This window comes from Argentina silus, assembly GCF_951799395.1.
Source record: "Argentina silus genome assembly, chromosome: 10".
Taxonomy (NCBI): domain Eukaryota; kingdom Metazoa; phylum Chordata; class Actinopteri; order Argentiniformes; family Argentinidae; genus Argentina; species Argentina silus.
The window spans coordinates 8,554,872-8,684,339 of record NC_139664.1 but is presented as its reverse complement, the minus strand read 5'-3'; the positions used below and the strand labels follow the sequence as shown (position 1 = coordinate 8,684,339).

The 129,468-nt window shown below is 43.0% G+C and overlaps 16 protein-coding genes and 1 long non-coding RNA gene across 21 annotated transcripts in view; 6 read left to right on the top strand and 11 right to left on the bottom strand.

Moving 5' to 3' along the window:
• Positions 1-4,773, top strand: part of LOC310811534 (BAR/IMD domain-containing adapter protein 2) — a gene marked incomplete at its 3' end in the record, with an annotated part of 5,666 nt that extends 893 nt beyond the window's left edge. The window contains exons 2-12 of the mRNA XM_083679723.1: positions 144-205; positions 336-407; positions 516-653; positions 1,610-1,762; positions 1,873-2,049; positions 2,181-2,853; positions 2,986-3,190; positions 3,284-3,349; positions 3,940-4,195; positions 4,284-4,324; positions 4,701-4,773. Coding sequence (XP_083535849.1) covers positions 161-205; positions 336-407; positions 516-653; positions 1,610-1,762; positions 1,873-2,049; positions 2,181-2,853; positions 2,986-3,190; positions 3,284-3,349; positions 3,940-4,195; positions 4,284-4,324; positions 4,701-4,773 — 1,899 coding nt within the window. The 5' untranslated portion in view covers positions 144-160. The remainder of the gene's footprint in view (positions 1-143; positions 206-335; positions 408-515; positions 654-1,609; positions 1,763-1,872; positions 2,050-2,180; positions 2,854-2,985; positions 3,191-3,283; positions 3,350-3,939; positions 4,196-4,283; positions 4,325-4,700) is intronic.
• Positions 4,774-8,582: 3,809 nt separating this feature from the next.
• ndufa3 (NADH:ubiquinone oxidoreductase subunit A3) lies at positions 8,583-10,244 on the bottom strand. Its single transcript, XM_083678261.1, has 4 exons — positions 10,192-10,244; positions 9,509-9,583; positions 9,062-9,139; positions 8,583-8,755 (listed from the first exon to the last, which is right to left on the bottom strand). Exons 1-4 carry the CDS (start codon positions 10,196-10,198, stop codon positions 8,664-8,666), a joined length of 252 nt encoding a protein of 83 aa, XP_083534387.1. The 5' UTR covers positions 10,199-10,244; the 3' UTR covers positions 8,583-8,663.
• Positions 10,245-10,450: 206 nt separating this feature from the next.
• On the top strand, positions 10,451-13,105 carry tfpt (TCF3 (E2A) fusion partner). The gene is made up of 7 exons (XM_083678252.1): positions 10,451-10,540; positions 10,852-10,953; positions 11,062-11,202; positions 11,405-11,475; positions 11,556-11,625; positions 11,925-12,083; positions 12,328-13,105. The coding sequence occupies exons 2-7, from the start codon at positions 10,852-10,854 to the stop codon at positions 12,400-12,402; spliced, it is 618 nt and encodes a 205-aa protein (XP_083534378.1). The 5' UTR covers positions 10,451-10,540; the 3' UTR covers positions 12,403-13,105.
• Positions 13,106-13,472: 367 nt separating this feature from the next.
• cnot3a (CCR4-NOT transcription complex, subunit 3a) lies at positions 13,473-21,773 on the top strand. Of its 2 annotated transcripts, none has more exons than XM_083679284.1 (19): positions 13,473-13,608; positions 14,203-14,256; positions 14,470-14,537; positions 14,642-14,716; positions 14,854-14,943; positions 15,162-15,290; positions 15,520-15,615; positions 15,888-16,101; positions 16,244-16,374; positions 16,469-16,525; positions 16,773-17,703; positions 17,812-17,965; positions 18,080-18,221; positions 18,997-19,110; positions 19,689-19,788; positions 19,886-20,084; positions 20,240-20,372; positions 20,475-20,600; positions 20,987-21,773. In XM_083679284.1, exons 2-19 carry the CDS (start codon positions 14,232-14,234, stop codon positions 21,083-21,085), a joined length of 2,883 nt encoding a protein of 960 aa, XP_083535410.1. In that variant the 5' UTR covers positions 13,473-13,608; positions 14,203-14,231; the 3' UTR covers positions 21,086-21,773. The 2 variants fall into 2 exon arrangements, with proteins under 2 accessions (XP_083535410.1, XP_083535409.1); XM_083679283.1 differs by having other exon boundaries at positions 15,882-16,101.
• A 1,105-nt stretch (positions 21,774-22,878) lies between these two features.
• prpf31 (PRP31 pre-mRNA processing factor 31 homolog (yeast)) lies at positions 22,879-27,360 on the bottom strand. Its single transcript, XM_083679298.1, has 14 exons — positions 27,253-27,360; positions 26,551-26,766; positions 26,357-26,420; positions 25,952-26,035; positions 25,695-25,792; positions 25,464-25,570; positions 25,213-25,382; positions 24,885-25,042; positions 24,683-24,772; positions 24,417-24,544; positions 24,145-24,217; positions 23,866-23,994; positions 23,580-23,678; positions 22,879-23,333 (listed from the first exon to the last, which is right to left on the bottom strand). Exons 2-14 carry the CDS (start codon positions 26,764-26,766, stop codon positions 23,214-23,216), a joined length of 1,536 nt encoding a protein of 511 aa, XP_083535424.1. The 5' UTR covers positions 27,253-27,360; the 3' UTR covers positions 22,879-23,213.
• A 1,850-nt stretch (positions 27,361-29,210) lies between these two features.
• lmtk3 (lemur tyrosine kinase 3) lies at positions 29,211-34,979 on the bottom strand (the record flags this gene model as incomplete). The annotated part of the gene is made up of 8 exons (XM_083678631.1): positions 29,211-29,344; positions 30,118-30,202; positions 30,327-30,664; positions 30,804-30,943; positions 31,235-31,398; positions 31,503-32,465; positions 33,039-33,986; positions 34,392-34,979. The coding sequence occupies 8 exons, from the start codon at positions 34,977-34,979 to the stop codon at positions 29,211-29,213; spliced, it is 3,360 nt and encodes a 1,119-aa protein (XP_083534757.1).
• An 11,981-nt stretch (positions 34,980-46,960) lies between these two features.
• On the bottom strand, positions 46,961-50,208 carry leng1 (leukocyte receptor cluster (LRC) member 1). Its single transcript, XM_083679778.1, has 4 exons — positions 49,777-50,208; positions 49,317-49,511; positions 48,529-48,848; positions 46,961-48,239 (listed from the first exon to the last, which is right to left on the bottom strand). The coding sequence occupies exons 1-4, from the start codon at positions 49,906-49,908 to the stop codon at positions 48,014-48,016; spliced, it is 873 nt and encodes a 290-aa protein (XP_083535904.1). The 5' UTR covers positions 49,909-50,208; the 3' UTR covers positions 46,961-48,013.
• Positions 50,209-50,378: 170 nt separating this feature from the next.
• tmc4 (transmembrane channel-like 4) lies at positions 50,379-57,028 on the bottom strand. The gene is made up of 16 exons (XM_083678490.1): positions 56,863-57,028; positions 56,381-56,561; positions 56,118-56,266; positions 55,652-55,810; positions 54,476-54,561; positions 54,038-54,183; positions 53,755-53,902; positions 53,342-53,500; positions 53,078-53,235; positions 52,830-52,953; positions 52,486-52,583; positions 51,998-52,181; positions 51,727-51,857; positions 51,368-51,523; positions 51,023-51,101; positions 50,379-50,896 (listed from the first exon to the last, which is right to left on the bottom strand). Exons 1-16 carry the CDS (start codon positions 56,903-56,905, stop codon positions 50,816-50,818), a joined length of 2,082 nt encoding a protein of 693 aa, XP_083534616.1. The 5' UTR covers positions 56,906-57,028; the 3' UTR covers positions 50,379-50,815.
• A 735-nt stretch (positions 57,029-57,763) lies between these two features.
• mboat7 (membrane bound O-acyltransferase domain containing 7) lies at positions 57,764-64,760 on the bottom strand. The gene is made up of 9 exons (XM_083678839.1): positions 64,675-64,760; positions 63,871-63,950; positions 63,472-63,601; positions 62,789-62,915; positions 62,516-62,672; positions 61,615-61,810; positions 61,137-61,289; positions 60,772-60,948; positions 57,764-60,586 (listed from the first exon to the last, which is right to left on the bottom strand). The coding sequence occupies exons 2-9, from the start codon at positions 63,944-63,946 to the stop codon at positions 60,148-60,150; spliced, it is 1,455 nt and encodes a 484-aa protein (XP_083534965.1). The 5' UTR covers positions 63,947-63,950; positions 64,675-64,760; the 3' UTR covers positions 57,764-60,147.
• Positions 64,761-65,395: 635 nt separating this feature from the next.
• Positions 65,396-68,311, bottom strand: rps9 (ribosomal protein S9). 2 transcript variants are annotated; one of them, XM_083679585.1, is made up of 5 exons: positions 68,283-68,311; positions 67,652-67,764; positions 67,138-67,260; positions 66,671-66,857; positions 65,396-65,660 (listed from the first exon to the last, which is right to left on the bottom strand). In XM_083679585.1, the coding sequence occupies exons 2-5, from the start codon at positions 67,746-67,748 to the stop codon at positions 65,483-65,485; spliced, it is 585 nt and encodes a 194-aa protein (XP_083535711.1). In that variant the 5' UTR covers positions 67,749-67,764; positions 68,283-68,311; the 3' UTR covers positions 65,396-65,482. The 2 variants fall into 2 exon arrangements, with proteins under 2 accessions (XP_083535711.1, XP_083535712.1); XM_083679586.1 differs by lacking the exon at positions 65,396-65,660 and adding an exon at positions 65,724-66,377.
• A 791-nt stretch (positions 68,312-69,102) lies between these two features.
• rbfox1l (RNA binding fox-1 homolog 1, like) lies at positions 69,103-78,896 on the top strand (the record flags this gene model as incomplete). Its single annotated transcript, XM_083679312.1, has 12 exons — positions 69,103-69,189; positions 73,127-73,360; positions 76,602-76,781; positions 76,959-77,012; positions 77,157-77,249; positions 77,384-77,453; positions 77,602-77,670; positions 77,855-77,993; positions 78,106-78,145; positions 78,275-78,342; positions 78,455-78,536; positions 78,709-78,896. The coding sequence occupies 12 exons, from the start codon at positions 69,103-69,105 to the stop codon at positions 78,751-78,753; spliced, it is 1,161 nt and encodes a 386-aa protein (XP_083535438.1). The 3' UTR covers positions 78,754-78,896.
• A 4,198-nt stretch (positions 78,897-83,094) lies between these two features.
• On the bottom strand, positions 83,095-95,588 carry leng8 (leukocyte receptor cluster (LRC) member 8). 2 transcript variants are annotated; one of them, XM_083679286.1, is made up of 15 exons: positions 95,296-95,588; positions 94,096-94,228; positions 93,581-93,772; positions 93,219-93,296; positions 92,343-92,778; positions 91,618-91,795; positions 91,335-91,505; positions 90,907-91,152; positions 90,639-90,803; positions 90,035-90,329; positions 89,661-89,762; positions 89,457-89,525; positions 89,125-89,254; positions 88,696-88,903; positions 83,095-88,503 (listed from the first exon to the last, which is right to left on the bottom strand). In XM_083679286.1, the coding sequence occupies exons 1-15, from the start codon at positions 95,334-95,336 to the stop codon at positions 88,341-88,343; spliced, it is 2,607 nt and encodes an 868-aa protein (XP_083535412.1). In that variant the 5' UTR covers positions 95,337-95,588; the 3' UTR covers positions 83,095-88,340. The 2 variants fall into 2 exon arrangements, with proteins under 2 accessions (XP_083535412.1, XP_083535413.1); XM_083679287.1 differs by having other exon boundaries at positions 91,618-91,774.
• Positions 95,589-97,941: 2,353 nt separating this feature from the next.
• On the top strand, positions 97,942-101,888 carry cdc42ep5 (CDC42 effector protein (Rho GTPase binding) 5). Its single transcript, XM_083679315.1, has 2 exons — positions 97,942-98,113; positions 99,535-101,888. The coding sequence occupies exon 2, from the start codon at positions 99,540-99,542 to the stop codon at positions 100,476-100,478; it is 939 nt and encodes a 312-aa protein (XP_083535441.1). The 5' UTR covers positions 97,942-98,113; positions 99,535-99,539; the 3' UTR covers positions 100,479-101,888.
• A 188-nt stretch (positions 101,889-102,076) lies between these two features.
• grwd1 (glutamate-rich WD repeat containing 1) lies at positions 102,077-105,554 on the bottom strand (the record flags this gene model as incomplete). The annotated part of the gene is made up of 7 exons (XM_083679302.1): positions 102,077-102,686; positions 103,413-103,604; positions 103,889-104,034; positions 104,236-104,446; positions 104,670-104,838; positions 105,050-105,167; positions 105,341-105,554. The coding sequence occupies 7 exons, from the start codon at positions 105,552-105,554 to the stop codon at positions 102,378-102,380; spliced, it is 1,359 nt and encodes a 452-aa protein (XP_083535428.1). The 3' UTR covers positions 102,077-102,377.
• A 1,561-nt stretch (positions 105,555-107,115) lies between these two features.
• On the bottom strand, positions 107,116-111,240 carry LOC310811224. Its single transcript, XR_014554462.1, has 5 exons — positions 110,728-111,240; positions 110,300-110,415; positions 109,882-109,950; positions 109,214-109,348; positions 107,116-108,285 (listed from the first exon to the last, which is right to left on the bottom strand). It is a non-coding gene; the product is annotated as an uncharacterized lncRNA (long non-coding RNA).
• A 1,637-nt stretch (positions 111,241-112,877) lies between these two features.
• Positions 112,878-119,778, bottom strand: flcn (folliculin). Of its 2 annotated transcripts, none has more exons than XM_083679296.1 (12): positions 119,521-119,778; positions 118,990-119,199; positions 118,621-118,767; positions 118,218-118,439; positions 117,908-118,074; positions 117,659-117,750; positions 116,472-116,635; positions 115,059-115,172; positions 114,538-114,661; positions 114,187-114,315; positions 113,778-113,880; positions 112,878-113,355 (listed from the first exon to the last, which is right to left on the bottom strand). In XM_083679296.1, exons 2-12 carry the CDS (start codon positions 119,197-119,199, stop codon positions 113,148-113,150), a joined length of 1,680 nt encoding a protein of 559 aa, XP_083535422.1. In that variant the 5' UTR covers positions 119,521-119,778; the 3' UTR covers positions 112,878-113,147. The 2 variants fall into 2 exon arrangements, with proteins under 2 accessions (XP_083535422.1, XP_083535423.1); XM_083679297.1 differs by having other exon boundaries at positions 117,908-118,041.
• Positions 119,779-120,112: 334 nt separating this feature from the next.
• Positions 120,113-127,044, top strand: leng9 (leukocyte receptor cluster (LRC) member 9). The gene is made up of 7 exons (XM_083679293.1): positions 120,113-120,228; positions 120,371-120,525; positions 123,261-123,354; positions 123,819-123,955; positions 124,070-124,396; positions 124,646-125,067; positions 125,264-127,044. Exons 2-7 carry the CDS (start codon positions 120,378-120,380, stop codon positions 125,912-125,914), a joined length of 1,779 nt encoding a protein of 592 aa, XP_083535419.1. The 5' UTR covers positions 120,113-120,228; positions 120,371-120,377; the 3' UTR covers positions 125,915-127,044.
• The last annotated feature ends 2,424 nt before the right edge of the window (positions 127,045-129,468 follow it).

The window sequence follows — 129,468 nt, the reverse complement described above, 5'->3', positions numbered from 1 at the left end:
CTTGTAGTATCATAAATGACCCCATGCAGAAGTGTCCCCTCCCCTCCCCCTCCCCCTCCCCTCCCCTCCCCCTCCCCCTCCCCCCCCCTCCTACCCCCGTGTTTCTGATGTCTCTGTTCTCTGGGCTTCAATGATGATTCCAGGAGACACACTGTTTCAGATGGCCGAGGTGCACAGGCAGATCCAGGTGCAACTGGAGGATGTGGTGAGTGTTAACTGTGTGTGTGCGTGCATGCATGCGTGCGTGGTAGAGTGAATGATTGTTGTCAAAATGAGAGATTGATTGATTGATTGATTGATTGATTGATTGATTGATGGTTGAATTTGGTCTACAGCTGAAACTGTTCCATTCTGAGCTGCTCTCCCAGTTGGAACAGAAGCTGGAGTTGGACATTAAATACCTTACAGTGAGTTTATCTACATTTGATGTCAGGAATTGAATATCTGAAAGTGAGTTTATCTACATAAAAAGTAAGTTTACCCCCCCCTCTCTCTTGTTTTTTCTCCCATCTCAGGCCACATTGAAAAAGTACCAGAGCGAGCGCAAGTCAAAGACAGAGTCTATAGAGCGCTGCCAATCACAACTTAAGAAGCTGCGCAGGAAGAGCCAGGCCAGTCGCCACCCCAACAAGTATGGAGACAGGGAGATGCAGGTAACTGGCCCCCAGCTCTGCCATTTTGTGTCAGTAGTACTTTTTGTGCACTATTGGAATGGCAAGTGAAAGGATAAAACAGTAAAGAAAGACTGATTATTAGAAAGAAGATTATTCTCCTGAGTTCATATATCTCAGCTTTGAGTGTGTGTCACAATAACATAATCCTCTGTTGAATATGAGCGAGACACAACTAAACCATTTTACTCAGCATTACATGGCATTACAAGGCACGTGTGTGTGTGTGTGTGTGTGTGTGTGTGTGTGTGTGTGTGTGTGTGTGTGTGTGTGTGTGTGTGTGTGTGTGTGTGTGTGTGTGTTTGTGACTGACTGTGACTATGACTGTGTGTGACTGTGACTGTGTGTATGTATTTCTATGTGACATTGCAATGAGGAGTCTAACTTCTATGCTTGTGCTCCCCCAGAGAAATACAGCACCATGAAAGTATGTTTTGTGGTGATAATGCGTGTTGATAAAGTGTGTTGTGTTTTGTAGTGAAAATTAGGCCACTGTGGAACTGATTAAAAAACTGGCTAAAAAATTTGGCTCATATGGTTTTGCTGCAAAGAAGAGTCCTTACTGGAAGAAAGAAGGGATGATAGGGAGAGAAAGAGGAGAATGATTTGGAAGGAAAATGGGAAAGTAGAAGAGGGGGGGTGCATTGGAAGAAAAGGTTAAGGGGGTGAGGGACAATATTTTTTGATTTGGATTTCGTTATCACTGCTTAGCAGACAGGATATGATGTCACGTCTTCCTCCCGGTCTCTCTGTTCAGCCTCTCTACTTACAATGTGTCATAAAGGTCACTCTTCTCCTTCTCTTCTGTGAGTGAGTGAGTATGTGCGTGTGCATGTGTGGTTGCGTGTGTGCGTATTTGTGTGTGTGTGTGTGTGTGTGTGTGTGTGTGTGTGTGTGTGTGTGTGTGTACTAACTTCTCCACTCACTCTCTCCATAAGTACGTGGAGCTGATGAGTCGGCGTCAGGGCGAGCTGGACACGCTTGTTGCCGTGGGTTACCGTTCAGCACTAACAGAAGAGAGGAGGAGGTACTGCTTCCTGGTGGACCGACAGTGTGCTGTGACCAAGCTGCTCATCAACTACCACTGCAAGGTAAGTAGAAAAGACCCTACCTTAGCTTTTCCAATCAGAATACTCATTTTAATTTCCTGTTTGTGAATGTTTTCTCATGTTTATGTCTCTGAAATGTGTCTGTGACTCAGGTGAGAGAGCTCCTGTCGCAGAAGTTGTCCTCGTGGCAGCAATCCTGCTCCCAGCCAACCAGGCTCCCAGAGCGAGCATTGAACCTGCTGCGTTTCACTGCCCCCCAGGGCTCCGGGGCTTCTGGGATAGCAGAGCTCCTCCGACACGCCAAACTGGGTGCCGCTCAACCAGAGCAGGTTAGGGAGAGGCTGTTCATCTGTCTATCATCTATTTATTCATTTATTCAATTATTTAAGGCACTTCAGTATCCTTGTCTCATTCTCCACATTTCTCTCTCCCTCTCCCTCTCTCTCCGTCTCTTTCTCAGAGGCTCTCAGTTCAGGAGGTCCCTCCCCTGTTGAACGGGGACTCCAGTGGTCGCTCCCAGCAGCAGCAGCAGCAGCGCGTCCTTCCTTCCACTTCCCAGAGTGACACCCCCCCACCCCAAAGCTCTCCCGGGCCTCAGACCTTCCGCTCCCTTGCTGCCATCGGTGGGGCCACAGGGGGTGGAGGAGGAGGAGGCACCCCACTGCACGCCAGTACGCCAATCAGTGCCTCACCAAGCCCCATTGCTAGCAACACCACCAGCACTAATGCTAACACGGCTACATCCACCCCTACCTCCTCGGTTGGTTCCGGCCAAACCCAGCAGAGCCCTCTCCTCCTGGCCACCAGCACCTCCAACCTCTCCCCTAACCTCATCCCCTCTGCAGTGCTCTCCCTCAGCCAGGGCTCCCCAGTCTCACACAGCTCTCTCCAGGGCCTGGCTCTCCCTCTCCCCCTCAGTGCCCCCCACAGTCCTCCACTACCCCACAGTGCACCTATGTCCAGGGCCATGACCCCAGTGCCTTCGCTGCACCTCCAGGGAGTCCCTGGAGTAGGAAGCACTCCATCGCCGTCCTATAATCCCTTGCTACTTAAGGCCAGTGAGATGTATGCGACGTCAACACTGCCGTTGCCCAGGAGACCAGTTAGTGAGGCACGCATGGGTGGGTTTATGGGTAAGATGTTTGTGGATGTGTCCTTTGTGTGTTTGTGTCACTTTTCAAGGGTTTCCCAGACTGTGATATTGGTGCCCATATTTTTCTTAACCTTTATCATTCCTTCTCTCCTTACCTCCCTCCTCCTCCCAGGTTCCACTCTCCCCAGAGTGCTACCCCTTTCTGGACCGTCTCGTGTGGAAGCCATGTTTGCCCACGCCCCTGGGGGGTCAGAGGGCAGTGGAGGGGGTGGGGGCGGGTCCTGCTTACTTCACTTCCTGCCCGGTGATGCCCTCACCCTTCTCATCTCGGAGCCCAGAGATGGGTGGCATTATGGCCAGAACGAACGGACCGGACGGTAGGGGAGAATATTAATTCATATTCATATTAACAATAGTAATTGTGTATATCAATGATACCATAACAATGTTTTTCTCATTTTCCCTCACAGGAAAGGCTGGTTCCCTTTCTCCTACACTCAGCCCTACCCCAACCCCCTAGACCCATACGACAACAGGTCTGTCTCTGTGGAAAGTCTTGTGTCAACTAGGAAATGTGAACTTTGGAGAATGATGATGAATCTTGAAAGTGTAACTGTAGAAATCCTTCCTATTCGGTCCCCTCCCTTCCCTGTATTGACACAGATCTGACAGCCAGTTGGTACAATAACAAGTTATCTAAACTGGCAACAATAATGCTGTGACACTTTGACCAAGATATGCCATCTCTCCCCCTGTCTGTCGTTCTCTCTCTGTCAGAACAATTTCAATGTGGCCTTGCCAGGCAAAAACACAACAGTGCTTAGAAGAGATTGCAACATGACCCTCTCTTTCCAACTTTCCCAACACTACCCTAATCTTTTACCACCCTCTCCTTCTTAGCTCCGCTTTACTCTCCAAGATCAACAGTATTGCCACCTTACCATTTCTTCTCCTTGTTTTTTTAAACGTCAATACGTCAGTGGTACAGTATGCTTGGCATTGGCCATAATGATCTTCAGCTGAGAGAGCCACAAGAAAAATGAACCAAGTTTTCTTCCTCTCTTTTATATCCTTTTTATCTTTTGGTTTTCTCTGCCCTTTCTCTGCCCTCTCTCTACCTCTACAGCTCACTGCTCCTCTCTAAGACTAACAGCACCAGCACGGGCCAGTTAGACAAGCTGGTCTCCCCAGGCCTGCCGGCCTTGACCCCTGAATCCGAGGAGGAGCACTCCATCCCCCCGCAGAGGGTCAGCACCTTCCGCCCGCGCCCCTACAGCATGGCCGACACCAACCAGGTCAGCCTGAGGGCTAACGGCAAAGGTCAAGGGTTAGAGTGGAGAGGACCTGCTAACCGACCCACTCTGTCAATGCTGATGCAAGAGGTATAAGTGGCTTGCGAATAAAGAAATACTGTATACCATATGACATTTAATGGGCTACTCATACCATTGTTTCTCTCCTATGTTACAGCTCTCCTCTGACTTTGCCTCCCCACCACCCTCCCCAACCAGGTAAGTGCATTAATAACCATACAATGGACAGCTGTACACCAGTTACACCAGCTCCTTGCAAGCTACAGGGTTTGCAAGCTTTTTTACCAGACCAGCACTAACACACCTAATTCATTAGGGTCTTAATATTAAGATATTATATTAAGTTTATATTAAGATATAATATTATATATTATGATATATAATATTAGGTTTATTTAAACATAGATTTGTTGAATCAGGTATGTTAATGCTGCCCTTGAACAACATGTAGACCAGAGGGACATATTGCTGTTGTGTGTGAAAATATTATTTTGCAGTTTAGATAAATAGCTGTAGATAAACATGTCTTTCTAAACAACTATTGTGCCTCACATTCATATGACCTCCTTTGCAGATCAAATCCATTTGCTCACGTCCGTCTCAGAAAAACTGTGACCAATGATCGCTCTGCGCCCATCATTGAGTAGGACATGCCAAGAGCAGGCAACCAATGGGAAGGTGTTATGGAAATATTCAGACATTTTGAATTCATTCTCAGAGGTCAGCTACTGTATTGAGTGAGTTCTCAACTGTTGAGTGAGTTCTCAATAAAGTTAACATTTATGTTCATGTTGATTATTTACAAGGGTATTTTTAATCAGCCTTATATTGTGTTTTGAGTGTGTGAAAGAGTGTATTGGGCTCTTTGTAATTGAAATTCAGAAGTACCAACACTCACGTCTAAAAACACTCACGTCTAAAAACACTCACGTCTAAAAACACTCACGTCTAAAAACTGACACTTGTGTTGAAGGCAGAAGAATCAAAGACAATGATGTCAAAAATCTTAATGACATCACAGTGTTTTCTGTCAGTAAAGTCACAAGAGTCACAACAGTTTCCCCATTGAAGCTTTGACTCTGCCTAGATGGGCATTTTGAGACATAATCTACGTGATGGACACAAATAATTAAATCGATAGATACACTTTCGGTATATTGATGACACCAGCTTTTGGCTGGTGCATCTAAACTGAATGAAAAAAATATCTAAAATTGTGAAAAATAAATCCACCATAGCATCTGAAAATGGCTGTGGAATAAAACAAGGACGGAGGAGAAAATATAGAGCCAGAGATAAGAAATTACCACTATGATGTGTGTTTGTCAGTTAGACCAGACACATTTATATGACACTAGATACTTAGTCAGCTTACTCTTTAAGTCTTATGATTTTGTTTGTTCTCTTTTTCTAGACATAACCTTTGTTGTATTTGATTACAGTATTATTTTGTGCAGTTGTAGTGATACAATTTGTTTATCAGTCTAAACCCATGCAGGGACTGGCTCCTGGTGGCAGGCTATTAATTAAGTTGATACAGTTGATACAGTAGTTTAGTTTATTGCAGCATTCTTTTCATTAACTGCTAGGAAGTGTCATAGTAAAGGACAGGTTCCTGTATTGTCATTGTGTAGGATTTTTTCCAAGATCATTGTGGGTAAATGAGTTTCACTGTGCCAACAAAGGTAATCCAGGAAATTGAAATGTGTTTTAAGAGTTTTCAGTATTTTTTTGTCTCTTGATTCAACAGATCTTTATTTTATTTCAACACATGTTTTTAGCTAGGCAGATTTTTCTCAACAATATATGTAATCTAATCTAACCCCACCATTACACTGGATTTCTGGGTTAATCTTTAATATACATGTTTACTGTATGAACATAAATGTAATGAATGTAGCTTGCAGATGTCACCAGCTCTAAAGATGGGTAGAACGTGAAACACCATTAGATTTGCCATTAGTATTAATGTGCTGTATTATTTGTACATTAAATTATAGGCTGATATCTGATGAATAAATGAATCTGATGAATTTATAAAGACAGTTCATTTCGAATGTAGATTGTTGCTAATAATTACTTGATATTAGTGCATTATGAAGCAGTTGACAGAAACAGATTCAGGCAACATTAGGCCCAATAGGCTGTGATTATTTTTCTTAACATACTCAAAATGCAAGTTAGAAATGTCCCTTGTACACAAAACTAGATACTATCAATGACAATGATGTGTGAAGAAAATGATTGATATTGCTGTTTATTTTTTTATGCGGTCAGAGAAAGAAACCCTCAGCCCTGTGGTCAACAGAAAGATGTTGCTAGAGGGAGGTAGTGGAAAGTCACAGTTGAGGGTTTGGATGATGCTTTTCGCTAGAAAAAAGGAAGGTTAAAGAAATTGGCATTCTGTTGAGGGATAAAAGTATGAAATATGATGGATCTCAGCTCTTGTCTTTAAGTTTCATAGTGTCCTCTCGATTCATTTCGAAAAAAAATCGAACCAACAGATTATTAACATCTAGCTGATTTTAGCTGCACGTTTACCAGATGCAAACTGTAGAAGGGTGTAAAGGCCAAGACTGATGATCGGATTGTGTAATTTTGAAAGTTTTGAAGAAAGTATTTGGAAAGTTGAGAAGTGTGTGAGCAAGTGTTGATGGTAAACTAGATGTACAAAGTAGTATTTTTCTCTCACTTTTTCTCTGTCCAGTAGCTGTAGATCTGTCATCTAGCCAACTGGAGTGGAGAATTTAGGGTTTCGGTGGAAATGTGGGATATGGGGAAGTGAATTGAGATTATTTGTATGTTCTTTATTCTGATTACTGTAGTGTACATTTTAAGGTCTTGTCAATGTTCCTGTTCATGTTCATTTTTAACAAATCAAACTAATTTTCTCATCTCTTCTCTTTTTTTTTGCAATGAGAATTTTAACACTCAGTAATAATCTTTTTAATGTTTATAATTATTATAGTGAAATCACACATTACTGATATTTGTACAAAATGCTTATTTGATGTTGTGTAACTCTATATTTGCCTTGTTTTTGCCTTAACATCTTTTGATATTTTCACTGGGCCAATTGCTGCCAGCATTGACAGGGGTTAATCGTGGGATGATCATTTGTTAAACCAGGATGATCATTTGTCTACCCTTCTTTTGAAGTGTGCACTTGGATTTAAAAGGAATGGACAGATGAGAGAAATATGGTGGGAACTCTCTCCAGCCATGCTTGCAATAATCCAATGTTTTTAAATGCATGAGGGGAAGTGCATGAGTGCACAGTTCTAGGTGAAGGGTAGAGAATTGGAACGCACCCTGGTTTAACAAGTGATCATCCTACGATCATCCCCCTGTCAAAGTTGGCAGCAATTGGCCCACTGTTCCTAACCTCAATGTCAAAACATGCAACTATGGAAACTAGCTCCAGCTATAAACATATAAAGTAATAAGAAATCTAACATGCTGGTAAAATTACTTCATATTTAGGACGTTCTTGAAAATGAGGATGCCTTTAGAACAAATGATAGAAGGAAAAAAATGCAAACTACTGGTCTTTTTTTCTGTTTTTGATGTTTTTTTGATTTTGAGTTGTGTGTTTGAACTTTGTTTTCTCATCTTTAACTGGTTTTATCTACTGTATGTATCTATTCACAGATCTCAGGTCGGTCTGGTAAGTGTACAGCACAAAGCTGACCATCAGTCTACTTCTGGCGTAGGGCTGATCTTCAGATAGTTGATATGATGCTCTCATTTTCCTGACCTGATCTGGCATCATAGAGGAAGTATTGGTGAAGGACCAGGGTTGTGTTCAAGAGTTTTATGTTTCTGAACAGTTCTGGAATGGGAATTCCATTCAGAACTCTTTTGTACTCTGTGGACAGCTACATGTTTTGAAATACTGTCCTGTAGTTTTGGCAATGTATACAGATGTTCAATCAGGTGGCTGCTGGTAAATAAAGGTTATTATTACTGTAAGCACCCAGTCACATCACTGAAGGTAGACTACACATCTGCAAAGAGCTTTTCTCAAACATTGTAATCTTGAATACAGCCCTGTCATCCACTGGTCACAGTATCTTAGGCAAGTGGATGAATAGTGTGCTGGCTTTATCGTTCACAAATTCCTTATACCACTCTCATTGTATTTTTTTTTCTCAAGATGAAAACTTCAATAAACATGTTAATCACTATACTTCTATTCTTTTAATTGAGAACAGTGGCTGCACACCAAACTGAACAGCCTAACCATTTTACAGGAGTTAATAGTCAACAAATGAAAGCCATTTGGGTTTTTGGGAATGCACTAACATGGAAACAATAAACACGTCAACCTCTTGAAAACAAAGGCCAATACATAAGATCTCAGAACAAGAACATTAGACTATTTCATTTGTTAACATTGACAATATCATACTGACAAATAACAACATCCACACAAACCCCAGAGCAACGACAGTAGTATCAAATAGAGAATCTTTATTGAGGGCCATCGACAGAGAAGCAGCTATACAGAAAGACAGCAACACCAGGGTATGCAAAGTCAAAGATTTTTGAGCCAGTCCAGGTTTTGTCCTTGGGGGTCACTTGGGTGGGTGGGTACCTCAGGCATGTTACCATCATCTCGCACAGGGACTGAGGGAGAGAGGGGAGAGGAAAGGTTGAGCCGTTTATACCAATGACTGTCTCGGGCCAGACTTGTTGTTTTGTCCATAACCTGTTTACAAAGTGTGTTTTTGGAATGTCGGTCTGATCTATTTCATGATACTGTAGATGATGCGGATCGAATAAGTAGTCATTTGCAATCATCTATTAGAGTCAGAAACTAACAACATTATGCAGTCTGTACTCCTGAAATGGATTGTTAAGGGCAGATACCAGATACCAATGCTGTTCTACTGTATACCGCTGAACAAGCTGTTAATAATGAGTGGTATTTACCTGGGTAGTTGTATGGCATGGCTGCATTCAGCATTCCTGAGTATTTTGAGTAGGGACTGACGAATGGTAAAGCAACAGCTGTGGAGGAATACATGGATTATTAGCCTAATGATTTTTCACACCCAGTGAACAATATTGTTAAATTTCATACAGTTGTATGGTTACAGAATCATCAATTTCAGTTGTAGCAACAACTCATTTTTTTTTATTTTCAATTTCAGTGTTTCAGAGGAGAGAAAGTTCCTTTGTTAAAGCATAATGTCACAAGACAACAAAACAGTATATACAATACATGACAAGGCAAACATAATTGCAATTGTTCTTGTATACTGTGTTGTCTTGTGACATTTTGCTCCAAAACGCATCAGCAAATAAAACATCTTTGAATGGATCAAGCAATTTTCTTTATATGTACAATATTAGTTCTCCTAGGATCCAGTTACTGACCTAGAATCCCAAGTGCGCAGGAGGCCATTATCACTGGCTCTTTATTCCACGCACTCTTCAGGAAGGCTCCAAAACCTGATATTAGACAGACAACCAAACAGCAATTAAGCTTCATATAGGGGCGAGCAGGCACACAGTTAGATGTATTGCTATCTTTAGTGCAGTGGTTGACCCATATAGCTGACCAGTGGGGAAAACATATAGATTATGAATGCTATTCACAATAGATCCTATATTCTGCGTCAATCTGTTGACAGGGACAATTTAATTGCTGTAATGGAATAGAACGTTCCAGCAATAGAATGTTGTTAGCTAAGCGCAAACAAAATGTATCCATGTATAAATGGTATTGATAACTTTAGGGATCATGAAAGTTTCACGATGCACAGCTGGTTATACACTGTAATAATAAATAAATTACGTGTCATATAACGTTTAGTTCCAGGGATTAGTCTGACCCCAAACACATAACATTTGCCGCAACTAACTCTGCTGGCCAAGGTCACATCATTGGTTTGGCGAGGTAAATTAAAATATTCCTGCGAAAATTATGATTGTATTACAGCGTTTAGATCCAGTTATTCATACTCTCTAACTATCAAATTACAAATGTTAGCTAGTAAGATGAAGTACATCTAAAAGAGACAGCTAGCTTGCTATGAATATTGAAAATACTCACGAACCTGCCATGTTGTCTCCTGTAGTCTATCCAGTGGGTGAACATGGGAGTTGTAGTTGTTACAAAAAGTGACGCATAATTACAGCGCCCTATGCGACAACACAAAAGGGCCCGTTAGAGAGGGTGAAATCATCAGTGACTCATTGATCTCTGCAGCAAATGGATAGGGTAAGTTTTATTTTGTAACTGTCACTTAGACGTTCCATATGGAATAGTCAGTAGTGAATCGTTGCATATTATGCTGCGCAGATTTGATTCTTTCAAGCATCGACCAGTGTGTTGTGTTTGCTGCTGCACTCTCCAGAGTGAAATAGTGCTGGAAAGGCAAATTACTGTACAGTTTACCATCCATTGTAAGTATATAGCGTTCAGCTTCATAGTTGTATTGGTGCTTAAGAGCTAGCTGGAAATGATATTTGGGTATATTTTATGTGCTAGCTAGCAGCATGAGTTTTGTAAATGCCCAGAACCTATCCACAGTATCATATAGGCTGCTAACGAAGTGTCTGTAGTGATTTCGATGTATTATTCATCAAGTTATTGCAGTGATCAGACCTTTGCATTCTGTCTTTGAATTGCTACAACCCGACTTAACCATTGAACAGTGTTTTAGGGTGTGATTTATCCGTGTAATTCGTCCCCGCCCTCCTCACCTTTTCCCCAGATGATGGAGGATTTCTCTGGTCTGGCCCTGCCGCCTCTCTTTGGGGGACACATCTTGGAAGCAGAACTGGAGCCTGGTGGGGTCGAGATGGGCCCAGGGGAGGTAAGCATGAATTCAGACCGTAGGGTTCCAGTAGCTCCATTGGTTGGAACTTGTTTAGATTTGATTCTGTTATGTGTAGTCAATTAACAGTATCATTATTGTTATCAGGTGACGCTGGGCCCAGGGGACAGTGAGCTGCTGGAGAACAGAGGGCCAGGGTCAGGGCCAGGGCAAGAGGAAGAAGAGAGGAGAGAGCTGGAGAAAAGGAAGTACTTTGCTCTGAACAAGAGGTGTAAAGAGATTGAACAGGTGAGTGTGATTTGCATGTATGTAGTTCTATGAAGTCACATTGCAATGAGTCTAACTTGCTCATTGTACTGTGCTTCTGATCCCCCAGAGAAATACAGCACCAGGAAAGTATGTTTTTTTTTTTGATAATGCCAGTGCACACATTAGCTAAACTAAAATTACATTATGAATGCAAATTGATCTTTCACCATTATTTCCTCAGGTGAATGAGAGGATCCTTGGTCGCCTTCACCAAGTTCAAAGACTAACACGTCGCATGAAGAAAGAGAGAAGGTAAATAATGTCTGTCAATGCAATAATTCCTGCCTTTGGTGTGTCCTCAACCCATGTCATAACTCCACTTTGTACTGTAGGTTTCTAATGAAGACCCTCGATGCCCATGGAGATGAATACAGAAATGCCCAGCTCACCATATTACTTGAGGTTAGAATGACATTTTTGAGAAATTAAAGTCATTTTCATTAGGACAGCAGCAAAAGCACCATGATGTGCATCTCCAAAGTAATGACATCTAGCATTTTACTGTGGTGCAGTCCTCTGAAAAGATTTGCTGACGTAAGAATGACCAGTTGATTGTGTACTACATACTTACAATGTACATTTTACTTTAAGAATGATAATATGGGTGTTATTCTTGAAGAGTGCCCTGTGCAATCATTTACAATTTTCTCTGTAACGATGGTAAAGGTGATGGAGGAGTACAACTTATGTTGTTGTTTCAGGATGAGTCTGCTGCCCACTTAGACTCTGCCCCTGGAGCAGAAGACGATCGGCTGAATGGCATTCCAGGCTCCTGTCCTTCTGTTCCATTCCAATCCACAGCTGGACCAAAAAAGAAGAGGCATCGAGTTCCAAAGCAGGAGAGAGATCGAGACCCACAGGTTGGTGAAACACTGTAGTAGCAGATAGATATGCCTTGAGGTCTGCTGCACTGCTGGTTTTCATTCCTCCTCTCTATTCAGTCTACTCTAATCAATTGACTACAGGGAGAGAAGAATGCCTGCAGAAATGCAGATTTGCCATAGCGCATAAGTCTGAGTTACATGAATATCTCTTGTCAGGACCTAATCCTGTGTGCTAAAAGGATAATGAAATGGTTTTGCTGTTTGACTCACTCCTCCACAGACTGAACCAGACATCTCCATGTTGGCTGAGGCACAGTTTGGTGAATTTCCCAGCCCAACATCTCTGTCTCACTGACCAGAGGAACGGCCTGCTGTGAGGAGACTTGACCTCGCTGGAGCTGGTGGTCTCATTGAAGTACTCTCTGCCAGGGTTTGAACCACACATTGACCTAAATGGGTGCACTGGACCAACAATATTTTTGAACATGTGGGGGCATGCCCAGGTTAATGTTTTGATACATACAGGGCATGAGGCATGATTATTGATTGGAGTTCCAAGCACCTTTGGACAACAATGCAATCCTGGGCTTTGTTGAGGATTTCTATGTTGAAAGCGGCTCCCCTGAACAGCTCAGTGATCTGCCACTTGTTTGTTTTTTTTACATTTGTTTACAGGGGCCATGCAAAAGACCTTAAAGATATCCTAAAGGTATACATGATTTGTGATTGTTTGGTTGATCTCAACCTCTTGCCCATTGGGGAAATGTTTAGGGGTGAGTATCAAGAAAGCTTTGAAGATGGGCAATGAACAAAAGATGATCTTAGTTTTACAAAGCTTCCGGGAAACTCACCCTTGAGTGTTGCATTGAGCGCAATGTGGTCAGAACATGGCAAATTCAAATGTAATGTGTAGAATGGGCATGATTATTTAGGGGAGAACCATGTACAGTGGAAATGGCTGTACATGTATTGACCATGATTATTTATCTACCAATTTTCTTTCAATAAAGGGTGGTTTGTAGTTGCTGTGGAGATTACATGACAGTCCTACACTTGAATGTGAACGTTTTGTTTAATGCTGTGCTGGTTTATTCAGAATTGCCAAAGAAGATGTCACCAGCAGTATTGCACGGGATGCAAAGTTGATTCACCATTGTCATCATGGACGTAACATTATTAGAACAGAATTTTGTCTACATGGCGCTTTCATATATATATATATATATATATATATGGATTGTTTGTTGAGAACAATTGAAACAGGTTTTATGTAGTCTTGTATTCTGGTTCTCCACTGACCCATCAATCATAACCTGATAGACCAATCACTGGAAACTATACTTGCGGAAGTTGTCGAACTACGGTACAGAATTCTATCGAATCGTAGCTCGGAGGTAAGATTTAGGGCGAAATCGAAATTGGTGGGTGGGATTTAGCTACCGTCCATCTTTAGTGTACTGCCAGATTGACGAAAAGAAAACAAAAATTGGAAGTAAAGAAGACTTTAGGGGATTAGTTTTGGTTGTAATAGAAAGAGACAAACGCAAAGCCCAAACCCTAGGTAAATGTCGAAAAAAAATGTGAATCTAGCTGGTTGGGTTGACCCAGTTTCCCTAATTTTCCTGAATTACAAGCTAGCTAAGCTGCTAGCTGACTAGCTACCATTGTGAATACAGTGGCTAGTTAGCTAGCTAGCTTAGCTGCATTTGTTAGCATTTTTGCAATAACAACCAACATGAAAACGTCAACGATGGATCCAAAATATATTTTAAGTCTACAATTTTCATGCATATTCATGCATTTGTTAACAATTGCAATGGAATGAGATATCGAAAGCTAGCTAGCCAGCATGTGAATTAGCAAGCTAGTAATTGTAGCAAGCTATCTATCCATTGCTAAACGTTACTGTCATTTGTGGAACTGTTTGCGTTTTATGGAAATAGTTGTGTCGCAAATATAAATAGGGAGCACTGTTGGTTGTTCGCTAATTAAGTAGTTGTATTTTGTTGAAGTCGCAAATTACCTGTAACCATTTAGTTACCTTGGGGGATGATTGAAAAACAACAACCAGACACCGTCAAGTTCATTGTGTTTGTGTATGTTCATTGTTAGACTATGTTTTTAATAATCTTTTGTCTCCCCCACTCAATGACAGACGGTATGAGGACATTGTCGTAGTAAGCCATGGCTGACAAGAGAAAACTTCAAGGTAGGGTACCAAAAATCTATGATAAATAAATTCCTCTCTCTCCACTTGAATATTGCTTAGGTTCATGAATTGAATTATCTAAGAAAGTTATATTGGATAGTATTATGTTTGTTATATTTATTATTGTTAATTCTCAGATGGTATTTATCAGTTGAAAGTATAGAACCTGAAAACAGATTGGCATTTGTCTATTTGTCCCTTTTCTCCCTCCAGGCGAAATCGACAGATGTTTGAAAAAGGTAGCTGAAGGTGTAGAACAGTTTGAAGATATTTGGCAGAAGGTGAGAACCATATACACTGTTCCTTACATTCCATGTGTATTGAACTGAATGCAGCATCCTCCAGTCAAAGACAGGCAGCACATCTTTGTCTTTCTGTTTTCCAGCTTCACAATGCAGCCAATGCCAACCAGAAGGAAAAATATGAGGCAGACCTTAAAAAAGAGATTAAAAAACTACAGGTAAGGCTAATTGAGACTGTCTACACTCAACTTTGCACAATAATTGCGAGGCTGCTCTGTCTGTCTCATGTCTACCCACACTGACATAGCTGTGTACCACTGCTGAAGTTGTATTTATGTTTATCCTGCCTCTCCAGCGATTGAGGGATCAGATAAAGACATGGGTGGCCTCAAACGAGATCAAAGACAAAAGGCAGCTAGTGGAGAACCGCAAGCTTATCGAGACGGTAATGCACACCCTCATTATCCCCTTTCATAGGTCACATTTGTCTTTCATCAATCAACCCCTTCTCGATTAGTCATCATGAAGGAGGAGATACACGTATATGAAGCTATCTAAGACTGTTTAGACATAACTAAACACAAGTAAAATGATTGTAATTCACTCTGGACATTGATTAATGATGAAACCTACTGTTCTTCCATGTTACATTTTTCTCCCCAGCAAATGGAGCGGTTTAAGGTGGTGGAGCGGGAGACAAAAACAAAGGCATACTCTAAGGAAGGCCTTGGGCTCGCCCAGAAAGTAGACCCAGCTCAGAGGGAGAAGGAGGAGATGGGAACGTGGCTAACGGTAAAAGCACAACTAATCACTCAGACCTCTCAATAGCCTGAAATGGCTTCCTCTCACTTTCCAGAACTGTACTGGCGAAAGCAAATACTTGTGTAGATGAAGAGAGGACAGGAAGAAATGAAATATTTAGATGCACCCCTTATTTTGTACTTATGCACGGAGGACTGTTTCAGTCAAACCAACTTTCATACTGTTTTTCTCACACCATCTCTCCCCCCCCCCCCCCCAGAATACGATAGACACTCTAAATATGCAGGTGGACCAGTTCGAGAGTGAGGTTGAGTCTCTGTCGGTTCAAACCAGAAAGAAGAAGGGGGACAAGGAGGTCCGTCTCTTTCCGACTTTTTCTCCATTCATGTACTATTGCTGTTGCTGATGTGTAGTCTTATACTATTACACTGAATATAATATATGATGTTAATAATAATGGATAATATAATATATGATGTTCTTTATAACTCAGGTTCCGAATATTTGAAAGATTAAAGTGTGACATTTATTGTCACCACCCTCACTTTTCTTAGGTCTCCATCAAATGTCACCTGAACAGTTTCATAACCACATGTGCCTATTTCCCTGGCTGTCCCGTAGAAGCAGGATCGCATTGAGGAACTCAAGCGCATGATCGAGAGGCACAGGTACCACATCAGAATGCTGGAAACCATCCTACGCATGCTGGACAACGACTCTGTGCAGGTGGACTGCGTCCAGAAAATCAAGGATGACGTGGATTACTACATCGACTCGTCCCAAGACCCGGACTTCGAGGAGAACGAATTCCTCTATGATGACCTGGATCTGGAAGACATCCGTGAGTCGAGCAGGGACAGCCAGGAGCTTGATGATGAAATTCCGGTCCTGGAGAGCCATAGTATTAGTGGAATACTGTCTTGTACTCTTCAATTCCTCCTTTCTCACACATTTGTCTCTGTTGTTCTCTCCCTCTCCTGTAGCTGCAGCGCTGGTGGCCACATCTCCTTCGGGCACGGGCATAGAAGACGAGATGTTCCTCCACTCCAGCAGCACACCCACCTCCACGACCTCCTCCTCCCCCATCCCTCCATCCCCAGCCACTTGCACTGCTGTAAGTATACTTACCCTCACTGATTGATTCATTTTGTTTTGGATAAAAAAAATACGGAAATGTGCAAATACCTTGTTTTCTGTGTCTTCTATAGGAGAATTCAGAGGACGATAAGAAAAGGGGACGATCGACAGACAGTGAAGTTAGTCAGGTGAGAGGCTTTCCACTGTCGTGTGTTAGTAGTTGAAAGCCTAGTGTAGTGCCCGTCACACCTGGTCCTGGAGAGCTACTGTGACTGAAAGCTTTTGTTCAGCACTACTAAGGACAGCACTACTCACTAAAACAAACAATTGCTCATCACATCTTTCACATCACAGTCTTTTATAGCTCAACTTCTAACTGGCTAAATACTATGTTGCACTGACATGTCTTCCTCTCTGATGCTGTGTCATTTTCAGTCTCCAGTCAAGAACGGCACCCCCTCCTTATTATCGTCCTTCTCCTCCTCTGCCACTTCTGGATCCTCCTCTTCCTCCTCCTCTCTCGTCTCCATGGCCACTGTTGTCGGGGCCATCCCTGTAGTTCCTACGGGCAACAGCCTAATAGGAAGTTTCAGCAGTGCTGTCCAACAACATCAGCATCAACCTCCACAGCAACCCCAGCCACCAAGCCAACAGCAGCAACAACCACAACCACCACCTCAAATGAAACCATCTCTCCCGTCAAACAGCACCCCCAGCCCACCCAGCCACCCCCTCCTCTCAGCCTCCACAGCGCCCTCTCTCCCTATCCCCATCACACCCAGTTCAGCTGCTCCAATCTCCCAACCCCAGGTCTCATCTGGGCCTACCCTTACCTCCAGCTTGGGGCTTGGGTTGGGATTGGGTCTGGGCAAAATTGGCATGACGGGGACCAGCAGTGCCAACCAAATGTCTGGTCTGGGCCTGACTGGCATGTCTGCCCCTCTTAACACAATGACAGGTCTCCTGTCTGGGTCCACGCCTGCCCCCTATGCCCAGGCAGCTGCATCGGGAGGTTTGGGTTTGAGTAACATCACCCAGTCAAGCGTTTCGGTAGAGAGCAGCATCACCTCAATTCCCACCTCTGGCTCCAGTGGAGTCACCACCAATGGGGCTGGGGCAGGGATGGGGTTGCTGGGGTCGAGCCCAGCACACGGCACTCTGTCTGGGGGTATCCTGGGTCTGGTCCCTGGGCAGAATGTGGCTCCTGGTCCTCCACAGGTGCCCCTCAGCCCAGTCAGTGCAGCCCCTGGAGGGGCGGTGGGGATGATGGGAGGAAATGGAGTATTAGGGGCGATCGGAGGAGGTGTGGGGTCCAACGCAGCCCCTGCCAGACCTCCCAGTGGACTGAAGCAGAACGGAAGCACAAGTATGTTACCTGAGTGTTACTGTACATGTCATTACTGTGTGTCTGAATGTTTAAATATTGTAATGTTGGTAGTTATATTTGCATTTTTTGTTTGTTTTGTTTTTACAGCTGATCCGTGGTCCCGGGTTTTGACCCCTCCCTCTCATCGCCCTCCAGGTTACAGTGCTGTAGTGGCAGAGAGCACAGCAGAGTCCGCCCTTAGCACACCCAGCCAATCACAAAGCAGCCAGCCCTCATCGCTGACCTCCTCAGCCAGTCAGCCGTGAGTGATTTGTTGTCAAATTAAACTGAAATCTTAGAAAAAAATCTGTATTTTCTTGGATGATATTCTCATGACTCTCTCTCTCTCTCTCTCTTTTCTTTCCCCCTCCCACAGGATGGACAACGGCCCCAGCCTGATCAGTTCTATCACCCTGCCCCCCAGCTCGCCGTCTCCCTCATTTTCGGACGGCACCCCAGGAGGAGGGAGTCTGCTCAACGGGCCCCACTCCTACACACAGGCCTCTGAGGGCCTCAAGGTGAGGGGAGACAAGAGGGTGAAAAACAGGGTTAGGGTTAAGGGCTGGAGGGGGGGGTGGGTTGGTTGGTTTTCTTTACCTCCCTGCTAGTTAATTGCTTGATTGGCCAGAGAGTCCGCTCACCTGGTTCCCCAGGTGTAAATCAGGCACTTAATAGGAAGGAAAGAGCAGAAGCCAGCAGACACTGCAGCTCTCAGGTGGTGTGAGACCTCTGTGTTAGATGGGTGTCTGAAACTGAGGCATTAGGGCTTGGTTCTTATACTCCTGCCCCTCTTCTTCTCTAACCTTATGGAGTGTCCAGTCCTGGTCAGTTGGGAGACCGGGTGAAGACTTACAACAACATTTTGGGTTAGCTTTGGGTTAAAACTAGAACCTCCACGGCAGCCATTTTGATAATTTGTGCTTTGACTTTTTTTGTGCAGTCAGGCTACACCTTTGTGTCTCTCACAAGTCTGTCTGGTTTATCACTCTATGATAGGCTCTTACTTTGCCGTCAAACAAATTGCATCCCGTGATAGACTTGTACACCCAACAGGCAAACTCCATGGCAACACAGATAGTTAGTTTAGAAATTAACACAACAGGAAATGATCATCAATTTCTTCACTGGATGTACTGGATAAATGTGTAAACTCTACATCGCTCTTGATTATCTGCTTAGTTACCCGATCTATTTTGTGTATGAGTATGATAACCTGTCATAGCAGTAAAATCCCAGTGTAATAACATTGTAATAACAGTAGAATAACCTGTAGAGACTGCCCTCTATCCCCAGCTTCCCACAGACATCCGTCAGATACTGATGGAGACCAGAGTGACAGCGCAGGCAGCAGAGCCGCCAGGGGCCATGGCTACAGCCACTAACACACGAAAGAGAAAGCAGTGTCAGGTAGAGACCCAGATATGTACACACACACACCAATATCTACACATGAACACATATGACACATGTGCACACCTTCCCCCACACATACACAGCTAAAACACACACAAGAGTAATCTGTCAGAAAATAGATGAACATAGGCTCTCACGTACCAAAGACAACCGTGTCAAGTAAAAGAGGAGTCCGTACTCGGACATACATTAGGAAAGTAGTGTGAGGTAGCAAACGCAATTCAGGATTGGATTTCCCCACAGCACATGAAAGTGTTCTCCATACCAGTGTTAGTGCAGCCACTGGCTGGCCGTGGGGGTTCTAGCTTCCAGCATGAGTGTGTTGTGTCTGAGGGGGAACAGCTTGGATGGGGGCCTAGTACGAAGCTAATGGGAGCATCTCATGGCATAGGGAGTTGAGTTGAATACTGTATTGGTCTTCATTAACCCACTGATTGTTTCTGTCTCTGCCCCCTACTCTTCCTAACTTTCTCCCTCACTCTTTCTCTCATCCTTTCATTTTCCTCCATCCTTCTCTCTCCACTCTCTTGTTCTGTTCTCCCTCTTCACCCACCCCCCTCTTCCTTTCTTAGGCCCCAGAGCCTCTGAGTTCTCTGAAGGCAATGGCAGAGAGAGCGGCACTGGGATCAGCCCTGGATGGAGAGATACCCAACCTGCACCTCACAGACAGAGGTAGGAAGAAACACGTTGTCCATTTCATTGACTTAACTGAATTTATTGAATTTCCCTCAACTTTAACTTACTCTCACCCCTCCTGTCTCTCCTCCAGACATCTTCTCTGGTTCGTCGGCAGCCCCCGGCACTCCGGCGGCCCCCCAACCTTCGTTGTCGGAGGTTAGCATCCCCCCCTCCTTGGGGGTGTGCCCACTGGGTCCCACGCCCCTCTCCAAAGACCAGGTGTACCAGCAAGCCATGCAGGAGTCCGCATGGACACACATGCCACACCCCTCCGACTCTGAGAGGATCAGGTAAAGGAACATCAACCTATTGTGGATGCCATGAGTTCTCAACCTTAAGCTACATTGTCCCCCTGATTTATAGTGTTTTAAGAAATTTGTTTGATGAGGCTGATTTTACTAATTCTATGCCACTGTTACCTGTGCCCCCCCCCACGCACTTGCAGGCAGTACCTGATGAGGAACCCGTGTCCCACCCTGCCTTTCCATCACCAAATGCCCCCCCACCACTCTGACTCCATTGAGTTCTACCAGAGACTGTCAACAGAGACTCTCTTCTTCATCTTCTACTACCTAGAGGTGACACATGCACTGTATTTCTCTCAAACTGTCTCAAAATGTCCTTGCCCCTCAAAATGTCCCTCTCCCTAACCCTGTACTCCCTCTCTCCCTACCTCTCAGGGCACTAAAGCTCAATACCTGTCTGCAAAGGCTCTGAAGAAGCAGTCATGGAGATTCCACACCAAGTACATGATGTGGTTCCAGAGGCATGAGGAACCCAAGACCATCACTGATGAGTTTGAACAGGTACAATTTGACTATTTGTTTCACAAAGGGAAATTGTGCGAACAAAGTTGTTTTAAGTTAAATACATATATGCATGCCAGGGGAGGCATGTGTATTTAATACCATTCTTCATTCCATTCCATGCATTACAATGAGCCTGTCCTCCGATTTCTACCTCCACCAGCCTCATGCCTGCCTTCATGCAAACTTATTCCTGTAACCTCAAACTTAAAAAAAATAAAATAATAATAATAAAAAAATATATATATTATTATCATTATTGAATTCCCCTCAGCTTTAACTTACTCTATTCAATAGACACCAGCTAAATGCAGTACAGCTTAAATATATGTGCAGATTTTGAGAGGTCGCTCAAGTGGTTCAATTTATTTTTCTTCCTCCACCAGGGCACTTATATCTACTTTGACTATGAAAAATGGGGCCAGAGAAAGAAAGAGGGGTTCACCTTCGAGTACAGGTACCTAGAAGACCGAGACCTGCAGTGACGGGCGGACAGAGGGATGGAGAAAGGAAGAGAGGAAAACGTGCTGCTGTTGACATTCCGAGAATGAACTCCATACTGTGGATAGAGATTGTGATGTGTAGTAGAACCTTTCTCCTAAATAGGAGGCTGGTGTCTGTATAGGCTGCAGCTCAAATGACACACTAATCCCTGTGTAGTGCACTACTTTTGACCAGAGCCACTGTTGAAAAGTAGTGCACTACATGGGCAATAGGGTGTCATTCTGAGATTTGCGTTTGTGCCTGTCTGTGTGCGCACTCAGTGTGTGGCATTAGGAAAAGCTACCCCATGCATGTTCCTCATGTTATGTTTTTTGTTTTATTTTTCCGTTTCGACAAGAATCTGTACCACCCACCCAACTGGAGTCTGGAAGCCTTTCACAAAACAAAAACAAACAATGGATTTGGTTGTAAAATACCCTGTAATGTGTGGTTTAGAATGGGAAAGTACAGTGGACATTTGGCATGGTGTCTAGGAACTGCCCCCTTTAAGACCCTATGATGCCTGTTGAATATGGTCACTATTAGATATAGTGAGCAATTATCAATTGTTTTATTGATAATGTCTTTGTCAATAAAACACTGATTAAGAATGACCACAGGGCCTCTCCCTGTGACAGGGAAAGAGAGTCCTTATTGGACATGGATTAAATTGCTATGCAATTGAACTGGTCTCTGCCTCCCTCTCTCTTTATAAATAAAATATTTTAAAGTTAAAACTGTAAGAGAAAACGTATTATTGGGGCATTCATTATGTTTGTGACAGCAGTTAATAAAGCTGAGAGGTTATTGAGAAATTAGTCTGCCTGATAGTGTTGATTTATATACCATGAAGCAGCTACAATTGCCCTCAAAGCTGTTGCCTACCTGTAAAAGGATGTGGACAGTAGAAATAGGACTCTTCAGAGAAGTCGGTGTCCATTATGTTCAGTGTCTAGCCAGTTTCATTCTCTGAATCTGTGAAACTGCATCAGTTGTGTTCTTTGAAGCACTGCTCAATTGCTCTCTTTATAAAGACCCTCATTTGGTTGAAGTTTAAGGCTCCATTGCTTTCCTGATTCTTCGATTCAAAACTTCATTCCCAAATTTCACTACCAAGTTAAATTTACCACCTGTAAATTTCAAGTGAAAAAACTGCATACAGTAATGAAAAAACATCTGTTTACTGATACACGTTGTTTACATATGGAATATGAAGCATGTATCAACTAGTCAATCATTCTTAAAAAACTAAACCAGCTCTGAAAAACGTGGTGGTGAATTTAACCTGGTCAATAACCTGTGTATGATTTAAGAAACATTTAATCATGTGCATTTTCCAGTTATTTTGTATAGATTTGTTGCCCCTGGGAACATGTTTATGACAGGAGTTTTTTTTTTAGAAGGGGAGAGAGGTTATTGGAAAGGAAAGGAGAACAACGTTATGAGAGATTTGCCTTTTATAAATTCTATTTTTGGGCTTTTGAGAAAGGGAAGGATGGACAAATAATCGCTGAAATGTGAATTTCTTTAAATAAAATAAATATTTACAGGTTGTTTTCTCATGAAGTTGTCATGGTTCTGCATGGGAGATGTCATAATGTGGGATTATAACAGAGGATTGTAAACTTTCAATAAAATACTTTTCAGAAATTACATTCATTCTACATGTGTCTTAAGTGTGATCCGTATTATTTTTTATACAAAAAATTGCTCTTTATATCGATCCATACAAAAATTACTGAGAAGACTTCTAGCGCAATAAAAGATACTTAATCAGTTCAGCGACACATTGATAAACAGAGAGAAAGGAACTCTGCCTTTTGTTTCATTTTATTAAAATGGGACAAAGATAAATGTGGTAATAAAAGAAAGAAAAAAAGCACAACATGCTTATAAACACAAATATACAATGTAAAAAATATATTGTATCGCTGTCCACTGATGTCATGTTTGATCTCCTGGTAAATGGGGTCTTGGGGCCTTTTTCACTAGCCTGTGTGTGTGCGCACCCCTTTCTGTGCAGCTCTGAGAGGGGTATTTGCTTTTACCAATTATTGTGTGTGTGTGTCAGTCTCTTCCATGTCTTGTGTGTGTAAATAATGTATGTGTTGATATTATATTGTGAAGTCCTCACATCTTCTCCTCTCCTTCTTTCTTGACTTTGACAAACTCTGCCATATTGGAGAAGTATTTCTGGTTGGCCTCAGCCACCTTCTTCTCTGCAGCCCCTGGGTTCACTATCTCTAGCCCCTGAGAAGGACAGAAGAAAGACAGGAAAAGAGTGTTAGAAGAATTTTATATTCCACCCGAATGTTCCACCCGTAAATCCATACAGACCTTTTTTAGATTAACATGTTTCAACTACTAAACAATCATGTGACATGCAATGCAACTTCTTAGAGTAATTAGTGTTCTTCAAGAAAATATTGTTAGAATTTGTGACTTGATGAATAACAAAAGTAGATTGAAAGGGTTAATTTCCAGAGCAGGTTGTACCTGTAGAGGAGTGAAGGCTACGCTGGAGCTGATTCCTGACGAGCGATCTCTGACTGTGGACTTTCCTCCATACGTCATACTCTGCTTCTGCAGAGTTCTCTGTTAGGGCACAGACAAAGACAGAATTACATTGTTTATTAGTGCAGTTGTAGATATAGAAAATGAAAAATGCTACCTGTAAATTATACAGGATTTTAAAATCACCCATAACATCAACCTGTGAGAAAGTGAAAGCAAGGCGCTTTGATCCTAGGTTAAGGGTAAACCTCTAACAGTGTTAGTTTACCTGTAGGGACTTGGATATCCTGGCCTTGGTGGCCTCGTTGACCTGGGCCTGTCTGACACGCCCACTGCCACTCTTCCCCAGCTGGCCCAAGCTGAAGCCCAGATCCTCCTGGTACGCATCATCCTCAATCTGACAGACAGAGACGAAGGGGTTTAAACAACATTACATACATGATGCTGTTATTGCAGTTTCTGGTTCGCCCTCTTGTTTTGTTAATAAAGTCAAGTGTGAATAAATTGTGCCCTGATAAATCTTGAAATACAAAGAAACAGTGCTGACGTCTGCAAAGGTCATTCTGTTGGCGTGTTTCCTGATCTCCGTCAGTCCCAGGCGCTCCTTCATCTTACGATATCTGTAGAGAGATCGAAGAGACAGTTTAAATCAGTGAAGAGGAGGAGATGACACCACTAATACTGCTGCAACCTCTCTATTATATCTTCAGAGAGTATACACTGCTACCCTCTGAGGCTACATTCAGTAGGGCTGAATGTTCAGAAAGATGCTGATACATGTTCTGTGTATAGAATAGGTATGCCAGCCAGGTTCAGTACCTCCTTCCTCCTCTCTTCTTCCTCTGTCCGTCCAGAGGGGCTGGCAGAGGTTTGACCGTCTTCACTGGTGGAGGCTCCTGCCACTTATCAAACTTCTTCTCTATCTCCTCCCTCAGATCGTAGCCCACCTGCAGAGACGAACACAGGAGTTCATCAGTAAAATTATCAATGAATTAGCCAGCCAATTTCTCTTACACAGCCAAACCGCAAAGCCTTTTAGTACATTATTAATACCTCCCTCCCTCCACAACCCCTCCCACTCTTACCTTGCCGTCTGAGCTCTCATGGAAGCTGTCTACTCGGGAAGCCAGTGTGCACTTTGCTGACACCAGTCTGGCCGCCTTCCTTCTCAGGTCCTACACAACAATGGGATATATATCTGTTAGCCACTTGCTACAATGTTAACATAAAAAGCTACATAAATGAGAAAGACATCAGAGCACAAAGTTGCCCCAGATGTGTACAGACCGGGGGTAGTGTCTGGACAAAGTCACAGTGGTAGATGTAGCCTGTGTGGGGGAGCAGGGAGGTGCTGCTGAACCCTGACAGGTTCCTCCTCTGGGCCCCCAGCAGCATCAAGTTACAGGCTGGCATCTTAGACAGGTTAGTCAGGCCTCCAGCAATACCTACCAGGAGAGAGGGAGGAGGGTGGGTAAAGAATAAGGGAAAGAAAAAGGAGGAGGGGGAGAAAGAATTTAACAGATTACCCAAATCCTAAATTTCTCTGAAAGTTCAGTAGATAAGACTTTAAATTGTGTAGTCAGTATTCCTGGCCATCTCTCAGCTCCTCACTCACCCATGATCTTAGCAGCAGTCGAGGCTCCAACAATGACGGACAGATTAGGAGCGATGAATGACATCCTGGACTCCACGTATTCATAAATCCTGTGTTTTGATTGGTTCAGCTCGAGAGACATGTCACAGGCCTCTTCCAATCGCTTCAGTTCATCATCACCCAACAGTGTCCTAAAAACATAAATCATGTTATCACTTTACCATCACTGAAAACAATACATGCTGTCAAGGTCCCATTGGTTGACCTCTCACCCCTGTGTGGTAGAGGCGGTGACACTGACAACCATGATGGTGGCATTGGTCAGGATCTGCTGTAGATTCTCATTGTTCTTGCACTTGTCCAGGTTATTACCCAATTCCTGAGGAGACAGACAGACACTGGATTTATCCAACAGCGATCCAACAGAGTTACAGAGAAAAATTAATATTGACAATATTGTTTTTTCGTATATTACAACATATTACACAAGTAAACAGTCGCACCTTGACTGTCCGGACGTAATCAAGAGCATTTGGCACCAGGGACTCGAGCTCAGGGAACCTCTTGGAGTACTTGTCACGAACAAACTTGTGAATTATGTCTGATGGAAAGAGAAACAAAGTAAGAGTTGTAAAATATGTTTATTATACTGGTATGGACTTGTAGGCTTGATTGTACATGCTTAGTAGATTGGTGTATATGGTGAATATGTATTCATGTTGGGCCTGCACGCCTGTGTATCACACGTTTGAAAACTCACTCAGTTCGTTCTCGATCTCTACTGTGAGGTTGTTGGCTGCTACGATCAGTTTGTATTCTGGGTCTGATTCCACTGGACCAGAGACTAATGAGGGAGGGGAGAGAGCAGTCAGTCAACACCATATGAATACAATATGAATCTGTCCTATTCTATTATATATGGTTTCTATGGAAGGGGAATGGCAGACGCAACTTAATGACTTAATTCTAGTGTGTGAATGTAACATGGATGTCCAATGCAGGGATTTCTCTACAGCAGCATTCACAATTTTCATGACAGTAATGTGTCTTATCTTTCCATCCCTCCAGAACAGGACTTCTTACGGCTAAACAGTGCTGCTGTGTCCTCTAGGAGGGGACAGATATATGTTTGTTACAGGAAGAATGAAGACGGGTCAACACTCACCTTCTTCAGAGTTCTTGCTCTGTTTCTCGACATAATATCCAATTTTGTCCATGATCTCTGAAAACTGTGGACATGTAAATCGAGGGTTATTAAACATTTTGAAAAGTATCAGCTGTTCAATGCTTTATCTTCTATCAGATAATTAACATGCGAGCCACAGGGTAAGACAGACAAACATAAAACAGCCTCCTCACCTGTTTGCTGTTGCGGAGCTTAGCAATGGACGCCACACTCTCAGCGCTGCTGTAGTCCACTTCCATTTCCTCTGGGATGTCCTCCAACCCTCCCTCCGCCTGTCCCTCCCCAGCCTCCCCATCACTCTCCCCCTCCTCACCCCCTGGGTATAGTCCTTCCTCCCCTTCATCACCAGCCTCCTCTAGATCTGCCAGGAGCTCGTCCGCCAGAGACATCTGTAGAAACAACACAAAGGCAATGAAACAGTCGAGGAAAGGATGAGTGAGAGTCAATGTAGAGCTTTAGTGGAAGGGAGTAGAGGGGATAGTGCATGTCATAATTCATCTTTGAATAATATTTGGACATCGTAGTCCTACTGTTTAAACATTTTCTGAGGATTAGAAACAAGAAAACGTGAAAGTTCCCAGCTAAACCACACTATCTGGCCTAAGTTAATTTATGGGTTTGTTAAAACCCATATAAGCGAACATACATTCATTAGAACGCCATGACACCGAGATATGCCATTATTTCCACCAACAGCTCGCACGAGATTAAAATTAGCTAGAATTAGCCATTATTTCACTAACTTGCTTGGACCTGGCATGGTTAGCACAGCTAATGTAAGCTAGCTGAGCTAGCTAAATAGGTCAACGTTAGTTCTCTATATATATGTGTGTGTGTGTTATATTTGGGACCATACGCTCATCCAAAGAACTTACCTCGCAAGTTTGAAACTCCTGCCGTCCAAAGAAAAGCCAAAAAGCGAAGAAACTGCAAAGTGTCGTCTCCTTTTACTTGCAATTGTTTGGTTGTAACTACTACGACGATACACGACGCACAATAAATGCGTCATGATAAATTAACCAACGGAATGTCAGAAGTCTTGTAGGGATGTTGAGCAAAGGTTTCTGGGAATTGCTGTGTTTGGGATAAGCCGCATTAGATAAGCCAAGCAAAGCGACCCCTCTGTTTTCATCAGGGCCCAAACATTTCCAGTGTCTGTCAGTATTTATATGTGGAATGCTTTTCATATTCAGTGGATAGCCATTTATTTCGTTGCGTAGATTCTCTATTGGACGTGGGGGCTTTGATCATCTTGTCTCATCCATGTTGTTTCATAATGGAATAATAATCAGTGAAGGGGATGGAGAAATGGGATTATTTTTTTGTTTGTTAGCCCCATCACTTGAACCATCCATTGTTAGATAACACTGTCCTTTCATCCTTAGATTCAGGTAAGAAAAGCATTCTATTTGTAGCCCAGTCTCCTTTCTCATAAAAATCAATACTCTTACCTTGTGAATATAATACAGTACAATTTATTCTCATCAAACAGTTCAATAAATGTATCACAGTTTTTATGTTATTTTTATTTCCCCGGTTTTATACATTATTCCATGAAACCCATTCTTTAAACAATACAGGTTTTAAACCGACATTGAAACAGACTAAACAAATGGACTAGTTGGACCTTGACTGCATGATGGATTGTTATTAGTAAAAAATAAAATAACAGATACATCAACTGATGGAGTTATTTACTGATGAAAGGCTTCAATTTTTTCATGCTAAGCTACATTAATTGTCCTCAAACAAAGTAAAAGAATGACAAGACAACTATAAATTCAGTAACATTAGAAAATAATGAAACATATTATAGTTACATTAGAGGACATAGTTAAGTACATGATGGTTGATATAAAGACATTAAATTATACAAAATACTTTTTAGTAATTAAGAGGTTTGGGAAAATATCTTAATAGCTTTATTTGTTATGAGGGACTGATAAATCAAGAAAGTATTACCTAAATGCATTTTGTCCCAAACAATTCTGAGAGATAAAATGAATTGCACCAAAATAAATAAACAATATTTACATAGTATGGAAATCCATTTTGAATAAATAAATCCATGAATCAATAAATAATAGTAAAGCTTGAATAAAAAGTATACAGAAACATAGCTTGTTTTCATTTTTTCGTGCAGTCTAAGAATACATCTAAATTAAACAGCTCTAAAATGATATTGTATACACTTGTATCACTATCTTTGTACAAATGCTGAATAAGTACTCTCAAATACAGGAGTTAAGCTTGTTTTCTGTCCCCAACTGCTGCCTAGAAGAATGACTGAATGACTGACTGTCTGACTGACTGCAATGAAAACCATTTTTACAAAGTGAAGATTTCAATCCAAGCTTTCACATAGACAGATAGATAACTAAAGAAAGTGCCTTCCCCCTACAGATGGGGAAAAGTACAACAGAAAGAAGCAGAAAAAGATGTTAAGCTGGTACACAATAAGACTCCCATTGCATAGCCGTCAAATCTGTTTCAGATTTTACAAAGCTCCAGGCTCCTCTTCGCCTAGGACAAGCTACCTTTGCCACTGGCCACGTCCAGCCAATGTCTATAAACCAACCTCTATGTACAGTGGCAAAGGGAGGAGTTATCAACCACCTGGATTTAAGGTCTTCCACATATAAGATCCTGTAGCTGGTAAAACCTGGAATGTGTCCAGCTTCTAGAACGGGAGTCTTTTCTTTCCGTTGCCCGATCGATACAAAAATAGCCTCTGAGAATGGTTGGTGGTTTGGGGTGTAATTCACTGGCCACTCTCAGAGGGTTCTGGTCTCAGGGTTCAAGACCAACCGCTGAGTATTCCCGGAACACCACGTCACACCAAGTGGGGGTCGTCGGCAGGACTGACAGTGAAGCGCGATGATGTCACCGAGTTGGCCCCCATGGGCGACCTTGGTTTGATTGACAAGTCCTCTTTTCTTTTGGAGTCTTTGCCTTTGCTGTTCGCTCCTGATGGAAAGACAGGAGTTTGATGTAAGTTTGATTTACAAACACAACCAGGCACTGTCTTAGCACAGTGCATGAACACTTGCATTGCAGGCAGCTATGAATTGATGAAGTTACTCATGGCAATGCAGCCAAAAAGGAAATGCTAAAAATTCATCTATATCTATTAGTGAATAAAGAGCTGAATCACTGCTTTATAGACATTTCCAAGTTAAAAATAAACTCTTTACAAGGAACACTTCCTCCTTAAAGAGCTTTGAACTGTTCAACTCTGCAGGCTGAGAGAGATCATGAAAGCATCTAATTTTGGTGTTGATGTGCTCATGTATATAAAAAACCCAGAGGGGATTCTGAGCCAAAACTCTCATTATTCTGTGAAATGAAGCGATCACTGTGAGAGACTGAGAGTGGCCGGCAATTGGAGACCAAATTAAAACTAGGTGGAAAACATATCTTAGGCTTGCATTGTTGAGCACAAGATTTATGTCCCCACTCAATTCTACATGTCACAGTGTGTGGGGAATAATTACAGGAGATTAATTCTGGCCACATATCTTGAGAAGGTATGGGGGGAAATGAGGGCTCTCAGTTTCAGTGGGTGGGGATAAAGTCACGCTATTTAATAGGAGCTGTCGGCTTGTGATGTCAACAGAGTTTCTATTAGCCTTCAGTAAATGTAGACAAACAAAAACAGAACCCTTTCACTCAGCATGAGATAGGTGCATCTATAGACTAAAATTCCCCCGCACCCTCCCCTTGAATATAGACATACGTACCATGTAAATCAAATTTAGTGCTTTTGCCAGGGGCTGGAGCTGGGCTGGTGGGGGCGGAGCTACCCAGCTCATTGGTTGGAGTTTCCTGTCCCACAAAGTTGAGAAGAAGAGTCAGGGATTGAAGATCCGGTGGCTTTACATATAGCACATACAAGTATTCACAAGTTCAAGTTTGAAATATACTGTACGGGACAAAACAAAACAAATACCTGATCAAAGAGATAGACAGTGACATCATCAAAAAAAGACACATTTCTTCCTCTATCTTTCTCTTTGTCCATTGGTTCCCGTGGCGACTTAAGCAGACTCCTCAGCCCCACCCTTTTGTCAACATCTGTTTCAGTGACAACAATCACTCTCCTGGAGCTTTCATCTTCATGCTCTTCCTCCTCATCCTCGTCAGGGTCACTTCCTGTTGACATGCCCCTCCTTCTCCCACTCCTGTCTCGATTTAACCCCCCCTCCCCAAATCCCCTTTTGGGACTTGGGGAGAGAGGGAGAGCAAGAGCGAGAGGAGGGAGGGAGAGGGAGAGGCGAGCCAGTTTGGCTGTGAAAGAAAAAATAGGAAGATAGGTTTAGGTGCAAAGCCTCAAGCTTACCCACTTTAATCACACCAAACATTATAATATATAATGTATTGACAGTTAAAGGATAATTTTCAGACACACAAAATACTTTAGGGGTACCCTTCATTGCTTGATTTGCCACAGGCTGAGGGGGTGTAGTTTCAGGCTGCTCGATCACAGTAAGTGGTTCACTGGTATTCCCAACCGACTCACACTGGGGTCCTGGACCTGGACCTAGGGCTGGTTCCTGCTCCTCTTTGCTATGGACCAGAGAGTAGTTCATCAAAACATGTTAACTGTGACTCTTTCTTACCCGTCAATGTCTGTCATTAATAATACAATTGACATTCTAAGGCCCTTATGAAAGTCCTTGGTGGGATGATACCAAAGATCTTAATCATTAAAAAAAATACATGTGCACTGTACTGCTGAGATGCCACAAACTGATGGATAGGCTAGAAAATAACTTTTACGTTTTCATTTAGAAAATTTGAAAATCTCTAAATTATTCACCAAAGCAGTTGATGGGTCTCTAATGAAAGAGAACAAACCTTTCAGTGTCTTTGTCTTTCACACTGAGTTGGTCCCCCCCGCTGTCATCTGTGGTCTGGTCTCCCCAGGGCCGGATAGTGACAGTTTCACTCACTGTTGCTCCCCAGAGTACATTTGATTTAACATTCTCACTGAGTGAGAACTGCAGCCTCTCCTCACACACCTGTGGAAAAGGTACAGGGATTAAGACAACTGCATACAATTGAAACAAAATGGGTTTCAAATAATGAATACTGAGAAAATAAGACGTTACGCTTTTATGTTTACCTGCATCATTAGGCCATTTTTAGTGGGCATTTTTGAAAGTGACCTCTGATCCTTGGAATCCGAAGAATGGCACGGTGAAGGGGATGATGGGCCCTGCAGTTCACACCTCTCCTCTTCAGGGGAAGGTTTGGTCCCAGAACCCAGGACCACTGATGGAGCCGACCTGGCCAGCTTATCTGAGTTCTCAGAGATTCCATCTACTTCCTCCTTTAGTTCCACTCTCCTCTTGCCCTCAGGAGTTGAGGTTCCATGGGTCTCTTCACCATCTTTATCTGTCTCTCCAGCACTCCTGGGTTTCTGGTCCGGTGACTTCTTAAAAGACTCCAGCAGTTCCAGGTTCCCTAGAAAGAGATCACCCAGAGTGTCCTCCTCATCCCCGGATATGCAGCACAGCTGCTCCAGTTTCTCAAAATCCTCCAGGGCCTCCTCGTCCAAATCCTTCCACTCAGAGATCAATAGCTCTGGGATGGAGTTAAGTGAACGCTGGGGGAAGGACGGGAGGATTGTGGACGTTTTCTGGTCCAGGTTATTTTTGACGTCCTTGCCCACTGTATTGGATGCAAGATGGGTCTGGTTTTGACTGTCCTCTGGAAAAGATGGAAGCATTGGTCGCACAGGTGAGAGGTCAAGATTGGCTGAGATCCCTCTGCTTTGAGTTGTGGTGGGTGGTAACTCTGGAGGGGGTGGTTCTGGCGCATCTGTGAGGGTGGGGGGCATCTGGTGGTCCCTTTCAGCATAAGCAATGTAATCTGGGCTCAAATCCTCCAAGTTCATTTGACTGATCTCCTCCTCTAGTCCTACGACAGAAGGTGGTGGACTAGGAAAAGAGTCGTCCAAACTCTCCAACTTATCATCTTGTACTTCAAGGTCTATACTGGGAGGGGGACTGGGGAAGCCTACAGAACTGAAGTTGTCTAGTTGTGGATCAGACTGATCTATAAAAGAGGCTAACTCCTCCTGCATCTGCAAGCCATTATCATTGGAACAATACAAAGGGTCAGATAGAAGAGATATGTCCCTTAAATTCTCTCTCACAATTACAATGTCTGTCTTCTCCTCTCTCTCCTGCTCCACAAGCGGGTGAGTTAATTCAGCTTCTTCAATGTGTATGCTTTGCTCGATATCTTCCAGGCCTGACAAGTCTAACTGGGGTGCTTCAGTGATGCAAATGGCTATATTCTCTATTGTGTGAGTGAGACGGTTCTCTAATTCCAAGCCCTGCTCTTGTTCAACAATATTTTCGTCTGCTGACCCTCTTTCGATTTGGACCTCACTGAGCTGATTCTGAGAAAATCTGTTGAAGTTCTGATTCTCCTCAGTCTCAATTACGTCATTCTGTAAAGACATCATTTGATCCTGAGTGTCTCTGCCTGTTTCTGTAAATGAGGTAGAACGCTCCCTCCCTTGACCAAATGTCTCTTCTTGTTCTGGGATTTCTATATTTTCTATATTTTCTACCTCAGCTTCCAATTGATCATCAACTTCATCTGGATTTTCAATATTTTCCACCTGCTGTACCTCCAATGCCTGGGTTACCTGTTGGATTTCTATGCTTCCAGAATCCCTGTTGGACATAGACTGTTTCTGGGGTAACTCTCCCTCAATTTCCACATAACCTGTCCATGACTGCAACTCTTCATTGGACACCTCCTTACAGCTTTGGAGGATGGTTGGATGAGTTTCACTCCCTGCCAATTCATCATTCTCCTCAGCTTCCCAGAACTCACGCCCCACTACCAGACGCTCCCTCTCCTCCCAGGCCTCCATCCCAAACCCTGAAAAGAATTCTGACCCCAGTTCGACTTCTGGGTTCCTGTTCTCCGAAGAGGCCCACTGATCGTTCTCGGCTGGCCATAGGTGCAAGTCTTCTTGGTGGAACCGGTGGCAGTCAAACTCGCCCCTCACCACTCCTCCCACTCTCCCCTCATCCTCCTCCAGAGTATTCCACAGCTCTTTAGTCTTGAGCTCAAGGTCCTTAGACGACTCCCGGTCAGTGTTATCAGCAGAGCTCTCCCTACTCAGAGACCCACTCTGGCTTTCCCTCATCGCCCCTCTCTGTGGTGACTTCTCATTCAAGGCGGTACACAGCTCTCCAGCGGCTAACTGTTTCTCTGTCTCTGACTTGGCCTTTGCCCTCTCATCCTCAGTCTCCTCTGAGTAACACAGGTTTCTCAGGCCAAGTTCATTGGCATCTGTGCGTTGGATCTCCAATCCTTGCCCTTCTTCTTTCTCAGACACTTCAACTTCCCCCTCAGCCCAGAAAGAACGAGACAAACCACTCTCTCCACCATTGATCGACTCTCCATTGTTTGGCTCAAGTATTGCTGGGATGTCATCACTCAGTTTTGCCTCACTGGTTTGAATACCATAGAACCTTGATAATCTGGATTCTCTGTTATCATGGTCACTGTGTGATGGTGTCACTGGTTTCGTACTGTCGTTTACATCATGGTGTGCGCTCAATGGAGGGTGATCATTGACTTTCTGTTCAATACCAGGGGATTGTTCATCCTCAAGGCTTGATATGCAATTCTTTGTCTGAATGCCTGGTAATGATTTCAAACTATCTGCATCAGCGATGTTATGAGAAAGTAAGGTCAAGTCTTTGACTGTAGAATCCTGAAAACTGAAATCATTTGACTGTACATGTGAAATCACACCATCTCTGTAATCATTATCTACCTCAGTTCCCTCATTGTATGAGAACCCTTTCAGGGGCTCATTATCCAAATTAGAGAAGAGCTTTGCAATAAACTCAACACTACCTTTTGTCTGTGGATCATCAGATAGTAGCCCTTTTCCGTTGGACTCTCTACTCTCATTCTGGAATATTCCAGAATCTTCTCTCTGTTCAGATTCTAGCCCTGCCACTTGTACTTCTTCTCTCACACTGAGATTGTTCTCCTGAACATGTTTCAGTCCATCATCATCAATGTGAGCCATATCCTTCTCATGAGCATTTTGATACAGAACCTTCTTTTCATCAGAGATCCGAATAGTTTCATTCTCCCTCCCTATGTTGATTTTCCCTTCGTTTTTCAAAACCCTCTGACTCTTCTTCAAGGGACTCTTATCTCCTGTTTCACCCTCTTCTTCCATCTCTATCTTTTCCTCGATTCCCATCAACATCCCCCTCTCTCCTCCGCGTCCGCTGCTGGGTCGGGAAACAATCAGTCCATCACTGCCCCTCCTGCTGAGTCCCTCCACCTCCAAGTCGCTGTCAGAGAAGTAAGCAGAGTCTCGGTGGGGGGTTTCAGTCCCCAGAGCCCTCCATCCTCCACCGCCCCCTCCTCCCCCCACCCACGGGTCGCTAGGCGTGAGACAGTCTGCTGAGCTGGAGGTCAATGGTGAGAGGACTGAGTCTGTGGGGGTGATGGCAGAGAGAGAGATGTCAGAGGATGGGTCCCAGTCTGGGGTTGTTGGAGTGGCTGCAGCCTCTAGAGGCAACACAGAATCACTGGAGCTAATGGCTACCATCTCAGATCTGTGACATTTATTGTCTTTCTGTGAGTTCTCTAAACAGCTCTTTACATTCGTATCATGTGCCTCTTTTCTCTCTCTGAAGTCTGCCTCGTTTTGACTGCTACAGCCTTTTGAACTCTCTGAATAACCTTCCTTGTAATATTTAGATTCAATTTCACATGCTCTGTCTGTTTCTGATTTCTCTGTTTCTGATTCATGTGAAATGTCATCAACCTCCTCCGGTAGGTGATCCTCTGCCGCTGTACCGCTGGCCTCAGCTTCACCTTTCATTAGCTCACAATTCCTTTTAACCACAGTTACTTGACTCTTGCTCTCTGTCTCATCTGCAGAAATGTGTGATTTATTATCACGCGGCACACTCTCAGATTCTTCTACATCTTCAGTTACACTGTCCTGTGACAAAGACTGAACTTGAGCCTGTCTTGATAGCTCTACCCTATCTCTAGCTCGTTCTTCTTCCCTAACTGGTAAGGCAGGGCAGTCTGAAAAGTCCTCTGCTTTAGAACAGGGGGATGTTTGGTTGAGTAGTAGGCCATTTTTGGGCATTATCTCTGAAAAGACAAAGTCATCAGGTTGGGACTGGGAGTCTGAGTGGGAATCCGTAGGACATTGCTCCTCCTGTTTAACTGCCTGTTTATTTGATCCTATTTGCAGGACTGGGATTTCAGGCCGTATGGTCACCTTGATCTCGCTCTTTTTTGCCCGCTTGGTAACTTGAGCGTAAATGGCCTCTGTTGGTGTGTCATCTTTGCCTTTGTTAGACACTCGTATTGAACTCTCAGATTGAAATCTGATAGTCTGGGAGGAGTCAGGATCTATGCATATGGACTCATATTCGGGTGACATTGGAGTGGGGGATTGAGAAAAATCTTCGCCCTGCTTGTTGGAGGCAGCTGCATTTTGTCTTGATATAATCTCTGTCAGAAATGTCTCAGCTGATTGTATCTCCTTCAGAAATTCTTCTCTGGTCATCTCTTCCTTCTGTGACTCCTGAAACTCTGACTCATCCTCCCTTCTGATGGTGATTTCAGAGAGAAGGGACCTGGATCTCCTCATGCCTCTGGAGTAGGCCTCCTCAGCCTCAGCATAAGATGGCAGGCCGGGGGCGCAAGTGTAAGGACGCGACCTTGAGCCTGGTGGGTGGAGGTATTTCACAGGGTCTCTCTCTGGATCTCCATCTGTATCCATCCTTCCTGTGTTGATCTCTGTGAGGAAAAGATCCTTCTGGAAAGAGCCTTTCCTGACAGAATGCTCCTCATCAGCTCCCATCACTGTGTTGTGTCTTTCTGACCCCCACGACTGTCCTGCAGACCCCAGCTCTGTGACCAGCGACTGGGACCGACGCATCCCTCTTGAGGGCTGGAGGAAGTTCCCTGACCTCTCTCCATCTCTCTTCTCCTCCTTCTCCCTCTCTCCCTCCCATGAGGTCTTTCCCTCTTCTGACTGTGCCTCGTTAGACTCTGTAACACTGGAGATCTCGGTCAGAAACAGGTGCATGGGGGATTTCTTGGCGGTGGCCACATGATCCGCCTGCAGCTCCGCATCCTCCCTCCAGATGGCAGGCAGGATGGTGGCGAGGCGTGACTGGGTTCTCTTCATCCCCCGGGAGAAGAGCTCGGCCGTGGCTGGGTCTGCGTCCTCAGACAGGCTGGAGTGTGTGATGGTGGTTCCCTCTCCACCGTTGCTGGATTTCTCAGGAGACATGAAGGGGGAGTCATCCTCCTCGTCCGAGTAGGTGGGACTGGAGGATGAGTGCCTCTCAAATTTGGGAACCGTGGACTGGGAGCGGGATATGTTGGTGTACACCGGGCGTAAGGGGTTTTGGCGGCGTACAGGAGAGTCAAAGTCTTTTTTGTGGGAATGGGAATTATCCCTGGAGTTGTGCAAGGATGCAGCACGCCTCACACCGCCTTGTCTGTCAGAGTAGTCACAGGATAGCGGGTCTCTTTGAGAGTACGACTGGGGCTTGCTGTACCTGGAATAGGTGTCTCCTCCAGCATAGCCATGGTAGAGTCCTCTTTGGGGTTTGTAGTGAGGCGGTAGTGGGGGAGGACACATTTGGGGAGGGGGGTAAATGGGGTGGCTGGACTGTGGTATGGATGGGGAGAGGGACGGGGATGGGGGCAGGGTCTGGCGAGGACGGTGGAACCCCAAATGGTCATAAGACGACGGGGGGCAGCTGCCCAAGTGGTGGGGGTCTGTTTCGATTTTGCCACCCATGGAGCTGGAGTAGTGACCCAACCCCATTGCTCTGTGGTAGCCCAGTGGAGGGGCAGGAAGGGGGCGAGAGTGGAGGTGGCTGCCCGAGGACATGGACATGGAGCGGGGCTTCGGAGGGAGGACTGGGGCTTGGGAATCAGTGGTCGACCCCCTCTCCCCGTCACCATCTTCTTCCTCCTCATCATCCCCTAAATCCACCACTGAGAAGTCAGTCACCCTACTGGAGGTGTCTTTGAACTCCGCCACGCCCGTGTTGGAAACCAGTAGCTGTACCTCGCTGGATCGGATGGTCTGGATGCTTTTCCCGCCTCGCCCTCCATACTCCTCCTCAGAACTATAGGGACCGCGCTCTTTCCCTAACATTCCACTGCGAATCTCCACCAGCTCCAGATCTCCAGGACACATTGAGTCTGAGCGGAAAGAGTGTGCTTTCCCTTTAAGAGTTGGGGACTTATCCTGAGGAGTGTGCTCCTCCAACCTGATGTAGTACTCACTGGCAAGGGAGGGGCTACGAGCACTTATCACAGGGACAACGGTGGGTGTGTCCAGGGACTGTCTGTGAGTGTGGTTAGCTGTTGGGATTGGCTGGGGAGGGGGAAGTGGTTTGTAGCCCCGCCTTGCGTGAGCCTTCTCCCAGAAGTACTCAAAATTCAAGCCTTTGCTGGTTTCCGTTACTGTCAGGATGTCATCAAGTTCAGATGAGGATGAGGTGATGCAGTTCCCCACAGGGTCCAGCAGGGGGTAGGAGTTCCCCCTGTCATCCCTCCCGTACTCCCTCTCTCTCTGACGTTCACTTGCTGCAATCTGGAAGGGCGGTGGACGGAGGGAATCCCAACGTCTCTCAAAGGACTCCTCGCTCTCCCCTCTCCTCCCTCTCCCTTCCTCATACTCCTCATCCTCATCCTCTTCTTCTCCCAAACTCCCCCTGGACATCCCTCGCTCTGCGGCCATGAGGGAGGAGAGAAGGAGGAATACCTCAGCGATGGAGGGGCGTTGGGATGGATTGAGCCAGCAGGACTGCATGATCTCATACCTGTAAGAGGCGTAAGGAAAGACAAACACAAAGATAAGGATACATGTACACTCACCGAACACTTTATTAGGAACACTATGCTAATAGATGTTGGAAACATTCCTTTGAGATTCTGGTCCATGATGACATGATTGCATCACACAATTCCTGCAGATTTTTCAGGTGCACTTTCAAGCTGTGAATCTCCCGTTCTACCACATCCCAAAGGTGTTCTATTGGATTCAAATCCGGTGACTGGGAAGGCCACTGAAGAACACTGAACTCATTGTCATGTTCATGAAACCAGTTTGAGATTACTTTTGCTTTGTGACATGGTGCATTATCCTGCTGGAAGAAGGCATTAGAAGATGGGTAAATTGTGGCCATGAAGGGATGCACACGGTCAGCAACAATACTCAAATAGGCTGTGCCATTCAAGTGATGATTGATTGGTATTAACTGGTCCAATGTGTGCCAAGAAAACATTCCCCACACCATTACACCACCTCCACCATGAGAAGGTGTACAGGTGTCCCTAATAAAGTGCTCAATGAGTGTATATCATCACCATGAATCATTATATATGTCACTATTATGTCAGCACAAATTGGAGGAGAGGTAAACCACTGACCAGTAGTCTGCGTGGGAGAGTTTGAGTCTTGGTTGGGCCAAGGTGATCTGCCTCTCTCTGATGACGAAGGTCAACACCTCTTCATCACTGAGGTGCCTGTGGGGCTGAGAGCCAAACTCAAACAACTCCCAGATCACTACCCCAAGAGACCTGACAGAGAGGGAGACAAAGAGAGACAAGAAATGGAGAATAGGAAAAGAGAAGGATAGATTTGGGAGATAGAAGTCATCAAGTTGAGACTAGCAAATAGAAAACATGGCTACTTATTCACATTTTCATTTCAAAGAATGTCTTCTTGTCAAATTGCAAACTTTCTTATAATCACACATTCTATTGTGTGATTATAAGAGGTTTCCTTGTACAGGCTGTTTTCTTAGTGTGTGTGTGTGTGTGTGTGTGTGTGTGTGTGTGTGTGTGTGTGTGTGTGTGTGTGTGTGACATGAGACGTTTTCCTGTCAGACTGAGTCAGAACATACCACACATTGCTGTTCTTGGTCTGGTCAGTGACGATCAGAGATCCTCTGTACTCCTCCAGAAGCTCTGGAGCGATCCAGCGCAGAGGGATCCACAGCTTGTCTGGGGTTAAGTAATAGTCATCCTACACAAACAAACACATACAGAGAGTCATGCCTGGATTTATGATTAATACACCATCAGAGGTTTATAATACTGCAGTATAACAAGAACTATGTTGTGGTTAAAGCACAAACACACACACACACACACACACACACACACACACACACACACACACACACACACACACACACACACACACACACACACACACACACACACACACACAACTGTACTGTACCTTGTAGTGGTTGTGCGACAGACCATAGTCTCCTATTCTAACAGTGAGGTCTGAGGTAAGTAGACAGTTCCTCAAGGCCAGATCACTGGAAAGGAAAAAACAAGCAAAAACTATCTATTTATTTTTGTATCACTCAGTTACCCATTAATCAGTATGCAATTGATTTTTGTGTTCATGTACAATATAATGCATACAAATCATTGAAAAAAGCATCTAGTCATTTTGGTTAGAGAGGCATATCTGAGATCTTGATGAAGAGGTCTAAATCTTGATGAAGAGGCAGGTTGTGACCAGACTAACCTGTGGATGTAGTTGTTCTCATGGAGGTGCAGCAGGCCAGAGGTGATCTCAAATGCCATTCGCTGCAGGGTCAGTAGATCCCGGGTCAACAGGTCAGGGGTCATCCCATCTGACTTCCTCTGGGCCCTCAGATACCTCTTCAGGTCACCCTGGATGGAACACAAAACATAAGACAAATGAATAAGCATTTATAAAAAATAAATTTAAATTTAATAAATTTAAGCACAAACATACTAAATGAACACTCTACGGAGAGTAACACATATGTACATTTGTGAATTCCTGCAGTAAAAAATGTCCTTGCCGAAGTGTTTTCCTGAAAGGCAATAGCGGAATTAGTAATGAGTTGGCAATCATTGTATTAGATGTACTTGATGAAAGGGCAAGGAAATATAAAACGGAAAGCATCTATATTTCCATGAATGAAGATGTTTCTTTTTCTGTGTAAGGGTTGTACCCAGCTCAAGTAAAGAGCAGCAGTGCTGTTTTGCTTCCCTGCCTGATGCTAAATTGATTCGTTAAGAATCATTGATTGGCAAGAGTCCAATCACATGGTTCCTCAGGTCTCAATCAGTATTTGATTAAAATGAAGGGATGAAAACAAACAAACAGTATTGTATTTCAATACCCCCCTGGGACACAAATAGCTGAGAGATGGGGCTGGAGAAATGTAAGGACTGACCATCCATGAGATATACATTATAGTTTTAACAATATTTTAAAGCCATACAGTGTTTGTTTACAAGGATATTGTTTACAAACAATGGAGTAAAACAAGTTCCGATATTGGGTTCTGATGGGGTACGACAGTTGAACTAAGCTAAAGAGGCATTTATAAGTTATATTCTTCAAGAATCAATGGCTATATGTAATTAATTAAAAAGCATGTAGCACCTTTAATGTTATATTTAAGTGCAAAAAGTTACTAAGTATTCACATGGTTGTTTAATGACAAGAGGAAGTATAATCATAAACATATGTTCTAAAATGGCCTCTCTCTCCACAGTATGCCCAACTCTTCTCCATCCCATAATAGTAGTAACATGGCCTTGGGTGCATCCTCACCAGCTGACAGAACTCCATGACGAGGAGGAACGGGATGCTCTCGCTGCATTGGCCCAAACACTGGAGAATGTTGGGATGTTGGAGGCTCCTGAAGGCATAAACAGATGGAACGAGAGATAGAGAGAGATAGAAATAGAGATAGAGTGAGGAAGAGAGAGAGGGAGACAGAGAGAGAGAGAGAGAGAGAGAGAGAGAGAGATGAAACAGAAAGAGAGAGGCAATGCAGCAATGTACAGAAAGAGAGGTGAGACAGGGCCAGAAGAGAGCGGGATAGAGAGAGAACATATTGGTGCGTTAGCTTGTATGCGTTTGCTTGTGGGTGGGAGTGTTTGAGTGAGAGTGTAACAGAGAGAGAGAGGAGAGGTGAGGAGAGAAGAAGATAAAAGAAATAGGAAAAAGTGTTTCTGAGAAAGGGAGATGAAAAAACGGTGTGTGTGTGTGTGTGTGTGTGTGTGTGTGTGTGTGTGTGAAGAAAGATAGAAATAGATGGCGAGCCAAGAGTAATTGTAATCTAAGTTGAGCATAATAAATAGGTCAGTCCAGTATTCATCCATGAGCCCTGTCGCCCAGTTATACAGCAGTTCTCTCACTTCACAGCTGGTCTGCATCTCAAAATGACAAAAATAAGCATTGCTTGGCTCGAGGAAGGAAATAAGCCATACATTTGTAATTTCAGCTCTTTTTATGCCCATACTATATTCAAACACCTGTTCTGAACAATTATGTTGACTCGTGTTTGAAATGTAAAAACTGGGTAGTTTGGAGCACAAAAATGTGCATGTAAATCAACATTAAATGGCCATTTGCGACAAGGATCTAAAATGGCATACATGGTTCTTAACGATAGAATTGTTTGAATGTCTGAATTGTACATGTTTGTTGGAATTCCCCTTAAAAGTGCATGGGGACACAAAATGGCTGCCACAGTGTTGGCAGTTTCTCTGACCTGTATGGCTCAGACTCAGCCAAGAACTTCCTCTGCTCCAGAGGACTGGCACTGACACGCAGCTCCTTCACTACAGCCTGGGAGGAGCTGCAGTCACACAGCACCTCAGCTAGGATCACCTGGGAGTAGAGGGGAGGGGGGATTGGAGGGAGTGTAAGAGAGAGAGAGAGAGAGAGGGAGGGAGAGGAGAGAGGGATACAGTGGTGACTCATGAGAACTGGTAGGAAGCCAAAATTAGATAAACTGATTAAAAAAACTGTTAAAAGGATGTGTCTTGTAAAGAAAACATTGGTTTGAGAGACATTATGACACAACCGAGGGTGGTCAGGCAGGGTACAAGTTAATTATCTCACCTTTCCAAACCAGCCATTCCCTATCTCTTGAAGATAGTTAAGAGTGTGCCTTCGGAAGCACTGGGACTTTGAGTCTTTAAAAAGCACAGGAGAGAGATGAGATGAGAGGGGAAAGAATAATCATGCATCATTTAATGCATTGAAATTAAGTTTGCTGCCATTATGGCATTAGTTAGTCAAATATTGTTTCAGCTACAGCAGTGCAATATCAGCATTTAGTAGGGGGTCCAATCTAAACCTGTGTGTACTCTTTAATGCATCCCTCTCAGAACAACTGCACCAAAACAAGGGAAGCCAATCTTGGTTCTGGAGGTCTACAGCGTGTGGATATTATTCAAGCCCAGTACCAACACACCTGGTGCAACTAATCAACAAGCATTTGATTAGTTCAATCAGGAGTGTTAGTATGAGCTGGAACAAAAGCCTGCACCCACTGCAGTCTTAGTAGACCCAGTATTGGCCACCCCTGCACCACAGAAGAAGGGGCTCTTACCTGAGCCATTCTGTAGGGCAGGGCAGTTGGGCCTGTCCCTGAGTGGCAGGGTGTACACCTCTGGGAGGGAGGGGCAAGAGGAGAGACTGTCCTCCTGGGCGGGGCTTGAACCCCCTGAACACTCCTCCGCTTCCGCATTGTCAAACTCCTGATTGGACACGGATAAACACAGGAAAATGTGGAAGAATTAGAGGTGCATTATAAAGTAAAACATTTAAATCAAATAAAAACCTTATTCAAAGTAGATTTAAAAATCTCAATGCAATACATGAAAATTCAGCAGATGCATCACAATAGTCTAAAGTGGCTTCTGCTTCATCTCTCCTCTTCTTCATGTGAACTGATGTGATGAAATTTGACTGATGAAAGCATCTTGTAGGTATCTTATTGCTTTCTCTAAGGATAGGAAGGCCACTTTAAACTATTCAGATGCATCCAGTATGCTGGCTGAAATACCAATACCACATTGTCAGGTGAAAAAGTTTCATTTGGAATCAGAATAAGAAAACATTATTGATCATTTCTACTTCCTTAAATACTCAACCAACCAACTGGCTTTCAGAACAAACATAATTATTGTGCATGTGGTAAAGTATTATGGATCTCCAAAGACTCATTAACTAATTTCATGACCTAAAGACTAAAATATAGGGTCACATAATGCTCAACACATAAAACTAATTACTAACACAATGACCACATATCTATACAGAGTTTAAATCATGGGCTTCCCAGGGAATCACCATGAGTGTGTGGTCCAGCCCACTATTTTCATAGATTCACCCAAGCTTCTACTGTATGTGTATTTAGAACCCTGGGTAGACATGCATCTCCCAGCATGCAGGCATGCACACAGTGTGACAACGTAGACGAAACAGGTGAATAAGTCTCTTACATGATGGAGACTTACATTGAATCCCACTCCTCCTCTTTTACAGCACAGGCAGGTGAGGAGCAGCAGAACAAAAGAAACGAGCCCCGAGCAAGAGATGAGGATGACGACGTATGGTGGAGGAGAGAGAGACGCAGCCCTGGATTGAGAGACTTAAAGGAAGATAGGGGGATGTGGGAGAGGAAAGGAGGAGGAAAAGGGTTAATGTTGTCAATCAGCTAGATATTCCTGAAGGAAACACTGTTGTTAGGTTGGAGTGTGGGTGAGTGAGAGAGTGAATGAATGAGGGGAGAAAGAGACACTTCATTGAACAGGAAAAAGGTTGAAGTCAGTGTTACAATATCGAGGAGATTGATTGGGGGGGAAACCATTGGCATACTTTCATAGTGGTAAGTTTGGAACAGAGCGGAACACCCCAATGAACAGCTTGCATTGGGATTTGGGAGAAGCAGGAGAGGAAATCAACTTTGGAGGAAACCATCGTCTGAATCAATAAAAGGAATGAGAGATCGGAATCAAAGTTAAAGTTGGGAAAGTCTACCATTCCGGTTAGGAAAGAGAGGGGAGGTGGGGGGGGTATCAAAAAACGGCATTCCTTCAAGGAAACACAGTTGAGAAGCAGGGGAGAGGGTTGGAGTAGTCATTTAGGTGAGGCCGCTAAATGGGGAGGGTTGGAAAAGAATCACTCAAATCAGGAAGGTTGGCTACTTAGGTGAGAAGGAGGAGTTGGGGCATTTTTTAACATTTGTACCTCAACTTGGTCGATTGTGAGGAGCGAACCATCTGTGAAAAAGAGAAGGGGGGAGGGCAGGGTGGTTAAAAACCCTTCACAAGTTCTAACTGCGTAAATTTGCACCTGTAAATCCTAAAGCCACCTGCATTGCTAAATACAATCACTTACTAATTATTAAAGACTGTCTAGGTAAAATTGCCAAAGTCATCTGTTGATACTTCTCAAACATCTATGAGGACACTTGCATGTCACTGATCAAGGATCATGAACGACGAAAGGATCCATTCAAGGATCCAAACTTTGCGTGATTTGAATATAAACAGGCTTATCAATCATAACGAACACCATGCATGTCCAGCATTTATCAACACTTGTAGATATTCTTCAACACATTATTCAAAACAAAATGACTAGTGTTCCCACCACTTCATGTGCATGAGTGTAAACTATGGTGTGAAGATGCAGCACCATTCCAGTAGTCTAAACAAAATACTTTAATTGATGTTTGCCCTATTGGATCAATGTGTAGGCCTAACTGTGATTAACAGCATTGGCAAAGACCCACTTTCACCTCTCACTCAACAAATCCAACAAAAGTCAAATCCCACACATTGAGATTCCAGTTTCAGATAGGCAATCAATTGAATATTTTCATGAAGTCCTTGATTGATTAGACATTGGGGGAAATCCAAGTGATCTCAACCAAGGTAAGTGAGGATGTGTTGAGATTAGAAATAGCCAGGAGTTACTCATTGGAAACAGGCTATATTTGTGTTAGATCTACCTACAATGGGCCTATGATTCATTCCATCCTCAAATGCCTGTTTCCTGGAAAAAATGCTAATAAACCATAAGAGGCCTAAAACATTATGGCCTATTCTAACAAATTCTAATGAAAGCCATATGCATGGATTATTTGCTGATCATGAATGTGTAACAATCTCCTTCACTCATGGTGAATTGTATGCTATACCCAAATGATATGACATGATTATGGAATACATTGGAAGCTGTTTGAAATAACAGGCATAAACATTTGAAATTAATCTTTTCACTGTACAGTATGATACCAGAATATGTATGCTTCCACCATCAGTAGGCTAGATAGATGCATAATTCCTAGGCAATTCTATTCTTTCATCTATCCCTAGACAGATGTCCAGACAGACACTGCATATAAATAGGGACATAACAGGGGCCTATTCCACCAGCTCCAGTGCCAACAGCTCTTATCAAAACAATACACCACAACACCATGACTGCACATTATACACAAACAAAACACTCAATGCCTGATAATGGGGAAATATCTCATCTGATGAACAAACGCTACTTTAGAGGTTGTTCATTTAATTTCATGTTCATTTCCATAATCCACGCTGGCCAATAGGCTAAATATAAATATGAATATTACACACTGGCAAATTACTTATTTAATATTCAGTCGCTATTTCCCCTCTATTTTCACATGCCATCGATTTTCGTATGGCCTAACAACGAAATAAGGTCGGGATTCAGATTTCAGATTTCACAGCAAATATACATTATGATTCCATGATAATACTGTGGCCATTGTCTATATGGACCTTATCCCCACTGTAATGGTTGTATAGGCTAGGCCTACTATAATAATGTCAGCCATGAAAGAGAATATGTGTTATTATTTTTATGAGGCTGTGTCACTGCGATTCGATGGCATAATATTTCCTCATGTATTCATAACCCTCTCATACATCCCCTCCCACCTCCCCCTCTCCTTTTTTCTCCTAGCATCAATTTTATTACATTCAACCGACACCACTCACCTTCTCTCTGCGGGGCTCCAAGGGCTCTCTCCGGGTTGAAGTACATCATCCCCGCTAGAACTATCACCCAGCAGTGTCGTCGCATCGTCGCGGGATCCACGGCACAACCATTCGAGCGATGCTTTCGGTCTTCTCCCCCTCTCCGCTACAGTCTCCCGTCTATCGTCTCCTAGTCTGGCGCTGTCTCCCCCCGCTAATAAAGAACGTCTCCTTGTTGTTGTGCTCCCCTTCCCTCCACCGTTTGATCCCCCCTAATCCGCAATTAAACACGGTGTGAGGGACGCTCTTTTGTGCATCCCGTCCTTCCGACCCAATCCAGCACTCAACGAATCCAAAGCCGCTCCATTAGCGGTCTTTCACAAAAACAACAAATAACCCTGGTGAGGTCAAAAAACATCCGCTATTTTTCAGTTTGGGCTCTTTCCCCCCTCACCGACACACTGTGCGCGTGTAGTATTTCTACCGTTAAACGTTGACTACGTCAGACACAACTGAGCTTGCATTATCGTGGTTCGCTCGTCGTTGTGTGTAAATTCAAGATTGTGCGTCTGTCTCGCATCAACCAGCCGTTGTCTCGGGTTCGTCCATGTACACCTGTTTTTAGATTAACATGATTTGGTTCATTATGACATTGGCGCAATCTCCTGAAATGTGATGGACTTGCGAACAACAATTATAATACATCGGATGTTTTAATCACAAGACAGGTCAGGATTCTGGAATTTATTAATATTTTGTTGATTTACATTGACATGTATCCAAATAGTGTATTGCAACGTTTGTTTTATTAACATGCATAGGCCTATTACAATACTAAATCATGAAGACCCAAATTGGAACCTAGCTGTTATCTTAAAAAAAAAAAATAGACTTGTTAATTGACACAATTACATTTCTGACACATTACCACTTATAATAATAGGCTACATCAAACACAGTGTAACTTTATCAAGCTGTTGGGTGGTCTTGCTTTTTGGAGCTCAATTATTGCTCAGTAGTTTATCACATAGCAGAATGCCAGACACACTCATTCAGGCTCTGTCGTGACAGGCTGCTTTCCTTTCCTCCCCACCTTCCACTCTGATAGGGTGCCAATAGTTGTCTGAAGTGGCTTCCTCACCTTGTCTCCAGTCCTTCAATTTGACTGATTCGATAACAGCGGCAATGCCGAGAGATTGATTTCACCCATCTTGTTCTTTAATATCAGTACAAAGGAAAGAAGACGGGAGGTGAAGCCACTTTAGACTACTGGGACACATCCCAGCCCATAGATAAACAACCATATTGTGCTCCCCAGTCCAATTTGTTTGAAGATCGGTGCAGATGCAGAAGAAAGATACCACAGGATATTGGCTCTATTGTATGCCTAATAACTCAATCATGAAATCATCTGTCAACAGAACGTTTTTTTTTTTTATCTCAAGAATCTTCCTGGATAGCCAGATAAATAAATAAATTAACGAAGTTGATTGTTTTTCATTGTCCTCATTCATTCTCATAAATCATACATCTCTCCTCTATGTTCCAGCACAAATAGCCTAAAAGCACTCACGTCACATCAATACAAAAAAAAGTTCCAGGTTCTCTTGTGTATGAGATTGGTGTGAATTACAATAACAGTTTGTCTAGATTTTACAATAAAGGGACTGCACTCTAAATTAACAATCACAAACGCTTAAAATGCCTCTTCAATATGAATACAGTCGCACGCTTGCCATGTCTCAAGAGTTCAGTGTCTATGGTCCACACCTCAACACTGGCTTATGACTTCAAAAAAATATCTCTCCAGTCATCCCGATCCCTCCTCTGACGCTTGCGAGCCAGCTCTGGAAAGTAGGCACTGTTGTACGGTCTTTCCCTCTCCTCAGTCTCTCTCCCATGCTCCTTTTCTTTCCCTCCTCCGTTCCTCTGGTCCAACAAGGCCTGGGCTCTCCGCTTCTCCTCGGCTTCTCTCTGTAATCTCTCCGCGCGCAACCTTTCAATAGAGCTAGAAAAGAAGAGAGGTTGCCATCAAATTAGTGTTTTTCAAGAGACTTGTGCATCTCTTCCAAGTGGTCATGGTAGTGAAGTGGCTAAAGAGCAGAGATATCTGGGTGTGTTACTTGATCAAAAGAAACAAAACCTTTGAAAGAGACATGTAAGTTAACTAAGCCATAGTTTTTAATCCATCCATATATGGCATTTTAAAAGCAAATGCATAAGATTATCAGTTAATGTCACTTAAATCTATGATGTGTGTAATATAGTTGATAAATTGGAAGGAGCAGTTTTCTCACCTGTCTCCACTGCTCCTCTTCTCCCCTCTATCCCACTTCTCCTTTCTCTTACTCTTGTGTTCTTTCCTATCCTTCACTGCCAGGGCTTTCTTCATCTCTCTCAAGGGATCAAGACTATCCTTCAGTTTCATGTCTCTCTTTGCCTTCTCCTCCTCACTTAGTGGTGCTCTTTTTCCTTTGTCCTTCTCTTTCTTCGCTTTCTCCTCTTTCTTCTCTTTCTCTTCTTTTTCCCGGCCAGTTTTCATGTACCATGGTGTCACCTCTGTCCCTGGTTGTGGGCCCAGGGACACCAGAAGACCAATGGCTCGTTCCTGACGCTCCTAGAACCAGATGGGATGCATAGAGTCAGAAATAGTAGACTCTCCCTTCCAAATAAACATTTTATGGTGGGTGGACCGGTGGCCATATTGTGTGTAGCATTTTTAATAGATCCATATCATTGTGGTTAGAATTATTTTTATTGAATACTATGGAGGGCAAACTATCCATCTCATTGGCTCAAAGCATACCATAGAACATGTCTTGAAATCTTGGTGCCATTGTTGCCCATGAAAATTATTTAAATCTCAAAATCAAGTTTGCAGAACTCTGCGTGTACAGGCTGTAGTTTTGGACAAAAACAAATCATGTGCTCTCTGTCAGTCACTGACTGGCTGACTAACTCCAATGGAGACAAGACGTTTTGAGAAACAAGCATGTTCTGTGAAAAGAGATGCAAAAAGCAGTATATGTGCACAAGGAAACTTCATTGAAGGAGAGGTGGTAGAAAGAAATGGTAGCAAGGTCACCTGTTCAGCTTTCTTGTCTTTGAGATAGTCCTCATTTCCTTTCTTCTCCGAAGACTCCTCAAGAGGAAATAAATTGAGGTGTTCCAGTACTCCTCTCCCTTCCCCCACTCTCTCTTCTCCCCCTTTATCATCTTTCCATCCCTCTGTCTGTTGAAGAGCAGCTCGTGACTTCGATCTCAGGTACTCTGTACGAGCCTACAACAATGAAGTAAAGCAGAGATCATGACAATGGAATAGGCATGGATTTTAAAACAACATCCAGCAAAATATTTAAATTACCTAAGTTGACCTATGTACTTCAGCATACTCATTATAATGTAACAACTATACACTGTTATTTTCAAGTGCTACTTTTGGCATTATTGTATCATGCCAAGGGTTCGGTCCGTATAAATATATCATGAGAAGTTGAGAAATAGCAGTTTGGGGCCCGGGTGGGAGACAACGTAGGAATGGTTACCTCCTGCTCTGCGCGCTCCACACGGCGTTGGGACTCGCGCTCCTCTTCAGCGGCTTGCGCTTCGTCTTTACGCACGCGCGCGATGTTGTCCTTGTTGCGAACATGCCAGCTCTTTTTGGGTAGAATGTTCATTTTATTCCTCAACTACGTGTCTCTTTAAGTTTGAATCTTTGTCATGTACAGTATAGCTAGCTAGGTAAATGGTCACTCCCTCCCACAAACCAGAGCAAGCTAGCAGGCTAGTTAGCTGACTAGCAATTTCTCATCGAATATTTCAATCTTTTACCCAGCACTTTAAAAACACAGGTTTGATTCCGACGCTGTGCTGGTAACATATGTTGCCTCATCTATTAAACATAACTGGCTAACCAAGAACAATATACTAACTTACAAATCCGAGAAGTGAACTTGCTATCAAAGCTCTTGCGGAAAACAACCCGGATACACGTGCCCATAACATGTGACGTAATCATGCTAGCGCTTGAAAAATAGTGCACCCTCTCTCTCTCAGGACAACAGGGGGCACACGAGGACTTGATACTCTACTATCTTCTACATCATAACCAACCAATTATCTGAAATACAACAATTACGAGCTATATAAACTCTATGGCATGGATCTTTATTTGAAAGCAAAGAAAATAGAGATATTAAACACAAGTGAGAAATAATTAAGAAGTCAAAGCATTTGTCCCTTTCATAATGCATACAGTAGTTGCCTCATTATCAAGTTGAGCACTGAAGTAAGATTACTATATAGAGAATTTAACTCCATAACGGAAAAACTCGCATAACACGTTCTAATTTAAAGAAAACATGGAACTATCAATTCTGAAAACAATCATTGCATGAACATTTTTTTACATTTTTTGTTTGTAGATCTGATGTCAAAAATACCATGTGGTCTATCAGAGGGCAAGGTGTCAGATCGATCAGTGTCTAGAGGTTAGGTCTGCAGTGTATAAGTTGGGATTCTTGTACTCCATGATTCAGTTTCCATCCCACACTGCACTAGTGTCATACAGTAGTTGTCCATTCTTCATCTTTGGTCCCTCGGAACCCCTATCTTCCTGCTTAACTCCTCAATCTGCTTGACCAGGAACTGCTTGTCACGGCCCTCCTGTTAACCAACAGGAAACACTGCATAGGTAATACTACACATCTGAGCTATCAGGAGAGCACATTCTGTATCCAGGGTTGACGACCACAGGAATGTGATTAGACATTAGACATGTATAAAACTCACCAGTTTAAGCTGAGCCCTTAGCAGAGCAACACTGTTCCCATAGACTGAGGAGAGGGCGACCACAAAACAAAGAACTACACTGTAAGGGAGAGAGAATCTGTGTTTAAACATTACTCTTCTTATGGAATCTTATGGACTGTATACATGGAGACAGCACATAGCATGGCCATAACAAGTGTATGCAGGTATAGGCATCCCATGTGGCAAAAGTAAACAAGCAGTAGAGAGCAAGTTTCCCTAATGGTGAGATAATCAACAACATAGAAACAATGACATAGAAAGTGACAAATTATTTATAATGTAACCCATGTATCTAGAGGTGAAAAAAACATTTTTGTCACTCACCAGGAGAACAGACAAAGAGGGATGGAAAAGGCTTGGGAGCCAGTGTAGAAGAGGAACTCCTGTGTTGTTTGAGAGAGTGTATCAAAGCTGTTGGGAACGATATCCCACATTGTAGAGAGAGAACGGAATGGCCCACAGCTCATGGAGGGATGGATCCTGAGAATAACACAGAGACACAGTAACAACACCAGTGGTATTACATGCATCTCTGTTGCTCCTCTGCTTCCTGTTATCATTACCTCTGATACTAACACTGCTATAACACTGCTATAACACTGCTACAACCATAAAAGCTCAAATCAATAGTAATGCCAGTAATGCCAATGTGAGCAGCAGGGAGGATTCAGTCAGGCACTCACTCGGCCAGACTGTAGATCATGGCAACCAGGGCAAGGATCCAGCCAAACAGCAGCACGACCAGGAAGAATACGGTGGAGGTGGTGGAGCGGAACGTCTTCACCGCTGGACGACAGTTAGAAAACAGATTTATCTGGAGAGGAGAGGGAGGAGAAACTGTGAACCTGTCAACTTAGGATTCTGCCCATAAGTAGTTCTCAACTTGACCAAGAAAAATGTCTATGGAAATGTGTGTGTACCCCAGTGGTACAGCAGTACTCTAAGCAACCTCACCTTCTTGCAGTAGAAGAAGATGATGAACTTGAGGGTGTTGATGACAGGCAGCAGAGGGCAGAACAGAGCCCCGGTCCACACCACCGTCTGACCGTAGACCAGACCCAGCACGTTGGGAGGGACCAGGAATTCCTGCCGACCCACCCACCGGGTCAGCTTACAGGAACAGTGGTCCACCACTATCCTGGTCAATACACAATTCAGTCATTTACTTTAAAACTAAACCAGGGGCGCTTAGTGGCGTAGCACACTAATGCAAGGTTTCTGGTTCGATTCCGACCCTCGACACGTCTTGCATGTCATCCCTCCTCTCTCTCCCATCCTTCCTGTCAATCTCTACTGTCTCTATCCCAATAAAGCAGAAATGCCCTAAAAACATATTTAATAAAATAAAACTAAAGCAGACATTTAGCACAGCCATAACCTCATCAGCGGTCTCCATTTACATTTAAACCAATGAGGAATTTCCCTCAATGGTGATTGAGTACCTGCGTGGGAACTCGACCAGGATGAGGACAGCGATGGTGGTGAGGAAGTCGAACACGGCCAGTTTGTACATCTCCTGTCCCACACGTGTCTCCCAGCACTATGACACAGACACACACACGCACACAGTTAGAGAGATAGCAGGTGGCACAATGAAAAATAAGACACTACATCTCGATAGTCATCTCAAGCTTTTGAGATTAAGTATTTCCCTCATCTGCACTGATGAGAAAAGTGGACAGGGGAAGGCAACCTCCTCAGAGGCCTCCACCATCCTGCTTCCACCTCCTGTGTTTTCAGATTAATGCAGGTGATGGAGAGGAAATCAGAAGTGGAGGCCACTTACCGGATAATCCTGGTAGTTGTACTCGCACAACTCACAGGAGTCTTTACTGCCCTCGTAGCAGGTGATCTGATTCCACAGAGTGAAGAGGAGCACACCCAGACTGACCATGCGCAGAACTACTGACCTGAACACAAACAAGAGACGAACACATGGACCACTGAAATAATGTGATTCTGTATCCTCTCAACACACGGACAAGCGTGTGTATATATATACACACACACACACACACACACACACACACGTACCTGAACAGTGCCACTATGACGGTGGTGCTGGGAGAGTATCTCTCCAGCAGGGCAATCTGGTCACAAATAAGGGGCACCAGGAAGTTGCTTGTAGTGATGACGATGGAGGGTAGGTACTCCAAGAGCAGGCCCTCGATCCCTGTCTTCTCGCTTTCTCTCTGAATGACAAGAGGAAGGGGTCAAGGGTCAAAGTTCAGCTAGAAAAGACCCAATACTGAGAGCTATTAGACTAAGAAAGAAATGTCAATATTAATTTGGACTGACCTGGCTGAACTGAGTGGCCTGGGCGATGCAGTAAAAGGCTGCTCCAATAAGGGCCAGACAGACAACGTGGAGGACAAGGCGAAGAGAGTATCGACCCACCATCTGACCCAAGGTCAGAGACTTTGCCTTCTTCAATAACCTCTCCTCCTCCAGGTCCACCTAACAGAGGGAGGGAGAGAGAGAGAGAGAGAGAGAGAGAGAGAGAGAGAGAGGGCAGGAAAACAGAAGACTCAATTCAATGAACAATAACTGCATGACTCAAATCCTTCTTTCGCCGTCAAAACCCTGTTTACTGTGTGTGTGGTGAGGGATGTGTACTTAATGACCTGTGGACCTGTCCTCTTGAAGGACAGTTATCACCATTATTGTCAACATCATCCACCCTTTTGTGAATGGCAGAGAGCCTCACTGACCTGTAGCTGGTAGCGGACGCTATTCTGTTTCAGTCTGGTGGCCCGGTATCCCTGGCAACCATAGTCCCAGCCAGTGAACACCATCTTGCTGTAATTACCGGCGGCACCTCCACCTGTTGCAACAACTACACGAGCTGCGCCCCCCATGCTGTGAGTGACCAATCAGAGTGGGGAATACAGTAGCCGGTCAATACAATGGCCCCTTGGGTCAAAGATGCACAATTCAAGTTTTTAATTTCTACATCTAGGGCCAGATGGAACTGTTCTGCGTTGGGGAACTGACCGTACGATGATGCAGATGAGACAGAAAGCAAAGTAGAAAACTGCGGTGAGGATGTAGGCCAGAGGGAGATTGTAGGAGAACCCACTGCTCTCTGCCACGGTGTTATTGTAGTAGCCATAGAACAGGTAGGAATACTCCATAAAGCCCTGGAACATGGAGAGAGGAGATAGAGGATGTGAGCTTGTACATAATGGAACACACAGAGCATAATAATTCCCACCCATAATGGTATTCCTCTTCTCCTCAATCACAATATGTGTGAGACGTCAGGGACAGTTATAAAAGTACCATGGTGTTCAGCTGGATGTGTTGGGATCTATCCATACCAATACACAGTAGTAACACAATATCAGCACAGTTCTAATGAATTTTATTGTCATGTTTGGGTTCTTGTTCCCTCAAGTGGAACAGTATGACTTGATTTAACTTGGGTCTCACCGTTCCAGAAAGTAGGTTGATGAAGTAAGTGTAGAACACCACCAAGCCTTGAGGGTTAGGGTCATAGAACATGCATTTCTCTGAACCTATATAACACAAAGTACAGGGAAACAAACAACAGTCACTTTCAGTATACATACATCACTGTCAAGCTTTTTTATCCAGTGTTCAATATCACACACAATTCCAGTCTGACTCTCTCAATTTGAATTCCCCAAGGTACCCCAAGGTCATGTTAGAATTTTTGAATTTTTGAATTTCTTTATTTAACCAGAGCAGTCACATTGAGATTATCATCTCTTTTACAAATGGGCCTGTTAGGGTGCAAGGAAATGCCTTGGGCCCAACTTTAATACTTTAAATAAAAGAAGAAACATCAGATTCCGGAGTCTAACCAACCTGTTCCTCTGGCAGAGTGCACAATCTCCCTCTGTCTCAAAGTCTCTCAGATAAGGTGTTTTTCGCAAAATCCTTATATATGGCTTTTCTCAGGGACAGTAACCCACAACAACAAAAGGCCCCACCTTGGTTAGTGTGGTCTTGCACCTAAATCAGCACGTAACCACCAGCAGAGAGAGGCCAGGGGACAGATATAACTGTCTCCCCTCACAAGCCCTGGCCACACTGCAGGCTTGGCATAGTAGCTTTCTGTTCCATAATTTCTAAATAAATTTAAATTATGCTACTTAGTTTAGGAAAATCCTTTGAGGGGAAACCAGCAACTACGACTGCTATTGTTTTCCGTTTTCATTCACTTATTGCAATCAAGACCACATCCCCTAAGAGAGAGCTGTTGCTAGGAAACGGTTACAGGGGATAGCGAGAGCACATTGTAAGGTATTGGAGAGACTGAGACAGAATAATTGTGCTGAGGAATGAAAGTGAGAATGGACTGGACTGGAATGTAGATTGCCATCAGCCTCTAACCATGAATCATGGGCCCTGTTGAAATACTGTGCAACTGCTGTTGCCCCCTTCCTTAGAGTAATCACATATCTGTTGTGACTGGGTTGGTGAAGGCTTTCAGAGGAAAGTATTAACCAAGCTGACTATTATTAGTTAGCCTCTAAGAAGTGACATCAATGGGGGGTCAAAAGGGAGGGAAATGAGAACTGTGGCTTTGAAACAACTTGTTGCTCTAGATTATATTGTTGTATTGTAACTATCAGTTCTTACCAGTGATGTTGACTGTGACGTTGGAGCTGCTGTCGATGGATCTGAACACGATGCTGGGGACGAGGACGAACCCAGCAATCAGCAGGAACGATAGGAAGTTGAGCACCACCAGGAACCTTAAGAACACAAAGTAAGACAGGACACCACCGCCGAAGTGCCCTGCGGAGACAGAGGCAAGACATCATAATTGACATTGAGATGATAAAAAATGTGACAGGAGAAAACAGTCTGTTATAAGCTTGGTGACATACTTTCCAATAATGGCAAACAGTATGTGTCTGTGTGTGTGTGTGTGTGTGTGTGTGTGTGTGTGTGTGTGTGTGTGTGTGTGTGTGTGTGTGTGTGTGTGCGCGTGTGCGCATGTGTGCGGGCGTGTACAGGTGTCTGCAAGAGCATTTACATTGATTGAGCCACAACCTGATTTAATTGATTACTACAGTACTGTATATGTGATTGTGTGTCTCACCCCCGATCTTGTGCAGAGATCTCTTCCATAGTGTTATATAGGCCAGGATTCCCCTGGCGTTGGAGTTGAACCTCTTCAGGGACATAGATTTGCTCCTCTTCCATGACTGCCAACTCGTTACCACGGGCACCCGCATCTGCTGTACCTCCCTGTGATGGAAAGGAGAGAGAGAGAGAGAGAGAGAGAGAGAGAGAGAGAGAGAAGTGACGTATTTCTGTCCTGTCTAGCATGGCCAGCTAGTGACTACCACAGATGTCCCGTACCGTACTGCTCTCTTCAGGCCCATGGGCAGAGGCAGGACCTTGAGGTCCTGGGGGGCTTCATCCCCCTCCCCGTCCTCAGAAGGGGTAGAACCCCAGTTGAACTGAGGGGCGTTCTGATTGGACACTCTGGACGGAGCCCTCCGTAACCTTGGTGACTGCTCGGTGCCATGGTAACTGTTGCCTTGGATGGAGAGGGCAGAGGAGAGACAGTGACATACTGTATACAGCACAGTGACAGGAGTCAGTCAACCAACCCAGAGGGCCAGTGTTATTGTGCGTGTGTGAGAAAACATAACATTGTATATTTAAACATCTTTTGGAAGTTAAAATTCCTACAAAACTAAATTAAAGTAACAGGATGTTCTGCTATGCAAAGTACACATGTGAGCGATGAGCAACAGGTAAGCGATGGTGATGAGGAAGCAAATCACTGGGCACAAACACACACCTGTATAGGTGAGAACACAAACCACACAGCTTACCTGCCATAGTTGAGCCCTGTCTCTGTAGCTCCCTCATGTCCATGATTTAATCACAGAGAATTCCACCAACACTTCAGTCCTATATGTCTCAAACCAATCAAAAGGCTAAGACATATCTGGGCTAGATGAGTTTTCTCATTCAATCTAACATACACAATTGATTGTCAGTGAGGAAACAGTGCCTATCCAGGAATCTCTCTCTCTCTTTCGCTCCCTCCTACTCTCGGACTTTGCTCCTTATGTAAATGATCATCTCTCCTGCCCGGGTACTTCCTTGTATGTTTAACCCGTTACCACCTGCAATGACGGAGGGCCACTCACAACTCTGACAGCATAGTAACCAATACAGCATCAAAAAGCTGCTAAAGTAAATACAAAGATAGGAAACACTTCCACCAGTGTGTTTGATAGAAAGATATATGAATCTGTCAGATAAGAAACAATTCTCTAGGTAGAATAGAAACTCCTGCTTCTCATACCTGTTATTCAATTAATTTTGTATGTGTGATGCTGTTGAGGATTATATGAAATTTGATTAGGGTTTCCAGTAAGGCACCATTATCTTGCAGCTTCAGTTCATAATTGTTTGTGAGCACTGAAGAGAAATGTTGTCAGGTAACCATAGGGGCAAATCAGCGCAGTGAGAGTTGCTCTGTGTGTGTGTGTGTGTGTGTGTGTGTGTGTGTGTGTGTGCGTGTGTGTGTGTGAGTGTAAGGGGAGGGGAATGTTAATCATTTCCAGGCCTGACAAGTCTTAAAGCCCATGACATTTTTCACATATTATCAGGACTCAATATGAAACGGCTTGAGGCATTTTCCTTAATCAATAACTTACAATAACAATCAAAATGACAACACTGATCGATTAAGGCACTTGAAAATAAAGACCCAGGCATCATGTGTATGTTGAAATGCTGAGATGTATTCTGTTGGTAACACTGTTCAACTGTTACAAGGCAGGGAGAGTTACAATCATCAACACATCAAGGTCAAACTATTTAGAGACAACAAAGGTACAGTACACAGAAGGACAAACAATATAAATAGTCTGATGATGTGGAGGGTCAAATTGTGTGCATGTGTCTGTGAGTGTGAGTTTGTGAGTGTGTGAGAGGGAGGGAGGGAGGGAGGGAGGGAAAGACAATAGTCTATAGAAATAATAATAACACCAGTTTTGTACAGAAATGTAGAGGCTGATAAAAACACATTTCGACTTTTCATTATGCTGTCAGCAAAGGACCCATATACAATTGCGATATACAGTTAATCAGTATGTACCATACTGCTTGAAGGAGAGGAGTTGTTGATGCTTATTTTTTTCCAATAAGCCAGAGTAAATAAGCATACTGTACCACTTGCACAGTATACAGCACTCATCTTTTGTTAAACTATGCTTTACGTGTCTATTTACTTTCAGTGGACCAAGATTATCAGTTAATGAATAGGGATCTAGACACTATGGTGCAGTTTCCCTGTCTCTGCCTAAATCACACTTTCTATAGAGAATCACCAGTGAATATGCTTTTTAGTCTAGGAGTACAGCTTAATCTGTGTCCAGGAAATCCTTCCTACATGTATGTGTGATATTATGTGTCCAATACAACATGTGGCAGTCAGACATGTTGGTAGTGAAGAGACTGTGGCTAGGTCCCAGATGACACCCTGTACCCCATATCGTGCCCTACATTTGGCTAGTCTGGTTGAACCAACTGAATTCTAGGGGGCGGTTTCCCAGACAGAGTTTAAGTCTGATCCTGGACTTGAAAACACTTTTAATGGAGTATCCATTGAGCACAATCTTTAATTCAGGACTAGTCTTAAATCTCGGTCCGGGAAACTGTCCTTATAGGAAATAACTTTCATTTCAGACACAACCTGTGACAACAACAATAAAGACCACAAAATAAATATAAAAAAGTTCTCTGCTAAAATAATTAAGCAACAACATGGGAATGCAGGACAGAGGAATAAATGAAGAATAGTAAAACAGAAGAATAAAATGCTAATTTAGTGGCCCAGTCGATACAAAGTACAACCTCAGAAAGTCCACCCATAACTATTGAAATTACACATTGTCAAAAAATCTGTTATGAATCAAATCAATCTAACAAATGCAGCTGATCAATTTACTTTTCTAAAAGCTACAGTTCCTTTTATAAAACCAGTTCTGTACCTTTTGGTTCCGGTAGCTTCTGCATCATCTATCAACTCAGTAAATGTTTCCACATTGGTACTCAAAGCAAGGAGCAATGTCAATCATAAGACATGGCTCCAGATGATATAGAGAGCAAGGGCCTATCTTAGACAGATTGACAGATTGACAGAAACATACTAGGTAGAACAGACATGATTCTGTCTTGTAGCGAGCAAGAACTCTTTCAGCTCTGTACATATTTACCTTAGACATTGTAAATGTTCCATCCCACTGAGGGGGAGGTAATTGAACCTCAATAAACCTCTTTAAAACCTAATCATGGTATTGTGATTTCCAAGAGCATTTCAAAGATCGAAGACAAGTATGTGTACAATGTGTAGTCAACAAACAAAATAACGACTCAGTATGTGCTCATAATAATCCAAAATTCCATTTCCTGTACTGTTCCATAATAACATATTATAGGAAATTCATACCTGAAAAGGGTTGGAATGTGCAAAGAAGCAGGAAGTTGGAATGTATTGTTGGAGTGGTCATGGTGACACTCAACATGACGACTGAAAACCTATGCTTTTCACTTTCCAAAATGGTCTGTCTTTTGTTTATGAACAAACTAAATGCTGCAATCTGCAGGCTCTACAACTCTTCCTTGAGGCAGCACCTTGACTTCGTTTTTTATATTTAAAAACTTTTGGAATTAAAATTGACTTGAAATAATAATCTCACACATACTGTGCAAAAATACACAGCGAAGGAAGTGAATCATCTATACATCGCCTGAACATTTCTGCTATTCACACATCAAAAGTGACAATCATTAAGCTCAAACATTCTTTCACTCTATTCTATATGCCCGTACTCTATGTACATGTGGTTTGTAACGTAGGATCTCCATTGGCAAACGTTACTGGATGACAGAAATATTCACATGGCTCAACTGATGCCAGACATTAGTCCAATGATGTTTCTTGAAAGGGAAAGCTTACCACTGATGCTTTCCTGACAGGGATACTTCATTGGACCCACTGGACATATACAGTAAGTGACTACAGTGTTGGGAATTGTAGTTTCATAGTAAACACAACCTCTCCCCTCAAGTCCCCCAATCTCCAACCAACCCTGAATCTGCTTTTAGTCTTTCTTTTCTCTAGCATCCTCTTTCTTCTCCTCAACCTTCTCCCCCTCTTTCTTCTCCTTAACCGTCTCCCCCTCACTCTTCTCCTCCCTTTCACCCCTCTTTCCCTCCCTCTTTCCTCTCTTCAGCAGCCTCCCCAGCAGGATGCAGCTAAGGGCGATGATGTGGATGATGAAATAGATGGAGGTCCAGTAGTTGATGGTGTCGCCGGCCTTCAGCAGGACGAAGCCCATACACATGTAGTCATAGGCCCTCATCTTGAGGAACCAGTGGACCCAGTCGAAGGCATTCTGGCCCTTGGGCCCCAGCTTGGCCCTGACTGACGCCTCCATGGCAGATTCAGCAGCGATGCAGAGGGGGATGGTGAGGAAGGAGAGGTAGTAGCCAGCATGCAGGCCGTGCCAGTACGCACTGATGAACATGGTCCATCCAGCCCTGAGAGAGAAAGAGAGAGAGGGTATGAAAATCAAAAACATACTTTGTTTACTTTATTCCGCCTGTGCCATTCCTTTTAGTCTGTAGTTCTTGGTGAAGTCCACTCTCACCAGCAGCAAGTCTGTTACAGTACTTACAGTATGGAAATAGATGCAAACGGAGGTGTGGTGGTCTAAGGCCTTTACCTGAGTGTGTAAGCCTTGAAAGGTGAGTTGGGGTAGATATAGTGATGCAGCCACCACTGCACAGTCATGTTCCAGTAGCGCATCCCATGGCGGACCTTCACACAGAAGTCGGTGTTGTAGCAGTCGATGTTCTGGATGGTTTTGAAGTCGTACATAACTGGACTGTCAGGATCAGGGCTGGAAAGAAGAGACATTGTTTCAACAACACTACCCTACTTATTCTGAATGGGAAAGATTGCCACCCTAATGCATATCATGTTTAACAAACTTTTATTTTGGGTGAACTATCCCTTACAAGATCATGCAAAGACAGCAGGAAATACATACACATTGAACCTTTATCAACATGTTCTGTGAAACAATACCTATAGTTGACTGTGGGACCTCCTCCAGGTTTAGAAAGCGCCCCCTCTGGGTAGCAGCCAAGTCCAACACTAATACAGCCAGCCTCCGCCCCACACCACGCGGCATAGAAACGCATCCTAAACACGAAGAACACCGCTGTCATGTAGAACAACCTGGGGGGGGAGAGAGAGAGAGAGAGAGAGAGAGAGAGAGAGAGAGAGAGAAACCTCATCAATGGATAACAACTACTGAAAGGCAACTTTGGTCTGAAATACTAAATGGATGAGGGAGGTCAGTTTCACTGAAATGAGTTAGAACAGGAAGAAGGGATTTCCTTTACGCTTTTCTACTTCAATCATTTTAGGCCCTAAGGGAAATCACTCCAAGACAATTTGCCCTCTATTACTTTATGCTTTTAAAAGCCCCTTCGACTGCACCGAATGAACTGGCAATACAACCTCACAAAAGGGGCATATTCTATTAGCTCTGCTTTAATACCTGAAGAAGAAGTGGTGCTCCAGGAACTGCTCGGTGCGGACATAGGCCAGGGGGAAGACTGAGTTCACAGCCAGGAAGAGAGCCCCGTAGACGGGCACCATTTTCAGCCTTTGCAGGCAGGGGGTCTGGCCGGGCAGGGACAGGGGGCTGGGCTGCTTCAGCCAGTCATCGTAGGTTTGGAAGCGGAAGAATGGACCTTTAGGGAAATGAAGGGATAAAATGAAGGGATGAAGAGAGAGCATTGAGGATGGACAATGATATAACAGACAAAGAGGTGGTATGATTAGAAAAGACAATATAAGGAGAGAAGGATCGTTGGAGGACAAAAAGGATCAATCACAAAGACAGATGTAAATGGGTGATGGACGAAGGGAATGAGCAAAAAAAACAGGGGGGCGTCACAGGAACAGTGAAATTACCTGCTAACTATTGTATAAGTGAAAACTTTAGCAGACTCACACAATATTGAACTAGTGGCAGAGAGCAAGACAAAGAGAGACAACAACGGTTAAAATAGGTGCACAAGCAAATTAGTGACAAATCATACAGAATCCACTGTGCATTTAGACCAGACACCGACACTCACACATCATTAACATGGCTCAACATCAAAAAGAGATTAAGACAAATACGTGAAAGGTGGTTATGGTACTAGTAATGATCAGACCAAAAACAACCCTCAGCCCATGACCCTTCACTGTTTGCAGATCTGAAGGAACTGAATAGGTGTAAGTAATATGGCAGAGAGTGAGACACCATATTACTATGGTAATATATCTATCCTGTCCCTTCATATTTGGAAACACTGTAGGGGTAGGAGTGTGGGGTAGGGGATAGGTGATGTTTCTGCAATAGGCATTGATCTGAAACATCAATCAAGCAGAAAGGACAGAAGGCTTACCTGTCATTATACCCACATAGCAGTAGCTATAGGATATAATGTCATAAAGGGAGGGCTCCTGAGACAGTCCGCCAATAACAGGGGACTTGGAGAATGAGCTCACTTCCTTTTTCTTCTCCAGATGGAAACTCTGCACCTCATTGGCTAAACTGACCATCTGTGTGAGAACAGGAAGGCGTTAATGCCTTCCTTTATTTTAAGGAGAGTGCAGACATGTAAACTTAGTGAGTAGGTGTCAGTGAGCTGAAGTGTGTATGTGTGAGTTTTATTTACCTTGAGAGTGAGGAGTAGCTGGATGGCATTAGCAAATGGTGTTGGTGGCGGCAGCCCAAACCATGTGACCATTCGGAAAAAGAGGAGGTAGAGGAAGGTCCAACCGAGACAGAGAGCTGGGGCGTTCCTGAGAGAGGGGAGAAGGCACAGTGATGTACAGTACATCATAATAGTCTGAGGTTGCTTCTTCTCCTTGTCTTCTCTCCCTGATCTAAAAACACAGGCTGGGTGAGAGCAATATGGAAGATGCTCTTCCAGGATTTCGCACTAATGTCAGTGTAGACAGAGGAAATGAGAAGAGGATATTGAAGCGCACCCTATTATCAATTATCACTTATGTCAGATTCAGGAACCTAAAAGGATAAAACACAGCACAAGCGTTGGGGCTGTCATATTTTTCTGTCAGAGTTGTGTGCAGGAGTTGGAGGCAGTGGTGACAAAGTTTAATATGGTTACATAACACCTTTGTATTCTTAGGAATGTTATCTTTTATCCCATTCCAGGAATGAGACCTGAATCACCAGCAGTACTCATAAGTGTGTGTGTTGTATATATGTGTGTGTAATGAGTGAGAAGATGGTCCCTTTCTGTCACCCTAAATAGTGGCACATTTAGACAAACCAGAGGATCCCAGTGTACCAGTGGATAGGACTGTTTTGTTTTAGATTATCTCTGTCTCTCACCGCCAGCTGCTCTTGATGATGATCCATGTTCCAAGCACAGTCAACAGCGAGTGGAGTGTATGGACCCGACAGGTTGCTATGGTGATGGAGAGGCCCAAGAGCAACGCTGCCCCTTGCTTCACTGGAGGACCTTGAGTGATGCATAATACAATCAACACCCACACATGACACTTACAATTGAGACAAAAGCTAAACCATCACCCTGGACAAATGATTCATAATTTGACAAATTATTCACAATTTGTTGAAATACAAAAAGATGATGAAATGAAAAAGGTGTAAACAAAATGTCAGTGTATCATCAACAAAATGTCAGAAGTATCATTGCATGGTTTGGGATTCCTATTAAGGTATAAAGTAGGTGAGAACCTGGCCCTAGCCAAGAATAGTCCTACTCACTAAGGTAACGGAAGAGGAATCCAATGGGGATGGAGGCAGCGAGAATTCCCAAGTAGACCAGCTCATCAGGAGACATCTCTCTGCTCACACACAGTCACACCACAATCAGTGTATAGTAGCCGGGCATCATCATAAACATGCGTGTACACACGTACACACACACACACACACACACACACCATGAACACATGAACAGCAGGACCATCACAAATTATAGAGCAGAGCATCATCAGTGTGACTAAAATAGAACCTCTCTATCCCAAGAGAGCATGCATTGAGACTCTTGGCTATGATCATTTGACTGCAGTTTGCATACATCACCACCATGGTGTGGATAAGTGAGTGACAAAGAAATGCCTGTTCTATACTAACAAGTTTGGCTAGTATTGCTGTTAACAAAACAGCCTAAAAGAAGAGATCCTAGCATGTTCCAGGAGATTATCATCTTTACAGCATCTCGAACTATGACCAGTTACACCCCCAAAGCTAACAATAACATATGTACATCATCACATATTTTGACCAGCTAATCACGAATATGAGGAAATGTGTGAGTTTACGATGAACGTTATCCTCTCTATGTATGGACACCACTGCAGCACCAGTAAGTACCACATTTACAGAAACATTGGTAAGAGCCCACAACATCTCCTTGCGACTAGCTATCTGCAAAAAATGAAATCGTTAGCTAGCTAGTAGCGAGCAGGCAAGCCTGGACTGTAGACTAGCCACGTTAATGTTAGCCCTTGACATATTCTACCAGTGTTCAGAAGACGCCAAAGTAATCATGCTAATCATACTCACGGTTCAAAACCTCGTCGCCGTGAAAAACATTCACAATCTTAATTCCTGAAGTAGTCTTCAAGCTTGTGCCAGAGGTGTGGTGTGATTTGTTGCTCAATTCTAATTCCTACTACCGCAATGACATGTCAATCATAAAGCCACGCCTATGTAACACGGGCCGACCCACAACCCTGACGGTGCATTAGTCTCATGTTTTAATCAAGATCAGCGGTAAATAGCCTATGTATGCTTTACTTTTCATTGCTTCATGAGTGGTTAACGAGACCTCCGTGAGAAATACAACTGGCACAACACTGTCCTAGTAAATCAGGCCGCTTGACCAATTCTGACAGAAAAAGGTTGGAAAAGCTGCAACCAGGAAACACTATGGTAGGTGCCAGAGATCGTAATACATTGGTGTAAAAACAGGGCTTTAATATCAGCCAGTCTCCTCATCTTGTACTTAGTGAGCTTCCAACCACATTCAATTTCATCAGTAAGAGGATTACCCATCTCAGCCTACAACTTTCCAATACATCACAACAAAAGTCGCCAATGTCATTTCCATGAATTCAGCAGGGATAAGGAAAACACCAGTTCCCTGCAAAATGTCCTACAGGAGCCAATGTCTTTCCCAAAATCAGTCATTAGTCATTCAGTTGTCTCAAGTCTCAGATGACAAGTCAAAACCAAACTGCCAATGACATGGGCCTAATAGTGACAAATGACAGCAGACACCAAATTTCTGGTCAAACCAAATTATTTTATTATTGAAAAATGGAAGGAGCAGGAAGCATCAGACACCAACACTCCCTGGACGACATCCATTTCAGTCCTCCTCCTCATCGTCAGCACCTCCAGCTCCAGGCTGGCCCTTCTTGGCGTTCTTTCTCTTGACGCGGCCTGGGCGTCCACCGCCGTATGGAGAACGCAGGGAGAAGTCAATGTGCTTCTGGCTGTCCAGGCGAACCACAAATGAGGGGATGTTCACCACCTGCTTGCGCACACTAGAGGAAGACAAGAGGTTCAGTAATGGTTTTACTGAAAAAAATACTTTACGTACACATCAAAATACCAGGGAAACCAACATTCCTCTTGTTTGTGTATTCATGCTGGTTTTGTGGATTTAGATACTCAACCCAGTTTATAAACATTCCCTACCCTCTGCACTGCCTACAAAGGGAGTGGCAATTGAGATGCCAATATAGACCATAAGTAATTCTGTGGGCTGACATCAGCCAAGCATCCATTTGTTTGAAATGGTGTTCTGGATCAAGGACATTTGGCGCCATTGACCTTCTGTACTTGTATGAAGCACTTTGTGCAAATTCCCTTGGGGGGAAAATTTTAATTTCGATAAGGGATTAGCTTCTACAACAGGCCTCATTGACGAGGAATTCTTGACACCACAGACAGTCTGAATATTCATTTAATCATTGGCCTGAGAAAGCTATCCATGCCAATTCAATTGAACATGGCAAAGAGTAATATATTCCAATTGGTAATGGTTTGCAATAACAGTTGCATCACATCTCTGCCCGAGGTGCAATCCCCCATACATTACCTGTCAGCCAAAAAGCCATGGTGGCACTGTCTGCACCCTCTTCATTGGCAGGATTGGCTCTGGGCAGTTCATAGTGACAAGGTATACGGTTTGTTACCGAATTGACCTTGTTGAAATGTTAAATCACGCTCAGCGAGGAGCGATACAGGTAGGTGGTCCTCTAATGGAACAGGAAGGGTTGACAAAGTATCTCATGAGTCTTATGCATGGTCACCTTGCAATCAGACAGCCATTACCCCCACCCCTGTCAGATTGTTAGTCTAACCATGCTAGAATGGACAGAATGACAGTACTTTCTACCCCCCAAAACACAACCCACTAGCCCCAACTTTGATCCACACTAGCCCCATGCAAGTTAAAAATACCTTTAGTTTTAAAAATCATCACTTGACCATTCTAGCATGGCTACGACTAGTCCCTGCAGGTAATGACAAAGCTACCCTCAGTCCTTACCGGATGTGCCTCTGGCGAATGAGGACACGGGCATGGTGGATGCTCTTGGCAAGCCCCAGCTTGAACACCTGTGTCTGCAGCCTCCTCTCCAAAAAGTCCTCCACCTTCAGGCCGAGGATGTAATCGAGCTTCATCTTGCCTTCATCCAGCACACCGATCCTCACCAGACGCCTCAGAAGAGCATTACCTGAGATTGGAGGGGGAAGAAATGTGATTGTTTTAGTAACACCAACATAATATTTTGAAAGAGACTAAAGACCAACCTAGACAATTTGTGAGAAAGGTACTCATTCTTGCATGTACATATTCTGTGCCAACCAAGTATAGTTTTAAGTCAAATATTATTTACTTATGGCCTCATTCACGAGGAATTCTTGACACCACAGTCAATCTGTCAATTGAACATGTAATCATCAGCCAACTTCGAAACATACTATAAATTGTGCAAAAACAGATCTGTAAAGTACCTTCAAACAGACGCTTGGGGTCCTTCTCATCCAGAGTGAGCAGCTCTCTGGCGGCCTTGCGGATCTTGGCCAGGGTAAACTTCACCCTCCAAACCTCACGCTTGTTCCTCAGACCATACTCGCCTGAGGGAAACAAATAAATTGCATTGAGGTGAATATTCTGGTCCTCATCCACATTCTCTCTTACAAGTGGACTACAGTACTTGCCATCTCAACTGCCAATGACAGGAGTCTTAAGAGACCAACCTCAACAATAAAGATACCAATTTGAAGCAGGCGCATATTCTGTGCAACCCATGTACAGTGGTCAGGCAATTTAATTTACTTATGGCCTCATTGACGAGGAATTCTTGACACCACAGTCAATCTGTCAATTGAAAACGTAATCATCGGCCAACTAAACAAAATAAGGTTATTAGTACTAATGGCATTAAATATGAAAATGTAAACATGCACTCATTGAGTCAAGAAATACAAGGTAGTGCAAAGTATGCACACTGCCAGCAAAACATACCGATAAGTTTCAACTCCTGGTCGAGACGAGACTTCTCGAAGGGGCGGCGGGGGGTGACGTATGTCTTGCGACAAACCCAACTCCTGGCAACGGGCATGGTGGCTTAAATGTGCCTAAGGAACAAACAATCTCAAATGTCAAATGCTTCCTTCATGACTAATTTTTCTGGTGCAATTAAACCACTGTTCAACTAACAAATGGCTAGCCTAAAGCACCTTGCTGTGGCTTTATCAGCATGTTTATCATGTTCGGGGTACTAACTAGCTTCAATATCTTGAAAATATTGAGTCAATTCCTTAAGATATACATGTCTCAAATAAACATAATTCACATTGGCATGTGTTAAACTAGATAGATACGTCTGTATGGAAGGGGTTGTTCACGCTGCAAAATAAGGCAGCAACGGCCCAATCAAACTTGTGAGTGAGCTTAGCTAGCTAACTAGCTACCACGTTGTGCCCCAGCCCATGAATGACATCTATACCGAGCTAAATTAAAGTGCCAAAATACCAGCCTAAACTTAAACTACTCATCTTTTCTAAAGACATTTCTTATATATTAATTGGACTATAAATAGTGACCATAGATTACTGCGAAAAAGGACAGAGAAAGGGCATGGATTCGCCATTACCTGTTCCTCAGGCTCGTGCAGTAAAGAGGAAGTCAAGAACGATTTCCAGGTTATTTATATGAATCATGAGAACTACATTTCCCATAAACACCACTTCAAGGAAACATGTCTCTGGTTAAATGTTTGCCACCCTCTGTTGGTGAACTTTAAAATAATTAGCTTCTGTGTCATAACTTGACCCAGCTGTCACATTTCTGTCTATGCTACTGAGTCAGTATAGAGATTAACACACAATAATTGTACCAGGCAGTCTGTTCAAAGTTTTTATCAAGGGGAGGGGAAGATTACTACGAGGTAGCACACATACTTAAACTACAGGCTACTCACATTCACAACAACGGAGAGAGTATACAGTACATGACATGGATAGAGGGAAGGTGGCAGGCAGAGAGAGAGGGAGAGGGGGACTATTTATAAAAATCTGAAACAGGACCCTGTACATGTGTTTCTGTCTATCAGGCTGACCAACTGGTGGACACACAGAAGTTCTCTTGTTCTCTCTTTCACCACTCAGCCATATCCTGTCTTCCTCTATAGACAGGTTGACAGCTTCTCAATTCAGGGAGTTCCTGTTTTTGTTTTTTAAATCTAAGAGGTTAAAAGTTATTCATCTGACTTTTCTTTTCTTCCTCACATCACCTGGACCTTCTGTGTTTTCTTCATTTGGATTCTATTCTCTCCTCTTAGTTTTTCTTAGTTTTACTTTATCTCGCTTTTTTCTCTTCTGTGTGCATTCCATCCTCTCCTTTTCCCCTGCACCCCTCTTTTTCCTCACATCTCCCCATTGTTCCCTTTCTCCTGGTCGTTTTCTGGCTATGCCATGCTGTCCTCTCCTACTGTGATTCTTCAGCCTTATGGACTGCCTGTCTATCCACAGAACGCCCAATGCTACCCCAGCCTAGTGCAGGTAAACTCTTTCCTTCACTCAATGTCTCTTCTTTTCCCATTTCTGTCTCTCTATTCCACCATGTTTTGTCTTTATCTCCCCATTGGATAAATACTCTCTCAGTAAAATTGTCTCTCAATGAACCTAAATCAGGAGAGTTTGGAGTTGAGGCACTGAATATGCTGATTCACCGCCCAAGGATCCAAGTGTAATGACATGACAACTGGTTAGGGCCTGTGTGAGTTATTTCAAATACAATCTCGTTATATCAAATAGAACAGAAAACAATTGTTTATAGTAAAATGAACTGAGACAAAGTGTATTGAAAACCAGACGACAGTTGTATTTAGAATAAAAATGTTAAGACCCAAGCAGAATCAAGCTGCCAGGTCCAACATTGTAAAGGAAGAAAAAAATGTGACAATACTGTTGTGTTCCATGATGATACTAACAACATGGTTTGTACAATTGGATTTCATAATATTTGGAACTACATGAAAGTCTGTGACCACCAAACATTATAAGTAGGCTACTGTTTGTGCCACAAATAGAATATGAACAGAAATACATTGAAGGCTTTAATCACAAACATTTACATATTTTCATGAAAGAGTTCAAATTGTCTTATAGATTAAGCTCAGTGGTTAATTGTTGGAATCACTTAAACCTAGTAGCCAATGTAGTTTGGTGTAGAGACGGGTCATAGGGAGGAGTTGATAACAGCTGCATTCTGGAGAGGTTTGTCTTATCGCAAGGACACACTGCTGTTATATTTAGTCTACCAGTCTCAGTAATGCCAACAGGTTGTTTTGTGTGTGTGTGTGTGTGTGTGTGTGTGTGTGTGTGTGTGTGTGTGTGTGTGTGTGTGCGTGCGTGCATGGATGTGTGTATGTGCGCGTGTGTGCATGTGTGAGAGAGAAAGATAGAGAGGAAGAAACCCTTGACATCCCGTTAGTGAATACCAGCAAAGATATAATATGAGTCTGGAATCGATCTACATTGTCTCCTTGTGTCAAACCGGTGATATTTTTAGCTTTTTTCCTTTAAGAGCAGATTAACACACAGAGAGATGCTGCTCTCCTATCTTACAGTCTGAAGATAAGGACACTGATGTTGTAAAGGACCACAGATATCGTAATAGTGGAGGTGTTGGGGATGAGGAGCACTGTATGCCTTACATGAGATTACTGTGCTTCGATCCATATTTTGAATAGGCTACTGTTCGGAATGTCATGATTTTGTAATGTGATGTAAGTATGTTCCTGCAGTGTGTACTGTATGTGTGTGTTCGTTTGTTTATATTTCCTGCGAACTGAGTAGCACTAAAAGGCTACATCTGCAGTCCCTGTCGTCTGAGTGTAAATCCTCCAGCAGCTGTCCCAGCAAGCACCTGGCTCAGAGCCGTTGATCTTTGACCCTGAAAGTTGACAGCTGAAGAGGGGGAGGAAGGAGAGAAGGGAACAAATGGCAATCAAAAAAGACTGCAAGGAAGAGAGGGGACACCTAGAGATATACTAGTCTATGTCTATTTGTTTGCTGACACTGTGATACTGAATAGGACACAGACAGAGTGAGAGAGAGAGTTGGAGGGGGAATGACGGGATGTTGGCCAGTGATATAAAATTGATTCTGTTATCTCCGCCCCTCTCTGGTACTCTCCATGTATGGGGAGAGTTTGGGAAGGTCAGATATCGCTAGGTAGGGTTGGCGTGACACAATGCAGACATGTGTCTGTGTCTGTGTCGGTGTTGACATGTCCTGTAACATGTCCCAGTTACGCCATGTACACCACAACATGATAGCCAGGGCCTGCCATGTGGAAGCTAAAAAGAGAGTCTCCTGAATTTACTGTGTCAGGCCAGGAATAAACCCAGATATACACCACAGTCCTCCATGCTCACCAAGATTAGAAAACAGGAAGAAGCTGTGTTAGCAGAACATACTTCATTGTATCAATCATATCAATCATCATTGTATCTATCCTGATATTGCTACTCTCACCTCTTGAGGTTTGGATAATATTCAATTTGACATTGGCATGGAATAGGCTACTTATTCCAAAGTTTGATCTAATCAAGGAAATCTACACAAAATATGAAGAAGTAATCAACATACATTATCAGTCTATAAAGATATTGACTTGAAATGGGAATACCGTATATACTTAGAACCAGTGATGGTTTTTGAGTTAATGTCATACCAGGCTGGTGCTATTTTTTCAACAGTCTACGCTATCTTATTAGACCTGTAAGACTGTAAGATGCCTTACTTGGGTTACATATTATATATACAAGGTATCAGATGATTTACACAACTTGAACACCTTTACTTCACTCCTCTACTTCAGTTTCTCTCCATCTGTCTATCTTTACTCCCCCCACCCATTTAGTGCAACAGCTGATGGAGAGATATAGAGAGGAGGAGTAGAGCAGGCACAGTGTTAATCAGTATCTTGTTACAGATGATCTGCAGGCCCTCAGTACTTGAGACACTTGTCATGTTTACAAGTTTTATAAACAAGAGCACGGCAACAGTCTACTGATGGTCTTGCTAGGAGTCTTTCTGTGGGCTTATTTCAAATGTTTTTTTCTGTTGAGATAGTGTGCCATTATTTGTATTGATACAGTAAATACTAGCCCAAGGCAGGGCATGGATTGGAATTGTGCTTAGTTGTAACTTGTTTCTGATACAGCTACTTATTCTTGTGGTATTCTTAGAGGTGACCTTTTAGTTGACATACAGCTTCAGCATGTGCTTTTAAATTTGGAAATTCCTAATCTTGGGACAGCTTTGTCTAGGTTTTCATGTGTGTGTGTGTGTGTGTGTGTGTGTGTGTGTGTGTGTGTGTGTGTGTGTGTGTGTGTGTGTGTGTGTGTGTGTGTGTGTGTGTGTGTGCGTGTGTGTGTGTATGTGTGCGTGTGAGTGATGAGAAGGGGGGTTCACAAGGTGATTGACAGGTACAAATGTCCACAGCTGGCATGGTCCCCCTGTGCCCCACCTTTCTCAGCAGTCCTGTGCTTTGATTGGTGGATGAGTATAACTTATGGTGTGGTGGGCGGGTGAATGGATGGCATTAAAACATGAGGCAGTTGTTGGACAATGTATCAGAGAACCAGGAATGCAGTAAAGGGGTAAGATGATCCATGTATTCTCCTATTGTGGGTTCACAGCCATCACTTCTGTGATAGCCGGTCACTTTCCCTGCTTGGTTTTTAGTTGGCTTGTCTTATGAAATTGATAGAAGAATCATCATTCTGTTTTGCCTAAAAGACATTTGTACTGATGCAGTTGTTGAGGAATCTAGAACGAATTCTGTTTTGCATTGCTGTTGCATTGTAGTTTTTAGATTAATCATGTCATATTGTTTTTGCCATATACTCTTTATGAAAGGATGCTGATTTATGCTTACTCGTGTGCTGATTATTGTGTAAATCTGTTTGTAGGTCTTTCTAAAGTTCTGAATCAGTTAGTCAAACCTCACTCTAGGACATTCTCCACAATAATTCTACACTTGAAGGTGTCAGAGAAGGAAAACAGCTGGGATCATTTTCTGTCTGAGAATTCTGCATTTATTGATGAAATGATAATGCATTTCCTTTGTATGGAGATATTCATTGATCGAAAGTAGACATGGATATGGAATCAAATACAAGATATTGCCAAATATGGGGCAATGAAGTAAGGGGGTACATGTTGAAAACATGTCATATTTTTGTATTAGACTGTTTGGTTGATGACAGTTCCGGTATCCGTAACATCGAACATGTTCTTGCAATTCAATTTCATTGTGAATACATTTCATTGTGAATAAATTAAAATTCTGAACTGAAATGTAAAATGAGATCATTTACAAGAATCAAAGAGTGTGAATATTAATCAATCAACCCAGTAGTGATCATTTTCGGGTTCCATGACATTTGTCATTGATTGACTGGTTCCTTATCTCTTCTCTCTCTAGGGTGGGCCTGCCCAGGAGGCAGGCCCAGGCAGTGGTGATCCGAACCTGCCTCAGCTCTATGCCCCGCCTCCCTCTTACCCTCCACCAGGACAAGCTCCCACAGCTGCCGGCAGACTTCCTCCTCTAGACTTTAGTCCCGCCCACTCCAGCTCTGAGTACCAGGAGCATCACCAGCTCAGAGTCTATCAGGGCCCACAACATGAGGGGGCGGAGACTCTGGCAGCCAATAGCGCGGTAAGAACAATGTGATTGATTGTAATGTAATTAGTGAAAGTGTACAAGCAGCACTCAGGAAAGTCAATTAAGAGAGTCAAGTAGTACTTTGTAATATGTGAGGTAACGTAATGAAAACCAAATTTACGTACAGTACAGTATGTGCAGTTGATGAAATAACACATTTGTCACACACACACACACACACACACACACACACACACACACACACACACACACACACACACTGGTACTTCTATATTTAGCCCCCCACCTCCACTTCTGTACCCATGTAGGGCAATCTCCCTGACAAGCAGCAGAGCAGATAGAGGCAGCTGAGAGGGTATTTGTTTTTGAAAATGAATCCTCTCATCTCTCTCTCACTCTCTCTCTCTCTCTCTCTCTCTCTCTCTCTCTCTCTCTCTTTGTCTCTCTCTCTCTGTCTCTCTCTCTCTTACCTATTTATCTGGACATAGAGCATATAATCCCAAAGTTGTCAACGTACTCTATGTCTGTATCATGTTATGTTAAAGACCAAAGAGTTACATACTGGTAGGGGGTTTGAGTGTGGAAAGTCAAGTTAGAAGTAGAGAGAGATGTTACAGTATGTGGAAAGATAATGTATTTACTAGCTTAAAAATCAAACCAAACCAGAGGCAAATAACAACCCAGTATTTTGTGTAAATATCATGATGTTATATTTTTTTCATATTTACAGCATGTGATATATACAGGAAGTTATATATATATACACTTTAAAGCCCTGTTGTATTTTATATGTTAATTTCACCTTATAAGCATTATGTTTTCATGAGGAGCTATGTATATAACTTAGATGTGTCAGTGCCATATGGTACATGGAGTTACAGTGACACAGAGGTGAAGGCACTGCTGTGTTTACAGGCTGACCTAAGCAGCAGGTCTGTGACTGTACAGTCCTTCCCCTGCTTCAGCACATCTCTATCTCCTCTCTCATAACTGGTGTTTTACGGCCCCATTTATATATTCCATCACTAGAGCCCCTGACTTACAAGGTCCGTCCTGATTTTCTGGGAAAGTTGAGACGACGCCATGGAGGGGGGGGTCAAGGGGGAAAGGCAGACCAGATGACCCCTCCCCCTCCGAAATATCGTTCAGGTTCAGAAAACAATTTTGCATCGTGACATGACACCACAACTCAACTCAAACCTCTCCTGTCCCTTTCTCCAACTCCCCTGTCCCTCCTCCACCTTCCTTTCTTCTCCACCCCCCCGCCCACCCCCACCCCCACCCACTGTAACCTGTCTGTCTTGTGTGTGTGAGGATGAGTTTGCGTGTCTCATGCTGTCCTGCTGGCAAGCCAGTGTATGATACTACAGTACAGTAGTAGCCTGTGTGTATAGTATGTGTTTGTGTGAAGCCTCTCCTGCGTGAATGTGTCTTTCTACCCCCCCCTCTGTATCTACCCCACCTATTAATACATGCCCCTTCGGAATCTTGGATAATGTTATAACCTTTGGCAGAAAAAGCAGCACCGTGACCCCAGACTGACCATTAGAACATTCAACTTTGACCCCGCCGCGGCACACCACGCTTCCCACTCCCCCCCACTCTCCCCACACCCCCCCCTCCCAAGCTTTTTGCGCAAGTTCCTGCCTTGTTCATATTCTCCTTTTGTTTCATTTATTCTTAATTGCTGCTCTGAAGACATTCTGCACACTCTCTTTCTCTCTCTGTCTTTGTATTATAATGCTAATACCTGTGGTTTTCACCTATGCACAAGGGATCAGTATTTTGAATTGCCATTAATATTTCTCTCAAGCCTGCACCCATTTTTTGTTTTTATTCTAAGACACCTTTTTCCACTTTTGCAATTTTTTTCTTTGCCATTTTTCTTTATTTCTTTTTCTTCGCTCTCTGCTCCCTTTCTCCTCTCTCCCAATGCTCAAGCTCACACGTTATTTTGTGTAATATTTTTTTCATCTTCATTTACTTTGTTTGGACCAATTTAATACCTTGGTTTTTGGAAGATGTAACCTTTTTGTGGCATTTGATAGGTTAGGTTGACCAACACACACACACTGGCATCGTGGTGCATTGTGGGATAGTGGATGTTTTGGTTTTGACGCACATTACTCCTTTCTGTATTGTTTTGCATGGGGGCATTTAATGTGAATTTAGGATGAAAAGGTATTTATCAATATCATTGATGTATATTAGAACTACTTAGCTCTTATGTATTAAGATTTGATGTAATGATGTATGTACCCTTAGTGCAAGTTTAGTTACAACTTCTCCAAAGATTTTTTTGGGGGGAGTTGTTACTATCTAATCAACATCAAAATAATTGTTGTTTGTTATAACTGAAAAGTATGTAATCTAGCTCTCTTAAAACATTATATTATCTAGTAATCTATTACATTATTCGCTCAGTATCAGTTGTCTATGTAATGTTTTGGTAGTGTACATACTGTACATATTGTATTATTGTTTAACAGGCATGTATTGAGACGCCTCACTAAAGTCCTGTTCACGCCTCCTCACTTTTGCCTGAGAAGGATCACTGGGTGCTGAATGCTTCTTTGAACTTGGTTGTGATCACTTGATTCCATGAACGTGATACACATTTATTTTTCTGTTATGTGATGCCTGTGTAATTGGAAATATTGCTACATTTAAATGAATATGTAAACTGTTTGAAATATTCAAATGAATAAATGAAAATGAAACCTCTGACTAGATTGTAAACCAGTTGCCCATTCAAATGCATGAGCCAACAGTAACATGAATACATTAGTTACCACTGTAATTTTCTCCATTCTTTCTTTACCTCCCTCTTGAAACCCCTTCTCTATCCTTTCACACCCGTTCCTACCTCCTCCTGCTCCTGTGTCCCTCCCTCCTCCTTTCTCTATTTTCCTTTGTCTCCCTTCTCCTGTCATCTTTTTTCTATCTATTGCTTCTCTATTCTCATCACCTGCTCTCTATCCCCTTGTCCTTTTCTGCTCCTCCTCTGTATATATTCTTCTTCCTGCTCTTCCACCTCTTCCTCTCCTCCTCTCGCTCTTCTTCTAATCCCTTCCTATGTTCCTCCTTTTCTTTTTCTGCTTTTTCCTCCTTTCTTCGTCTAATTTCTCTCTCTTTCTCACTTGCTTTCTCCTCCCTCTCTTTGCTCCTCCTCCTCCTCCTCTTCGCTGATCCTGCTACACTCTTCCTCTCCTCTTTTCCCCCCTCCCCGGCAATCCTCTCTCTCGTCCTCCTCTTCCTCTCTTTTCTCTCTCAGGATGACTCCCTGGCTCCAGTGACCTCTGACCCCCAGACTTTGAGCGTAGCTGTGTCATCGGGAGGCGGAGCAGGAAGTGGCAGTGATGACGAGGGGTCAGGCAAGGCCCAACCCAAACGCCTTCATGTCTCCAACATCCCCTTCCGTTTCAGAGACCCAGACCTCAGACAGATGTTTGGGGTAAGAGACACAGCACTCAGAAATCTAAAGAGACTTGGCCTTCTACAAAAATCAATTAATTTGTACAGAACATACGCTAGGCTGACTCAATCAGACATCAGACACACAGCAGTTACTTCCCATGACACATTATAACGATAGAGAACATCTATCATAATGTATTCTGGTATTTTTCAGCAATTTGGCAAGATACTAGATGTGGAGATCATCTTCAATGAGAGGGGGTCCAAGGTGAGTGGTCAATCAGTTATAAATAACTGCTAAAGAACATAGGCACACTCCATTCAGTGAGATGTTGTTGACTAACAGCAGGTATGACATTTTTGATTTGAAAAACAAATGAGAAACGTGACCCTTCTGTGTTCCGTCTTGCAGGGCTTTGGGTTTGTGACCTTTGAGAGTGCGATGGAGGCGGACCGAGCGAGGGAAAAACTGAACGGAACTATCGTTGAAGGGAGGAAGATCGAGGTGAGTAGGAGGAGAGATACTCTGCCATCACAGTTTTTTGTTGGTCGAGATCCACCCATCTTTCTATCTAACTATGTGTAATTAATATTAAATAAGGGCTCTGAGTCTGAAGATACTGCCTTTTCTCTCTTCAGGTGAACAACGCTACAGCTAGAGTAGTCACCAAGAAGCCCCAAACCCCCCTTGTGAACGGTGAAGTATCAAGTAAGATACTCTTAAAATAATTTGGGGCACATTTCATGGACTGTGGGAAGGTTTCAACTTAATTTTACAGTAATAGATGTGGCTGTTGGATTGATTTAGTCTCTCTCTCTCTCTCTTTCTCTCTCTCTTTCTCTGTTTGTCTTTGTAGCTTCTGGATGGAAGATCAACCCTGTCATGGGAGCAATGGGAGCAATGTACGCACCTGAGCTTTACACTGGTGAGTATGCCCATCTCAGGTGGTGTGTCCTATACAAAGATATACTGCAGTTACATTACCCTTCATATTTTCTTCACAACTATTGTCTCTGCTACTACTACTACTTGCCTCTCCCCCTCTTCCTATTAAACACATATTGAATATCATGACCTCTCTCTCACACACTCTCTCTATCCATCCACAGTCGCCAGTTTCCCTTACCCGGTAGCCGCTCCTACACTGGCCTATCGGGGCTCTCCTCTGCGTGGGCGGGGCCGGGCTGTCTACAACACGATTCGATCTGCTGCTGCAGCCACACCCACTGCTATGCCTGCCTACCCTGGGTAAGACATTTTGTGGCATGGAATGTGTCACATGGATGAATTGTGTTGAATATGTACACAACTTTATTTTCACTAATGATGAAATTGATGGTCATTATTTTTCCTTTTTCAGTGTGGTATACCAAGATGGATTATATGGAGCAGAAGTCTATGTAAGTGCTCTCCATTCCAATTTTGAAAATGAAAATGAACCTGCCATAGCAATGTTTGCAGGCTGTCTTGTGTTCATGCTCAAAGATCATCGCTGAATAGGGAAGTTATTTACATGTTTGTCCAATCAGGGTGGCTATCCTGCTGCATACAGAATGGCCCAATCAGCATCTCCTGCTACAGCAACCTACAGTGACGGGTGAGCAGACAAAACATTTTGTGTATAATTATATTACATCTGATTGATTAATTGATTGATTGACTTGTTGGTTGGTTTCCTCAATTTGTGTTGTATGTTGTCTGTCAACCAGATACGGCCGAGTATATACCACGACAACTGATCCCTACCACCACTCCGTAGGGCCAACGGCGACGTATGGTGTCGGAACAATGGTGAGCTTCATGATTTGAGTTTCCACTATTAGAGCCACCATACATTGCATTTACCAGGGGGGGTAACCAGGATTGATGTATACTGGTGTATACTATGGGATACTATTTCACAATGAGATTCAAAAGATTCCAAAAGGTTCCTTATTGTATTCTGTGTTGCACTTGTTTTTAGGCCAGTTTGTACAGAGGAGGATACAACCGCTTCACCCCTTACTGAGCTGCCCAATGGGAGCAGGGAAGCCGCTATAGGACTTGTTTGGGATAAGTTATGACATCATCAAGCTCTGGAGATTGTGTTACTTCCTGTCCCATCCACATCCTCCCCTGAGAGACTTTAAATAACAGACTGTACCTGTAAATACTATATAATACTATAGGAGCCATTCACTATTACTACTATAGGAGCCATTCACTATTACTACTATAGGAGCCATTCACTATTTATTCTATCAGAGAATACGCATAGTATAAAAGGGTGTTATCTTATTTATAGACAGCTATTTAAAACATTTATTTAAGTGTTAGTTGTGCCACAATTTATAGGATTTAAAAATATAAAGATTTCTGCCTCCATAGCTGCCTTATAAGTAAGCGACTCTCCCTGGATAAACATGTTGGATGGCTACATTGGTTGTTGATAACAAAACAATTGAACAAGGTCATCACTTGGTATGTGTTTTTTTGTATATAGGGGACATTTTAACGTATAATTGTCTGACAATCTTCATGGTGCAATATAGCAAGTGGCACAAAAATACTGGATTCTCTATGACCTTTGTAAAAATGTTTTCAATCAATGTCTGAGCTTTGTCAAATTGATTGTAGAATACAATGACATTTTATACAGAGGACTTATTTTTGATGACACTGGTTTTGTCAAAGATGTAGCTGTAGCACACTGTTTGATGACGTTAAAGTGTGTGTGTGTGTGTGTGTGTGTGTGTGTGTGTGTGTGTGTGTGTGTGAGTAAGTGTGTGTTAGTGTCAGAGTGTGTGTAATCATTCATTACTCAATTAACCAAGCACAAACTATGAGAGACAGCAATGACACGAGCATTGTTATTAAGCACAAATATAATCATGCTTCTTGGAATTCAAGAAAAACTAAAACTATAGATTGCATACAATTCTAATTTCATTTCTGCTTTCCTACCGATCTACCTCTATACTAAATATTTTTCACTTTCAAGGCCTTTATGATTAGTTTATCATATATGTTACGAAACATAGTTGTCTTCTTTTCTGCTCTGCTACTGTACGTTTATGCTGCGTTAAATCAATGTAGTTTTTAGCGAAATCTCATGCTGGTTTTATTTCTCTTTGGCTCTATGGTACTGTACTTTTTCTTATTTCTTCTTTCCTGTCTGAAATGAGATAAAGCAACATTAGACAGTGAGTTCCACTTGGCTCAGTGCTGTTGTACTTCCTCAAAACATCTAGCAATTTATGCATCACACAGTCTAATCCTGCCTCATCTCATTCTACTTCCCTGTTTACCTCTTTGGTGCTTTCTCTGATTTCCTCTTTTTGCTCTCTCTCTCTCTCTCTCTCTCTATCTCTCTCTCCCTCTCTCTCTCTCTCTCTCTCTACTGTCTCACTCCATACTGTTTGAGAATCTGTGGTCTATCCATAGAATTGGAATTCTAGATATTTAAACTATTCTAATAGGCCCTTCTCTCTTCCCCATCACTGTACTATAGATGCACCGCTGTTTGCTGTTTACCTCTCAATAAAATAGTGTTTCTCTTCTTCCTCTCCTCTCCTCTCTTCTATTTCCTGTTCTTTTTCTTTTCTCTATTTCTATGCATTTCTTTTCTGTGTGTCCTTGAGTTCTATTTCTATTCTTTAGCTCTTCTGTTTCAGTAGTCAGACTTTATCACTTTGTAAGCTGTGAGTCTTGCTGTTGTCAGTGTAAGTGCCTAGCCACAATTGCTCAAATCAATATCAGACAAAACTCTGTCTATGAAAACTTGATATTGCTACAGTGATGGTCTATGGCCCTTTTATTGTCATAAAAAGGCATTAGCCTGAAAAGTGACTGAAATAGTATTTTCTACCTACATTAGTTTATTTCTGCTTTAGTGTTCTTCGTAACTTTTCTTTTAATCTTTTCCTTTTTATTTCTCTATTGTTTCCCTCTTTCAGCTCTCCTGTCCTCTCTTTCTTTCCATCTTTCAGCTCCCCTGTCCTCTCTTTCTCTCCATATTTTATCTCCCCAGTCTTCTATTTCTTTCCATCTTTTGTTCTTGTCTCTGCACTCTTTTTCTCTACTCTTTCAGCCTACTTTCTGATCTGATCTATTGATTGGCACTGTTATTCTTTCCAGTACTCTTTCTCTGTTTTTCTTCTCTTTGCTTTCTGTCCACTGCCTCTTCTCTTTTTTTCTACTTGCCTACTTGTAACATTACTTTAATTTCCCTACTTGCTTTGCTACTCTCACACTGTTCCTGACTCTTTAACTCTTTCAGTGCTGATTCAGTACGTCAGACCATTAATCTTGCTTTGGATGTGTATCTCCTTCTCTCTTCCTTGCTCATTGTTCTTCTGGCTTAACCTATATTTCCTCTTGCTGTCTCTCTTTCCGACTGTATAATCAGATTTACTTTTCCTTTTCTTTTCTCCACTTTTCCAAAGCAACTTTTTCTCTCCTGTCTTCTAGCTACTGTATCTCTCGCTTTGCCTTCTCCTATCTGCCTATTCTATTTTCCTTTGCTTTGATACCGTTATTCTATGCATTGTCATGATCTGTCTGTTTCAATATCATTATAACTCTTTCCTAATAGTGTTATTCTCTCTGATGTTCAACCCTACTCTCTCCATTAACCATTTTCATACTTATACCTGACTTGTTTGCTCTTTCTTTCATTTTGCAAATTTGAACACACTTGTATTCTCTGCTCTGAATCTTTTTTTTCTTCTGTTTGCCAACTCTATTATTCTATTTTTTTATTCTATCTCCTGTCCAGCTTTCTTATTTAAGCTTTAGATTTTTCTATCATATTTTATCTCTGCTGTTCCCTCACTCCACTGCACTATTTATTTGTTCTCTTTTTTCTCTGCCTACTCTTATCTTTCCCCCTGCTCTGCTGTATTCCTCTCTTTAGGTTTTCTGTGTATTTCTTCTTCTGCTCTGCTGTGCTTTTTCTTTCCTCCTCTCCATTCCACTGTGTTGAATGCTTTCCTCTTGTCTGCTGTTCTTACTCTGAAAAACCGCTTCCATGTTTTAGTGTAGCTTAGTCAGTCTTGCTTCTAACTATCCTTTCCTTTTCTGTGAACATGTCTTCTGTCTGTCACCTTTGTTTATCCTTTAAACTTCTAAACTTTTATTTCTTCAGTAGTTTAACTCTTGTAGAACTCCCTTTCCATTTATCTAGAGTTAGGGTTAGGGTTAGAGTTAGGGTTAGGGTTAGGGTACTCAACGCTAGTTTTCCTCCTGCCTATCATTTACGGCTTGTGTTTCCTCTTTAGTGTAGCTCTCTATTTTGCTTGATTTCTCTGCATGCTTTTAACTGCTCTTCTTTCACAGTATTGTCATATTTCCTCTTTTAACTGCTCTTCTTTCACAGTATTGTCATATTTCCTCTCTTTATTGCCTAGCTTTTATAAATCCTTTTGATTGTAATCCAGTGCCAGCACTCCACTGTCATACTCATCATATTTCTGATCAACATGCTTCCCATCAGTGTCAGTCCTCCCGACTGGGATAAGCAAATGAGCCTCATTGCTGTAGTCCTCAAGTGTCATGGCTGTCTCTCTGTTGTTTATGTGTCAGTTCTCATCATTAGTAGGACTTAAACAAACACAAGATAAGACACAATAAATGCCATTTTTGTCAACATGCTGTCTTAGCCCGGTCATTTCCCTATTGTCTCAGTACGTCAGTGTTTGTGTGTGATGTCAGGTGTTAATGGGTATCAGAACGTTTTTTTTATCAGGGTTGTTGATGATTTTCTGGGTAGTTGAAAGAAAGTGAGATGGGTTGCTTGATTGGATAGATGAACAAATAGATGAAAGAGAGGATCGATAGATGAGAGGGGAGGTATAGAAAGATCAAAACAATTAAGAGGGTAATCAGTATGGGTTATATTGAGTGAAGCAGTAGTGACTGGTGAAAGGAAGAAAGGATGATGCTAGGTAGTTGAAAGGTTAGATTTACAAATAGCTGAATAGCTGGAGGAATATCACACCAAATATAATAAGAATAAATATGAGCAATAACAACAGTTGGACTTGCTGAAGCAACCCCACTAATAATTCTAATATACCACTCTGCCCTGGAACAGAATATAAAACCGTGGGCTAGAGTACTGAATTTCATGTGGGTGCTTGTGATGGTTGAGTTTATACATTAGCTTTGTCAGTACCAGGCTAAAAAAAGAAAAAAAGAAAGAAAAGGTTGGCAAAAAGAGGCTTTCTGAAGGCGTCACAAAACATTAGGGCCTAAAAATAATATTGGTAATTTGTTAAAAGTGGGATGAAAACTTAAGACAATTATCCTAAATGTCATCTTCTGCAGCAAGTCTTAATGGATGCAACTTCTAAAATAAAAAGACATATACCCACTTTATCCTAAACCTTTATTTTTTATTAGGTTCTTCAAAGAAAAAATACATTATGTACATTAAAGTATTTACAGAATGGCAGTATTTAATTTCAAATCAAATACAATTCAGGGAGGGATGAGAGTGGGGGAATGAAAGGACATTATGTGAATATAATCCTTTAGTTTCAGTTAGTCGGCTGCAACAGAAAGCACCAAAGCAGCGTAGAAGCAATACTTACTACTGAGAGTGACTAACTGCACTCAGCAAACATACATCAGTCACTACTAAACATATACTCAACATGAGGGAAGGGGAAGAGGGGAGGACAGAAAGAGTAGAAATACTGGTGGAGAAGAGGAGGAAGGGATAACATGCAGGTAAAGAGAATATAAATAAAGACAGGGGGGGGAGTGATCCATATGAAGACATCTACAAAATAGTCAAAAATAAATGGTGAAAAAATTAATAGATGCATCGCACTGTACTAAGAAAAAGGTCTTCAAATTGGACAAGTATGGAGGCAGGAGTTACAAAGATTGATGTGATTTGAGAAGTTTGTGGGAGCAAAATAAAACAAATACACTCAGGTGTCAGAAGGAACAGTAGAGCAGAGTATGAGCAGGTGCCCATTTTAAAAAGAAGAAGCATTGTTAGTCATCTGGAGGTACAGAGTTGGAAAATGTTACTCAACAAAAATAAATGTAGAGAGGAACTTAAATATCACTGTGAAACACAGGAGGTTGGCAATGTTAAAGCTGACCAAGAGTTCTTTTCTCTGCTGAAAAGGTCTCTGACATGATCTGTGGTAGGCAAGACATAACAGTATCCTGGATAAGGTTACAAAATATGACCATCATAAAAAAAAAAAGTAGGGTGACATTAACAAACCTGTGTTTAAGACATTTGAATTGATGTAATTGTCTGAAATGAGAAACGTTTCAGACCATTCTAAATCTAAACAGAAATGTATCCAAATGTTCTAGGGAGAAAAATATAGAAACTGTGTTCAGCAGCTAGATTTCCGTTAATTAACATTACATTGTTAACAGCAGTAATTTAGACTTTAATTGTACATGCATACTGTATGCCCAGATCCATTTGCAGTTACTTGGGAAAAATACCCTAAAGCAATACATCAATAACAATTATCAGGAAGTTAATAGAAATGTGCCCAATTTGTGACATGCATGAGAAGCACAGGACGGCTACATCAAGTGGTTGCCAATATACCAAGAATGAAACAACCAGAAAAACACTAAGTTGGCTATATTACCAAACACTTCTCAATACTTGAGACGTAACACTAACTGTAGGACTACAGCTGACAACGAGGTGCATATTATTAGCCATAATGACTGTTGCAGAGCATACCAAGTAATGTAAAGAAAATACACATGATTGTTAAAGAACGGATTCAAATGTTTCTGGACAGACAGAACACTATCGTACATCACTAACCTAAGTGATGTTATGACAGTTTGACTATCTTGCAGAAAAATAAATTTCCTGTGTAAACTGGACAGACAAATGAGCAGACAAGTGACAAATTCCATTTGATTCAGGTTCGGACTAGCAGCAAATAAACATTCAGAAGATTTGATTCAACTTGATACTCCAGAATACAATTCATGTTAGGCTCCCATATAAAACAATGCAATATTTCAGATCATATCGACAGAATGACTTGAACTTGAGTGAGTAGCATCAAGTCTTGCATTTCATACTTTTCCCTCACTCCAGCTTGCTTCTGGAGGAGGCTGGTGAGGAAGTGCTCCCACTTTCACACTCCTTTTGCTCCTGCAATGCATTACTGCAAGAAGAAAAATAAGAGAAGGTCTGGTGATGAGTGGGAAAAGAGAAAGAGGGAGAGAGTTGTAAGAGATGAAGAGAAGGGGAGGAGACATGTTGAGTCAAGTGACTTCTGAAACTGAGAAAGATGCGCATATTTCACACAAACAATGCTGAAAGTAAGATGGTGAAACAAAGATAATGATCACTGATAAGTCTACTTGTGCAGATTTTAGGATTGAAACTGATAATACAGTAGTGCAGCATGAAAATGTTGGTAGTTTTATGTTTTCAAATCCAATCATTAAGAATATTTACACCATGACACGTTTCACATGTACCAAATCATATCACTGACTCACCAGCCCAAGAAAACTGTTCAAACCTAAAAATAATTTGGATTTGCCAATGACAACCTAAATGCCTAACAAGACACTAAACACACATGCATTCTCACACAAGCTCACGCGCACACGCATACAAATAGACAGACGACCAAATTAAACACCAGCAATAAACAGATGTTTCTTGGCTGATGTGAGCGCAGTGTGACCAAACCTTTTTCTTGCCATCAGGACTGTGTGCACATGTTTTTTCAGTGGACAATCACATCTCTATAGGTTTAGATGAAGAGGAAAAAAAAAAAAAAAAAAAAAAAACAGCAATGCATGGAAAACTCACTAAAATTTAACCAAAATTAAACAAATTAGATTTTTTTTTAAATATAAAAATGGTGCAAAGTGTTTGAAGAATTAGTTTGAGAAATGAATGGGGATTGTATGTATGGGGAAAGTATGTATATCTAGGTGACATTCGGCAAGAAAAAGATTTGGTTTGTAGAACAAATATCAGATTTTCAATTCCTGTAAAAAGCCCCTTAAATATTCATCTCAAATGCACAGACATTGAGTAAGCTGAAAGGTAGTAAACATTTGTCTACACTGAAAAAGCATCAAACCCCCCTACATTTTATATCCACTGCAATATCAAAGGTGAAAGGCAATGTATTTCAAGCCAACAGGCTTATTTACTCATTATTTAATTCACATATTTACATGGTCTCAGAATTAATTAATTGCCTTTTACCCAATTTTAAAATATTCACTATGAAATCTGTATGTCAAAGTCACACTTACCCTGGTGTGAAGCAAAACAATCAAAACTAACAATGCATTACTACTGTACCAACTGAAAAAATGAACAGGAAAAGTAAACTGAAACCACACCAATCTGTACAGTATACATAAATACATCTACTCTGTAGACAAGCACACAGAGGACACAGCCTTCAATTCATCCTGTGAACAATGGCACTGAACACAAATACCTCAAGCTTTTAATTAGATCAAGTTAACAATAAGTGAGAGGTCATTCCTAAAAACAATGGGCATTATCTTCAAATATCCTGATAAATCAGAAAAACTGATATACTGGGTTCACGTGTTTTAACTGTCAGTTTGGTACTGGGAGCAGACTGATCTCCTAGACCAGGGCTTTGGATTGATCTAGATGCACATCTTAAAATTTACAAAGATGTCATTTTAAGTGTAACTTATAATCAGGATAAAAAACACTACTATACACTCCACCTATATTTCCCTCTTTATTGAAAAAGAATGTCTGAAAAAGGGTTATATATTTATGTAAAAAAAAAAGGTATTTTATTACAGACCAACAAGTGAAGATGGCTACTTCTACTACTTGAGCGATTAATAAAAAAATCCTAATATGAGTCAATTCTTGTTCCATTTCACCATTCCATTGCTACTCATCTATTCACCAATCCACATTAAAAGCTATTTGCATCTGCATGATTTTGACTGCCAGTTTGCCAATGAGGTGTGCCACAAGGGTTAATAGTAGGATCCCTGATTTAAAAGCACAATTTCATTGAGATGGTGTTAGACTATCATTACCTGTGGATGAAAGTTTAGAAATTAACAGATTAGGACATCATAGATACTTCAACCAAAATCAATGAAGCTAGTGTGAATTTGAGACAATAGCGAATACCAGTAGATTCCTGAAGTGTTGTCATCCATCTCCTTCCAGCACACAGTCCATTTTTCTTACCAGCCATACATACATACTCAGCCTTGTTGAATGGAGCGTGCACGGTGCAGCATACAAACCCCAACACTCCTGCCTTCTGGATGGACAGATCTTTATACGGTGGAATAGATCCTGGCTGTCACCACCTTGTGTGGTGGATGGTAACTTGAGGTGCTTGACCACTGTGATTCCATGGAGCTGCTGTTGATTGGGAGATTCTGGATCCCACAGGTACGATGGAAACCTGTGCTTGGGGGCAGCAGAAGCAGATGACCTTGCCAGCTCTCAAGGGCTAACGGGGGCATCCTGTCTCCAGGACACATACTAGGGGATTGGGGGAGGCCATCTTGGTAAAAGACGAGGACCTGCAGCCGCCTGGCACTTTAAGTCAATGCCTACCAGAGGTTATTTAATGCCAGACTTGGAGATATGAGGGGGAGGGCTAAAACAGGCCAGATTGTGATAAAAGCTGGGTGACCATTTCAGAAGGGTGAAACTGAGGAATGGGGGTAATGGACAACTGGGTGAGGGTGGGAGTAGCAAAACTGGTCATGGAGCCAACTGGCACCTCTGGATTACAGTCAATACCTTTCAGAGGATGATGTGGGCAAGGCAGGAAGAGAAGGGGAAACTTTCCACACCTGACGGCCAATCGTAGACACCTTGTGGGAAGGGAGGGGGGTGGGGGGTGGGACAGGACATACAAACCACCATCTCCTCTTCTCCCAGATTGGACACTGGATGGCTGGGGCTTCCTGACAGCAGCACATGGCTAACAGTCTCTAGAAGTGCAGAGCTGAAGAGATTAACCTGAAGCCACTCTGCTCTGGTCGTTGGCTTGGCTTCAGGAGTGGACGATGACCCATTTGGATGGCTTGAGGAATGGCTTTGGCTCTTTGCGTTTTCATTTCTCTTGATTTACAAGACTTGGGTCTTCACTTGAATTTGGAGCTGTTGACTTGAGGGAAGGAAAAACATAACACAGAACACTGTTAGCTTAAAACGTCTGAGTGAGGGGTAATGGATGGGAGACCGAGAATCTACCCTCCTTCCTGATCTGTATGAGTAATAAAGGAATGAATCCCTAAATCTGATCTGTTCACTCATTAAAAGAGTCTTAGTTGATGGTATATAAATATGTTGAGTTGATCAGTGTGTGGCTAAGCTATTTGGTATTTGATGAGCAGTGTATGCAGATATTCTCCCTCACACTTCTAATACAGTCCATATCTGTGAATGCAGTAGTGTGCTAGGATTCTATCTGCGTTCTGCATCTACCCTTACGTCTTGGTGTATATTCCTCTCTCGGATTCTTAACTGACTGAGGAGTCTTAAGTGCAGTAGTACTGTCGAGTCCCTGTTTATCTCTCAGTATCTCCCTTTAGTTGGCTTTCCCCCCTCCCGGGTATCCCACCCCCCCCTCAGGAGGCAGCCAGACAGGCGGAGCTAGCTTTGCAGTCTATCTTGCTGGGGTCAGACTGCAAGAAGGTGACCCCCAGCCCTGTGAGAAAGGCAAGGCAAGAGTCTAAACAAAGGAAGCCCAGACTGGACTGCACATTCTCCACTGGCATGTCAGGTCTGAACCTGGGGACACAAGAGGGATGGAGAGAAAATAAGTACAATGGGAAAATAGTAGTGTACCAATTGTCATTTTTTTTGGTAAGATTTGTTGATGTTTATAAATCATACAATCATCTCTAACAATTGTTAGCATCCTTAAGAACATGTAACATAGAAACATGACTGTACCCCTTCTATTTGTATGACAAGACTTACGTTTTAAACATTGCCCTGAGTGCAATCTTCCTCTCCCTCTCTACAAATTTGTCGATGAGGTAAGAGGCCATGCGTGGAGCTCGCCGGTAGAGCCGGAAAAAGCGATGGTAGTTGCCCAGAGCCCAGGCGGCACGGAGGCAGAGAGCGTGGGACACACATGGATCCTCCCGCAGCGCCGGGGTCAGGTACACCAGCTCAGTGGTCAGGTCTGACGTAGAGGGAGAAAGAGAGGGATGGTCAGGGATCAGATGAACGCAACCAAGACAATAAGGAATTAAGATTACTGTGGTCACAAATTAATGATGACCTTTTCTGTCCCAAATTCTAATCTCTGCTTGAAAACCAAATTTCCTTCTGGAATAATAAAGATTGAGTATGCTAAGGCCTACAAAACAATAGTAAAACAACTAAGGAAGTGGGGTGACATACCTCCAGAGTTCTGAGTGAAGATGTAGTATAGCATTCTGTATGCTGTGAACTCCCCAATGTTCTCCGATGGGTTGTCCTTATACAGGGCTTTCAACTGTGTCTGGCATTGGTTGAACTCTGCATGATCACCCTGGTAACAGACGTGTTAAAGATTTGATATGTAGTACTTCCTGGTGTACACTGATAATGCAAACAACTGAAACATATTCCATGTTGTTACTAAGAATACTGCTAACAAATGCCATTTTCTTTGACTTCCACAGAGATATCAGACTGCCATTTGAGTTTTGGGTTATTATACATCAAAATGAATTGACAATGTGTCTTCTCACCTTTTCCAGGGCAATGCGTGCATGACACTCGTACACTTCCACTGTGAAGTCTGTACGCACTCCTTGGACCTGAGGGAAAGGTGAGGGGTCAGTTGCATTGAGATCTACAGCCTCACAGATAAAATAGTCGCAAGTGAAGAAAAAGTGCAGGAGAAGGAGAGATCAAAGATGCAGTGGGTGTAAATGACCATGTAGTTAACCAACCGTGAGGTCCTGTCGTATGGACTTCATCTGTTCACAGGCATAGAGGTAGTCCTGGTTGGTTTTCCAGTGGGCCTTTACTGCCAGCAGAGACTTCCTCAGCACCTGGGGGGAGACACACAAAGTGGTTAGGCCATCGAATACAACATTGGAATGAAGATCTAAAAAGCCTCCCTTTGTACACCATTTGACCAATTATAAATAACTGAGCCAACACTGATGACATTATGGCCTATATTTCTTTTGCCAAACCATGTGTAAAATTACATGTATATGACAAATTATGGAAACCATGGAACCTAATGCAACTCCTCCCAGGTGTTCCCAGTTAACCTACAATGTAACATAAAAGGTCAATAAATACAGGGAACACTCACAGACACAGGGCGCACAGTGACAGGGTCAGGGGCGCAGGTGAGTCTCAGGTAGATTTTGGTGATCTCCTGACAGGTGCCTACGATGGGGCAGTCCTCCCAGCTGAGGCCCTCCTGAGTGCCGTTGGGCACATCCAGGGAGTTGATGGAGAGGACCAGGGGCTCGGAGCGCAGCTTGGTGTGAAAGCGGGCCGCCCGGCTCTGCTTCTTGGCCTCCCGGTTGGGGTCGTGGAAGTCAAGGCCAGCATTGCCGCCTTTCCTCTTCTTACCCATGCCAACGTTAGAGTCGTCCAGATTTCTGAGAAGAAAGGAGGAATTAGCCGTTTTGTTTGCTTGAATTTTCATCTATCCAGGTACACTGTATCCTAATTACTAAAAAGAAAACCACCAAAATCGGTTTGGGTGTCCTAAACCGCCATGTCCGCATTTATGGATGCTCCGTCTCCATTTCAGACGACTGCACCTGCTAGTTTCAGCCATTGTGATTTGTTTTGGTCTTGTCTTGCTAGGCCACCTGACATATCTTATCAGGACAGCCTCCACAGCTCGCAGTATGTTACTTCAAGATTTTGTTTCTGTCTAAATTCTTTGGTTTCTTTTTCCTTACCTCCTTCCTCTGTTGCCTCGTCCTCCTCTCCCCCGTCCCCTCTCTCCACCGCCTCTGCCCCGGTCCCTGTCCCCACCGCGACCACGCCCTCCTTTCTGATTTCGTCTGGACAACTGTGGTCGAAGGTCACTTGACATGCTGCTGTCTGACTGAGAGCCAGAGTCACTGACAGGGGAGAAACGGGAGTAAGTTATACACACAAAACCCAAGTCACAAAGCACCAATAGAGGAAGAGGACAGCAGCACTAAGATCTACTCAAACTCTCACCTGCGCCTGTGTCTCTGGCCACTACGGTCTCTGTGTCGACTATGGGAGGGAGAGGGCGAGCGAGAGGAGGAGCCAGAGGAGCTGGAGGAGGGGCTCCTCTGCGAGAACACGTTCCTGTAGTGGCCCAGCCTCGCTCCTCCACCCCTGCCCCGTGCAGCTCCCCCTGTGGCCCCACCGCGACTGACGGAACTCTCCAGTGTCCTCTGGGTGGGCACAGCCTCCCACCGAGACTGCTTGGCCTTCAGTCTGGAGGGGGAGAAGAGAAGTTCAGGAAAGATTTATACATGTCACTTTGGGGTTTGCGTTCAACAGGCTCAAATTACCTAGTCATTTAGCCGACACTTTTATCCAAGGCGACTTCTAATAAGTACATTTGTCTATAGTCAGGGAATCAACTATATATCACAGTGAACAAACTCTCCACTTACTCAGGTAGCGGCTCATGGGTCCAGTCGATGGTGTAGGCAGATCCATCCTGGAGCCGGTTCTGCAGAACCTCCTTCAGGGTTTTCTCTGTGCGGTCCTTGTCCTCCTCACACTCGCAGGCTGTGAAGCAGCGCTGTACATACTCCTTCATCGACTGAGGCCAATCCTGGGGCCTGGGTGAACAGAGGTCAACATTCAGAAGTGTAACCAGCACGACAATGAAAATACAAAACGGTTGGGATATTGAATATCTGTCAGTGCCACTGGCAATGGCCTTCTCCTCACCGTGTCTGAGCAGCGGCTGGTGCAGCAGGAGCTGCAGCTGCGGAGGTAGGAGTAGCAGCCAATCCAGTGGGCTGCTCCCCAGGAGGGAAGCCCTGATTGGTCATGACGTAGGGCCGCTTGGGAATGTTGAACTTCACTGCACCTGCTCCAGGTGCCTCTGTGGATGACAAATATGCCGCTGGCATTCAAACAATGGTAGAATAGGTTAGGAATGATATCGCAGCAGGTTTTACCTTCTTGTGGGGATAGTTGTGTGCCAGTTAATCTTAATCAGGTTTTTTTGTACGCCATTTTTGTGAATCATGCTTGGGTTGGGGTTAACTTGCTCAATATGTACAAAATACACACTGACACTGTCTTAAACTTTCCCTCCCTCTGTTTCTGCATCCTAACTAACTTTTTAATCCCACTATCAACACAGAAACAAAGAAAACCTATCAATTTGCAGTCAACACCTCAGTCATTTGACATTTCTATATACAGAGCAGAACCAACTGATCTCATTCAGTTAACACCTGTCTTAGTAGCTCCTTCACTTTCTCCATCTGCGCTTGCTTTTCTAAACTCATCATCTGAAGGGGATCGACAACCTAAGGCAAAAGAAAAACTAAAATTGAGATACTAATCGCACACTCGCACTTAACCTTACATTTCATGTGAAGCCACAATCAAGAATCAAAACAGAACAAACACCAACTCTCTCGCTCCAAAACACTCAAACTTACGTTTCATGCGGTGCCACAGCTGCTGTCCTCCTTGTTTCTGGTTCTTGTTTTTTGGAGACTCTCCCCTTCCGGCCCCTGGTCCATACTGGCCTGGGCCTTGTTGCTGTTGCTGGGAGTTACCCTGGGAGGCATGGTAGGCGCTCTGGGCCTGGTAGGTCTGGCCATAGTTGGGTCTGCCCTGGTTATGGTTGTGGTTATAGCCACGCATCTGGTTGGGGTCGCTGGAGGGGTAAGCCATGGAGTTGTTGGGGTTATAAGCGTTCTGTGAAGGGGGAGGGGGGTACTGGGAGTTTGCAATGGGAGGAATGGGAGGCGGGGGAGGGGGCTTCTCCGAGGTGGTGGGGCTCTGGGGGGGTGGTTGAGGGGTGGCAGGGAGAGGGGGTTGGGGTTGAGAGGGGTAGCTTGATTGGTCGTCCATCATGGGCATGGAGGGAGACTGAGAATGGAGAAAAGGGAGGAACAAAAAGGAAAAAAAGTTAATGGAATGCAATACACACTGCAAATATTTCTTAAGCTTTAATAATAGAAAATCGTTCAACAATTCCACAAAGAAGAAAGAGTTCTAACTGCAAGCTACTTATGCTAGAAATCAGCCAACTGACACCAGGTTTATATGGGGGGCCTTGATTGGCACAGGTGCCAATTAATCAACCACACTCAACTCAGCCAATCAAGACAAAGACTATCAGCCACCAATCAAATCACAGAAGAAGGCTGGAACTGCCAATGAGCTGATTGTAGGAGCTTTAAAACAACATAAATACAATTGGGTGAGGGGCTGTGTGATGTTAATTCATAAAGAAATTGAAGACAGCACATTTATGTGCGAATGACAACTTTAAACTAATAAAGACAACAGTGGTATGTGTACAGTACCTGTCCAGTTGGGGTGGTGGGTGCTGTGTAAGGTCCTGGCGGTGCGCCATACTGACCCTGGGGATATCCACCACCATACTTGGAAATAAGAGGAAAACAGATGTTAGTATTATGTTGTTCTGAGTTCACTTCTCCTGCCATCTTGTGTGTGTAATTGTTTAATGCGTAGTAGCACAAAATTATTAGATTTTAATTAAAGTCTGTGATAAATCAATCCCCCCAGGGAATCAATAATAAACTACAAATCAATAATAAGCAACTTTGATAAAGGCCTTATCACACTCAATGCTACAGAGCACAGGCCAGCATCATTGTGCACATTATAAGAAACAAAAAAGTCAAATGGATGTTTGTACACTTACAGGGGCCATGGGGTAGTAGTAGTTGGGATACGGGTATGTGTAACCACCATACTGTGGCTGCTGCTGCTGCTGCTGCTGCTGCTGCTGCTGGTTTAGTTGGTACCATGTGTAGTATTGCTGCTGCTGCTGTGGCTGCTGTTGTTGCTGCTGCATGGCTGTGGAGTCCGTCACTGAGGGCTGGAACTGGCCAGCCTGGAAACCAACATAAACAAACAAAGAGAAATGGTAAAACATTGAGCTGATAACATTAGAGCTCTGAGAGTTTTAAATAACTAGAAGGGAATGACTGGAATAATAAAACATGTAAGACATAGTATTCCTTTGAAAAATGCCATGGGGTACAGCGCATTGGGATAGGATGGCCACAGCGCAACTACACAGCTCTATGTGAGGCCATTGAGACAGGAATACTTGTGCTTACTTGCCTTCTGTGGGGAGTGTGTTTCTAACCACAATTAGAGTACAAACATACCATCTTCTGCACACAGACACACAACACACAGACACACACACACCTGTGCTGTGGTATGGTTGGCCGGGGCAGTCTTGGTGGCACTTTGGCTCTTATTGATGGAGGCCAGTGCCTGTCTAGCCTTCTCCCACTCTGGATTCTCATGGACCTGGCTCTCAGGACCTGCTCCAAACGACCTGGGACAAACAAGACACAACTAAGTTAAATTGTTAGATTAAAGATCGTTAGGCTACTATAAATACATACTTGTAGCAAGGCTTTCCACCACGCATTATCTATTTTTCTCTTTGAGCCTTAAATCTCTATAATCCTGTTGTGTATTGCTATTTTTCACTTTGAGAGTGCTGGTTCATTTAGAATCCATCCCAGTGATCTTTGGACAAAGATTGGCACTAACATCTTTGTTGATACCAAACTATACCAAAGTAGAATAGGCATGTAGTGCATGTCAGTACTGTAATTTAAACATTGCCCAAACACAGGTAATCGGACCTAATACAAGGCATACTATCATTGTCACTGAGGAATTTCCCTTAAAATGTTCACATCGTGGCGCAGCGCCACTCTAACATTCCATGTACAAGTGCCTGTAGGCTTCGACATCGGATAACTATCACTGTGACCCCCAGTAAAAGAGGGACATCCTCATTGGTGGTGCTAAATAGGTCTGTTGGCAAAAGGTATTTCAGGCATAGCTCAAATCCCATGTGTGTTCTTTGAATCAGCAGGAAGATATCAAGAACCCATATTAAGAGCAGAGAGATACGACCTAGCCTAAATTGAGCACTGACACGAGTGGCAGCAACATTGCTAGCATTTAGGCCTAAGATGTAAGTTATACCATGTCCAAACAACAATTTACAGTGAGGAAACATCAGAATAGACTGCTGATGAAGCAGCAAAACAGGGCAACTGGGTCCTGGTTAGCTAACCAATGTCGTTTCTACAGGCTCCTGTATCTGGCACGTTTTTCCCTGTCTACAAGAATATACATGTCAGGTACACTAAAACATGTAGAAGCAACTTTAGCTAATGTTAGCTGCAAGACAAATAGTAACGTTACCCGAACGTTGATAGGGTAGTTTACATCTAGTAAGAAGCTCAAAGAGCCTGGAGTCTGACACGAGGGTAATCCTTTATACCGATTCCGTTGCACTACACTAGTAGGGGTATTTGATTTTACATGTTATTTAGCTAGCTGACTAATTTACTATAAACAAAGCTCACAGTTTTCAACCCTTACCAGTTGGAAGTTGGAGCTGCCTGGGTCGTATTCGCCGCCATTTTGCCACTTAATAGCTAGTAGCTAGCTTACTAGCTAGCGGCAACCAAGCTAGCTAACGTTAGCTAAATATATCGTTGTCGGAATCAGAACGTAAACAAGAACACCTCTAACTTAGTGTAGAGTCTAGGAAAACGGGTTATCAAGTATTACAATGTATCATCAACTAATTTCCGAGAATAAAGACTTCAAATTTGAAAAAAATAAACCGATATCTAGGAGATTCTAGACGTCGAATAACACCATCTTCATCCAGTGCGAAACAAAATGGCGGTTGAACGATAGGATGTAACGAACGCCTTCCGTTTCCTTTGCGTCATGTAATTGGAGGAGAAAAATAATATCAAAAAGGATCCTCCTATGATTATAGACGAACGGTAGGCTACTATTAACAGTGAACGATAATATAGCCTACCAAATGAATATAAAATAATGTATATGTTCTAATAGCCCAGCCAGTGTGAATAGGCCTACCATATTATTTATTTATCCCAGATTAACAGAACCAAAATGTGGATTGAAGTCTGTCCTTGTCCATAGACTTCTTTCACGGCAAGAACCTGATAAACTATCCCCTTAAATCTATGGATTAATACCACATTGTCATAATTTCTGCATGCATTGGCCATCAACAAAACATAAATGGACCGCAAATGTATTTTAACATCACTTAATTTCTATGACATTACATATTTTGGGCTCAAGGAACATTCAATGACAGTAGTATTATATTTACAAAACATTCATTGAAATTGACAAAGTGTCCTGCAAAACACAATAGGTCTTTGTTATAGTGTAAAGCATCCACTCTCAATCAAAATACTAAAAACATCACTGATAGTAACTTGAAATGAACATTTGTAGGTTTTAATTTTTTTGGGGGGGGAATATACATCTCTAGTCTCGTTCCCAGACACTTCCGCCCGAATGCGTGAAAATTGTGCGCAAATGCAGTGCACAATAGCTTGGGGACGAGGTTACGACATTATCAACAACGACAGTTAATAACCCCATCTGTCACCAATCTATCAGCAGAGAGATCTCAATGTCAGCGCCCCCGTATGGCATTGGTCTGAACTGTAGAGTCATCATGTCAACACTCCATAATTTGGGGTATGAGTGGGCATCTCATAATCTAAAGTGGCCTCTCCTTGTGTCCTCACCTTAATCTGCACAGATCTGAAAACTGAAAGATCAGATGAATGCAGTTAGGGGAAGAAGTGAAGGAAGGGAAGGAGACAAGGAGAGTGTATGGGAAGCCACGCAATGACTCCGAGTCATATGATTGTATGTATGGGTTGTGGCTCTCATGAATTTTCACAGAGTCTCTTACACACACATTAACACAGACACAGACACAGACACAGACACAGACACAGACACACACACACACACACACACACACACTCACACACACACACACACAATTAATAAATTGCTTGGATATACAGTGCCCTGCGTAGTAATGGGACAGTGAAGCATTTTTCTTCTTTTGGCCCTACACTTAAAAAGTTTGGATTTGAAATCAAACAATAAGTTGTACACAAATACCATCAAATAAAAGCTGAGAAATCTCTACTTTAACCTTATCGTAATTGTTTGATTTCAAATCCAAACTTTTGGAGTGGAGAGCCAAAAGAAGAAAAAAATGCTTCACTGTCTCATTACTTACACAGAGCTCTCTCTGTAGAGCCTTTCTACCTTACACAGTTACTCAAAGCACACAGACATTTCTATCCCTTTTCCTCCTTCCTTTTTTTTCCTGCCCAACACCTCACCAGCTGCAGGAAGTATTCTCTCAGCATCACAATCCCATTGTGGAATTGACACCAAAATCTGTTGCCATGCTTTCCCATGACCAGCTATTCAATTCACATGTGGTGTCTGCCAGGTGGATCTTATTTCTGTGCTTTTGTACTGGCATCCCTTTATTAAGCCCATGGACACATCATCCTATAGCTATGTTGACCTTGGGTGATGACATCCCACAAACAATGACTCACTTCCACCCTACACCATTGTAGTAACTCCCTGAGCTTTGAGCGAGGTGGTTCTTTCTCTTTGGCAATACAGGAAGCTGCCAGAGGTGGGCTCTTCCGGCAGCAGTTGGAAGGTCCTTGTGCTGCTGATTCTCTGATGACCCAGTTCCAGGATTTCCTCAAAGTCTCTTTCAAGAGGGAGTCTACTTACTTACTTACTTACTTACTTGAGAGACAGTTACAATTAGATCCCACAGTGACAGTCAAAAACACTGTGTTGCTGCTCAGTGGTTGAGCATGAGGACTGACTTGACTGACAGCATTCCAAAAATAGTCTAATTTTAGTAGAAATTCTTGTTGCGCCCATAGTAATTAGTTGAGAATCTGTGTGATGCACAGGAATGAATGACACCAGAGAGAGAGAGAGAGAGAGAGAGAACGATATGTTCTTGAACTGGGTGTAAGATATAACATATGTGTTGGTTAGAGGATAACTACAAAGATATTGTTTCGTCAATAAGGTAACATAATTGCTGCATAGGGTTAACTCTGCCATACTCTCCAGGTTGGAAGTCTTTGCTCCAGACCTCATCGTTCCTCCTCTGTAGAACACTCCCTAATAAAATATCGCGTCACTTCCTAGCCCATCCCATAGGAAAAAAAGAAATATTAGAAAGAGAGTCTGTACGACGCTGAGAAAGAACGAGAAAAAGCGAAAACAGAAGATAACGAAGAGAAGCCAGATGAAAACAGGGATAGTGAGAAGGGAGGAAGCGAAACACGAGCGTTTATACTTCAAAGTAAGTTCTCCATACTTTTTTGCTTTGGAAACAGCAGTCAGTAACTAGCGGGGCGCAAGTTTAGCTATTTACACTCGTATCCTCCTCATTGCACTCACTCATTCCCGTCTTCCATACTGGGCAATCAATCTACATTGGAAGTTTTGGGGTTCAAATTCGCAGACAATTATTAGTTGGAATGTTGGAGCATATGGGGGAGGGGAGAGCGAAAAAAACTGGGTTTAATACCCCCCCCCCCCCCCCCCCCCCCACCCCCACCCCCCAAGTTACCTGAGTGGTATATATTTCCTAAAATGTTATAGCGCAGAATTTATAGGGATTCATATCCAGTTGACGTAATAATAATATGCTAGTAATTGTAAAGTTTTTGAAATGTTCATTTTGTGTATCGGCTATCGACTCCTAGGGAGGCACAACGACCAAAACTTACTTTTCATGCCCTCAAAACTAGGAGGATAATTAAAATCACTGATACATATACTGACAACTGACAGTTACAGCTTGGTTATTACTTGCAGTAGGCTCACATTGTTTGTCCATTAATAATGGTTCAATAATTTATTATCAAACTCTCCATCAATTAAATGTAGTTTAGCTAGTATTAATCTCTACTCTACTTTATTCTTAAATTGCCTATTGAAATGAGGTTGATTGCTACATTTAAATCAGTCAGGTCCTGTTTAACGCTTCATCTGAAAAGTGTATTTATTTTTGGCTTAAAATGTCTCATACACCCCTGAGGGAAGGAATCTGGAGAGAAGTATGTGCTTGCGTTGCAGACCTATGTTTCATTTGCAAGTCCCAGCATGGCCTTGGAAGCAGTATTGGTGCCAAACGGTTTCTCACACTCTTGCACAACACTGTGATGTTTTCATTTAGGCCTGTCACAGCAGGTAATTTTATATAAGCTCATCAACATCTGCTCTGGACAGTTCTCTTGGTATATTGGCCCTCAGTGACAGTTTATTCTGCACCATTCACTCTCACTGTTGAGTTGACAGTCTAGAATAGACACGTCACACACTATCTCTCAAAGTAAACATGAATACACTGGTCACCTTCATCATGGCAGTTGGTTTCTCCTAGTTCTACACACCTGTAATCTAAGATGTTACACCATGTGTTGAGAGACTTGACACTGTATGACACTACCTCTACATTGCCTGAACTTGGCTCTGAGTCAGCACAAGTATTCTTGCTTTTATTTTGCATCAAAGTAAAAACGAGTGCAATTATTCACTGTCTCATTTGTGTTATCTGATGCATACAGAAACCTGTTCCTGCTTGACTTGATCTTGATCTCATCCTCCTGTTCCATCTCCCTCCCCCTCTCTCTCTCGCTCTCTATTTTTCTCACTCTTCTCTCTCTCATTTTCTCTTTTTTTTTCCTTTATCACGTCCTCCATCTCTCCCTCTCTCAGCCATCATGCCACTCCACAAGTCGTCCCGGGGCCCTCGCCTGGACCCCACCATGATCTCAGCCCCACTCGGCGACTTCCGCCACACCATGCACATCGGGAGGGGCGGCGACGCTTTTGGCGACACCTCCTTCCTGGCCACTCATGGCCCAAGCTCACCTAGCTCCGACTCCACAGCTGAGGGTGCCACCACTGATTCCGAGATGCCACTTGACCACAATGACAACACAGCGGATGGCCAAGAAAGTATGTGGAACAATGAGCTTCAGCACTCTGAGTCTGTGTCATCTTTCACATTGGATCTGGACCTGGATCTGGGCCCATCCATCTTAGGGGATGTGCTTGGGGTAATGGACGGGCTGGGTCTGGACTCTGAGTGGACTGGAACCGACGAAGAAGAGGTGTTCAGTCCCACAAAAAGTCTGGCTATGGTGGAAGTGGAGCAGGTGAAAATGGTAGCAGAGGAGGAGTCTGTGAGTGTGAAGAATGAGCTGAATGAGAAGAAGCTAGTGGGGATGGATAGAGACGAGGTGGGAGAGATCAGGATAACTGAGGGGAACGGGATCAAGCCTAAAGGGCTGAGGCCCAAGGTGAGATTCAGCGATAAACGAGAGGAGATCATTCGGCAGGCATCAGAGGAGGAGGGTCCGGGGTTAGAGGTTGAGGGTGAGGACGGGCTGGAGTGTGTGAGCCCAACACTGGGAGAGCACGAGAGAGGCAACAACCTAGTCAGCGGAAGAGAGACGCAACCCCCCAATCACAAGGCTGATTCCCCACCTAGTCCCGCCTCCTCAAACAGTTCAGAGTATGAGGGAATTACCCCACTGGACAGGAGGACGGTTGACAACTGCCACTCAGAGACTGATTCTGATGAGGAGGAGGAAGGGGGAGACAGCGGAAGGGGCTACACATTTGAAGATGAGTTTGATGATGAAATTGGCCTTTAGGGGAGCGGCATGGTATCTTAAGGCAACCAATAGGAGGAGGAAATTGTTCCTCATTGGTTATCAATCATGTACAGTTTACTTTTCTTTATTGATCATTCTGAAAATGAATATATAAAAGGGAGGTTGAACCAAAGATGAGTATTTCAGAACAGCAACTGGATTTTTCAAGAGGCACATTTTTTGGAGAAAATCGTTCCACTGTATCTTCCGCCGTTATGGACAAAGTAATTCAACAGTTTCAATGGAATTTATCATCAGCTTCACTGAAGCAGTCCCAGAAAATGAACATTTTCTTCAAATAGCTACCATATCACATCCTTATTCTTATTCAATGCTCAATTTCAACTGATATGAAAGAGTATGTTTTGCCTCCATTCAAAACACAAAGAAGAATAGTATTGTTTTAAGTCAGAGTTTTTCGGTGACTAGTTTGCAGCACTTTAATTCATTTCAGGCAACTGGAAGCTTTACTGTTGAATCGATGCTCAGTGGAAGGTTTTTACGATTCAGTCAAATTGAAGAGTGTTTTAATGAGCATAATAGTTTTAGTTCTACCATGCCAAAGATGATATTTTCTTAAAGAGAAAAATGCATATTATACAGAAAGAGTTCTATCTGATGCTGATGGTGCCTTAAAGGGAGTTGTATACTGTTCATATCCCTGTATTCTGTTTCACTATAGCTTTGTTGCCCTTCATTTATTTGTTTCTTTTCATATATATATATATATATATATATATATATATATATGCTATAATCTATGACTCAGTCTGAAGTTTTGGACCTTTTGCTCAGAGTGAATTGCTTTGCCATATGTCTTAAGTCTTAAAATGCTCTTCAAAAACAAACGTATAACAAAGCTTCTCAGGACAAAAAGAGAATTGATGACCACAAGTTGTTCCATCTAATAAATGGAATGTGTTTTTCATGAAATCGGTGAAATGTCACTGAAACTTTATTTTAATGATTTTCCAGTTGTATGGTTTTAAAGTCGGTGGTGATTTTATGAAATAAATGTAGTTCCATTGCTATTTTTGACTGTGAGCTACTCGCATTCCTATGATTGTTCCATTCTCATGTTCCTCTGACCTAAATTACATCAAACCTATTTTTATTAGTCTGTGTAGTCAAATTACCAAAGCTCTTATTTTTGTCTTTATTTTTGGGAGGAAAACGACGATACATTTTTGAGTCTTTGAAATGTATGTGCTTAAATGTTTGGATTTGGTTGCATGCTGTATACCCTTGTATGCCCTATTGTTTAATACTTATTTTGGACCAATTGTGTACAACAATGCTAGGAACGGCAATGTCCCTCCAAAGACATGCCATCATTGAATTAATTCATCTCATGTCGTGATCCTCTTGATATGCTGGCTACTTCAATAAACATCATTTATTAAAGCCAAATATCAGTGCTTCCTTGTATCTGTCCATTTAATGTAATTAATGGAAATAAAACAACATGATAGGTATCATCTTGCTCAATGTGCATGGCTGACTCATTTATGAAGATAAATGTTACTCCTTAATGAAACCTAACAATACATTCAGTTGGGTTGTGTGGGGGGGCATACAAAAAAAGAAAGATGTAAAACAGATTTGTGACTTGTTTTATTTGGAAACCTATTGAGTATCTGTAAACTAGTACAGATGAGGAACACATGAACAGGGAATATTTAGCCAGTCACACTGTAAATAGGGTGCATGCACAGTGCATGGTAAATGCATATCAAAAGGAGCTGAAGGGATTAAGATATAGAGTCAAAATCACAGGCGCGCGCACACAAACAGGCCCGAGTGCAGTCACACACTCACACACACACTCACACACACACTCTCTTGAGAAGCACTCATGAAGACAGTCTCAGTCTCTCTCCCTCTCTCACACACACACACCTACACAGATATCGTCCTGAACACATTGAAGCCCGACAAGGCAGTGGAGATCATCAGCCCGGGGAACTGCGGGTGCCAGTGGATCTCCTTGATCTCTGTCTGACCCTGGTGCAGGAACAGAAGCTGGGGTGGCAGGTCCTTCACCCCCTCTGCCCTCGCTCCCACATCACATGACTCCACTGATAGATCCCATTGGCTGATGACATCGTCCGCACCTGAGGCGGCGAACACGCTGGAGTCCACGGGGTTCCACTCCACTGAGGTCACGGGGGCACTGTGCTGCTTGAAGTTGGCCACTGGCTTCCCCGACTACAGCAACAGGTAAAACACAGTAACACCAGTTAGATCTGTAGAACAAATTGTCTAATTTTTACAATCCAAATAACCTACCAATAAAGGTGTCATGAAATGTGTTTTACCCACTATTGTGGAGCAACTAAGAGTGGCATTTTTTTGTTGTTCTTCCCCAGTTTTTTGTTGTTGTTGTTGTTGTCGTCGTCCCCCCCCCCCCCCCCCAGAGTTTCCTCTCACACCATCTTGAAAATGTTATCACAGCAGGATAGGACAGGACCAAACACAGAGGGGATTATGTTATTTTGTAACAGGCATGCAAGCTCTTGCGAACAAGTAGCGTGCATTGAGCCACTTCAAAACAACATCTCTGGTGCAATGACACAACTATACAGGAGGTTTACAATGTTGTTTCATTGCTCACATTTCCTGCTGATGTAGCAGTGCTCAACCCATGTTACAGCAGCTATGGAGCGAAACTCCTCCCTCCCATAGGTTCTTACAGTCAGTGTCATGCAGAAAACAAGCAACACTTGAGTTGGGGATGATGCAGTGGTTGTATTTTTGGTAAATGGTACAACCGTAGTCTGTTTTCAACTTTTTTTTCGTGAATTGTGTGTATTCTACTATTTTCAAGTGTGATCCCTGCGTGCAAATGCACCTTTATACCCACTGGATAATACTAATGATTAAATGTTGATAGCTATGATCTCAGACGAGGCTGTGACTTTTCCTGGTTCTTACCTGGAACTGCCTGAGGTCCCAGACTTTCAGGAGCCCGTCATCTCCCCCTGACAGAATGAATGGTTCACTCCTGTTCCAGCTGATGACGTTGACATCTGAGGAGTGCGCCTCATTGGCCGAGAGCATGGAGTTTGGTGGGGCACGGATGTCCCAGATACGAATAGACTTATCCACTGAGCAGGATGCAAAAACCTGGGCAAAGGGAGGGGAAGATAGTATTTATGGAGAAAGAAACTGTTGTTAATGAATTGTTTTGCACCTAACTATCGTCCATATCTGCCATTCTCACTCACTACTTGTTTGAGGGTTGGCCTGAGCTATGCACTGTATAGATTCACTCACCTTTCCATAATAAAGATCAGTTAATGCCTAGTTGTTTTGAAGTGGTTCTGATTTCTATATCAGACAACAGGCCGACCCTTGGGATCAAGCTTATTGTGGACCAGCTTGTTATACTATTGCTTTGCCAAACGTACCGTGGCTTCAGTGGGTGACCATTGCAGGTCCTCAATGGACTTGCTGTGGGAGCTGAAAGGCCGTTGGTCAATCTGCCATGAGGTCCCGCCCTCTCGTGGCTCCCACACGTGGATGTTCTTTTTGCAGTCGCCACTGACCAGACGACCTTTTAAAAGAAGGGAAAGCGTATATAATTTACTTCATGAACAGTTCTTACAGTTGTGTAAAATCTAATACTTCTTCAATGTTTTTTCTTCATATGAAGCAAATCTTTTTTTCTCTACATAACAGTTTGCTGCTTTCAAACCACTTTTGAAGGATGAAAACATCTGACAAACTTTAAATGTTTGGTCAGGGACCAACTTACCAGGTACTTTGGGCGACCAATCAATCGCAAAGCCTTCTGTCATGTGACCCGAGAAACTGAAGAGGGGCGTGGCTTCCTTCTGCTGCTTGATGAAGGCCGTCATGGCAGCGGAACTGTGGACAGCTTCCATTTGAGCCCGAAGGTCGAATATCTCCACCTGACCCTTCTCTGACCAGACGGCAGCTAATGACTGCTCTCCACGTTGGGTAACCTACAGGGGAAAAATCCAATCAAAATCAGGTTGTTAGCAATTCAACCTACTGTATGAAAAGGGACAATTATATTGCCTGCTACCTCACAGACCAACTAAGGTGTATGAGTTGAACCCAGCTAGACTCTTCTTCAGGGATGCTCAGCCACTCGAAAGAGAGTTCAATAAACAACTTTTTTCTGTTTTTCTGTTAGCCTGGAGAAGAACTTATGAACGTACTCACTCTGACTCTGTTGATCCCTCCATAGTGAGGCATCATGGCCAACTCCATCTGCGGCTTCTTTTCTTCATCCTCCTCTTCATCCTCACTCTCTCCATCACTGCTCTCCTCCCCCTCCTTTTCTTTCTCTTTCTCTGTGCCATGGAGGTTGTGCATGCGTATGACCAGAAGTCTGAGAGAACAGAAAAGAAACTCATGGATCAAGTCAAGGGGTTACAGGACTCATAGTAGTAGGGTTTTAATAATAGTACATATACATGTAGCAGAGTCTGGAGAAGAGAATCCATTATGAGGGTGTGGGGGTGTTTGTGAAAAATAGGGGAATTTGTGTATCTGGGAACCTCACTGCTCCTGAATCTGTCTGTGTGGGTGTGTCAACTTACCTGTTGCTGAGAGCAGCATCGGCCTGTGTGCCTGCGCAGAGCAGCATCGAGAGGGGGTATTGTTCCCTGCCATCTCCGTTCCCATCTCTCAACACATCGAAGCTTAGGCAAGGAGCACCTGAGGATAATGGAACAAGACACAGCCTGCGCGTGAGACGTTCAGCTGTCAATCTACGCCATATGTTTAGCTCGTTAACTTAACTAAGATAGACATGATGTATGGACGTTCAATAAGTGGTTAATTAGCAATTATATCAATCATGTGTTGTCATAGAGCAACTTTGGACCAACCTGTCTGACACTCGTGGTACATGCGGTAAGCCGATCTGTCCATCTCAAGCTCCTCTCCTGGCTGAAGGGGCTCTATCCCGGGAACATAAACTTTGCTCTCCTCCTCTCCCTCCTTTCCCTCTTCTTCCATTTCGTCCTCGTCGCTGCCACCCGCGTCCATCTCCTCCATATCTCCGTCTTCGTTCGGAAACGTGTCTTCCCCGGGCGCAGACATTTTGAGAAGGTCCAATGCGCCTTTGCTCGTTAACTTCCGTTAGGTTGATCACGTGGTTTAAAGCGCCGCTCTGTCCTCCCACCCGCCCCTCTCTCCTGCTCCCTCTTACATTTACGAGAATTCAGCTGATGTCCCCGAAATAGGCCAGCTGACCTCTTTGGTAGTGCGTTTATTGGCATTTTGCCCGATTAAACGCTGGCCTCTAAATCTAGAAGTATTCAACCAAGAAATTGCCTTAATCCCGTGGCGAAATCGCGGTTCTTTCACAATTTTAAGTGAATCGCATTGGGAACTTATCAAGTGAAACATTTTTGGTCTAGTGTGAGATGAATATTCATTAGCAGACCAATATGCCAATCACTGCTGTTAATTGGTAGACATTTACTAATACTAAAATGGGGGTATATTTTCCAGTATTTTGCAACCCCTTTCTTTTCCTGTTCTCTTCCATAGATGTTCGCTCTCAAACTGTCTCTCACCGAGAAAGCAAACCTCCTGTGACTATCCTACTGTATTTCTCCCAGTGAGTTTTAATGTTGTGAAACAAACACTTCACTGCAGACTGTGAGTGTGACTCCTCTTCTAATGCACAATTATTCTAAATTCTCCCTCCCTCTGTCTCTCTCCCTCTATAGTCTGCCAACGTGTACTGTCTGTTTAGGCCCAAATAGCATTCAAGTTTACTTTCTTTCTTTGATTACTCACTCTAATATGTGATATATTTCTCTCTTACTCCCTCCCCCTCTCTCTCTCCCTCTCTCTCTCTCCCCCCTGTGTTCACCGAGACTCCTGTTTTTCAGAAAGATAACACTCACTGTGCATCTAAACATAATAGGCCCATAGAAATTAAATCTTTCACAACAATGTGTAGATTGTTACACTGGCACATAAAAAGTGTGAGTTGGCATGGGGTAGAACTGTCTCTTCTGAACGTTTCCAAGTTTCTGCACATTAAATGTGCTCATCCCATTTCAGAGTTGAATAAGAGCAAGGTCCTATGGTGTGTGTGTGTGTGTGTGTGTATGTGTATATGTATATGACATGCAAGGGTGTGCATGTACAGGCATGCATGTAAGTGTGTGTCTGTGTTTATGTGTGTGTGTGTTGGTACAAAGGGTCACCGTTTAGGTCTGAAGCTGCATTCCATCTAAAGAACATTCCAAGCAGATGCCTCATCTGCAGCTGGAACTTCTCTTTCAGTGTAACACAGGAACCAGTCAGTGGCCTCAGCAGGGAATGATGCAGTACATTGTTCTTTCCAAGCTCAACATCCTTGGATTCACTTAGGGAAGTGTAATATAGATCTTTTGGTAACACTTTACAGTCCTGGAACTGTATGGCTTGCCTGAGTAGCCTATTATTATGGTGCCTACCATGGAGGCTTTCCATATCAGGGGATTCCCATGCAGTTACTCTGAAACAACTATGGTAACTAGAATTGTATTACACAGCTATACGAATGTAGAATCATAAAATAAGCATTGAATTGTAATTAAAGGAAACTTGCCAATAAACTTGCTTTCAAATTAGTTATTTATTAGTTAATATACTGTGTTGTTACATGTAATTATCAATAAATAAGAATTCCATTTTATCAAATGTCTCTTTGCAACTTGCTATGAATTATGGTTGACCTTTTGACTTTTTGAAATGTCTTCCTATTGTGCAGAAAGACCACAATATGGAGGCAAAGGAGCTGTTGAAGAGTTAGACAGCAAGTCTGCTGTCAGCAATTACGCGACACACCGCTCCCAAGCTGGGGACTGTTAAAAATGAGTGACCTCATCTTTTCACGAGATGGAAGCAATTTGAGGCAACCCATTACCTGTATGGTTTTATTTACATTTTGTACAAAGATTCACAGAATGTAAGACAAACAGCAAAACATTTAAGAAGACAAACAGACAAACTAAAATATTTACATAATATTTTACACCACATTCAAAAATTGTAAACATCTGATGAATTTCATTCCATATACTGAACATTAGTTTATGTGCTGTGGCTAGCTCAGTATAAAATATTACAGTTTTGCAGTGTTAGCTGGCGTTGTTCAATATGGCTTTTTAAACAGTATGGCTATGTTGTATCCTATGATGAGTATGTTATAGTGACCTATAATATACTATACAACACTTTTGAATAGTGAATTGTGTTATTTTTTGTTATCTTGAACTGCAGTCTTACATTCAGTGCAATAATAACCTGCACATGTCACTTCATTTAACAAAGCTTACTGCACTGCATCTAGACAGACAGAATGAGAAACAATCAGTCCAGTGCCAGAGAACATGATGCAAAACAAGACTACTTATTACTTTTATTATTTTCCAAAGCAGGGCTTCTTTTTGCATTTTCTGTGCATCATTAAAGAGATCAGTTTTAGTAACTATAGCAACCACCAGCTCAATCCGTAAAACAAGAGGCTACACAAAGAACCAGGAAACCATACAGACAATTGGCCCCCATTGGTCCTCTTCTCCTGGTGCCCTTCGTTGTGCTCTCCTGTGTGAACTGCACGTGTGGTTAATGACCTTCCTCTCCACAGACCTAGCACTGCTTCCTCCTTCCCTACAGGGGAGGCCACAGTGGGGAAGGAACAAGTGTCCATTGGTATCGAGCACCTAAGCTCCAGAAATTTGGAGAAAAGGGATGAAGTGAAGGAGAGGAGATCCTCTGGAGAGGAGGAGACAGAGGGGAGGATGGAGGGGTCAGGATCTTCCATGTATTTCTGTGAGAGAGGGGGATAAGGAAGCAGAGGGGTGGTTAAACAAACAGACGGTACAGTTTGAGTATGTAGTGTTTAGATGCACCTCTCCAGGAGACTACAACAGAGGGGAGAGTAGTAGCACTAAGGCTCCAATTCAATAAAAGGATAAAGAATAATGTTACCTGCATTTCAAATTGAACATGTATTCTTGTTCCACATGAAGAGTCATTGTTTAAAACTATCCTGGAAACCGGTTATCTGCAATTGATTGAATTGCCGTCTAAGTTAAGTACTCTGTCATTTATTGACAGGGGTTACCATAAAGGGAAAAGGAGGGCTTTTATTGTCAACATCTCTGCATGAGTTTCTCAAGACCAGAGAAAACATCCTCAATAAAAAGTATCCTAAATACTACTCAGTGTTTGCCTTTTTATGTCATGTGACTATCACAAGCTTTTTTTATTGAATTTCCTGGCAACATAAGACAAGGCACCGTTTTTAACATTCACTTTGAAATCTCAATGCAATGTTTTTTTTCACCCGCTGAAACGTTTTCTCGAGAGCATTTGTATGTGTCATGTAATACCATGAACATTGTATTACGACTGTGGTGGGCTACTTCCTTTCAATGTATTTTGCCTGTGATACCTGCATTTCCGCTGTGCTTTGGGCTATTCATATGGCTTTGGATAATGCTCTAATGGCTGTACACTGTCCGGATGAAGCTGTATTGAGTATACAGTATTGACAGTTACTGGATAAGACTAGAATATAAAATATCAATGTTCTGTACCTAAGTATAGCGCCATGAGTCATGACCAGAAAAGAATCCTGGCCCAGGTTATAGATTAACTAGGGCACTGATTTTGTTCTGGTTAGGTCACGTGGTCAAGAAAAATTCCAAACCCAACCCATGTATGGTGTATCAAACATATGGTATGGTACATACCACCTTATTTGTGAGTTCAGTCAGGACTTTCAACAGCTCTGCGATGAAAGACAGTTTGTTGTTTTCTGGCCATAGTTGAATGTAGAGATTATTCCAGGAGTCGGAGAGAATGGCCGCAGCGTGAAACACACAGCACTGGAGAGACATGAGACCACCCAGGAGAAATGTAAGTACAGAGGTTTCACTGATGATCGCCAGTGATCACTTTGAGTGGTCACCAACACTGGATGGAGAAAGCTGGGTCAAGCATTTTCAGTTCAACTACAAGATTGGATCACTACTATGCTGATCATAATAACTAGCATGTTGCAAATCCAAGATTTCATAAATAACACTGACAAAAGATACGATCATTGTGATAATAAAGGTTTGAGATTCAGGAATTTATCACAATTGTACTAATCATAATAATTGATAAGCCTACAAAACATAATTTGAACAGTATAATACAAACAATACAAAGATAGACTTAGACTTTAGAGTGCCAGAACTGAGAGTCATTGCTACTGACAGATCAATTGAAGCCATCATCAACCAACACAATACAACCAATGATTTTAACTGTTGAGCATTGCCTATGTAGACCTATGCAAATAGGTAAACGTTGGAGTTAATCATTTACTAAAATGATCATTTCGACAATAAATGGTATCTAAATGGTATCTCACCGGCTCAGAGCACAACAGGCTGTCATTGTAGTGGTGGGTAATCTGATAATCTTTGGGAAACACTTTACGCTGGCGTGGGAGGAAGAGAGTGTCAAGGATCAACATACAGACAAAATAAACTAGATGTATATTAGCCAATTCACCAAACCTCATTCCATTATAAAAAGGAAGGAAGTAATTTGTGGTTAAATTACACTTATGTTCATCACTGTCCTTACTAATGCTCATTTCTAAACGGAGGCACTTGTATTCAGCAGATCAGAGCAGGATAGGTGCGCACACTATAATATACCATGTTGCCTCTACCTATTAAATTGAATCATATCTACAAAAGTGTGGGTAGTGGCAAGAGTTAGATTTTGGATTTAGCATTACTGTGCAAGCTAATACAAAAGAATAGTCATGTTGTTCAACTCACAAATCCAGCGTGGTCAGAGTCAACAGTCGTTTGAATATTCTGGACCACACCTCTAAAAGACTCGCATGAGTCGCCTCCACTACGTCGGACTGTCAGTATCGATAGCAAGAGAAAAACTGAGGGGGAAAAAAGTGTGTGAAAGAGAGAGAGAGGGAGAGAGAGAAATGTCGTTTAATGGATGGAAACTTTCTGTGGTTTCCGCATATGCTTACTCAGAAACATCATGACTTCATCCTCATCTAGTCATACAAACAAGTAAACCAAAAAGTAATTATAAAACCATCACATTAATTCCATGCAATGATAATGTGGTCAGAATAGAATACAATGGTCGAAGCCCGCTAATATATCAAACAATTTATTTTCGAAATGTGCACCATCCCTTTGCAAAACTGGAAAATAAATGTGGAAGTAAATTGCTCTCTTACCTGGTAGTGACATCCTTTTATCTTCCCAAGTAAGGACACTTCTCCATTTCTCTGATTGAAAGCAATCAGTCTGCAGAGAGGTCTTTTACTATCAGTCTGAGTAGGCTGAGTAAGATCCCTCTGTGGTTTCTGGAGGTCTGTGACAGAGCGCTCCGCTGTTTTTTATTCTACTGCTCAGTCTCTAGCCCTGGTCACATCTCTTAAAATGCCTTTTGTCTCTGGTACTTTCCAAATCTCGCCCCCTCTCTCACGCTGTCCTCTACTCTCACTTTCGATTTTCCCACTTCCAGCCTGTCTAGCTGCAGCTTTCCCTCTCCCTCCTTTCCCCCCTGTTTATCTTGTTCTATCTTGTTCCTTTCCCGTTCTCTTTCCCTGGTGACTCAGTATTTTTTGACCCCCTCCCCTAATTCGAATCACTCTCCTCTCTCCCTTTAAACTGACTAATGGATATAGTTAGAGACACACAGGCTGTTTCTCGCTTCCTCTCTCTGTCTCTCCCTCGCCCTCTGGGCAGTCTGTGGTCAGACAGCGGCTGGTCTGAAAGTGAAAGTGCTTGCTATCAATTCTGGATCGCCTGCCTACTCCCTTTAAGTCTCACAGCCCCTCCCACTAACACGTTTTACCTCACTACTGACCCCCTTCCCTTGCTCTCCCTCCCTCTTCCCAGCCCTTATTCCAAACGAGGCCTCAGCAAGCTTAGTCATGCAGTTGGGCCATATCGTTTTAATTTCAACGCCCATCCCCTGTGCCCCCCCCTTCCCGCGCGCGCGTGTGTGTGAGTGTGTCCTTATCTTCCCTGCTCTTCAGAGCCGATGAGTAATAATCTTGTTTAGTCACGGACAGAGGATCTGTCATAAATCAAGAATTATCTAATTTTTGGGGGGCAAAAGGATTGCAACACCACTGACATAACTTGCAAGTCACTAAGTGTGTGAGAGTTATTGATGGTCATGTCTGTGATATCTTGAGGCAATCAGTGACGCAGTGAAGCAAAGCATACTTGGAATGTCTTGGCAGTTCACGGCTTTTAGATTTTTAGTACAAACACACCTGTCATTATTCTCGCATTTAATTTGAGCGGAGGAGCAATATATTCAAACAAATTAAAGGAAGGAGGCACTCTGTTATTTGGACAAAGCAACTACTGTGTTGAGGTCATTGTATGTATGTTCTTTATGACCACTGGCCAAAAGTAGCAGTGAAAGTTCCAGAAGCCCATCTCCAGTGAAAGGGGGCTACAGTTCGACAGTCCCTTCAACAGCACAGCATTCTTAGAGTCCCAGAGGCATCATCAACCCTTAACCCGTTTGCCCTTGGATCTCCATAGACCTACAGCCTTTCCCCAATAAACAGATATATCTTCTCACTCATCTGTCCTCCTGTTCCTGTTCACTGAACATATGACCTGATGGCTGGCATTGACTGTGTCATATGTAATTGACTACCAATTGTATCTAAACACTGTTGTGTTTGTGATGCTTTTTAAAGTACAGTACACAGTATATGATGCTGCAGACAGAAATTCCAGAGGGGACAATAAAGTAGGTATGGAGATTAGTACATTTTATTCAGGGTACTTTGTTTTCGAATAACTCTCTCCAAAACAACCCACCCCTTAAGTAAGACTATAAAATAGTCAACACCACAATGTATGTAATAATGTGCTGCGATTTGCATTTAACACACAATCAAAATGAAAAAAAACAAAAAACAGGCAACGATTCTGAACAAAGCTGTGTGCCAGAGGATTTTATAGGTCTGCAGACTTCAGCAAAGCCTCCTGAATAGGCTCAAATAACTATGAAAACACAAAAAAAAAAAAAAATGCAGTTATTTTGTTTCCTAATGAGTGGCTGGCTCGTTAGGAGGTGGTTCCCTGCTGATGTGGTTCAACAATACTCTAACAAGGCCTCGTTATGCAATAGATTTTTAAGTTGTGCAACACCAGAAGAACTTCCAGTGTTGTCTTACACCGCTTGAGGTTTTTTGGCAAACAGCCACTCATTGTAAAAAGCATGTGAGTTGGAGCTGGCAGAAGAATGCCGTTTTCCCCTCCTCCTTTCTTTCTTTCCCTCTCTCTTTGTTTTAACAGTTCTCCACAAGATGGTGCCAATCATGAAATAAGACAAACAATATTGCTGTTTCAGCTCAAGCAGTTGTTTTATTTGAATACATCTGTACAATGTGATAGCAAACTTAAGTTATTATAATAACTTATAATAATTTAGACATAAAGACAGACATTGTTCTACAATAATTCCCTTTGACAGATAAAACCCTAAATACATTATTCAAAACTTAATATGTTATTTGGAACTGAATAAATGATTAATCATTTGAAACCAACCCCTCCTGGAGAGGATTATAAAATCCCACTTAATTTCCCTCCTACATTTTTCTCTCACCCCCCTCTCTTCCCATCACTGGCTGAGGGTCCTCTCCCCCCCTCTGACTGCGGTCATTAAATGGCTCTTGTAGGTCTTGCTGAGTCCCGTCATCCAGAACTTGAGCAGCCTGACGTTGTCCTCCTCCCCAGGCCCCGTGGCCCCTAAGAGGGCCAGCACCTTCTGAGTGTCCTCCCTCCCTCGCCCGTCCACTTTGGAGAACTTAAACAGCACTTTCACTTTACTGGAGCAGATAGAGAGAGGGAAGGATGGGTGAGAGACAAAGGAGGAGTAATAGGTAGGGAAGTAGGTGGAGAGGGAGTGGGAAGGGGGAGACAGAGAGGGGAGGAGTGTGAGGTCGCAGGAATTCCCCAATAATTCAGCACTCTTAGTTTCTTAGAGCTCTGCACAGTTGAATTCCCCTACATTTCCGGTTTTACCTCTATGGCTTTTTCTAAATGGAGGTATGATAGGCACACAGTTAGATGCATACAATTGTTAGGGACATACAATATAAACAAAATATTATCCACTAGCAATCAATCAAATTACATACATTTGTCACAAAGTACTAAAGAGCAACCTGAACAGTCAAATAGTAAACACAGGTAACAGTGGTAAGGAACAAAAAGGAAGTCTCTGGGTAGAAGACAGGTCATTACTCACTTCATCCACTCCTCCTTCAGACAAAGCAGACAGTGAGAGACCACGTCCACAGACAGGTTCTCATTGGACAATGCCACCTCCACCTTATTCAACAGAGTGGGGCCTGAGACAGAAAGACATTGAGTCAGTGACAAATGCCAGAGACAGAGGAACTAGGCTCAGGCTAAGTACAGGCTAAGGACAGGGTTCATAGGTTGGACCTGAGCAGATTGGCTAATCTACAAATCATTTCAACTCAAAAATACCTAAATATCAACTGATCCTTATTATGGAGCGATTAGTAAATCTACAAGGTGTCTTGCAAGCATTGCTTTCAACCTGTGACACTTTGAAAGGGAGCATATTTATATATATATATATAATCATGTGTACTCTATGTTATGTCAATATTGTTCAGGATGTTGCTTGCCTCTGTCTGTGGGCTGTGTGTTGGCACTGCTGATGGTGAATTGGTAGAGTGAGGTGATGTCTTCGTCACACACAGCTGAGTAGAGAGAGCCCCTCTCTGCATTGGCCACATCTACCAACACGGAGAACTCTGGCAGGAAGAAAACATAAGCAAATAGTTTCTATGGAGTAGCGTTCTGTTTAGTATCTGTGTTGACCCATTTAAAATGTTTTGAAGATTGATTTCTCTTGCAATATTAAAGGATCTGTCCTCTTAAGTATGTACATTTAGATATGGTAGTTTACAGTGGCATTTCTCAGTGGCTTGTGTGTTACAGGTCTAGTTCCCATAAATCTGGGTTATTTCCTGTACCTGAGGAGCTGACGTGGGTGGGGATGGGAACGTCTGGGCTGAGGCCCAAGAAGTTACATCGGTAGGCCTCCTCGTACTGGGCACTGTATGGTACAGAGCGGACACAACCCACTGGGAGCAAGGCCTGGTGGGAAACAGAAGAACCAGAGAAACAGAGTATGTGACATGGAAGAGGCAGGATTAAATTGTTGCTAGAAAAACATGTAAGGTCATTTTTTTGTCCTCTGCGATTAACAGTAAAGATTAGGATTTGGGGAGGCTAAGCTTAGAGCCTACAGTAGATATGTGTATAGGGGCAACTTCTATACAAAGTGGGTGACTACAATGGCTGTTGGTTGGCAAACCCCGTTTAAAGGGAGAGTTCACCCAAATGACCAAATATACCTCATTTTGTGGAGAGCTACTAGTGTGCTGACTTTTGTTTTGTGAGCCTGCACGGACAGTAGCTCTCTAGGACTAGAGCTGGATAATACACAACTATTCCTTTTCATATCAAGGAAGTGAGTGGCAACATGGCATACCTTCAGTATTGTGAATGCTGATTGGATGAGCCCTGGGTCTGCCCCTCTACATATGACCTGATTTCCCATGAGCACGTGCCATGCCAACTGACGGAACTCTGTGGCGCCCAGCACCTGTGGACCAATTAGAAAACAGATATAAATGCCAGCGTGGAAGTAAATGAAAGAATATAATCACTTTTATTGTGTGTATATAATTGTGTGTATTTTGCTTCCATGTTAATGCTGCTACTCATATTGATCTAAAATTTACTACCTCACTAACCACTACCTTATCCCTTATATAATGTGATGTGTTCACTAATTACTTTACCATGCCATGTCTAAAGTGAGTTGTACTGTATACTACCTATCATAACTCATTTGGCAGAGCCTCATTGTCTGAAGGGCAGTGGCAGTTGGAATGGGGTAAGAAAGTAGCTCATTTAGACTGTCCTTTGAAACAGCCCTACCCTTATCTGGATTTACTGTTGTTTGTGTCCTACTATAAAGTGTCCTGTTGGAGAGGAGACTGGCAGGGAGAATCACAGCACTCTGCAGGCCATTGTCTCTGCACCGATCCATTTGTCTCTCCTCAGTGCACACTGTGTTATTAATAAAGAAGCTTTTACTTGATCACACTATCTAACCCGTGTAAAGACTGATGTTTATTCTTCCACACCAGATACATTGACACATAATTCACATAAAAACAAGAGGAGTTAGTCTGATGCTAAATGCTGTTAAAACATGCAAGCGCAATACTCTCTGTTTTTATGCATTTCTCTTAAATATTCTCATAGTCCACATAATCTGTGTACATACATGTAATGTATCTGCAGTCCTGTGTGAAAGAAAAATACATTTCTAATGGTGTTTATTTCCAATCTGTCTTTTTGAGATTTTCATTTAAACAACACAGTTCATAGAATTGTAATCTCTCGATTGAGATTCTGGGGGTGAAGGAAGTAAAAAGTGGGGACGGAAGTCAGCAGGTCTCCACCCCCCTAAGCATTTGCTGTGGCTTGCAATGACCCTCTTCTTCCGCCCATGCCCTCTTGTTTAATTAACCTAATTCGCACGCATTGCACAAAATGAAAACATGGAGTAAGCTGAATAACTTACTGATGCCATCATTTCGCAAGTAAGAATTGTACATTCAATTCTCTGTTTGAAGAAGGAATCTGGTTGAAAACCCCATCTCAAGTCCTCTCTATTCATCGATAGAAACCGTGACACTGGTGCAAATTCACCGGATGGAACTGCCTCCCAGCTCCACTTAGTGATAGATTTGCCATCAGACTTCATTTAAATGGAGAGTCTGACTACAGTAAGTGAGATTAAGGCTCACATAATCTTTCCTGTTAATTATAGTGGTTACTATAATTAACAGTAACTGTGATACAAAATGTGCTATAAAAAAGGAACGTTTACCTGTCTCAAGTGTCTCAAGGACCTAAACTTTGGACCTGGAAACCCCTCTCCTTTCCCATCATCCCACAGGAAATCCCTGCTCAGCTCGCTCCCTGATTGTTGTCGCTGAGGTCTACACCCACCTCCCTCCGCTCCTTCCCAGCAACTCATTTCCTCCTCTTGCTCTGAGAGGAAAAACAAGACATCAGAAGAAAGAAGAAAAAAAAAAGAAATTCAATGTTAGGCTTCATTCTGTAAAAACATTGTGCCCGAGTATGACTTAGCATATGGCATATTTGAGGTGGTTTCCATTTTTGAATGGAAAACATTATTGGAAAAAAGGGAATCATCAGAGTGGAATGTGTCTGATATGGTTGAGTGAATCACAGTGTAGCACTGTCTGCCCTGATAGTCTGACCCTGTGAATCACACTTTCACTTCAGTGACCACACACTGATACTCCAGAGTATTTTGGAGGCATGATGTGCTTGTGTGAGTGGGAACAGAACTCTTGACTCTTCACTCTTACTATGTGTCTGATACAATGACAGTGCTGTTTGATCTTCCATTGTGAATGGTGATCAATGCCCCCTTCTCTCAGCCCGGAGCACTTATTTACAGTTGATTTTAAATTCCTGGCTATTGTAAATGTATAGTTCATCAGAAGGCTTCCCCCATTTGAAACTGGTCTTTGATATTTCTGATTGTTGGGACGGTATATAAACAGGCAACAGAAAATGCATTTGTTGAGTTTTGGTTTAGGCCTGTGTGCACCAACTCCTGTGTGTCCCTAGGACGCATATAACCTTAGACTTATGGTGAAGAAAAGGAAGGAAGGAATTAAAGGAATAAATGTCCAGTTCTTTAGCGCTATTGCGCGTGTACTTTTCTCCTCTTCAATACAATGTGTAAACAATGTCAACTACTGGTGATAAGACCGCTCTTTCAAGAACACAGTAGCAACCACCCAGAGGGACTGAGAACCTCATAACCAATCGAGCCCTCTTCTTATTCACAGTACGACTAATGCACACTTTTGGTAGTATCCTATACCTTCACCCAAAGACAGCTGTAGTGGGTTACAATGGTGTTAAACCAGTCCTCACTGCCTAAATAAGTCTGAGCTACAGTCCTGAAATAGTGATTTAGAGCTTCGCTCTCACCTCTAAGAGATGAAACCCTATGTTTTCCAGATGTAATCTGCCTACCTGTCTGTCTCTCTATGAGCACCAGTGTGTCCTCCGTGGGGGCTCCCTCCAGCAGCTTCTCTGTCAGACGACTACCACAAGCCTTCAATAACCTGGAGAGGGAAACACACACATCAGTGTGTGTGTGTGTGTCAAACAACTCATACACACCATCAGTAACCTGGGGTGGAGGGGAATATACTGTGTGTGTGTCTGTCTATTTGTTTATTAGTGACTGTAAGTGACCATTACAAAGCATTAGCTGCTTACCAGCTGAAGGAGGAGTGCAGGCTGGCCCAGAGGTTGGGGTGCTGGGTGAGGGAAGGGAGGGAGCGGGCTGCGTTACCACTCCTCTGGTGGGGAAACACCGCAGGGGAGAACACACTGTTCATCCTCACTGCTCGCTGAGGACATACACACTGTTCACTGTCAAACACCTGTGGTGGGTGGAGGTAGAGGGAGAGGTTAACCCTCCTAATAAGCTACAGTAAGATAATGATTTATGATATAATATACTATAATGAGGTTTGTGTATGTGTGTGTGTGTGTGTGTGTGTGTGTGTGTGTGTGTACTCCCTACCTTTAATGATGTGCTTTGCAGGCTCTGTATAGTAAGTCTGAGGTGGCGTAGCAGGAAAGGCCAGGAGTTGATGAGGTAGATCCGGTCCATGGCTACCATGACAATACTGTACCAGCGCTGGAACCCCCTGGCTAGGCTGTCTTTAATGAAGAAGGTGTGGGAGAACACAAAGCCATGCTGTTCGTCCCCAAAGAAGATAGGCCCCTCGCGCCCTGGACACACCTGGAGAGGGAGGTAAAGAGCACAGGGAAAGAGAGAGGGGAGGAAAAGAAAGGTGACAAGTGATTTGACACAGTCTTATGCAGATCCCATTTCAAGTGGCTCAGAAATGCGCACACACACACGTCACTTACACATCCATGCACACGTGTGCGCACACACACACACACACACACACGGTTACCTCACAGCTGAGACTGCGTACACAGGCCTGGCGCACAACACTGAAGAGCTGAGGCTGTCTGGGGTGCTGGTGGCTGAGGAAGCGGATGCCTGTCTCATTGTCAATACTCACAAAGCCAGGGTGAGACGTAGGGAGAGACCGACAACCCTAAGAGAGAATGAGAGAGAGAGAGAGAGAGAAAGAGAGAGAGAGAGAAAGGGAGAGAGAGAGAGAGAGAAAGAAAGAGAGGAGGTCGAGAGTGAGAGAAAGGGCAACATAGTGTGAAAGAAAGATAGGATGATCTGATTTGATTTGATTTGAATGACACAAGAGTGATTTGAATGTTCTTTGAGGCACAACTCCTCCTACTACTGCTTCCTCCACACTCACCTCACACATGTCTCCTCTCTGTGTGGCCGAGCTGTTAGCCCTCATGGTCAGTCCTTCCCCCTCCCGATCTCCATCCCGGTCCCTCTCTCCGGGCACGGGGGCTCCTGCCTGGGAAGGAGAGGGAGACGGGGGATGCAGAGCCTCCGTGCAGAATAGCGTACGGGGGCCATGGAGCTCACAGAAGTGACAGAGAGCAACCAGCGCGTTCATCTGAGGGGGGAAGAGATGAATGATGACTGAACAGAGGTGTATGGGAGTGTCAGAGGGTGTGGGTGTGCACGTGGGTGGGTGGGGGAAACACTATATTATGTACATTCAACTCAATGAGAGTGAAAGGTGCGTCATTTAGCTACTATATAATGAGTCCTTCATCTCTCTTGTATCATTCGAAAGTGTCTTATTGTCACACTTTTAACATTGATGACAGCATAGAGATAAACAGTTTGACAACTCAATCTGGACAATATTTGCGTTGCTTATGCGTTTAAATTGCCAGTACAACTTTAAGAATGTTTAGTTAAACACACGTACCTTGATAAGACTGCTAACATTCAACGCATCAAATCACTGTTGGACAGATTGTATCAACATCACAAAAGGACATTGCTGCCAAACTAAAGCCTATTGCCCACGAAATATAACATATCTGTCCCGAAAAATAAGTGGGGAAATGCACGTAAAAATCTCAATTTCTTATTGGCTATTCATGAAAACATTATTCTTTCTTGCGGTTTTAGCTTTTGTTTATGTTTATACTTTTCATTGCTCTCTCTATCTGCTGGCTCTGTCTGGGTAGTCGTCATGTGATGACGGGAGTCACGCGATCGGCTTCAGGAACGCACAGATGACGCACTGCGTTGGAAGGTGGTTGGTTGCATTTGGTCTCGTGATGTGTAGGCTTTACGACACATGTTTAAGTCAACTGGTGGAAATTGATAGAAAATTAGTTATTTCAATTGAAAGGAAGGTTGCAATTGTCTCTCACGGTAATGATTCAGCGGTAATGATTCATTCCTGGTGGACGATGTTCCCAATATTAAACCCGGTATAGAAAACTACATTTCCCATATCACCCTCGGTGTAAACAAACCAAAGGTTAGAGTGCAGTTTTCCAGTATCCACAGACAGAATTGTCATAATAGAGGGTGTAGTCATACAGGTTACAACAAGATACAGAGACTCGTCAGTTTTATATCTATTTTATATAATACATTATCATTACACTGTTTTGGTTAACATGTGAGTAGCAATGGCGAATTAAAGTGAACTTGTTATGTTACCTTGACGTTTCCTTGATTTCTTCTTATCATACTTCCTTATTATACAGTGCATTCAATGTTGACAAACATTGACACTTTGAATGACCTTAATGTGTTTACAGTTTAACGATGGCTTCAGATGGGCCAGAAGTGCCTTTGGGCTCCTCTGAGGATATGGACAGAAGAGCATTGATCCAGAGGATTGACACAGAGGGACCAGAGGGAGAAGTCCCAGCCAACCAGAACAACCATATACTCACCCAGGAGACCACGGCAGGTGAGGTTTTATCATTCACTAATAATGAATGATGAACATATGAATGATAGTATATGAGATTAAATAGAGCTGGGCGTACAGCCCCTTAACCTATTTAGAAACAGAGTAGAGATTATACCTAAATCTACATTGAGAAATATAGAGTTTTGACAATCCCAACACACAGTCAAATTATGAAGGATCATTTTTATCCAGAAACTCAAATACACATTTTCTTACATCCATTGTTCAAACTGTCAGTCTGGGGTTCTTGAGTACCTTATGTGTGTTCCAGGAAATTGGAGACTGTTATCTTGTGAGTGTTCTAGGATGTTGTTTTAATCCCCCTTGAAATGACTGAGTGAGGTTTGCGTACATGATTCACATGATTCAAAATTCCACCCAGTGACTGTCATTTCTGTGTATTCCTCAGACAGCATGATTTCTCTCTGAGATTTGATATTTGGCAGAGAATAAAGTGCCTCAATCGTTACTCATTCCTCCAGCCAGTCAGAAAAAGAGTGGATTCCCGCTAGTCTCTTGTCTCTGTACTCCCTCTAGTGTCATTGGGTTTCGAGCCAATCTAGTCTAGCCTCAACACTGTCAGTGCCAAGAGGTGAATCGAATCCTATAAGGTATAACGTGCCAGGCACCAGTGCTCAAGTCATACACTGTTCACTTATGTATGAGATTGCTGGGAAGGGGAGTGTTGAGTCTTGGTTCTTCTCATCAGTTGTGCAACAACCTCAACAGCAACTTAATAACTGCTTATCTGGTATATGCATACCGTTTTGATTGACACTGTTATTTTGTTGGAGTATCATCTCTACCTGTTTTCTGAACGTTGCTTTTCTTTAGTTTACTCCTGATGTATAAATGCTCATTGGACGTGAATGTAGTTTTATTGTTTGATTTATGAATTGGACAGTGTTTCTTTCACATGGGGAAGAGCAGGAAGCCACTAAAGGTGTTAAGGTTATCCGAATCATCATATATTCTTCTGCCTGAGGGGAGGCGCATATAAATCATATCTCCAACCTCCAGCTCTAGTAAGACTGCATTAACCACATATCTACGATTCCCATCAGGATTGTGGGCATAATTAAACATGATCCTTTTGTCATTCTTGTACATGTAAACACCAATGTCTCCAGGATTAGGGGCGTCACTGGCAGTGAATCTGATGTAGTAGGCTCCTCTCACTGGTGCTGTGAAGATACCTGCATAACAGGAAAAGCAGGGAGAGATCAGAGGTCAACATGAGTCATTAGTCATCATTAGTCGTCTTTTTATAGACAACTGGAGTAATCATTGACAGAAGCTGTCCTGGAGTGTGCTCTCATTTCCATACATCTTGGGTAGTCTGTCACCTGTAACGTGGTTGTAGGCCTTGCCAATGTTGGTGATGACTTTGCTGTAGACGAGGGGGACATCAGCATTGAAGGGTCCTATTATCCCAGAATCAGTCAAAGCTGTATAGAATGCCACCTTTGGTCTGTCTGTAAGCACAGGAGAGTCAACAGATATATTCTGATATGATTTTTAGGATTTTAGGCCTACACTTAGTGACAGAAATCCACATCGGAGGTCCACATGTGTTCTACCTGTGTTCTCTCTCTTCAGCGCCTCCACCTGGCTCTCACTGGCACTCAGTCTGGTTTCCTGGACTAGGTAGACATTTTAAAGCATAGAAGTAGATGAACTCATCAATCTAATGGGGATAAGTCAGTGATCCTCGTGCCTACTCACTGTTCTCTGTCATTACCTGCATTCTCTCTCTTCAGGTCCCCCACCTCTCTCTCACTGGCTGTCACTCTGGCCCCCATGGCTGGAATTATAGGAACTAAAATAGAGGGGACGAAACTAAATCATCTTAGAGCTGTTGATCTTTTAATGGACCAAATGAAAAACCAAACCTTTTTTGTATTCACATTTAATCAAGTCAGAATGTTACCTGCATTCTCTCTGTTCAGCGCCTCAATCTGGCTTTCAGTGGCTGAAATAACATAAGGACCTTCATTAGCCTAAGCAATGAAACACTCCCCTATTAACTGTAAATTATGTTTAGAATAAACTCATATTTAAAGATAATCTCTTTTTATTATAGAATATAGGGCTCAACTAAATTTAAAAGGTTAGGCCTAGGAGAGGAGGAGAATTTGTTTCTTTTCTCAATCAATAAGTGCAGGTTTTTCCCTTCAACTTTTTTATTTTCATTAAAGTTTTACAATACCTGCATTGTCCTTCTCCACTTGCTCCACCTTGTCCTTATGGAACTGAAGTTCAGTCTTAGTGACACTCAGCTCCATCCTCTGGTTCACCACCACTCTCTGCAGCTCCTCCACCTGGCTCTCACCGGCTGTCACTCTGGCCTCCATGTTCTTCAGCTCCACTCTCTGCTCCACCACCATGTCTCTCAGGGCTCTCAGCTCAATCACGACCGGGTCAGGTTGGGTGGTCTGGCAGGTTGTGTGTTGACGGGTGGTTTGTGGGTCGCCCTGACTCTGTTCAGTGATGTCATTCTCCCTGACTCCTCCACTCTCACCTTGAGCCCATGCTCCAAACAGACCGAATAGCAGCACAACTACAGCCCCCCTCATTTGAAACAATGTCTCTTCAGGACTAATGCAGATATGCTTCTTTATATAGCCTACACCCACCCATCCACTGGTCTGGGTGAACCAGTCCATGAGAACTTGAACACTTGTTTTCAGTGGAAAGTTAAATATAAAGGACGTGTATTTCCCCTCTCTTAGAGTCAACAGGACAGCTGGAGGAGGGAGCTGACGTGTGCCAGTACTTCTTGGTGGGAAAGTGCCATTTTGGACACAGGTGTCGTCTGTCTCACAGGTCTGTAACATACACTGATCTTCGACCACCACCACAAAGGGTTTTAATCCAGCAATAACCACTTATAACCACTTATAATTACTATAATACTACAATTAAATATTTAAAACTTTAACTAAATTAAAAATAGTGAAAAACAGCATAGCTGCCAACCCTAGACAGATGGCACTGAGAGTCCTTTTCCCTCGTCACTAAGCTCTGGTGACAGGGAAATCTTCATCTCAATCTTCTTTGATTTTCTTTGTTGTTGGACTTCTGTGAGAGAAAAAACCCATCAGATTACCACACTGTTCCAGTCAATCATTACATTAACCCACAGCAATGAATCAAATCCAATGCATCCTTTTTTGCACTCATTCCCTCTCACCTCCCGTCTCTACCTCTCCAACTTCCCCCCCCCCCCTCTCTCTCTCCCCTAACCTCCCTCCCTCCCCTCCCTTTTTATTCCTCCCCCTCTCTTTCAGCATCCCTACACCAGAAGACCGAGAAGCAGTTCTGATAGAACAGGAAGGCAGGAATGATGGAGAAAAGGAGTCAAAACACAAGAAGAAGAAAGGAAAAGTAAACAAAACACAAAAGCCAAATGACACTGAGAGAGAAGGTACTATTATATAACCACTATTGTCTTTGTTTTGAAAGTTAGCATATAGAGTAACAACCTGGTCATAACAACTATGATAATATCATGCTTCTCCCCTCTCCTCTCTCCCCTCAGAGCCAACCAAAAAGCCCCGTATGCGCACGGCAGACGACGTCATCTCTCGCATCCTATGGGACCCGTCCGCTGAGGCAGGGGATTTCGTGGTGGGGTATGTGGACCGCTTCCTTGGGGTACTGGAGCGCCCATTCTCCGAGTTCAACTGGGACGCGGACCCGTGTGACTGTGACTACTCAGCTGAATTGGCCCTGCCCCGACACAGGATCCAGTACTTCACCCACAGAGGGCGCCGTGTCTGGGACCGCAACAGCCGGATGGACAGGGTGTTCGGGTCCACCGGACAACCTCTGGCTCCCCCCTTTGGAGGGGAGGAGGAAGTGGAGGGTAAGAGAGGGTGAACGAGGGAGAAAACACACAATGAACCCTCTAAAACAGGAAAGAATAATCTCCTTTTGGTCCTGTCTAGCACTAACACAGCAGATTCAACAAAGACAGCTTGTGGCCTAACCAAGAACAGGATTGGCAACCGTTCTTAAAAATGAAAACATACACACAACACTACATTCACACTGACTGTGATATTTTCCTGTGTTTTCATTGTATCCTATGTCTTTATTATGTCTCCCATCGCAGACACAGAGCAAGATGCTGAGCAACAAGAGCCAGTAAACAACCAAGAATCAACCGACGAAGAAGCGGCTGCCATCACCGTACAGGAGGAGGGAGAGAAGGATGAATCCCTTCAAATAACACATGTAGAAAACAGACACCTAAAGGACAAAGAGCAGAGTGAGACCACCGTTCACACTCCTGAGTCAACAAGACAAGGCCTAACTGACATGTCTGACACAGGAACCACACCACAGGGTCAACAGGATACAGGAAGAGAATCAGAGCCGTTTGAAGGCGAAGCCATAAACAAGTCCGACCCACGTTTAGTGGCCGTAACAGACCAGATCTCTCTATCCCAGAGAGAGGGAAAGACTGGAGAGGAAGAGGGTGAGAATCAGGAAGAATGGAAGGAAAGCTGGGATGGAGAAGAATACAAACAACATGTAGGTACACATTTCCAAACACTGCAGCCATGGTAGAGAGAAACTGTAAGACATTGCATTCATATAGAATCATTTTCTTTTTCATTTTCTTCCAAAAGGGTTTAAGTTGCATGCAGATAAGTCATGCAGTTCTACACCACTGTTGAGTAAGACTGAAGATGAGATGTATAGTGATGTATGTATGTCTGTTTTACAGAGCCCAGTCCCAGACGGGCAATCTGTGCCTCAGGACCAGAGAGTAGAGAGGGGGGGACGTAGGCCCTCCAATCGTAGACCCACCCACTTCATCACCTTCCGTGCCAACACTCCTTCCATCCTCTCCTCCTTCCAGCGCCTTCAGGAGCAGCTCATCTCCCTTCTCCCCTCCTCCGCCTCTCACTGGCTGGCCCCCCCCACCCTCCATGTCACCATGTGCCTCCTGGTCCTGCACAGCCCAGCCGAGGTCGCCGCTGCTGGGGAGATTCTCAGACGCTTCGCCCATCTGGACCGCAACCCCCCCGTGGCCGTCTCCTTCCCCCTGAAACTGAAGCATTTCAATGGGAGGGTGCTCTACCTGAGCCCCCAGCCTCAGCTCCACATCCAGCAGCTCAACTCAGGCCTACAGGAGGCCTATAGGCAGCAGGGCTGGTTGCACAGGCACTCGTTCACGCCACGCTACCACCTCACACTGGCTAAAGTGGAGGGAGGGGAGGGCGAGAGGGTGTTTGAGGGGGTGGGGGAGTTGAATGTGGGTAAGGGGGTAAATTTTGGCCGTTTGCCAGTGAATACGTTGCACCTGTGTACCATGGGCATGTCCAAGAAAGAGGATGGGTTTTATGAGACGGTGTGTACAGTCACGCTTCGGTGAGATTGTGTGTGTGTGTGTTTTTAATTAGTTTGTTTCTTTATTTGTACAAAACGACCCACATTACCACACCTACACAGACCCACCTGTACCATACTCCTGGTTGTTTTTTTGCCAGGACACTTCTCAGTTGATGAAAACATTGAATACAAATGCTCTCGTCTAGAGACACCTGCCTCTGGTGTAGATGGATTTTGGTGGCGCTAGCCTTGATTTCAAATGTGTATACCTACGTATTTACAGTTGAATGAGCCTGGCGGCCATCCTGAAGAAATCGCACTTTTCACCATTTGTCAATTCCTTCGCGATTGTAATGTATCTCACACTTTGTCCTTTGTTGGGAATAAGGAGAGGGACAGCAAGATATTCTTTGAGTTTTGGGTTAGGCCCGTGACGGGCACCATTCTCCCGCGTTGTCCTTGACGCATGTTAACGTATGGTTAAAACTTATAGTCATATGTTGCTTTGAAACTGTTAAATTGGTTAATTTGTTGATGAGTTAATGAGTTTACCATTAATGTCTACCATTATCACATGCATAGTTAGCAACACGTAGACTTGTGTCATCACATCAGGTATTTGACCATGTGTAAACTCCTCACACTTTCTTCTAACTTAAAAGCATGGTCATAGCATCTTGGGTATTCTTAATGGTATCAGGGATCTGATATGATCGATTGTCTGTCACACAGGGATGAGCAAAGCATTGTCAATCATTATTAACCATGAAATATCTTTTGGAGTCAGATATAACGTAATGTTAACTTGTGATAGTTGGTCATGTGACCGCTTGTGTTGAGTTCGCTTCATCATGTCCTTAACTGTTGGAAGTAATCATTGAGAATAAATGTATGTCTTATGTGTATGTCTTCACTGGTACATAAGATGATAATAATAATTATCACACAATTTCTATAATATTTCTATAATATAAAATATAGAGGAACATTCACAGTATTCTCCACCTCATTTACAGACTCTTAACAGTGTAATTATCAATAATGACTGAAAGATAGTATTTTCAATCAAATGATATCTCATTGATCTTATCAAATTAGTCCTTTGACCTTTTTAAAAATTGTGATAAGATGCATTTAAGATGCATTTGATATTAATAGTATGTAATTAAAACAGACAACCGCTAATTACTGTAACATTGTGAATGTGTACATGCTTTTACAAAGAATTATGACCTCTGAACTATGTGAGTGGTGATATGTTTCTCTGTAGCAGTGTTGGGATGAGATGTTCAACAGTGTAGCAGTGTTGGGATGGAGAGAGGATGGGCTGTATATTGTGCTGTGCTGGGTCTGACAGAGACAGGCATGGAGGCAGGGTTAACTCTCTCTGGGTAACTCTTGCATACATAATATCATCTCACTCCCCCTTTTCCTCCTAGATACATGCACACCATACATATATGAGTCAGTGAGTGTGCTCTCTCTGTCTCTCTCTCTCTCTCTCTCTCTCTCCCCTGTTCGCTCCCTTGCTTGCATTATCTCTCTGCCTCCCCTCCCCCACTCCCTTTCAGTGACACAGAAAAAAAGAACACCACCCTTCCCTCTTGTTCTCCCCCCAACCCTTCAATGGCACACAAACACCCTGCTCTCTCATTCTCTCTCATTCTCTCTCATTCTCTCCTACTCTGTTTTTATTGTGTTGTTTTTAGCCCCCTTTTTGGCTCAAATCACTCATGGCCATGGAAGAAAGAGCATCTCTCCATTTCTCTCCACCTGTCTTCCCTTCGAATTCTCTTTCTCCCCATCTCTGCTTTGCTTGGTGGTTGTTGTTGAATCAGTATTGATGCCATTTTGCAGTAGCAAACTGGTTTTGCCTGGTTTTTGCCATTTTGCAGTAGCAAACTGGTTTTGTCTACAAATCCATTGCATGTTCCTTCTCCCCACTCTCTATTCATTGCTCTCTCCATCTCCCTCCCGCCCTCTCTTTCTCTCACGCTCTCTCACTGCCCAGTTGACAACCCATCTTTTTTTCTACTCACAATATCTATGTCCCCCCCCCACCCCCACCCCCACCCCCCCCACCCCCACCCTCCCATCCCTCCCTCCATTCCTCTCTCGGTCCCAGTATCCATCTAAGTGTGCTTATTCGCCTCTCTAAGTCTGTCTAAATATATGTGCATCTCTACCTCTCCCTTAGTCTCTGCACAGCGCAGCCAAACAAAGCCCTGCCTAACCAGACAGGGGCTGATTCTCCTCCTTCAAAAAACATTTTGTGGATTTTCTTTTTTCTTTTCTTTTTTTTACAGAAATCTGAAATTTTACTCTTGAACTTGAATTGCTGGACTTTCTTTTGTTACATATTTTTGCAATTAGACAATATTTCAAATTGCTGACGATTGACGAATTTTAGATTTTTAGATTTTTCCTTTTACTCATTCTGAGAAATCCCATTGGAATTCGGTCTCCTAATCTGAAAATAGAGAGACTGCTCTGGTTGGTTGATGGGTGTTGGAATTAGAGCTGTGCTCTCTGCTATCTCTCCCTGTACAATGTGAGTGAGGGGACCGACCCCTAATCCTCGTTAAATGGATTCATTATCTTTGGGCACTATCGTGTCCCTGCCTTGTTGTGAAGTCGCCTGGGCGTTCAGCTACGAGGGGCTCTAACACAACCATAAGAGTCCCTTTGGGGTGTCTCTTCAGTCTTAATCCCTCTCTCTCTCTCTCTCTCTCTCTCTCTCTCTCTCTCTCTCTCTCTGTCTCTCTTTCCCTCCCTCTCTCTCTCGCGTGCGCTCTCTCTCTCGCTGAGGGCTCCTCTCTCATCCATCAACACAAGCATCTCTCCACTGTGACCAGACAACCATGCAATTACAGCCTGTTTAATATTTCAAAAGACAAAAAATTGTTTAACATTTTTCATATTTTTGGTCTATGTCTCTCCGAGCCTATTTTTCAGGATGAGTTTTTTTCAAGAGCATCAAGCGTTGATGGTTGGCAATATACCTCAGTGAGTGGGTAAATATTTGACGGAACCCAAATAAGAGCAGGAGGACAGACAGAGAGAGAGAGAGAGAGAACCCTCTCATCACTACAGTCAAAGGTAAGAGACAGATCTCTCTTCAGTCTCATTTACCATGGGTTCATTGTCTGTGTTCTGCAAGATGAACAATCAGTCAAGTGAAATAGATTCATCATGCACTGTTTAAACATAGCAATTTGTTTTCCCTGACAGAGCCAAGCCTGGTTTATCAAATGCTGTTTAGATTTCCGTAATTTGATGCTTTGATATTGAAATTACAAAACTCTGGTTGGACATCATACAGTACAGTATATAGTACATCTTTGTCCATTTGTCATCTCTTTGTCATTTCTTTTCTAGTTCAAGAGATATTATGCATTAATTATGTATGTTACAGAACAGCTTTATCAACTCTTCAATTTTACATTTGACATTGTGCAAGACTGTCAGAAACTACAAGCCTGTTGGTATGGGATCATTCTGCCAACCTCTTGTCATGTTGTACACATCTTGCACACACACCAAAGCACCATGTTGGTCTTATTGACTGAGAAGCACTGAGTAGCCTACAGCTGGCTG

Bases quoted from the DNA above. Each gene is read 5' to 3' on its own strand.
- ndufa3 (XM_083678261.1), bottom strand. The intron at 9,140-9,508 runs GTCAGTAACTGG...ATTCCTCCACAG, and splicing joins CTGCGCACTTGGGATTCTAG to CTGTTGCTTTACCATTCGTC. The intron at 8,756-9,061 runs GTAAATACCACT...TCTCTCCCTCAG, and splicing joins CATGCCATACAACTACCCAG to TCCCTGTGCGAGATGATGGT.
- tfpt (XM_083678252.1), top strand. From the start codon at position 10,852: ATGATGGAGGATTTCTCTGGTCTGGCCCTGCCGCCTCTCTTTGGGGGA. The intron at 11,476-11,555 runs GTAAATAATGTC...TTTGTACTGTAG, and splicing joins CGCATGAAGAAAGAGAGAAG to GTTTCTAATGAAGACCCTCG. The intron at 12,084-12,327 runs GTTGGTGAAACA...ACTCCTCCACAG, and splicing joins AGAGAGATCGAGACCCACAG to ACTGAACCAGACATCTCCAT.
- cnot3a (XM_083679283.1), top strand. From the start codon at position 14,232: ATGGCTGACAAGAGAAAACTTCAAG. The intron at 16,375-16,468 runs GTAAGTATACTT...TGTCTTCTATAG, and splicing joins CCCCAGCCACTTGCACTGCT to GAGAATTCAGAGGACGATAA. The intron at 17,966-18,079 runs GTGAGTGATTTG...CCCCTCCCACAG, and splicing joins ACCTCCTCAGCCAGTCAGCC to GATGGACAACGGCCCCAGCC.
- prpf31 (XM_083679298.1), bottom strand. From the start codon at position 26,766: ATGTCTCTGGCGGACGAGCTCCTGGCAGATCTAGAGGAGGCTGGTGAT. The intron at 25,383-25,463 runs GTGAGAGGTCAA...TTATGTTTTTAG, and splicing joins ACCGCCTCTACCACACAGGG to GACACTGTTGGGTGATGATG. The intron at 23,995-24,144 runs GTCAGCACTGTT...TCTGTCTGTCAG, and splicing joins ACAGAATGACCTTTGCAGAC to ATTGAGGATGATGCGTACCA.
- leng1 (XM_083679778.1), bottom strand. From the start codon at position 49,908: ATGAACATTCTACCCAAAAAGAGCTGGCATGTTCGCAACAAGGACAAC. The intron at 49,512-49,776 runs GTAACCATTCCT...TCATTGTTGTAG, and splicing joins TGGAGCGCGCAGAGCAGGAG to GCTCGTACAGAGTACCTGAG. The intron at 48,240-48,528 runs GTGAGAAAACTG...CTTCTTTTCTAG, and splicing joins AAGAGGAGCAGTGGAGACAG to CTCTATTGAAAGGTTGCGCG.
- tmc4 (XM_083678490.1), bottom strand. From the start codon at position 56,905: ATGGACATGAGGGAGCTACAGAGACAGGGCTCAACTATGGCAG. The intron at 54,184-54,475 runs GTGAGACCCAAG...TCCATGTTCCAG, and splicing joins TCAACCTACTTTCTGGAACG to GGCTTTATGGAGTATTCCTA. The intron at 51,524-51,726 runs GTGAGTGCCTGA...TGTTATTCTCAG, and splicing joins ATGATCTACAGTCTGGCCGA to GATCCATCCCTCCATGAGCT.
- mboat7 (XM_083678839.1), bottom strand. From the start codon at position 63,946: ATGTCTCCTGATGAGCTGGTCTACTTGGGAATTCTCGCTGCCTCCATC. The intron at 62,673-62,788 runs GTAAATAAAACT...GTTCTCACACAG, and splicing joins AGCTACTCCTCACTCTCAAG to ATGGTCAGTTTAGCCAATGA. The intron at 60,949-61,136 runs GTATTGTTTCAC...TCTTCTTTCCAG, and splicing joins GGTCCCACAGTCAACTATAG to CCCTGATCCTGACAGTCCAG.
- rps9 (XM_083679585.1), bottom strand. From the start codon at position 67,748: ATGCCCGTTGCCAGGAGTTGGGTTTGTCGCAAGACATACGTCACCCCC. The intron at 66,858-67,137 runs GTACTTTACAGA...CTCCAATCTCAG, and splicing joins CCCCAAGCGTCTGTTTGAAG to GTAATGCTCTTCTGAGGCGT. The intron at 65,661-66,670 runs GTAAGGACTGAG...GTCTTCCTCTAG, and splicing joins ATTCGCCAGAGGCACATCCG to TGTGCGCAAGCAGGTGGTGA.
- leng8 (XM_083679286.1), bottom strand. From the start codon at position 95,336: ATGGCGGCGAATACGACCCAGGCAGCTCCAACTTCCAACTG. The intron at 93,297-93,580 runs GTAAGTGTACAA...CTTATTTCCAAG, and splicing joins ACTACTACCCCATGGCCCCT to TATGGTGGTGGATATCCCCA. The intron at 89,526-89,660 runs GTTGGTTAACTA...CCTTTCCCTCAG, and splicing joins CCATACGACAGGACCTCACG to GTCCAAGGAGTGCGTACAGA.
- cdc42ep5 (XM_083679315.1), top strand. From the start codon at position 99,540: ATGCCACTCCACAAGTCGTCCCGGGGCCCTCGCCTGGACCCCACCATG.
- flcn (XM_083679296.1), bottom strand. From the start codon at position 119,199: ATGAACGCGCTGGTTGCTCTCTGTCACTTCTGTGAGCTCCATGGCCCC. The intron at 118,440-118,620 runs GTAACCGTGTGT...CTCCCTCTCCAG, and splicing joins TACGCAGTCTCAGCTGTGAG to GTGTGTCCAGGGCGCGAGGG. The intron at 113,356-113,777 runs GTGAGTAATGAC...TATCTGCTCCAG, and splicing joins CTGAAGGAGGAGTGGATGAA to TAAAGTGAAAGTGCTGTTTA.
- leng9 (XM_083679293.1), top strand. From the start codon at position 120,378: ATGGCTTCAGATGGGCCAGAAGTGCCTTTGGGCTCCTCTGAGGATATG. The intron at 123,956-124,069 runs GTACTATTATAT...CTCTCCCCTCAG, and splicing joins AAATGACACTGAGAGAGAAG to AGCCAACCAAAAAGCCCCGT. The intron at 124,397-124,645 runs GTAAGAGAGGGT...CTCCCATCGCAG, and splicing joins AGGGGAGGAGGAAGTGGAGG to ACACAGAGCAAGATGCTGAG.